Source organism: Phyllobates terribilis, unplaced genomic scaffold (assembly GCF_046119375.1).
Source record: "Phyllobates terribilis strain yellow unplaced genomic scaffold, ASM4611937v1 Scaffold_5__5_contigs__length_657084704, whole genome shotgun sequence".
Lineage (NCBI taxonomy): Eukaryota > Metazoa > Chordata > Amphibia > Anura > Dendrobatidae > Phyllobates > Phyllobates terribilis.
The window spans coordinates 189,273,336-189,417,514 of NW_027362765.1; the positions used below are offsets into that span (position 1 = coordinate 189,273,336).

The following is a 144,179-nucleotide window of genomic DNA, read 5'->3' on the forward strand; positions in this document are numbered from 1 at the left end:
CGTAATTGCATTAGTAAATCTGCCACATGGTTTTGACAAATACTTGTTTACAGTGGAGTCACGAGTACAAAAAATTGTTTTCTGCTAAGGCTATTTAGACATATGGAGTCACAGCTTTATCAGTTTCCTATGGGAAAGAAAGTTGCAAGTGACCTTGTACAAATACAGAAATTGCTAATAAGAGGAATTTAGAGTTTAGATTGTGGAGTCAGAAAAGGCCGATGATTTTCTATAAATATAAAATAAAAAACAAAAAAAAAAAAAAATATATATATATATATATATATATATATATATATATATATATATATATATATATATATATATATATATATATATATATATATATATATTTATTTATTTTTTTTTTTTGGTTTTTTATTTTATTTTATTTTTTACATGGCTAATATACAATGTGAGAAAAGTAGGCTCCTAACACCAGTATATGAAGAATGTGGAGATTGCATGTCAGATTTGTAATTTCAGGTCTTGAAATGCATCACCAGTTTGTTACAAGAGATGAAGGAATATATTGATCTACATACATATGGACAGGAAATATTAAAAATCCCTATGGACGAATCTTTCATACATGAAGATGGTTTAGATATTTTGTGTGCATCTACATTGGATATCTGGTTTAGGCTTTGAAAAAAAATGGTAAAGCAGCAATTTTGTAACAATAAATTGATTTTAATTATAATTTTGGATTACAACAATGCTTCAATTCTCAAACCGACACAACCTTCCACACCTCTCCATAACACAATGTGCGTCATCTGTGTGTGTATATATACATATAAACATACATACATATATACACACGTTACATAGGCTTCACACAGACGCCTCCTCTATGCTCTGTACAATGGGCGTGAACTGTGCGCATATAAATACATCGATGGGGACAGAATCAGCAGGACGAAAGCAAACTCTTAATGCGCTGTTACTTGTTAATTTGTGTATATCACCATTCACTTGCATTTTCAAAGTGTTTTTTATTTTTCCCTACGGTAATCCAGAAACAACTGTAACAGTCACAGGCCGGCATCTAACTATGGTTACACAACGTATGGCCAAAGCAAATTCTGCCATTTCTGTGGATTGGATGCCCGTATTACCGTGCAGAGTGGAGCCTCTACACTCTATATACAGCCAATAGGCACATTTTCACATAATGGAGCAGCTCTTGGCACGGTCTTTCCGCATTTCTGTCTCGCTTAATAGTTCAGTCTGTCCAGGCAGCTGTGAGACCCGTTTCAGTCCCCTCTTGGAGTTGCTACGTTTAAGGTTCTTGTGAACGCGGTTAATAGAAGCCAAGGTGGTCACGTGAAAGACATCCCTCACGCTGTTCTCAGACACCTTCGAGGAACATTCTACGTAAGCCACAGCTCCAATCTGACGGGCCTGAGTGCTACCCTGGAATAAGAAGGAAAACATTAGCAGCTTATCAAAACTATTTTGCTACACATTAATATATTCTTTTTATCCATATACCTTATTAAGGTATATGGGTGTCAGAAAAGTCCACTGTTTGGGATTTCATGAATGCAAGGAAAGAGCTGCTAACAAGTAGCTGGTGGACTCAGGTTGTCCACGTTTGAATGGTCATTCTTTTCAGTGTCTACTGCACATAATACAGACAACTTCTTGGTAAATTCAAAAGTGACTCAGAGATAACAGGAAGCAAATAGCGGCTGTCAGCCACTCCAATAAAAGGTACGGCAATTAAAGACTGATCAAATGTCTGAATACAAATGGGCTATTCCTTCCAAGAAAACCTAAGCAAGAATTTTATACTTTGTGCATGATGAACGGATTCGCTTTGATGTTTTATGAATTTTTGTGTTGTTGAGCCCCTGCACCAAGCCTAATACAGTGCAAAACTCTACTGCAAGGCCACGGCCCCAGTATCCATACTTGGTCAGTATTTTTTCTGAGGAGTGGGTGATAAATGCAGAATTGGAGACTTGTTTCTATTATACCTTTTCACCGATTGTTCCTCACCTGGTTTTGGCTCCCACTCCGGAGACAAAATAAATACTGACCGAATACTGACTAAATACTGATAATGGGGACGTGGCCTTAGGCGGCATCACATATCTGTGTGTAACGGGCTGAGGACAGACATTCTTGGACTAGCTACAAGCCTCCTGATCCAAATTTGGCAGCCTGGTAAATACAGTACCTAGCAGGCTGTCAAGTTCAAGTCAGAAAGCAGACGGCCAGTCCTTCATAGGTCTGTTCACTATATCTCACTAATGTTAACAAAACAGACTTTTATACCTTACAAACACAATTGATCTTTTATATTTTGTAGCATTTTATGTGAACTATTAAGGAGAGGGGTAATACAAATTTATACTGCAATAACATTTCATAGGCAAGAACAGTATTATATATAATTAGGCAATTTTTCACTGGAGCTTCGCTTCGAGGGGAATATGTTTTTATATATTGTTACAATCAAACATTAATTGGAGGATACATAGTAGGAAATGAGAAAATATCTAAAATTTGCATAACATTGCATCTTTTTAAACTCTCCAAACTATGAACTCGGAAATCTATGGGTAGGAGAAGATGAACCGATTGATACATAGACTTGTGTGAAAAGATTTAGTATAACTGGTATTTCAATCATTGACATCCCCTCTAATTCTGGGCTTAGTTGTCATGGGGGTGGTCCTAATCAGTGATGGACAGTAATCTCCGTGTCAGTGTCTGATGTTTTGTTGGCAGGACAGACTGCATATTCAATGTGGCAGGTTCCCTTTAAGGATTTTCTGCATCTAACCAATTTGATTACTAGCAAAAATATTTTAAAAATAAAATATAATTTGATTACTACCAAACCTCATGGATGCTGACCTGTCCTCCTCAGTGTCGATTTCACGATGAACTAAAGACTGGAAGGTTCTGGAGATTCCTGGTCCCAATGCTAAATGTAATGCGGAACTCCTTATCTACCAGGTGAAATTTAGAATATTGGTCTCATTTGTGGCTAAAAAATTTTTGGCCAAATCATGCATTTGGTCTGGGGGTGACTATTACATGGAATAATTGGATATATCCTAGTTGATGGGGCCTTGCTACCTGACAAGCTTTAAAGTGTCCAAGCCACAGATTTCTAAACACCCTTATTCTGCAACGTTGGGACGTAGGCACTTCAGGTCATTGCCCATATCAACTGGCGCTATTAATCAGGTTTAAAAAAAATAAAATGAAATGATTACTGATAAAGCCATAAATTAATTAGGCCAATCCTGCCAAGTGTGGACTATATAGGTGCTGTTACCACCAAGGAAATGGGGTCATTTAGAAGCTGAAATGTAACTGGACATGGCACCGGTAGACCGAAAAGCAAAAAAAAAACGTTTATTCTTCCTGATGTGAACAGTGACTTCTCTGTCATAATGTGATATTAAACTGAAACCTGATTTAGTAGTGGCCGTAATCCAGCTTAACATCTAGCCGGCTACTCAGGCAACTGCTAAAGTTACGACACTGCCTGTGAGCCAGAATCTCGACAAATTCATTTTCCCCTCTGTACACATAAATAACATTTTCTCTTTGTCATTTTTGTTTAGTCTGCTGTGAACTGGCTGAAGAAAACATGGTTTTAGGCCGTTTTATCTATGGGAATGTAAACGTCTTGTGCACGGGGCTGGAGAGGATGTGGATTAGGACATGGAAGGAATGAAGTGTGGGAACTGTGTAAACACTGGCCGAGTCAGTCCATTTTAGGAACATGTCATATACCAGGAATCCCATCTCTAACCTTACTATTTTTGGAATATATACACTGCACATATATCTGTATTTTAATAATGGTCTAGCATTAAATAGCATCATAAAATACATACGGAAGTCCATACATAATTCTGTGGGTCAAGTTTTAAAGGCTTTCATAAACATTAAAGGGGTTGTCCGGCACTCTATATTGATGGCCTATCCTTAGAATAGATCACTATCAGATCGGTGGAGGTGCAACACCCGCCAACCACAGCGAATGAGCTGTTGTCAATGGAGAGGTGGCCGGATGCGCTGGACATCGATCCCTATATTCAAATCAAATTAATGAATGGATCTGCAGTACCCCGCTGAATCTGCTATACAGTTGACGCAGCTGTGTAGTTCCGCTCCGCAAGTGATCACTTTCGGCCGATACTGAACAGGTGAACGGCGGGTGTGTCGGGTGTCGCACCGCAAAGAATCAGTTATTGTTCACCCATTCTAAGGATAGACCATCAATATAAAGTATAGGATAACCCCTTGAAAATAAAGTTGGCCGAGCCGATATCGATTGACACCTTAATGTAAATGGAGGCCTCCTAACACTAACATGTCAGATTTCAGACTTCCAATTCTTTTGTTCTCGGCGAGGTAAGTCGCTGCCAGAAGAGTCTGGAAATGACTCTCTCAGAGAGTGTTCTTCTGTGTATGGAGGAGTTGGGAAACAGCTGTCAGCCGAACAATCAGTTATCAATGTGTACACACAAAGTCTTAGGCTTTGCGCCTTTAACTTCTATTGATCATACCTGAGCATAGAAGTATAAAAGTGCACTTTTATGTTTATTAAAATAGCTTTTTGAGGTTTTCATACAGATCTTTAACAGTTCTGGAAATATTGCATTTTTAGCTACTTCTGAGGTTGTGAATCGTATACATAAATGTTTTCCACATATTAGAATCCTTTGGAGAGTCTTACCTGTTCATGTGTGACCGGGATAAGTCTCTGTTTGGACAGTTCCCGTAAAGTGTTCATATCTGTCCTCATGTCAAGTTTACAGCCCACAAGAATGACCTTGGCACTTGGGCAGAACTCCTGAGTTTCACCTTGCCACTGTGGAATAAGAAAGGTAATCAAATCACAAAAGAAGTTGTATTTTTAGATAGATATTCATATCATATGACGCTGTATTTCTCTAAAGACCCACATACACAAAGTTGGCCAAACTTGCAGATATTATGACGATTTAAAAAAGGACCATCTTTTTGTTCTCCAGGGGATAAGCCACTGCCAGAAGAGTCTCTCCTAGGCCATGGCCCCACTATCAGTATTCGGTCAGTAATTTTTCTCAGGAGTGGGAGCCAAAACCAGGAGTGGGTGATAAATGGAGAATTGGTGACTAGTGTTGAGCGATACCTTCCGATATCAGGAAATATCGTATCGGATATCGCCGATTCCGATACCGGAAACCAATGCAAGTCAATGGGACACTAATATCGGAATGAAAATAAACCCTTTCTTTCCTTGTAGGTTAATTCTACATGAAGTAAAACAACTAAGAATAATGTAGAATTTATTATGCGAAAAGCAGGCAATTCATCAGCGCATACACCGGTACCCGACAATTTATAACAAAGAATAGAGCTTCACACATAGATTAGATAGATAGAAACATGTCAGTCACATATATATGAAGTACAGTGACAGTGTTGGTTACTGTACTGGTCATTTAGTGTAAAGGATTTATTAAAAAAAATAATAGTGTTTTCGTGCACAGTCTCTTTAAGAAAGCCGGCCGGCAATTCAGCATCTGTACCCGACAATTTAGAATAGAAGGAATAGAGAATCATACATAGATTAGATAGATAGAAACATGTCAGTCACATATATATGAAGTACAGTGACAGTGTTGATTACTGTACTTGTCATTTAGTGTTAAAATAAAGGATTTATTTTAAAAAAAATTGGCGTGGGGTTCCCCTTAATTTTAGTCTCTAGCGGAGGTTAAGCAGACAGCTGGGGCAGATGTTTGAAGTCTGGGAAGGGGGTAATACCCACGGAGCTTCCCAGGCTACTAATATGAGCCCCCAGCTGAATACCTAGCCTTTACTAGCTATTAAAATGGGGGACCCCCCCCAAAAAAAATGACGTGGGGTCCCCCCCTAATTTAATAGCTAGCAAAGGCTAGGCAGACAGCTGGGGGCTGATATTAATAGCCCAGGAAGGGAGCCATGAATATTGGCCCCCTCCCAGGCTAGAAACACCAGCAGTCAGTCGCCCCAGAAATGGCGCATCCATAGGATGCGCCAATTCTGGCACTTAGCCTCGCTCTTCCCACTGCCCTGTAGCGGTGGCAGTGGGGTAATAGGGCTGGGGTTGATGTCAGCTTATAATGCCAGCTGACATCAAGCCCAGGTTAGTAATGGAGAGGCGTCTATAAGACACCCCCATTACTAACCCCATAGTCAAAGTTAAAAAAAAAAACACAAACACCCAGAATAAAGTCCTTTAATTGAAATAAACACACAATTCTTTATTGTTCTAAATTAAACCATACTTACCATCACACCCATTCCAGCTGAAGCCAACGATCTCCTGCAATAAAAGTAAAATAATAAAGCAACCTCATCCTTACCTTTCCATGGTTCCCACGATGGCTCCAGCTCTGCTACATCGAGATGACCTGCTGCGGTCCAGCCTGTCATCCCGCAGACACTGAGAAGCGCAGGCATGCTTGCGCTCCTCAGTGTCTCTCTGTGACGGCATCCAGATGAGAGGACAATGAACTCGGCTCACCTCATGCACGTCACTGACAGCGTGGGAGAATTCTCACGCTGAAGCGCTGAGTGCAGGAGAATTTTCCCACGCTGTCAGTGACGTGCATGAGGTGAGCTGAGTTCATTGGACATGACCTCGGCTCATCTTTATGCCGTCACAGAGAGACACTGAGGAGCGCAAGCATGCCTGCGCTTCTCAGTGTCTGCGGGATGACAGGCTGGATGACAACGTTCTGCTGCGGTCCAACCTGTCATCTCGATGTAGCAGAGCTGAAGCTGTCGTGGGATCCATGGGAAGGTAAGGATGAGGTTGGTTTATTATTTTTCTTTTATTGCAGGAGATCGTTGGCTTCAGCTGGAATGGGCGTGATGGTAAGTATAGTTTAATTTAGAACAATAAAGAATTGTGTCTTTATTTCAATTAAAGGACTTTAAAAAAAACACAACACCCAGAATAAATACTTTACTAGAAATTCATGGTGGTCATGTCTAATATTGGCGTGACCCCATGAATTTCGGGCTTAGGGCCAGCTGATAATGCCAAGCTGGCCCTAACCCCTTTATTACCCAGTGAGCCACCGCACCAGGGCCCTGGATGAGTTGGGTACAGCGCCAGAAGATGGCGCTTCTATGAACGCGCCATTTTCCGGGGCGGCTGCGGACTGCAATTTGCAGCGGGTGGGGCCCAGAAAGCTTGGGCCTCCCTGCGCTGCAGATTCCAGCCCCCAGCTGCCTAGTTGTACCTGGCTGGACACAAAAATAGGGCGAAGCTCCACGTATTTTTTTTTTAATTATTTCATGAAATTCATGAAATAATTAAGAAAAAAAGGGCTTCCCTATATTGTTGTGTCCGGCCAGGTACAAATAGGCAGCTGGTGGTTGGGGGCAGCCCGTTCCTGCCTGCTGTACCTGGCTGGACACAAATATAGGGCGAAGCCCCACATCAATTTTTTTTTTTAATTATTTCATGAATTTCCTGAAATAATTTAAAAAAAAAATACGTAGGGCTTCTCCCTATTTTTGTGTCCAGCCAGGTACAACTAGGCAGCTGGGGGATGGAATCTGCAGCGCAGGGAGGCTCCCAAGCTTTCTGCCCCCCCGCTGAAAATTGCAGTCCGCAGCCACCCCGGAAAATGGCGCGTTCATAGAAGCTGGATGCTGTACCTGGCTGGCATACAAAAATATGGCAAAGCCCACGTCAAAATTTTTGGGAAAAATTAATTAAAAAATAAATAATAATTTAGGGACTGCATTAACTCCTCAAATGTCATTTAGTGTTAAAATAAAGGATTTATTTAAAAAAAAAAATTGGCGTGGGATCCCCCATAATTTTAGTCTCTAGCGGAGGTTAAGCAGACGGCTGGGGCAGATGTTTGAAGCCTGGGAAGGGGGTAATACCCACGGAGCTTCCCAGACTACTAATATCAGCCCCCAGCTGAATACCTAGCCTTTACTAGCTATTAAAATGGGGGACCTCCCAAAAAAATGACGTGGGGTCCCCCCTATTTTAATAGTTAGCAAAGGCTAGGCAGACAGCTGGGGGCTGATATTAATAGCCCAGGAAGGGTGCCATGAATATTGGCCCCCTCCCAGGCTAGAAACACCAGCCGTCAGCCGCCCCAGAAATGGCGCATCCATAGGATGCGCCAATTCTGGCACTTAGCCTCGCTCTTCCACGCTGCCCTGGTGCGGTGGCAGGGGGTAATAGGGCTGGGGTTCATGTCAGCGCCAAGTGTTAAAAAGAAAAAACACACTACACCCAAAAAATAATAATTTATTTGAAATAAAACACACCATTTTATTTAATTCTTAGTTTACTAAAAAAAAAATAGTTACCTGTCCACGTTCCTGCACTGATCTCCCATGCACAGCTGTCACATCTGGAGATGGTGACCGCTGTGCATGGCTGCTGTAAGCTCACGCTGCCGGGAACACGTCTGCTCAAGGCAGCGTGAGCCCCTGACTGAGGTCACCGGAGTGCATTCAGTCAGCGCTGCTCCGGAGACCTCCTTTACGGCACTGCTGTACCGTGGGAATTTCTCATAATACAGCAGGGCCGTAAAGGAGCTGACCGGAGCAGCGCTGCCTGAACTCCGGTGAACCCGCTTATGCAATGACGGGGCTGCTTTACGGCCCCATCATTCTAGCGGCGGCAGCGGTTCAGAGCGGTCACATTCTATGTGGCTGCTCTGAACTGGAGATCATCGTGGGACACTCGTGGACTACTACGGAGGGGTAAGGATAAGGTTGTGGTTTATTATTTTACATTTTATTGCAGGAGTTCGATGGCTTCGGGGAATTAGGTGTCTAGGTGAGTATAGGTGTCGTTTTTTATTTTTTACTTTATTTTAGGTGGCGATCGGCGGGAACGGGTAATGTATAAACTAATTTATTGTAGGCAACCACTGGCCACCAATGACATGTATTTAACATTTATTGGGGACACAGTAGGGCAATTTAAATAGCAGGATCAGGCTGATGGGAACTACTGCTCCCATCGAGCTGATCCTGCTGGCACGAGTGGACGGGGGACAGACATAGGCCGATGGGAGTAGTAGTGTCACATCGGCCTATGTCTGCCTGCACGCACACGCACGCAGCCGCAGCACACAGCCGCAGCCGCAGCACACAGCCGCAGCCATCGCACACAGCCGCAGCCATCGCACACAGCCGCAGCCATCGTGCACACACCAATCATGACGGGCTGATGGTCTGGGAGGTGTGGCTGACCTGTGCGGCCGTGGGAAAGTTCATGTGAGTTCATGCAATGCAGTCAAGCATGAACTCACATGAACCCTCTGAGGGCACCGCGGCTACTTCAAATGAACAGCTGATCGGCATCACCTGATACCTCAGCTGTTCATTTGAAATAACCGGCGGGAGAGTGCAGCACAGAACGGAAAAGCCGGCGGTGAAGTCTTTTCACTGCCGGCTTCCCCGCCCGGGTCCTTCGCTCCCCGCTCCTTGGTGCTGCGCTCCCCGCCCGGTCCTAACTTACGATCAGGATGGGAGGTGGCAAGGGGAGCAGAGTTTCGGGGTGGGAGGCTGCGGGGAAGCAGTATGGGGCTGTGTGATTGTTTAAAAGCCGGCGGCTTTTTACCGCCCGCCGGCTTTTAAACGATCAGGAGAATTCTCCCACGCTGGGATGGCATTCTGATGACAGGCTGGATCTCAGCTGAGCGCTGCCATCCAGCTTGTCATCCTTCAGAGACACTGCAGAGCGCAGGCATTATGGGAACTTCCGATTCCGGTATTCGATATTGTAAAAGTATCGGAATTAAGTATCGGAATTCCGATACCGCGAATATCGGCCGATACCCGATATTTCAGTATCGGAATGCTCAACACTATTGGTGACTTGTTTCTATTATACCTCGTCTCTGACAACATTTTAGGCAATGTTTGGCATATATTTTGATCAAAGCTATTTAATCCAGTGAACACTTAAAAAGGGTTGTACTTGGGTACATACTTTATGCAATTTTCTCAGGACCTCCATTCGCCCTGTGCAGAATTATATTGAGCATAATACATAATTGATAAGAAGTAAATGACAAGTATTGCCGTCTGATCCCAAGCAAGGTCACGGAAGGGTGCTATCGAGCAAGGAGCCGTAGCTCGGTCTCTACCTCCAGAATCAGTGTGGGCCTGTGTTGTGTGCGCTCTATACAGATTAATAAATGATATGCTCGGCTTTTGAGCCCCTCGAGTTCATTTTCTTGTTTAATGGAACACATTCATTCCCCATGCTGAATGCTAAGTAGCCAAATTTTTATTTGTTGAGATCCGTTGGCTGCAAACAGACCTCAGTTTCACATAACAAGCGAGGCAGCGGATTCAGTCAGCAGAAACCTCCCAGCGAGGGCAGGAAGAAGTGTTACGTGCTGACAGCAGGAAGACACTGCCATCGCCTGCCTTGTAAAGACTGCTGAGAACAAGTTTGTCCTGCATCACAAATGAGAAACTACTGGCTAAATCCCTAAAAGAGTCATTAAAATTAATTGAGCTGGCATTTATGGAATCCAGTATTTCACTGTACATCTCCAGAGATCTGTTCAACCTAAACTTAATGGCGAGAATGGGTCAAGACTTCTCCAGTGCATATCTAGATGCAGAGAAAATAATAAACTAGATAGTCCATAATTACATACATAGTCCTTTGGTTATATTGCAATGTCAACATAAGAAATGATATGTATTTACAAGACTAGGAAGAATCATCAATATAACATTCTAAGTGTATATGCCTAAAGGGTCTGCACCAGGATTGGAATCCCCCACCCCCTTCCGAATCAAAGAATCGAGGCTCTTGAGAATGGAGCAATGGTCGATCAATGCACTTACACGCCATTTATTCCCTATTGGAGTGCCAAAGACCAGCCGAAAGCTGCACTTGCTTATTTCCGGAGGTCCCTTAGAGAAGAGGTGCGCATGATCAACCATCGCTCCATTGACACAGGGATTTTCAGAACTAGGGATACAGTTTAATGCCCAAACATGACAATTCCTTTAAAATGGAGATCTCACTATCTTGCAATTATCTTGTCCTGGTTGTACACTGTGCAATAATCTGGAGATATCAGTAATAGTGATGAGCGAGTATGTTCGGTTAACCCTTTCGCCGAGTATGCTCAGACGACTACAGAGTAGTTACAGCGTGCTCGGTGATATGTTTGAATCACTCCCATGTGCATGATTTGTGGCGGTTTGACAGCTTTAATACATGTGAGGAATGTGTAAGAAGCAGACAATAATGAAGGGTGAAGGATAGGGTCTTTAAAACGACTGTCTACATTAAAAGAATACATTTATATTAGGTAATTTTGTTGCGTGGGAATCTGTCACCAGGCTTTTACCACCTAATCTGAGGGCAGCACGATGTAGGGAGAGAGACCCTGATTCCAATGAGATGTAACTTAAAGGGCTGCTTGAAGTAGTTTTGATAAAATCATGGTTTTGTTAGCAGGAAATCATCATTAGGACTAGTAAACCTGCTGCCATGTGGTCCTCAATATTTATGAGCTCTGTATAACTAGTGATGGGAGAACCCGTGACTGTTCGGGTTCGGTTAATGGAGCCTAACAGTTTTTTAAAAGTTCGTGATTGGGTACCAGAACAGTACCCGAACCCGAATGCGGACCCCATTCATGTGAATGGGGGAGCCGAATATCCCTGGTTTCCCGCTCTGCCTCTTGCGTGACAGTGCAGGAAACACAGGCTCTGATCGGCGGTAATAGCATTGCCGCGGTCAGAGCGCTGTGGCATCATGCTGACAGGTGTCAGCATGATGCCACAGCTGGTACAGTTACCCGCGGTAAAAAGCTTACCACAAGTCATAGGCGCCAGCTCAGTTCAACTCGTTGGCAAGCATGGTAAAATACTCACTGCGCATGCACTGACCTCATTTGCCAGCAATACACCGAGTCAGTGTATTGCCGGCTGCTGAAAAGAGCGGTCACATTTTACAATGTGGCCGCTCTGTTCATGGGATCGCTATTTGGAATGAGGCAGAAAGGTAAGAATGAGGCTGGTTTATTATTTTATTTTTATTACAGGGGGACACTGGCTTCAGCTGGAATGGGAGTGACGGTAAGTATGGTTTAATTAGGATATTAAAGGGTGTCTTATTTCAAATAAAATATTTTATTCTGGATGTGGATGTTTTTATTTTACATTTGTCTTACACTATGGGGTTTAGTAATGGGGCGTCTTCTAGACGCCTCTCCATTACTAACCTGGGCTTGACGTCAGCTGGCACTATAAACTGACATTAATCCCAACCCTATAACCCCACTGCCACCGCTACAGAGCAGTGGGCAGAGCGAGGCAAAGTGCCAGAATTGCCATCCTATGGCAAGTGACAGCGCTGGAAACACCCGAACAGTAACCCGAGCTTCCTGAAGAAGTCCATGTTCGGGGTCCGTGCCCCAACAGTAGGTGTTCAGTACGGACCCTGAACTTTACTGTTCGGATTCGCCCATCTCTATGCATAACCCCGCCCACACCACTGATTAGCAGCTTTCTGCCTATGCACAGTGGACACAGAAAGCAGCCAATCGGTGGTGTGGGCGGGGTTATACAGAGCTCAGCATTCGGAGAACTGATAGATCTGCAGCAGATAAAACTGTGATTTTATCAAAACTGCAGCAAGCAGCCCAGTAAGTGACATTGCTGGAATCAGGATATCAGCCCCCATATCATGCTGCTATCAGATGGGGTAGCATAAACCTCATAATGGATTTCCTAAAATGGTCAAGAGTTATGCAATGTTTAACGTGCCCTGTGATGATGCAGCAGAGTCACTGAACACAATTTAAGGCTGTGTGCCCACGATGCGTTTAAGCGTTTCTGCAGTGGCAAAAACGCTTAAAAAACGCATGGTAGAAGGTCTGCCATGTTCCCCAATGATAATCCGCATGTGCTGTGCACATGCTGCGGAAATTTACGCTGCGGATCATCATTGCGGAAAAAAACGCAGCACTACCAATTATTTTGCGGAAGTGCTGCGTTTTCGCCATTGACTTGCATTAGAACGCATGGATTACGCATCATTGTATATGTAGATACGCATTCCATGCGTTCTAATGTGCGGATGGTACCCAGGTCTAGAGAAGAGGAGACTCTCCTCCGGACCTGGGTACCATAGAAAACTGTAAAAAGAAAAAAGAATAAAATAAAAAATAAATATATACTTACTTTCTGGCGGCCCCCGATGCGCTCCTCCTCTCATGCCGGCAGTTCACGATGGACTGAAGGACCTGCGCTGACGTCATAGTCATGGGACGGGTCACGCGACGCTGACGTCGGCAGGTCCTTCAGTGTAACGCGATCTGCCGGCAGCCGGGACGGTGAAGCAAGACACTGGGGGCCATCGGAAGGTAAGTATAGATTTATTTTTTATTTTTTGACATTCTCTCTCTCAAAAGTTTGCCTGCACACTTTTCATTTTAGACCAGACAGTCCTTTTAACTCAAAACAGGTAAAATTAGTCTTGCTCAAAGCAAGATGGACTGCTATCTTACATGGAGAGCAGGTTGTAGTTGCTATTAAAATTCTATGGAAAGCTAATAGAGGAGGGGACAGGAAACCCATGTATAGAAAAAGCAATATAATAAAGAAAATGATCAGCATTCAATATTTTCTCCCCAAAGTAGACTTCTTAGGTATTACCCCCAAAGAAGAATGCCAATTTCAACTGGTACTTTAAAACCTCACATTAATTAAATAGTAAAGATAGACGGTAATACCAAGCGCAATAAGTTCTTATTTGGTAAAAAGGTGTGTAGAAGAAGGATATAAAGCTGCTCACCTTTTGGGGTTGAGCAACCCACAACTAAGAAAAAATTAATAGACAGCTGATGCAGCATCCTCAGGGTTTTACTTAAAGGATCAGACTTTCCTACTTGTAAAACCTATTTTGAATGGCTCAAATATTAGGACAATATTAAGACTTTGATGAGCAGGCTTAAAGGAAGGTCCGATGTTCCAGGATTGTTATTCCCATTAAGACAATCACCTATATACATCTCCCCTCTTCCCTATAGAAGACCTTAGACGTGGCTGTATACTTTGGGATGACGAGTTGTTGAGCCAACGTGACATAACCAGATACTCAAACCCTTGATGTCACCATCAGAGAAGCAGGGCTCCAATCAGTCTCCAGCATTGACAGGGGGTCTAAGTGCTCCTGATTGATAGTACTCAACAGATCACCCCCCACATAATGTCATAGGCTGAACATAAAAATTACCAATCTGAGAGACTGACTACAGCCTTTCCTGGCTCTTAGGCAATTAACCCTTCAAATGCCATACAGGTTGTGTGTACCTTGAAGGCCCCATGATGTGATGACTCTCTAATGGCTAATCATTTAGAAGGACATCTTTGTGGCTGTGTTCCTATTCACGTTCCCTTGGCTGCCACTGATTATGGCAGTCTCAGATAGTGTTTTCTTATCTCGATCGGAGTGATATGGAAAAATAAAAGAACAACAATGTGCATCTATTCATCTTGATTCCCTGCAGAGCACACAGCCTCCTCCATTAGATGAGACATGTCTTGGTTAAATTATAAGTACAAGTTGCAGCGGCGATGAAAAGAATCTGCGGTACGCAATGGGCCTTCCTCTCATCCTCGTGCACACTGCATAATGATGTTTAGGGCAAAATCTCATTGCCAGCCCCTCACTGCTCTGTTTAATGAAACACACAAGTGCTGATTGCTCAGCAGCATCATTATGTTAGAGCTGCAGTGTTCTCACGTAGCCGCTTTCCTCTCCAAAGACAACATCATGTTACATAAAATAAAAAAGTTGAAAAAAAACATTGTGCCTTAAAATAATGCAGTATAGGCATTTCCTGCAATCCAATCCCAGGGAAATAAAGTCAGAGCTATACAAACAGAAGCAGGCAATGCAGCGGTGTACCAATACAGGCTCCTGAGGTTGCTGGTGCACCAATGCCCCTGACAAACACCCCATTTCACCATGGTAAAAAAAACAGCAGTACTATGGGGGTCCACAAATCTAAAGCTGTGACTAATGCAATGTCAAACAGAAACATCATGGTGGTCATGTATCAGTTAATTTGTATAAACTGTTTTTATTGCAGTTCAGTAAAAATATTCAGTTAAGTATCATGGTTATTTATTTTTATACATCACCCGCATTGGAGGGAGGTTTAGACATACATGAACAATACAGGAAATTTATTTCTCTCTGGTCGCTTACAAAGCATTAATATATTCTGCGTGCTGCACAAATTCCTATCACCAATGTCAGTCCCTGTCCCAAATGAGGCTCACAAAAATCTCTGAATGAACCTCCTGTGCTTCTCTTGCGTTCTGAGATATATCCTGAATTGTAAGGCTGTGTGCCCACGATGCGTTTAAGCGTTTCTGCAGCAGCAATTCCACCGCAGAAACACCTAAAAAAACGCTTGGTAGAAGGTCTGCCATGCTCTCCAATGATAATCCGCATCTGCTGTGCACATGCTGCGGAAATTTCCGCTGCGGATTATCATTGCGGAAAAATCGGCAGCACTACCAATTATTTTGCGTAAACTCTGTTTTCGCGCCATTGACTTGCATTGAATCGCGTAATATCCGCATCACTACATGTGCACATGCGGATATTAAGCGATTCAATGTGCGGATGGTACCCGGGTCTGGAGACTCTCATCCAGACCTGTAAAAAAAAAAAAAAAAAAAAAAATTTAAATAAAAGAATACATTATACTCACCTTCTGATGGCCCCTGGTCTTCTATCCGATACGTCTTGGCTCCCAGGTGGCTCGCGATGGAGTAAAAGGACCTTCCATGACGTCATTCAGTCATGTGACGGGTCACGCGACCGCAGACTTCAGCGGTCGCGTGACCTGTGACATGACTAAATGACGTCATGGAAGGTCCTTTTACACCACCGCGAGACACCGAGAAGACCGGACGCATCGGAGAAGGAGACCGGGGGCCATCGGAAGGTGAGTATGTTGTTTTATTTTTTACCATTTTTATTCTTATTTATTTATTTTTTTTAACTAACTTGGTCACACTATATAAAATCAATGCTGGTTGCATGGATTTATATAGTGTGACCAAGTTGTCAAGCACTTTCCAAGTGATGCTAAAATCGCTTGGAAAGCTCTTGACAACCCACATGCGAAATCGCATGTGCAAAGCGCGTGAAGAACGCTTGTCCCTGGCTGAAAAAAAACCGCATGTAAAATCCGCATGCATTTTTTTTTGCCAGGGAGATGCAGAAATGCTCAGGAAAAATCCGGAGCATTTCTGCATTGTGGGCACTTGGCCTATCACCTGTTAAAGGGAATCTGTCAGCAGTTTTTTGTTAATCTGAGAGAACCATAGTATAGGGCAAGAAAGCCTGTTTACAGGGATGTGTCACTTACTAGGCTGTGTTGTAGTTTCAATACAATCAGTTTTTGTTTTGTTTTTTTATCAGCAGGAGATTATCACAAGAGGACCTAGTCTCCGGCAAAGCAGTCCAGCTAATCTGTGTAACCCCGCTTCCACCACTGACAATGCACAGTGTATACAGGAAGCTGCCAGTCAGGGATGTGAGTGGGGAAGTAGACAACTCCGCATTCAGAGCAGTGCTAAATCTTCAACAGAGAAAATAGATTCTATCAAAACCGCACCACACAGTTCAGTAAGTGGAATCAGGGTTTCTGCCCCTACATCATGCTGCTCTCAGATTACATAGCAAAACAAACTGCTGACAGATTCCCTTTAAAAATTACATCTGGAAGTAGGTTGTAAGAATTACTTAATCGTTCCCCTTTCCCTTAAATTGGTTATGGGATTATAGTGTAGATGTGTGAGGGTAAGATACTAAACGTAAAGTGCAGTGACTCACATAATTTGAGTGCCCATTTCTCTGTTTTCTTCTCATTTGCGTCCATATTAAAAACACACAAGAACCAGTTCAATATGAAAATCAATTAACATATCAGCACGTGCAGAGAAATCGGGAGTGCCCAGAGGCAACCCAAGCGAACATTACCTATTGTATATGTAGTGTTAAAACAGTATCCAAGTGGCACCTGGCAAACAGACATACTGTATAAAAATTCCCTGGGTGCAAAAAAATAAAAAACCTTGAGATTATAGTGTATTAGTGGACCAATATTGACTGGGGTCATCATATAATAGACATCTCATTGTCTTGAGGTCTTTCTATGAGAGTCTTTACTTAGATTTATGTAAATAAAATATATGAAGTAGGAGATGAAAATGCCTACCGGGAGGAGAGGAGAGAAAAAAGGAGGAGAGAAAAAAAGGAGGAGAGAAAAAAGGGAGGAGAGAAAAAAGGGAGGAGAGAAAAAAGGGAGGAGAGAAAAAAGGGAGGAGAGAAAAAAGGGAGGAGAGAAAAAAGGGAGGAGAGAAAAAAGGGAGGAGAGAAAAAAGGGAGGAGAGAAAAAAGGGAGGAGAGAAAAAAGGGAGGAGAGAAAAAAGGAGGAGGAGAGAAAAAAGGAGAAGAGAAAAAAGGAGGAGGAGAGGAGAGAAAAAAGGAGGAGGAGAGGAGAGAAAAAAGGAGGAGGAGAGGAGAGAAAAAAGGAAGAGGAGAGGAGAGAAAAAAGGAGAGGAGAGAGAAAATGAGAGGAGAGAAAAAAAAAAAAAATGGAAAGACCAGACCATTTTGATTAATAATGTAACTCCTCTTTTTAGAAAGGACATATTGGTAAGAAAAATGGGTCCACCACTCCGGCCACCGAATGTGTTACAGTAATTGGGTAATTTTACTGCAAGCCTTACTGGACCAGCGACTGGTACGAGTTAGCACAATCTGTACTGTCTGCCAAATAGGTTAGTACGATATGAATCTATTACGTATTAAGGTGATTAATAGATGTGGAATATGGAAAATATTTATTTATGGGGTTAGGTTACTCCATAAGATGTCAAATAGTAATGATATGAACTGTAGTTTGGCCCCAATGCCCAAATACCAATGTAATAATTATCGGACATTTCTTGTGGATTATTAGTTAGCACTGCCATGACTCATTCCTCATTCTTGTAAAAAGGGAGCACGTTCCTAATATTTGCTTGTGTGTATCAGACATCTCTGCTGCTGCGGAACTTGCCATATTGCACCCTTTGTTTGTAGTAATCTTCTAAAGCTTCTCATCCACACACGGCTGTATATATAAATATATTACACAAACATACAAACGCCCACGCATGCAAACTGCCGTGCTGCCTTCACGCTCGTAATCGGGCCAACTAGTCTATCGACCACACACCGGCAGCAGAGACTTGTAGCTCAAGTGGATTTTGCTTGAACGGAGGCGCGGTACGAATCTGTGAACGTGAAATCATTTCTAGAATGTCTTATGCAGCTCGCTTTGTCGTGAACAATGTCCATTCACGCAGCAAGCCTGTTATTACAGCTACTGTGGAATTACAAGAGGGGCTGGAATCAGGTGGCTGAAACCAGCTGCTGCCTCCCCGTCTCCCAGCAATGTCGCTGCCTGCATCTTTTATATCCATGCTATAAAGCAAAAAGGCACAAGAAATCACAGCCTGCTGCTTGCTTAATGACATCCTATGTCGCAAATGACTGTGCACCGATACTCTGTTACCAAATAGTGGTCATTGCCCGCACGCTTAGGTGCAAGATATACAACCCAGTCTTCCTTTGGAGGATCGTTTAGTAGGGTTAAACACCTGATGACACCCACTGACTTATGGTACTTTTACACAGGCTGGCAAAAGTCTGACAAAGACCGCCAATCAAAAAATTACACTAGTGGATATCCTATGACAAACGATGATTTTTAGTTCAGCATAAAGTTTCGAGCAGCCATAATTGAGTGCATTACCAGTGATCATTCGCTAGCTGAACTGGGCAATGATCGGGAAAGAAATGAACAGCGCAAGCATCAGGAGTGTTTCATAATTACATTTCTCGTATGAACCCAGCACATCTCATTTACATGGGTGGATGTGCAGCCAACCGATGAGGATATTCAGTTCTGTACAAACTTTTACAAATCAGTGATGAGTAATTTTTCTTGATCATTCTCTCGATGAACTCATCGGCCCATGTAAAAGGTCATTAAAGACCACAATAGTGACAATTCTCCCCTGTTGATCGCCAACATAACTGTGGGAAGAGGGAGCCCTCTGCAGGTTTAAATTACTCAATGGCTTATTCTATGGAACGAATTTAATCACAATTATGTGTTATGTGATATAGGGAGAAATACAGGCAGATACTTATCCATCATGCAACACCATCAGGGAGGCATCAGATTGGCAACATAATGAATTTGAAGCCAATGTCATTGAGAAGTATCTTCTTCAGCCTAAAGAAGAATGAGTCCTGGAAGTGATGATATGGCCCCCACAGATCCCTGATCTCATAATTGAGCTGGTCTAAGATAACATGAAGTGACAGAAGGATTTGCATTAGTCATAAGATCTATGGTTAGTTCTCCAAAATGTTTGGAACAACCTCCCTGCAGCGTTGCTTCAAAAACTTAACTGTACCTATAAAAAGTTATTCTTTAATGCCGTTTTGAAGGCAAAGGCTGGCCACACCAAATATTGAGGCGATTAAGGCTGTGTGCCCACGTAGCGTTTTTCAAGCGTTTATGCTGCGGAATTTCCGCAGCGGAAACGCTTGTGAAACGCTAGGTAATCCGCACCCCATGGTCCCCAAGGGGATTCCGCATGTTCTATGCACATGCTGCGGATTTTTCCGCAGCGTTTATGCTGCGTACAAAAATCCGCAGCATGTCATTTAATTTTGCGGAAGTGCAGCGGAACTCCCGCCATTGACTTGCATTGAGACGCAAAGAAACCGCGACTGTACATTTCTACAAGCGGCTTCTATGCGTCTCTATGTGCGGATGGTACCCAGTTCTGGAGGAGAGGAGACTCTCATCCAGACCTGGGTACCATTGTACCTGTAAAAAAAAGAATAAAATAACAAATAAAGTTTATACTCACCTGTCCGGCGTCTTCTCTCTGAATGCCAGCAGCGCTGAAGGACCTTCGGTGACGTCACAGTCATGTGACCGCAGGCCCTTCACTGCTCAGTCTCGCGATATGCCGGCAGCCAGCCAGGAAGCAGCGCTGCAGCCACGCCGGGGCCTCGGGGGTGAGTATAGCTTTGTTTTAATTTTTACGGTTCACACTGTATAAATCCATGCTGTTTGCATGGATTTATACAGTGTGACCTAGTTGTCAAGCACTTTCCAAGTGATGCTATCGCCTGGAAAGTGCTTGTCAATCTGCATGCGGAAATGCATGTGAATCCGCATGTATTCTGCAGGAAAAACGCATGCACAATCTGCATGCGTTTTTTTCTGCCAGGGAGATGCAGAAATGCTGCAGAAATGTTCTGCTTCATTTCTGCATCGTGGGCACATAGCCTTAGTTTTCAGCATTTTTGCACACCTGTCTCAAACTTTTGCACAGTACTGTACATGAATAAGCATATTAATCATGGAATTCAGGTTCTTCAATCAGTGCCATTGCCACAAGTGTATAAAAGCAGGCACAACTCATAAAAGTTACATAGCTAAATCGCCAAATTATGAGGAGCCTAGTACATAGAAATAATCAATGACTAACTACAGAGCTAAAAACCTCAGCATTAACATCAGCATGAAACCTGGACATCAGGAGCTTCATGGCATGGGTTCCATGGCCAAGCAATTGCATGCAAGTGTTACAATCACCAATCACAATGACACACATGCGATGGAGTGGTGTAAAACACACTGCAACTGGACTCTGGAGCAGTAGAATTCTTCTGTATATAAGACATTTTGTACAATTGTATGCTTTAAACTTTGTGTGAACAATTTGGGGAAAGGCACTTTTTTACGTTCCAGAATGACTGTTCCAGAACACAAAGCAAGGTCCATAAAGACATGGTTGGGAGAGTTTGGTAAGGAAGAACTAGACTGGTCCACAGAGTCCAGACCTAAACTAAACGTACACCTTGGGAATTAAACAGATATTGTGAGCCAGACTCTTGTCCAAGATCAGGGTCTGACCTCAAACACTGTACTGTGGAACTGCAAAAATTCACACAGAAATATTGCAAAATCTTGTTGAAAGTCTTCCCAGAAGAATGGAAGCTTTTGTCGTTGCAAAGAAGGGGGAAGGGGGCTATATTAATGCCTATGGATTTAGAATGGGATATCAAAAGCTGTAGGGGTCCCATTACTTTTGTCCACATAGTGTAGCAGGAAGCAAATATATTCCTATAAATATATGAAAAAAGTGAATATGAATACAAGATGTGCGCTAGTAGTAAACTGTACTAATATATATAATACTGCACTAATATATAAAATATTGATCTGGACTCCTTCAATGCACAGAATATTGAACAGCCTTATTAAATCCTAGGAATAATCCATTCTGTGACATCTAGTCTGTAGCTGGTAAGGACTGATTGTGCAGTGGATCTCTCAACCTCATGAACCATCTCCCTAGAAATCATTTTAGAAAACAAATGTTTTGACATGCAATTTCCTCACTTTTTATTCCCCCACTGAAGTCACTGGAATAAAGACACAGAATAAGGAAGAATGCATGTATATTGGCAGATTATTGTGCACTTGTTTCATGATAATTGTGCAGCGTCAGTCACCCAAAAAATGAGCAAAGTGCTCGTTTCTTCAGCTGAAATGCTTTTTAAGCTTGCTTAAAAAATTTCACTCAGCAGCACATCATTAAGTATAAACAGGACATATGCTGCCGAGAACAATGACAGGTTATGTGCAAAGAGTGATCAATTAATGGTCATTCTGTTTGCATCAAAAGCACAGTTGGCCAATCAAAGCAGGATATCAGACAACTGTTGATGGCAAACTTGTAACTCAACAGTGGTCACTTAAAGGGACTGTCAGCTCAGAATGACTGTTCAAACCAAGTACAGACGCTTGGTGCATCATGGCGGCCAATCATTTATATACACCTTCCCATCAATCTCTGCCCCTCTCTGGCTCTATGAAGCCAGAGCTGTGACTCAAAGAAGAGGGAGGGTATAGAGAGAGAGAAAACAAGTGAACCAAGCGGAGGTGCTTAGTTTGAACAGTCATTCTGTGCTGACAGTCTCTAACACTGCAGGTCACATTGTAAAATGCATCTTAAAATAAAATGTCTATATAAAAGGACTACAAAAAACCCACAAAAAAACAAAATATACCAGCACAGCCAAAATGATACAAAAAAAAAAAAAAAAAAATCAAAAAATGTGTGACCTCAGTCTCAGGTGTCATGCAATCGGCAGTGTTACAGCTCCATGATGTACAGAGATATAATAAGGAACCCACAGAGGTGTAAAAGGAACCTTAAAAAGGGACTGTCAGCACAGAATAACTGTTGAGACCAAGTACAGGCGCTCTTGTGCATCATGACGTGGCCAGTCATTTATATACACATTCCCTCCTCCATGATTTCCATCCATCTTTACCCTTCTGGGGTAGAGATGGAGGGAAAACAATCTAGTGGGAAGGTGTATACAAATGATTGGCTACGCCATGAAACACCGAGCAGCAGGACTTTGTTTGAACAGTCATTCCCTGCTGACAGAGTCCCTTTAAGTTTTAGATTTTGTCTGAGAATTGGCTAAGAAATGAATGAAATCTGCATCTGAATGAGCAGGTAGTATATTTGGAGTATGTCATATACAGTATTGGAGTTCATCAACCGAGAAGACTACACTGATGGTTTTCCAAAGATGGACAGATGATGTAAAAAAGAAGCATTGCATGATGGTCCTGTGCCCCAATTCGAAATATGAACAAGGACCCATATAGAGCCATAGGACTGCTATTCTCTTTTCTGGCAAATTGGTCAGTTGTACTTGCTCTACAGCTATGCCACTTAGTATCAGTTGTCATTACTGACCATATCATCCTATACAGGCCATGAGTCTGCGGATAAGCTGTCTTTTCAGGGATCTACACTAGTCTGCAGAGGACGTCCCCATACATTATAAAGGAACCATTAATCCGCAGTATAGTCTAAAATATAATTATGCTAATTTCCATAATTAACCTTTTAAGTCTATTAAGCATAATTATGTGGACAAATGTGGACTTATCCTTTATAGTAAAGTTTACAGCCTCCTGTGATTGCTCTTCACTCTCCATTACGGTTTTACTGCTGTCTTGCCGTATGTCACATCCTTTCTACTTTTATTAAGATATTTTGAAGGGAATATTCTTGAAGGGGGTGACAGTAGGATATGAGTTGCTTAATCTTCCTTCAAATTAAATTCTCTCCAAACTTGTTTCAAGCTCTACAAACTCTTTACAATCAACGCAAGGTGTTTGGGGCTTTGATATGAAGGTGTTAAATGGAAAAATGGAACAGTACTAGGAAGAGAGGGAAACGGAAGTAATTAAACCCCCCGCCCCACACAGAACTAATGAGCCATTAGTAGATCCGCTGATACATATAACAAGGCTTATGTAGCCTGCTATTAGGAAGGATATTAAGCCTCTACATACTTCTCTCCACTGTCCCCCTGCGCCCTGCAGTGCCCGCTCTTTAAGTAGAGACATCTGTCTGGAACACAGGGGCATTGTGGGAGCAGTGTATGGCTCCATTGTGCGAACTGCCCAGGACATTCTGGTTCTTTGGATAAATTCCAGGCACTTCCTATCAGCTGCAGAGGATAAACATGGAGTTATGTGGGTCAGCAGTGGCCACAAACTAGTCACAGGATGCTGTCCAGTCTAGAAAATGCACCAAGGTCATTCAACCCTGCGGCTGGCACAGTGGATGTGTAATTGGGATGAATTTCATCTAGAAAGCGCTCTGCTCCTTCTCCGAATTCATGAATGACAGCATAGCAACAAGTGATCTTGACGAGCATAGAATGCAAATACCGTGATGCTCCTTGTCATTTCAATGCACACCATCAACATACAAGTGAAATTCTCAAAGGCTCAATAATCTGGAACGGACCAGAAGATGGATCTTATATTGACATCCAACAAATGTGGTTACAAGCCTAATAACATGTTCACGCTATAAAGACTTTGCTACAACGTACTAAAATAAAGTATTACTTCTTAGTCCAATCTATCCTACCATTGGTATCATAGATAGGCATTATCAATGTGAAATAAAGCTTTAAAAGGCTATTTACATAAAATCAAGTTATTCCTTATCCACAGAATAGGGGATCACTTGATGAAAACCGGGAATCTGGCCGCCGGCTTCTCAGTGATCCCAACAACAGGGCTCTGTAACCTTGAGCATGGGGCTCTGCAGTGCCATCCTGTATGGAGAGAAGGTGTGCACGCTCGGCCTCCGCTCCATGTATGGTCTTTGAGACTGAGCTCCGCTATTTCCGTCAGTTCTATAAACAATCAATGGAGTGGATATCGCTCTTGTGCACCTTTTCTCCGTACAGGACAGGCCTACTCCATCCTCAATCAGCAATTATTCCTTATCCTATGGATAGATGATAAATGGTTATTCCCCAAAAAATCACATTAAGGCTCTTAAAGGTTTGGCATATACAGGAATGGGTATCACTATCATGCCTCACAATGCAGAACAGATTTTACATCCCGATTTCTCCTCTAGAACTTTGCCTTTATGCATGAGTAATGTGCCCGATAATTCTAGTATGCTGATCCAGAAGAAGACAAAATTTCATGAGGTAGATGTGAACGGTCCCATTCTGAGGAAAACATTGCTTATCAACTCAAATACAGCCATTATAATATTACAGATGGGACTGTGTCTACCAGTGAATAAATTCTGGGTTCAGAGGGGACACCTGTGCAACAACAATATATGGGCCCTTTGCAGTCCAATAGCACATTATAAAGCACAATTCCACTTGGTTTGGAGGACGAAATGGGTCCTTTTACCTCTTGGGCCCCTATGTGGCTGCACAGTTTGCACCAATGATAAATCCTCCCCTGGTTCTATGCTATTTTTCAAGAGAGGTAGCAGTAAGCCACCCCAAGTGTTGGCTAAATACTAAAATAGTGTATTATAATGGTGTTCTCTGAAGACCATAATATGGTCCACATAAGATAGAGACATTTTCAAGTCTGACTTGAGGTGCACTTCAAGAAAGGAAGGTACGCTAGGGAATAATGAAATCACCCAATACAGGTAGGTATTCAGGTACAGCAATAATAATTGGACTATTAAAAAATAAGTTTTAATGAAATTCTCTTAAAATCGTATATACCGGTATGTTAAAGTGCAAAAATGGCGCAATCAAAAAAAGCAGAACGAGTGAATTGTGAAGTTTCAATGACCTTTATGCACAGCGGTACAAATACCACCACAAACTGAGTGATTTCATAGGGCACCCTTAAGGTTCAGGTTCTCAGTTGTACCCAAAGTGCACAATGATATTAAAATGCGTACCGTGTACACATAAGTCAAAGCTGGTTTCAAGCGCCAGGTCAAAAAGGGAAGTGCTTCCAAACACATACACTGATTTATTATCTGTGTGTGAACATAGCAGCCTTTAGGTAAATACTGTATCTACAAATGAGAAGATATGGTGAATGTGTACACTTGGGGGATTATTAGAGGAATCCAAGTGAATACATTCACCATATCTAATTCACTAGTTCTGCTTTTTTTGATGGCACTATTTTTGCACTTTAAGATAAGCGATTTTAAGAGAATTTCATTAAAGGTTATTTTTTTAAATAGTCCAATTATTGCTGTACCTGAGCACTTCAAGAAAGTCCTCTGCTTTGGACTATCTCTGGTCCTCCAAAATCAACAGATTCATAGGGTGTCTCATTGCTGGTACCCGAAGCAATTTACTGTAATATGCTGGTGAACCCAGCAAGAAGAGTTCCGTCTCTTTAAAATGTTGCCACAGGTGAAAGCGTTTTTGTCAGGGATTCCAAACAGGGACGACACCAGGGAGATCACAATATCTCGCCGTTGCAGTCACGCTGTCCGTATTTCATCCAGAGTCGCGAGCCCGCGATCCAGACTACTCGCTGCGTAGGTATCGGTAAGTGACCAGTGAGCGTATGGCATCACACCTCTGGGTTCCAAAGCCTGGAATCAGTGTTTACGCCCTCCGTACGGTCACTGTCAGCTTCACGATAGCCCAATTATTATTATTCTCTGCCACCACCGGCCGAGTTTGAAATATAATACAGGCCTGGCCGGACGCCTGCGTTTTGGTAGCGTATATGGCTTCGGGGAAGGGAATGATTACAGGACAAAAGAAACAGAACTATTAAATTTTATATTTAATCCAAAAGGGAGGCAGTGTTTTGAAAAATAAATACAAGGATGTTACAAAGGAGACATTAAAATAAATAAGCAGTTACATTAAATAAACAGGATAAAAAGACCACTTACTCTATAAAGATCGTTGCGATGATTCAATATAGGTGGAGGAGGGGCTCCCCAGTTTGATTTGAGCGTTATTGAACGCGACCCATTGCTTATAATCCTTATACCCCCCTGGCAATGAATGCTCCTCTGTCCATGGGTTCTCTTATACCCAAGAGATTTACCCACACAGCCCTTGTGGTGACATTATGTGGGCTGGTCTCAAGCCTGTACATTTTTAATAAAAACGCTAGCTTCTGCGATAACTCATGGCTCGTTGATCGCAGAAGCGTGAAAACAACGCCATTTTTTCCCTTATAATTTTATCTTCAGTTAGAGACCACACATTGCATAGTTGCAGTCCGCTATTCTGGTGTTTTTGCGCTACAGCTCTATGTAGCATTTTTCAGCGGCAGAAAAAATATCCCCATCATTCCTCGCTGATTTTACCTCTAAAAATATGGGTCCCGTTATTGCCGGACGTATGGAACTCACAATATTTCATATCGGAGTTAATGTGGCTATGGCTGGTGGCCTGGAATTGTTTGTGAGTGCCTTAGAACTTAAACCATTTCCCCTTTCCTCCAAACTCTGGCCTGGGAGAAGGTGTCAATCTATCTCAGGTCTGGCGAGTGGCTGGCATCTTGTATCAAAACTGTGTGACACAGATGCTTTACCATTAAACTGTAGGTTCATTATTTGATTATTTAGGTAGTGATATATAATAATAATTACATAACAAAAGTAAATTTGGAGTTTGCAGCAAGTTCTTGGGTGGATGGAAAGAAAAATTGACAAAGAAATTTTAACCCTTTAAGAAATTATGCAAATGTGCAGCAACTTGGAAATAGATATGTAGTAAATTAGTGCCTCCCAATTTACTTTGGCTATGTAATTTACCATGCAAATGTACTAAGAGTTTCAGACAGTCTGTCAGGATGACAATCAGAGTCAGATATTAAAAGTAAAACCCCCGTGTAGTTTGTGTGCTAAACAGGCATAATTAAAAAACATAATAATAATCCTAATGGGATTTGAACCATGACACTGCAGTTTCAGAGACTGATGCCTTACCACTGAGCTATTCAGTCAATTGATAGTAACTGGCAGCTTTTCTTGTCTTGTCTTATGAGATCAACCATGAAAATACTCAAGGTGACAAAAAGTCATTCTGATTCTGATGTTTGAAGAAAGTCACACATCAGACTCGCACATCAAAATCACACATCATTTGAATTTGGCTTGCTTGCAGCCTGTGCATAAGTCCCAATGAGTTTCAATCAGGTTTGCACTGAAAATCATATAACCAAATAGAACTCCTTGGTTTCTTCAACTGAGTTTATAGCGCAGTGGTTTGTGTACTGGTTTCTAGACACAGGATTTTGGGTTCAAGTCCCATCAGCGAACATTGACCTTTTTTTTATTATTATTATTATTATTACAGTTGTAAAAGTCACTTGTCAGACAGGGTATTTAGCCTCAAACTGACATTCTGATATTTGATTTTGATATCTGATCATGTCCTAAAATGGACATTGTATGAGTGAATCACCCTGTAGATCGTTCAGACGTTCTTACCCCCTAAACAGTCATGTTGGGATTTGTTCAGGTTACTGTTTGGTAGGGCTCAGTTCTATGGCTATCTCCTCAAATTCACATGACAATTACAAGCTAAAATCCTAAAAACAATCCAAAATGTTCAACCAGAAGAAAAATTGAGAGACCAGTGCTATTAACGAGCACTAATTAATGGAGAAATACTGAAGCTACCTGAAATGTGTTCTAATGCTGACATGTATTATTTATTTACTTATTGCAGGGTACCCATTGTTTTTATTCTAGGTTATATTGGTCTATGAAAGGAGTCTACTCTGTACCATGTGAGGACATATTTGTCACCCTTCAATCACCAGTTCCAGCTAACAAGCTTCAGCAGCAGTTTTCTTTCAGACTCCATTGAGGCCCAGGAAGGTGCCTGGTAAATAAGGGAGGAGGAAACAACATTCATTTTCACCTCTCCAGACAGAAGCTGTGTGTGCCTCCTCACACCTCAGACACAATGTTACGCCTTCTCCCACCATGACAGCATGAGCTGCATCAGGGATGACAGACAAGATCCATTTGCTCATTCAGCTCCTTCTCACACATTGTAAAACCTTACACAGAGCAAACCTGAGTCAGAGAAAGCTCCATCCATACACATTCTTTAAAAAAAAAATAAAAAAAAGAGTGAAAGCTGCCACTTTGCTTAAAGGTATGAATGACCTTCATTACAAGGCATTGCGTTGTAACAGTGAAAGTGGCTACCATCTTGACGGGAGCGTGCATAACACAGATGAAACTCAGTAGTAGAAAAGTTATACATAAATAAGACAAAAGAGTACAATCTAGTGACACAGGCAGTACAGCTTAAGCTTGTCAAACTTGTAGTTTAAGAGTGGTCGCTTAAAGGGGGTTGTCTGGTCCAAATCGATAAGTCTGCAGTTACACTGTGTGACTGCAGACTTCTGAATCCCCCTAGCGTGCTCACTGTGCACTGCAGGGATTCACTGGTTTCTGAATAGGGATAGGAGGGTATGTATGCGTTCTACATACTACCGGCCAGGGCCAGTCTAGTGACTTGGCCGTCCCACTGGCCAGGAGTATGTATATGCATACATGCCCTCCGGTCCCGGCTCAGAAATCGGTGAATCACCGCAGCGCACAGTGTGTGCACTGGGGGGATTCATAAGTCTTAAGTCACACAGAGTGACTCCAGAGTTATCGATTTGGCCAGGACAACCCATTTAAGGGGAGTCTGTCAGGACAGAATGACTGTTCAAGTCAAGTACAGGGGCTTGGTGACCCCTCGGTGTGGCCAAACATTTACGTGCCCCTTCCCACCTGCTTGTTTTGCATCTATTTCCACCCTTCTCTGGCCGTATTAAGCCAGAAATGTCAAAGAATGGGAGTGGCGTGGTGGAGATAGATGGAAAACAAGCAGGTGGGAAGGTGCACTTAATTGTTTGGACACACTATGATGCACATGTACTTGGTTTGAAAAGTCACTTTGTGCTGACAGACTTCCCTTTAAAATGGAATCTGTCAGTAGGTTCAACCCCCCTAAGCCATATATTTGTCCATGCAGATTGTAGTAAGTTTAATGAAAGGATACCTTGATATCAGCAATCCAATGTCTTATTCCAGAGAAATCCATGTTTTCTGTAAATGAGCTGTTAAGATCTATGAGCAGGACATAGATCTCCCCGAGAATCTGCCTCAAGAGCTTTTTTTAAATGAAGGGGGTGCTACCAGTGTGAGACATGTAATGACTGACAGTACGCTCTCTTGATGTCACTGCAGAGCTGTGTGATTACAACTAGCAGAACAGCAGAGTTGAACTTGGTCTAATTACAAACTCATCTGCAGCTGTCCTCTCAGTGCGGTCAGCTCTGCTATAGGGCTGTGCCCGATTTCAACTAACACTTCTTCAGCTTCCATCTCACAGGCAGCCAGGGTAGGGAAGGACACCTGAGCTGACAGCACCATCTCACAGGCAGCCAGGGTAGGGAAGGACACCTGAGCTGACAGCACTGAGAGAAGTTCTGCAGATGTGCTTGTAATGTGACAAAGGATGGAAATGATATGAGGCAAAAATGCCAGCTTATGACCATCTATTTCACGACCAAAGAGGTACTATTAGGGGTAGCTTTGTGTTCGGGCAATTATGATATCAGTCATTTAAAATATTGGGAAAAGAAACTAATATTGTTTTATATACTTTACTAAAATAAGTCAAGAGGAAGTCTTGTTCTTTAGTGAAGTTCTACAATAATAAATGGTTCAAAAGAGATATGACAGAATATGATCCCAGTAGGCGATCAGACAAAGTAATACATGAAGTGAGGCGCACCGCGGCAGCAGCACCCTCTGAGCCAAAACCGGTGACACTAATACACAGTAATTATTTACAGCAATTCAGAAAAGCTGCCATACCTCCGACCGTTCTATGATGTCACAGCGGGCGTGCTCCTGCCCAGTACAGGAGACATGCCCCCTCTCATTAATACTCAAATATTCATTTAACAAAAGAAGGCAGCATCTTAAGGACACATCTAAAGCCATCTGTACTTCTGTTTACTTACTCGCTTTCCAAGCACCAATTTAATAGTTACTTGTATGACATGTGGATGTAAAATGGTTAGGTAGAAAGCTAGTATGTTCCAGACACATACTGGGGCGGGTATGGGTAACAACCAATGGTGGGCACAAGGAAGAGCTATCAGACCCATTTTTTAGGCGGTCCTTTTATTACAATGCACACCAGTGACTTGTAGTGTAAAATATTAAAAGTCTAAATATACAAACTTACAAATATCTTTTCCATACACAGATGGCAACTTTAACAATTTTATTGAAGACAGACGACCTCAAGTTCAGCGTTCAATAACTAAATCAAACACTTACAAGGAATCTGTCTGCAGGTTTTCACATCCCAACTGATTTATAAGTGCATTTAGCGCTTTCAAAGAGAAGTCCAGCAATAACTTTACATGGCAACTAGATTCTTCCATCAAAGAGAAATCAGCCTTTTCATTGAAATGCAAATGATGCTGTAGATCTGAAGCCTCTGTCACTCCAGCTCTATTCCCCACCCATCACTATGTCCTCCGGTTTGACTGACTACTCCTCTGCCTCTATCCTGTGTGACTTTGGGCAATCAGTTAGGCAGAAGGCGACGGCTCTGGGCGGGAAACAGTGTTCGAGTGACAGAGGCTTTAAATCTTCAGCAGGATTTAACCCCCTCTCCCCAAAACACTTTATATTCACATGTAACCCTTTTAAAGTCATAGTTTAGTACACTCAAGAATGAGAAAATGGGATGGACACATGTAATTCTAGGACTGATCGCCAACCTATGGCTCCTATGCTGGGAGTTGTAGTTTTTCAACAGCACAAGAGTCCATGACAAATGCATCTGCCCAATGAAGACAATTCTGCTTGAACTGCCAGTGGCCAAAATAACATGATTATAATAGCAGGTTTTGGAGTAATCAGTGATAGTTTTTAGAGGTCCCATATTTGAGTATTTTGGTGGAATTGACAGAACATCAAATGTGAATGAGGTGTCCGGACTTTCCAACATGTGTGTGGAATGGTGAGGATGGTGGAAGAGATATCGGACAGTGAAATGAGTGTTAGATGTGCATGGCCACCTTTACATTGCATGGGTCATCTGGAGCATATTAAGTGGTATATTAGGGAAGGAGGGTATTTGGAAGCTATGGTTTTTTGGTAATAAAACCCACTAAGCAGACAGAACACAAAATGGGACCAATGAACTTTAAATCTTCATTCAAAAGATTTTGGCAGTTTTGTGTTTTGTTGGTTTTTTTTTTGGGGGGGGGGTATGTTCAGATAAAAATATTTCCATTAAGTGTGCCAAACAGATCCTGGATGGACTTTACACTCGGGGTTGGTGTCACCACCCGGTTTATTAAAACGCAAGGATAAAAACACAACGCGGTTCGGTTGGGTGAGCCTTCATCGGGTGAATCATTTACTAAACCGTATTGAAGAATCCTGGAAACAGAGTGAAAGCGCCAATTTCTTTTATTTTTTTCTAAAATATCTAGAATATGTGAAGTTTATAAAAAACAACAACCCAGAAAAGGCAGAAATAAATTGCTGTTTGTGAAACCACCCTACATGGCAATAATTGGATATCAACACCTAATGTGTGAGGTTAGTAATTAACGTTCACTTTATAGAATTCAATAATTAATGCACCAATATACTGTAAGTAACACCCTCCCAAATGAGCCTACCCAAGGGGCACCATGCACCCTGATCTGTGCCCAGCACAGAACATCCTGTAGCGCTCTAAACAAAAGCCAGTCTAGACTATGAACCTCCCATTCTGGGCCAGCGGCCCATGTGTGTGACTGAGCAAACTGCCCAGCTAAAAGCTTTCCCTTCTCAGATAGCCTGCAGATGGCCAGGTGGACCTACGACAGAGCTTTTCACTTCTCCTTAGAAAAGTCTAAAATTGTGTATTACAAGACCATTGAAAGAGGATTGTGCTGAATTGCTCCCATAATCCATGATACCTTATAGCATTAACCCACAAAATCCCAAAACATGGAAGCTCAGAGTGTTAAAATGGCAATCCTTAGCATTTTATTACATTCTTTTTCAGTCTATTTTACTTAGAAATGTATCACCAGAAAATGACCTATTGTTTAAATCTGTTTTTGTGTTAAACGCATTTTTAAAGATTTACAGCAATTTTTATTTTCCATATCACAATATTTAATACAAAAATCTTTTTAAAAAAAAAATCTAGAAATCTTGCAATTTTTATACTGGCCATTGTTTTTTTTTTTTTTTTTTTTTTTTTTTTTTTTTTTAAGGCTCCAACTTCATGTTTCTGGAAATACACATGTATATTCGTCATGATCCTAACATTTGTATTGAAGCATCTAATGAGCATGTGCAAAGGTCATTGTGAAGGGAGGAGGAGCAGGGTGAGCGGTGACATCACCTGCTGTGATTGGTTACATCATACAAAACAGATTTAAACAATAGGTCATTTTCTAATGGCACATTACTTGTAAGGTCACATATAATTTAGATTAAAGTTGATGAAAACAAACGATTTCAGTCGTAACTTGGCTTGTGACCGTCATCACATGAAATTAATGTGGTCGTGTTTGATTACTTCGCCAGAAACTCAGCCAAAAGATCTTCCGTTCAAAGAAAAGTGGTCTTTAAAAGCATATTCTCAGAAGAATTTTGTTGGTTGCCCAGTGTCCATGAACATGTAAGGCCAGGTTAAACAACTATAATGGGCAATATGGATGCAACCGTATATGGCTGAGTAAAAAATTCCATTGCTCGTTAAGCAATCGTTAAATCAGCAACATATTTTCATCTAATGTACAGTATATTGGGTCTTTATGGCAGAATAGTGAAAGAAAAATAAACAAATGCCAAATTTTTCATTTTCCTCTGAGAATATTCACTACTGGTAACCATTTCCCACAGAGCACAAACATGTCCATTTACAAAAGTAAACATTTTTGGAGAAGTAGATTCCAAAATATACCCAACACATTACAGTGAAGTGCCACCCTTTGGAGGTACTTTGTCTTAGGAAAGAGAATGAACAAAAGCCTATAATAATATTGCCATCATAATGGCCCCATTAAAGGCCGCCAAACACATTAGATGGCTGTCGACCGAACAATGGTCTGGTTGATCACAGTGTTGGGAGTCGGAGACTGTATAAAATGGACTGACTCCGAAAATATATCATAGATTGGGTAAAGTTGTTCAATGCAGGATGTGGTGTAAATGTTTTTATAAGAATTTGGGAAAGTTATGAAATGTCCTATAAATGTCTGTTCTATTCCTGATCTAAGGATCTCGCCTTTAAGTTGAGATTAATCTGTGCTGCACTTTATGTATATGCTCAGTAGTAGTGAGGAGTCAGAGTAAGGAGTGAGGGAAATTGAGGAGTCGGAGGTTTGGCTTACTGACCCCACAGCCCTGGTTGATTTGTCACTCATACAAAGAAGTGCTCGTTCTGTCGAGAGCTCCTGTGTTCTCTATGAGAGAGACCACACTCATCTCCATGTGAACAAAGCGTTCTACCGACTAAAATCGGACATGCCTGATCAACATCTTCCCCAACAGTCAGTTGTCCGGAGCTACCATATACAATAGACTGTCGGCTGACCCTGTCGATATCGGCGGGTTCAGCTGACATTAGTCTAATGTGTATGGAGGGCTTTAGCAGGAAAAACACAGCAAGCTAAAATGTTTAGTACCATAATCTTTGTAGTGATTTAAAAAAAAAAAAATGAAAGTGCCCTTTAAGTTAGCATAACTAAGTATAGTATGACAGGTAAAGTGGTTGTACGGTCAAACCAGGATTGTACATTTATAGTTACACATATGCATTCATCCCATCACTGCACCATTGGGAATGATAATGATCCAACCAATTGTGTGATGTCTAAATTGTCTATGCATGTAGAGATCTCTACTGGAAATACATACAAATGGAGGGAAAGAACATAAAAATTCTGTATAAAAGATAAACGGTCATCTGTTTTCCATGGCAACTGAATTTTAAAATACTACAAAATGAGCTATAATAACAATATTCTGCCATTCAATAGAAAGAGAATTATTCTGATGCTCCTCTTCACACTCATATGTCATATTATCACTTCAACTTATATGTGTTATGGGATTTTGTTGGAATACTTATTTCTGTTTATCGATGCGCTACTTCTGACACTTGTCTCCATCCTTTCCATGAACGCTCTAAAGCTATGCAGATAGGAATATAGAATATTCTTCACTCGGTTCTACTAAGTTATGATTTCAATGCATCAAGTCTACGGGCCCCGGACACCACAGCTTTGTAAATAGGCAACTTAAAAGGGCTACTCCCAAAGTAGCAAGTTATAACCTATCAACTGGACTCTGCTGTGCCCTCAGTCTAGTATGGACTAGTTATCGGTGTCTTTTTTTAAATTAGTTATGGATACCATCGTGAACCCATCAAGTACATTGTGAATAGATCTGTACAAATTTATTTATCAATCAGCCATCTTTTATTTTTCAGTGTTTGGAACATTCAATGAAGACTTTAAAATACAATAAACCTCTTTAGGCCACGTTCACACGTTCAGTATGTTAAATCCGTATTCATAAGGGAAAACAAGTGGAAAAATATAATAGAAACACGTCACCACTTCTGTATTTATCACCCACTCCTGGTTTTGGCTTACAAATACTGATGTGAATTACTGACCAAATACTGAGCGTGTGCATGTGGCCTTAAACTAATTAGAAAATGATCTAATGTATTAATCAGGTTTTAGTGTTTCATTTAATTGAGAAAAAGGCATTTTTTCATAACACGATCTTTAAAGTAAAAAACAAAATTACAGTAACAACCTTTCAATTTTACACTGATCACGTGGGCTTTTCTAGACTGTCCTTTAAAGGGGTTGTCCACTACTAGGACAATCTTTCTTGAACTAAATGTTTGGCTCCCATTAAAATAGATAAACCTATACTCACCTCCCGTGCCGGCGCTGTTCCAGCCAGGAGGCGGGGACAGTGACGCCAGCGCTGATTGGGTACCGGGCACCACATGTCATTCCACCGCACCGGAGCCCCAGTGCTGTGATTGCCGACACTGCGGGAACGTTGCCGGCACGGTAGGAGTGTATAGGCTTTTTTATTTTATCAGGGCCAAACAATTAGTTCAAGAAGGCTTGTCCTAGTAGTAGACAACCCCTTTAAAGTACAGTTTTCAGCAAGTATTTTATATAAAAATGTTGGCAATGATTTTGTTTTTTAATAAAGTTAACAAAAAAAATAAAAAAATTAGTAATCTTTGAATACTCCTACTGGTCACTAGGCCTTTTTCAGGAAACACGATAAATATATTAGCCACAATAAACAGACTCATTCTCTATTTTTGTAGTGAAGCATCCAATAAGCGTGTGCAAATGTCATTGTGAAGGGAGGGGGAGCGCGGTTAGCTGTCACATCACCTATTGTGACTGGTGGATTCTGTGTTATCCACCAGTCTAAAAAAAATCCTGTGTGGCTAGTGTGAACATTGCAAGATAAGTAATTTTGTTTAGATTGTGATAAAAAAAAAATGCAAATATTTAAAGACTAACTTGTCACAAAAAAAAAAAAATTGGGTCCGGACATAGGGGGAAATGTTCTCAAAAAAGTGATCTTTTGGGAGTGGTTTTGCTGTATAGTACATCAAGGACATATGACTTCTGTGGACATCATGGATCGGAAATCTGGGCTTAGTATGGCCATATACACAAGGTGGTTTAAAGCAAAAAAAGGATATAAAGAAAGTTAGGAGAAGAGGATTTCATCGTAGCACTACTCATTTTCAAGGGATGGAAGGAAGCGCCGATAAGCCCATCTGTTCTAGAATATGAATGGTGCCAACTAACACCAACTCCCAATATTATTTGAAGGCCCAGAAGAAGAGTAATTTTCAAGCTTAATAGCTGGCAGCCAAATGTCTCCCCATTTCGGTTTACGGAAGTCGCAATAAAGTGAGGTTTTAAAAAAGCAAAGCGGTGAGTGCCCCATCTTTTGTTGCATCGTATTCCATTATTATGACTGCGGACACCCTTCTCTACACACAGCACCTACAATACATTCACCCATCTTTAATAGGTAGAAATAATATCTGGTATTAGCCCAGCCCTGTCCACTTTAATGGAGCTGATGCAATGATCCTGGCCAGTTTCTGAAGCAGCCATGTTCCTTTAATCTTATACAACCCCTTTGAGTCTCAGCTAAACCCAAAACGGATCACAATCACTGCTACTAATTTACGTTGAAAGGGTCACATTAGGGCAGCCACGCATTAGTACATCATTCTACTTACCTTTTTTAATACACTGTCTAGCGTTTCTGGACGACTGATATCAAAACAGATGAGTACAGCATCAGATTCTGGGTACGCCAGAGGACGGACATTGTCATAATACGCTGAGCCTGCAAATGGAGAAACACATTAGCCAATTCCATTCAATGTCTCTATATCTTATCCCTGAGCTAAGACACATTAGTAAAAGTCTTTCTATCACTTACACGTTATAATACAGCAATAAAACTTTCAAGAGAAAAAACATTAAGGTCTTGTACTCATGGGTAGAAATGAAAGCATTATTATAAGCTGTCCAGCACATCGTGCCCAAAGTCCTTTATGGTGTACTGCAGATAATTGGGTTTTACTGAACCCTTTGGCCTTTTTGGAGCAGACCATCTTTCAAAGACAGACGTATGTACAAAGCACCTTCCTGCCTGCATCGGAGGAAGCCCTCAACTAAGGAAAACTTCCAAACAGAAATCTTACAGTTTCTTCATCCCCTATACTGTTCGCAAGTATAGTTTCTTAGGCACAATGGATGGAGAAAATACTTAAAAAGACAACTTTTGTATTGATATTGTTAAGAGAGGCCATATATAATCAGATCAGAGGGTATCCAAACATACTTGATCTCCAGAAAACTGCTTTGGTGCCGACTTCCTGAATCTCCATTGAAGTGACTGTGGTACCAAGACAAGCAAAACTGCCCTTTTATTGTGTGCCAGGCATGGCGCCCCACAGCACCACAGTGCCAGGCATGGCGCCCCACAGGCTGCTATGTGTAGTAACTGCAGTATGTGTAGCACTGCAACCCTTCACTTAGCTGATTGGTGGGGGTGCTGAGAGTTGGCCCTCCACTAATCAGATATTGATATGATTAGGGTATAGAAGTCTTTTTCTCCCCCCATGCAGAGCCCATATTTGTCAGCATGTGTAAAATGCAATGAATTAAGATATTCTGATAAATGTCAAACCCAATGCAGCCAATCAATTCACAAGTGAAATATCCGTCTTAATTACAGACTATAGACCGATATCAATAGTGGTCAATAACTTGCCGGTACGAGGTCATGTCAGTCAAGGAGAAAGTGAGATTTCTATTTCCAATATTTTACAATGAGTCTAAGTGGGAAATCTCCATAATGTGTTTCTTGATACTGCAAATCTGTAAATGCCTCATTTTCTCCATATCTCTCCTTTTCTCCATAAGATGGCATGTTCAAAAGGAAACCTTAATATAAAACAAGTTAAGCAGTAAACTTTCGATTTACTCACAGGTTGTAAAAAACACTCCAATCTTTTATTGATAATCCTAATGTGTGGTATTTCACATAAACTGAGTGTTACAACAGCACAAAGCACTACAAATTGTACCCAACTCACAGTAAGAAGAAAGCAGTCTCAAAAGCTATGCCCTGAGAGCCAACAGCACAGAGGCAAGACTGGCCCCCATGTATAGAGCAAGAATGGGCATATGAAAAATGCCTAAATGGTCACAAGAACAACATTTTGTTCTTCGCCTTGAAAACTGCAAGGCTGTCCCTTGAATATTGCAAGATTGGCCCCATGAATAGCTCAGAGCTGCCCCATAATGCCAGATCATCTCCTGATCATGATCTTTGTCAGTCTCTTTGGGTCCGGGAGTTTGCAATGCGAATAATTTTTTTTAGTGAGACTCTGGAAGAATTAGCTATGCGAATTAAACACTGTTCCCAATGTTCAACCTTCCTAACAGTGGCATGGCCACCCTTATAGAAGGTATGGCACTTGGCCAGTAGGCAGCTATTTCTCGGATTTTGAGTCTTCTGAAAAATAGCCCTGTCTCTTTTACATGAATTAGCCAATTTCTACCTTCTCCAATTTTCTATTATGACCTCGTGGCACATAATACTTTCTATGAATATTGAAGCAAAATTGTGATGAAGAGATGCTCTACCATAAGTGAATGACCCTTCAACTGGTCACCGAAAAAGCTTCTTCCCCCACTTCATATTTTGTGGAGACAAATAATCCAAAAGGATTGCAAAATGGATGGAGACGATTTGGTACTATGAACATATCAATTACCCCGAATGACAATCATTTCAAATGGACCATTAAAAGAAATCATTGCAACTATGATAACCACAATATCTGACCATGTAGAAGCATAAGAGTGTATTTTCCCTTTACGAGTTACCTACTTCTCGACAGGCGTCCCTTCTTATTAAACTGCTTCTTGCCCAATTCATTTTGACACATGATGGAAAACACAGAGTTGACACTTTTCATAACTAGAATTTGGCTGCGAGCACAAACCACCAAAGAGCGAAATCATTTTCGGTGCATCAAAGCATACCTGTGACATATACACACAGACCTCGCCTTGTATAATCACAGAAAGTCAACCCGAGCTGAGCAATCAGGTCAGACTGGATAGTCGCCTGCAGGGAGCTTATATCCCAACCTCTCGTGCTGCAGACACACATAGCAACATAATACAGGAGACATAACACACGTCAAATCTAATCTCTAAGTAAATGGAACCTGGATAACACGACAAATTCACCAACCCCCCCTCGGGATGACATGAGATAGGAAATGTGACACCTGGTCTGTCCCTCTTCTCCTCAAAAATGTCATTAAAGAGTCTGACAATTGACCTTGACTTGTCCTCTTCTGTCAAATTTAAAGTCCTACTCGGCAATAACTTCTTTATATACGTTTCTGAGTAAGCTGACGTCAACCAATATGGCACCATTAGAGTCTGAATGTAGGTTGTCATGTATTGATATTATGCAGTTATATACAAGTCCTGTGGAAATTCACTACACAGCTGGGTAGAGTTGAATAACTTGTTACTCATGGTTTTCCAACATTTGCTGACAAACCTTCTAGGGACCTGTTATGAGGCAATATCAGACAAATATTGGCAGTCACAGGGTTGTGAAGCTAGCAAACCTCCGACTCAGACGCCTGTATTTCCATACTTTTGACTTCAGCTCCAACTTCTTCATAAACAGATCATGTATAACTAAGCATTACCAAAGATGGATGGATAAAGCAGAACAGTGGCTCAGTGGTTAGCACTGCAGTACTTGCAGTACTGGGGTCCCGAGTTCAAACCCCACCAAGGTCAACAAAGGAGTTTGTATGTTCTCCCAGTGTTTGCGTGGGTTTCCTCCCACATTCCAAAGACATACTGATAGGGAATCTAGATTGTGAGCCCCACTGGGGACAATGATGATAATGTCTGTAGAGTGCTGCGGAATATGATGGCACTATACAAGCAAAGAATAATAATATTATTATTAATAGATATTCTGCAATACAATTTCTGAAAAGATTTTTCCTAAATCCTTAGGAAATAACTGTGCACCAAGCAAAATATTTAATAAATAATGCTTAATTATATAGAATGCGTAATATTTTTATTTTGGTGCCAGAGTTGAAGATGGTACATTTTTTACTAACTCCACCCAAAAATAATTCAGACTCCATTCCTGGTTGTCATTCATCTGTCAGTAATAGCTATAGCGGAGACATGTCTAAACAACTTCACATCTCAATTTCTTACTATTCCTATTCTATGGGGAAATACTCTTAAAAAGGGTTCTCATCAGATTTCAAATGAATGTGTCATCAGAAAATTACATGTATGTATGTATGCACATAATGGAATACATTATATGTGTACACATATAAACATACATCATAATATGGCGAAAAAGAATAAATATATTTATTATCAACATTTAGAAATCTTGCAATTTTCATACTGGCCACTGGGGCTATTCCACACTCATTCCTCTTGTTCTTTCAGGAAATCCACATTAGCCGCAATGAACAGGATCAGACCTCATCTTTTATATTGAGCATCTAATGAGGGTGTGCAAAGGTCATTGTGACGTGAGGGAGAGCAGGGGGAGCTGTGACATCACCTATTGTGAATGGTGCATCCTGTGTATAGAGGCGCTACCCATCATTGTAATCCAACTTGGTATGATAAGGAAACTGCTGTTAGAATGGCCCCCAGTGGCCAGTGTGAAAATAGCAAGATTCGTCATTTGTATTCATTTATTTTTATAAATTCAGGTTGTGATACAAAAATAAAAAGCCAATTTCTGATGATAGATTCCCTTTCAATTTGTCTCCCTTGAGGGAGGTCCAAGCCGCAACACCCTAATGCATGTCAGGCATTCCAACTTCCTATCCGTGTTAGGATTTAAATGGTAAAACATTGATGATCACATTTGAGATTAAGGCTACGTGTACACGGTGCATTTTTGATGCGTTTTTTAAAATCAGAAAATGCACCAAAAATGCATTGCAAATCCTTATTGCAAAAAAGAAGACTGAGAGGAGACTTAATAGCTGTCTACAAATATGTCAAGGGCTGTCACATTGTAGAAGGATCATCTTTATTCTCATTTGCACAAGGAAAGACTAGAAGCAATGGGATGAAACTAAATGGGAGGAGACACAAATTAGATATTAGAAAAAACTTTTTGACAGTTAGGGTGATCAATGAGTGGAACAGGCTGCCACGAGAGGTGGCGAGTTCCCCTTCAATGGACGTCTTCAAACAGAGGCTGGACAGACATCTGTCTGAGATGATTTAGTGAATACTGCTTTGAGCAGGGGGTTGGACCAGATGACCCAGAAGGTCCCTTCCAACTCTACCATTCTATGATTCTATGATTCTCCCATGATTTCCTATGATAATTTGCAAGATCTGTGCACATGATCAGGATTTTTCCTGACAATTTCATGTGCAGAAAAAGAAGCAGCATGTCCATTCTTTGTGCGTTTTGGCCTGAGTATTTCTAATACAATGCATTAGGAAAAACGCATGGCAAATCTGCAGGCAAAAACGCACAAAAAACGCATCAAAAACGCTGCGGATTTTCTGCAGCGTTTTTGCTGCTAACAGGTGCAGAACCTTGCAGAAACGTTGTAGAAATTTCAGTGTTAATGGTAAGGCGTGTGGGGTAAAGGCTATGGCTATCACATGCTCAGTATTTGGTCAGTATTTTACATCAGCATTTGTAAGCCCAAACCAGGAGTGGGTGATAAATACAGAAGTGGTGACGTGTTTCTATTATACTTTTCCTCTAATTGTTCCTTACCTGGTTTTGGCTTATAAATACGGATTTAAAATACTGACCAAATACTGATCATGTGAATGTGGCCATAGGCTGCATCTAAGCTCTGTATTCCATTAATATGTAGCCATATGTTTTCTGTAAGATAAGACATATTAAACATTTTATATCAAATTCAACCAAATGGAGTTTAATGTTATAACAATCTGAGTATCCCGACGATAGAAAATTGTCAGGACATATTGTAAATGTCTACAGTGAAAGTTATAACTTTCTTTTGCACCAGTTACTCCACCTGTCCTGTGCTGTCCGGCCATCGGTCATCATCATAAATTTATATGGAGAGAGATTATTACATTGTAAACTCGCATGAGCAAGGTCCCTCATTACCTCTCGCTGTATCTGTGATACAAGATCATAAATACAGGACCATAAAAGTAATAACTGCTGTCACCCAAAGCATGGCGGCCATTTTAACATAAGAAACTAGTGTTTTACAAGGTACGTTACAGGGTTAATGGTCTGGAAAGTCACATCTGCCTCTTTGCTATATCCATAAGCACAATGATTGCTAACCTGGAGAGAAGAGACAAAGTGCTAAATTATGTATGACCCCACATCCGGGCAGGGACGGGCGCTCCGCACAGCAGGTGACAGCTGCAGGATGACACTAAGTGGCAAAGTGGTTTTCAGAGTCAACAGTCGGGCGTGTAGAATAAGAAAATAGAGGTAAGAGGTCAAGGACTGAATGAGTAGGGTGAAAAATAAATGGGCTTTTGACTATCATTTAAAGAACTAACTAATAACAGGGAGAACAGATTTAAAAAAGAAAATAAATAAAGCTAAATGACATTTTTCTAGGGAGACTGGGCAAAAAGCAATATTATCACAATTACCACTGGTAGTCAGCACCCGGCCACAACAGGAGTACAACTCAACGACTGGTGTCATGCCAATAATAGAACTATAGAGAAAAAAAACAAAAAATGTGTGCAGTATAACAATGCCACCTAGTGGTCTGTTTATAGTGAAGTACTCCTACTTCCACACTACAAAACACATAAATCATATACAATCTCCACTGTATTTCTAGATCTCAACCTACCATAACAGACCATGGCATGGCCATGGGTCCAGCCCTCCCTAGGAGACCCCACTTCTACATATTTTTTGAGCACAGCACCTAGAGGATAAAACCTTCTTTTCCCCCATTACAGCACTGTTTGAAGTTGTAGAAGGAATAATTAGCTACATTGCATAGTGTGACAGTGTGAGGTGTGTGAAAATCTGCAGCTTCTGTAGAAATTCATTAACTCCTATTACTAGATTGACACAGGAATGCAAACTGAATGACAAGAGAACATCTTATTGTACCCTAGATACCAAGAATGATTTCATGCACTTTACAATGATACCACTACTATAATAGTATATGGCCCAAGTAAATCCAAATATTAGCATAGTTACAGTATATGGTGCCTCTAATTTGCCAAGATCTGCTAGACTGCAAGAATACTATTGTCCCAGCTTGGACCACTTCGGTTATGGTCTCCATGATCCTTCCTACTCCAAAAGTGACCTTCTTCATTCCAGATAGCTACTCTATTATTCACATTCTACCTACCACAAGTCCTATCCGGAGTGAGGTATAGTTGCCTCAATCCTTATATTATTTCTCTTCTCTTTAATTGTAACATGCATCTTGGATCCATGTCCCTTTGCATACCGAAGTATAGCTGTAGAGGATTCAGTAGCTCCCAAAACCTGGAGCCTGTAAGAGGCTGAAAGAACATTCCCTGACATATAAGCAGTGTCCGTGTGTAAGAAAAATGTGTGTGTATAGATATGTGAATATCTATATATACACACCTACCCAGTGTCAGACTGAACAACATTGGGCCCACCAGAGGATTTGATTCTGAGGGCCCACCTTTCTCCCCCCGCTCAAGAGCCCCATGGCAGCTGCAAGGTTTGCACTATGAACTCCCCTGAAGGAGAAGCCAAGGCCCACTGGAGGATTCTCCGGTTCTCTGGTGGGCCAGTCCAACCCTGCACCAACCTATATTTATCTACTGTAAGTCATATATTATATATAAATAATAACTTACAGTAGGTAAATATAGGTGGGTATATATAGATATGCACTTTTTTTTATACACACAAACATCTTATATGTCAGGGAAAGTTTGGGTGCCAGGGTTTGGGTACAGCTGAATCTGCAGCTATACTCTGGTATGCAAAGGGACATGGATCCAAGATGCATGTTACAATTAAAGAGACGAGAAATAATACAAGGAGTGAGGCAACTATAACGTCTGAGGCCGGAGGGGTTTACCAAGAGCTTTTAATGATTTGTTCTCAAATTTCAGTGTCAAATTTCCATTGCCTCAGTGAATAGAAGTGGAAATGTCAGGATCTTAAATCTGCATCTGCCACATGTGAACAAGTTTCTAAAACTCTATTCATATGTAATTTACAGTTTTCTTTTGATGTTGATTTTCAGTGTGGAATCCACAACAAATCTGCTAGGTCTGAACTCAAAAGTTAGCCCTAGCCATTACACAGCATCAGCCACTGGCACTGGTGTTATATGGGTGCATCCCATCAGTCATGTTGGGTATCATCATACATAACTAGAATCATAGAATCATAGAATGGTAGAGTTGGAAGGGACCTCCTGGGTCATCTGGTCCAACCCCCTGCTCAAAGCAGGATTCACTAAATCATCTCAGACAGATGTCTGTCCAGCCTCTGTTTGAAGGCGTCCATTGAAGGGGAACTCACCACCTCTCGTGGCAGCCTGTTCCACTCATTAATCACCCTAACTGTCAAAAAGTTTTTTCTAATATACGTCTCCTCCCATTTAGTTTCATCCCATTGCTTCTAGTCTTTCCTTGTGCAAATGAGAATAAAGATGATCCTTCTACAATGTGACAGCCCTTGACATATTTGTAGACAGCTATTAAGTCTCCTCTCAGTCTTCTTTTTTGCAAGCTAAACATTCCCAAATCCTGTAACCGTTCCTCGTAGGACATGGTTTGCAGACCAGTCACCATTCTGGTCGCTCTTCTCTGAACTTGTTCCAGTTTGTCTATGTCTTTTTTAAAATGTGGTGCCCAAAACTGTACACCGTATTCCAGATGAGGTCTGACCAAAGAGGAGTAAAGACCGATAATGACTTCACGTGATATGGACTGTATGCTTCTGTTAATACATCCCAGAATTGTATTTGCCTTTTTTGCTGCTGCATCACACTGTTGACTCATGTTCAGTCTATGATCTATTAGTATACCTAAGTCTTTTTCACATGTACTGTTGCTTAGCTCTATTCCTCCCATTCTGTATATGCTTTTTTCATTTTTATTGCCCAGATGTAGTACTTTGCATTTTTCCCTGTTAAAAACCATTCTGTTGGTTGCTGCCCACTGCTCCAGTTTATTTAGGTCTTTTTGAATCCTCTCTCTCTCTCTTCTCTAGTATTAGCTATCCCTCCTAGCTTTGTGTCATCAGCAAATTTAATCAGTTTACCCTCAATTCCTTCATCTAAATCATTGATAAATATGTTGAACAATACAGGTCCCAGGACAGAGCCCTGTGGTACCCCACTTGAGACATTCATCCAGCTGGATGTGAAGCCATTTACAACCACCCTTTGAGTCCGATCACTAAGGAGTCAATACAGTGGAGAATTGCCAGTGTTACTTATTACTAGTTCCTGTGTAACCCAATATACAGTAGGTCTAAGGATATAACAATTCCCTTGACAAAGGACTCCAGAAAAATAGCAGACCTTTAAGATTCCTGGAAGAGCTGGCAAAACTCCTGGAAGGCGATGAAACCGACCAAAAAGGAGTTTTTTCTGGATTATCTCTTGTGCAATGCCTATATGGACTACTTAACACACATTAAGGAAGCATGGTAAAGTCGGGCTGGTCATGGAAGAGTCATGGAGAGAAGAGAAGTAGTCTGAAAAAGGTGTGTGGCTATGGAGATTAATTTCCTCCCTGAAGGGCATTCCTAAAAGAAAGTGGTCAAATATAATATAACGATAGTGATGACGAGGTTTCTCCAGTCTGCAAAAATAGGGTATACATTTAATGATTGGTGGGACTCATGCTCATCGGCCACATACCCTTCATTGTTTCCACAGTCCACATCGGCAGTTGTTCCTAATTCTACAGCTCGCCACATTCACTTGAATCGGATGAGCTGGTGTACCATTACACATCAGACCCCCCCCCCCCCAAAAAAAAATCAACATTGACCAGTAATCCACTAAGTAAACCCATCAGCAAATGTTCAAATCCAGGGAAGTGCCACCTTAAGGGAAAATAAGCATTGCTGTTGCACATTAAAATCATAAAGGGACACAAATGGACAAGAATATGATCAAATATGGAACGAGTTAATACGACTTGTATCTTGCATTTTGCAGGTTCTTGTTCCAGGTAACAGGCCTTTATGAAGTTAAGCCATTGATGCTTCCGGCTTGGCGCCAGCACTCAGTCGTGGCCCCTGCTGTTTGTTGTACGTTTCAGTTGACTCCTTACATAACGTATCAGAACCTTAGTGATTTCAAATCCTTCTGCACACAGCAAGCTGAAAAGCGTCTGCCGGAAAGGACTTGTGTATTGACACGAGATGGAGTAACTGCTATAGAATGAACCCGCAATGTGGATACTGCATTAATGCAAAGGTTTGGAAGCATTATTAGGTAATGTTGTCAGCTGACCTTCACATCCATTGCATCACATTACATATACCTCCAGGGAACGTGACTTAAGCAACAATCTTGATCTGGCAGCTTGATCTGGCTCTGACAATGTCCATCACAACCATGGGAAATGCATCGCTAAGCTGTAATGAACATAAAGTTTTCTACAAAACACAAGACATATTGCCATTGCGTTTTAGACATGGCCTTGGGAGAGACAAGCTGATGCATATGATGCAAGCACAGAAAATAAAAGCATGAGGTATCATAACAGAATGGAGACTCCCACTAATATTTAAAGTCACCAAATAATGTGAATTATATATTTGTTAGCTATGTAAAAAAAAAAAAAAGTCTATAGAGCAGTATTAAAGCCATGCCAATCCTTTATGTTCTATTTCTGTTGGAAAAAAGAATTACGGAATTGTGTTTAACAGACATACTCTACAGCTCCAATACACAGGAGATGAAAGTTGGCCGAACATGCAGATTTTTGAGGTACCGGCTGACCATCTGTTGTGTATGAGGGCCTTCTTACTCCCAGTTGCAGTTTCAAAGCCTGATCATTTTGTTTTCAGGAAAAAGAAGCAGCTGACAGAGGGGTCTGGCAGTGGCTTTATTTTCTCCCCCTGAAAATACATGACTTATGGATATGGGACGGACCTGCACTCCATCTTAAAACAACCATAACAGTAAACCTCAACACTAGAATAAATACACAAAACCCATTATTTGGTTGTCAAAATGGCCACAGCTTTATTTAAAATCACAGAATTAAAACAAATCACATTAGGAGTGTCAGGTGAAGTGCTAGTACATTGGGATTCACCAGTACTGTGATAACCCCAGCTGTCTGACATACAATAGCAGGACAGACAGCCATAAAAGGGGTGGCACACACGTGCTTGCCATTCAAGCAGAGCCAGTAAACTTTCAGGGCACCAATGACCCTATTATACTCACTCCTGTGCTTAACCACCACGCCCGCCCCTGATTGACATTACCATTACAACATGCTTGAGGCTGGCCACCAAAGCCAAGCCTGTTCGCCACCATGAAGTTTTACATCCTCTATTAGTTAAAATGAGTCCAACTTAACTTTTCTGCAACTTCCACCTGACTCCTAAACCGCAAAGCTGAGACGGGTTATAAATTCCAAGCCACAAATAACATTTTTAGTCAATTTTTATTTTATAAATCACTTTGGTAAACTTGCAAAGTAGATGCCCCTGCAAAGGGCAAACTCGGCAAACCATCAAATCACAAATTGTCATCCTACAGCACTCAGAGGAAAATCCCCCTGTGGTGGAAACCTCTAGGGAACCATGGCTGAAGGATTGCCATTCCCATGGGTTTAGAAGGTTGATGTTAATCTTAACTCTTTATAGCCATGATAAAATTGGACATGGTACAAGATATACAATGGCTAATTAAAGAAATACAATAAAGAATTCTTCAATATACAAGTAATGGTTGAATAAAGCGTTGTAGGACAGTGAATATAACAGGGCGGGACGGCGGGTGATGTTTCCTCCAGTTCATCCAGAGAGAGAAAGAGAAAGACAAGTCAAGACAGTTACCGCCTCTATTTAACTAACAAAGCAGCACTCTGCAACGCCAAGTATGCGAACATGAAATATATGAAATTTGAATAGCATTACTACTCTAGAAAATAGAAATAAATGATAAATTTTAGTGTATAAATTGGCCAATTCATGTGTACCTGGTAGCCACGTTAGCCTTAATGTGGCTACCAGGTACACATGAATTGGCCAATTCATGTGTTAGCTGTATATGGAGGTAGCAGCTCCTAGTAAGCACCTGTTCACACCTATTTCTTGTTTGGGAAGTGCTGGTCAGTTTTGTTTTTTTTCTTCTCTATGTAAGCCTCACCCTCCTCACAGTAATACACCAGGCATAGACAATACTGTGATCCTTCCTCTTAAAGCAGAATCACTCTTGCTTAACATCTGTACAGCCATACAAACAAAGCTGCAGGAGTTAAAGGTCCACCCCTCCCAAGTCATGTCCCCCCTCTGCTTAGTGCTGCTCCAGGGGTTTCTTGAATGCTCATGTGTATGTGGAGGTCTCATGTGCATGGCCAGCTTTACATTTCTAAGTCAAGACCCTCATTACCACAAATATCACTTACAGACCAAATGGGAGAATCTTCCCCTGAAGTCTAAAGACTCAAGAAGTTGCCCATAGCTATAACTTCTGTTGGTGAATTTGGGGCGGGAAAAAACCTATTGACCCCTTACATTTTCAAGCATGCCATTTTACGGAGAGGGATAAATGGCTATTTGACACCTCTGGCCAAGTTATCTTAGGGGAACAAAATATGTTGAATTTTTACAAGATCTGCTTAGTCGGTATATGGAGTCAGAAGTGAATAAGAGCCAGCTTGCAGTACCAGAGAGCACTAAATAGTGTATAGGGCCATGCTATTTGCAGATGGCTTTTGCTAGACCTGCTAACAGCTGATTAGTGAGAGTACTGGGTGTCAGACCCCACCAATCTGATGTTGAGGACCTATCCTGAAGAAAGGTCATCAATATTGAAGTAGTAGACAATCTCTTTATGCAAATTATTAACTTGAGAGTTTCCAAATATCAAACATATAATGAATAGTGATGAGCGAACGCGCTCGCCACTACTCTGTACTCGCCTGAGCATCATGGTGCTCGAGATGCTCGGCGAGTATTTCCGGGTTGCTCGGGCGGGAACTCGGGACCCCTCCCTGCCTGTTTGGTGCTCTTTAGAGAGTGAACATGCAGGGATTGCCTGCCATGCACTGTAATGCCGTAGCCATGTTGGTTGTGTTCATTACATTGATTGGCTGGCCGCACAGCGTCATCAAGTCTATATAAGACCTGGCGCCGCCATGCTCGTCAGTGTCACTCCGGATCAGACAGTGTAGGGAGAGCTGCTGCTGTGTCAGGGAGAGATTTAATCGTCTATTAGGTAGTGTAGGGAGGAAAACCGTACATTACACATATCCATCTTAACAAACAGTCCTTTTGAGGACTAACTAATCCATCTGCAGAGATATCAGGCAGGCAGTGTATATAGGCAGGCAGGGTATATAACAGACTGCAGTGCATATAGCACATGAGGCTCCATTCCAGTTCTGCCTTCTGCTGCTGTTATATTTCTAGAAATAGGCCCAGGTCTCAGGGGCCAGGAATAATTTTTTTTGCATCTTAATCCTCATAATTTGCTTAAAAAGCAATCCAGAGGACACAGTTTCTCTGCGCCATTTGCTTGTTGGCACTGCAGAATACAGCCAGGTCCTTTCCATATTACAGCGCTAAAAATCCAGCTATTTAAAACTGTTTTCTCCGTCACACGGATCGCATATATGTTTTCAGAAAATACTGCCATTTCTGGCCTCCATTAAAAAAAATTTCAGTGCGTCAGTGAAGCAATTGACACCAGATTGCTGTTCAAAATAGTTACCTACAGGCCAGGTATTTAAAACTGTTTTCGCCATCACACGGCTCACATACAAGTTCGCTCCAAACGCAGTCATTTGTAGTGAGCGTGGAAGATACTGTCCTCCATTTAAAATGGGCAAGGCACGTGGCAAGGGACGGGGAACTGGACGTGATTGTAATGGTGCATGCAGAGGCCAAGGACAAGGCTGTGGGCAAGCCTAAATTGTGCCACAACAAACACCCACATCTTCTCGCCTGAACTTCCTGTCCCAATTTCTATGGGACCGCAGCACACCACTATTGAACACAGAGCAGTGTCAAAAGGTTGTTGGTTGGATAGAGGATAATGCTTCCAGTCACTTAGCCACCACCACCACCCTGTCTCTCACACGGTCAAGTCTCAGTAGCCGTGAGTCTGGACCGCATATTCCTCACCCTGATCCTCCTTCCTCCCACCATGCCAAGTACCCAGAGACAACTGATCCCACACTCTGAAGAGCTGTTCACTTTTCCATTTATAGATTCGGGCCTGTCGCCCGGTCCACTTAAAGCGGGGCAAGAGGAGATCGAGTGTAGCGATGCCCAAATATTTGAGCAGCCACAGTCACACGAAGGCGACGGTGGGAAAGTGTCATAAGAGGTGGACGATGATCAGACAATTGCCAGAAAGTCAGGAGGAGGACCAGGGTGCGGAAGTGGAAGACGAGGTGGTGGATGATCTAGTAACTGACCCAACCTGGCAGGAGGACATGCAGAGCGAGGACAGCAGCACACAGGGGGAGGGAGGCAGAGCACCCCAACAGGCAGGAAGAAGCAGTGTGGTGGCCGCAGACAGAAGGCAGGCAACCGTTCCCCGCAACACCAACACGAAGGAAGTTGCCAGTACAACTGTTATGTCTTCCCGAGTCTGGTTGTTTTTTAAAGACTCTGCCGATAACCCCAAAAAGGCCAGTTGCACCACCTGCCAGGCCATCATCAGCAGGGGTGGCAAAACGACCAGCCTGACCACCACCAGCATGAACAGGCACATGGCAGCAAAGCACCAGACTTTGTGGGTCGAACCCCAGGGTCCAGGAATAGTGTCTGCGGGTGGCACCATTGCTTCTTCCGCTGTTGTGGATGCAAGCCAATCCCCTGTCCATGGTGCATGCGAAGATGCCTCTTGCCCTGCACCTCTCGTTGCACACTCAAGTAGCAGCATCAGGAAGCATGTCCATGTCCTTGTCCCAGCGGAGCGTTCAGTTGTCCATACCCCAGTCCTTGGAACGCAAGCGCAAATATGCAGCCAACGCCCCACAGGCCACACTACTAAATTCTCACATTTCACAACTGCTTGCGCTCAAAATGTTGCCTTTTAGGCTCGTAGAGACGGAAGCATTCCGCAATCTGATGGCGGCGGCCATCTCTCGGTACTCTGTCCCCAGCCGCCACTTTCACAAGCACGTGTCCCAAAACATTAGCCGTGCTCTCAACAACGCAGTTACTGGTAAAGTCCACCTAACCACGGACAAGTGCTTGTGGGTAGATACGGTACATCTTGCTGATGGTACATTGAGTTAACATCGTGAAAGCCGGGACCCAGTCGCACCTTGGGATGGAACACGTCCTCCCGACGCCAAGAATTGCGGGCCCTAGGTCAATCAGGGTTGCCCCCATGGTCTACAGCTCCTGCACCTCATCCTCCTCAGCCTCCATCTCTGAAATGACCACGTCAGTCACAAGCTGGAAGCACTGCAGCACTGCCTCGGCCAAGCGGCAACAGGCTGTGCTGAAGCTAATATGCTTAGGTGAAAAACCGCACAATGTGGAAGAGTTGTGGACAGCTCTGAAAGAGCAGGCAGATCTGTGGCTCACACCGCTGAACCTACAGCCAGGCATGGTCGTGTTTGACAATGGCCGGAACCTGGTGGCGGCTCTGAAGCGAGGTGAGCTCACACACGTACCATGCCTGGCCCATGTGCTTAACCTCGTGGTTCAGCGGTTTCTCAAATCCTACCCGGAGCTGCCGGATCTGCTTGCTAAAGTACGCCGCCTGTGTGCCCATTTTAGAAAGTCAGCTACAGCTTCCGCCGCCCTTGCAGTGTTTCAGCAGCATTTACAGCTTCCGGCTCACAGACTGGTATGTGATGTCCCCACGCATTGGAACTCTACACTGCAGATGTTGGGAAGGATTTGTGAGCATAAGAGGGCAGTTGTTGAGTAGCAGCATCAACAAGGCCGTCGCTATTCAGTTCAGACTCCACACAAGACCTCAGGAGTGGACATGGATGTCAGACATATGTACCATCCTCCAAAACTTTGAGGAATCCACCAAGATGGTGAGCGGTGATGACGCCATAATTAGCGTCACCATCCCGCTTCTCTCTTCTGAAACGCTCTCTGCTCACAATCAAAGAGAATGCATTGCAGGCAGAGCATGATGAGATGGAGCAAGGAACCATACAGGGTGATTACACACAGCCAAGCCTCATCTCATCCCAACGTGGATTGGGTGACAATGAGGAAGAAGAGGAAGAAGAGGAGGAGGAGGAGGAGGAGGAGGAGGAGGAGGAGGAGGAGGAAGAAGAGGAGGAGGAGGAGGAGGAGGAGGAGGAGGAGGAGGAGGAGGAGGAGGAGGAGGAGGAGGAGGAGGGACAGGAGCTAGTTTCATGCACTATAGACGGTACTACCTGCACAGCTGTTATACCGTCTGTTCAGCGTGGATGGCCAGAGGACAGAGAGGAGGAGGAGCAGACCATGGTCAGTCATCCTCTTGGTGAGGACACGGAAGTCTTGCCTGTTAGTCTGGCACGCATGGCTGAGCTTATGTTACGCTGTCTTTCCTATGACCCTAGCGTTCTCAAAATTTTGGGTGACAGCCATTGCGGGTTGGTGACACTTCTAGACCCACGCTACAAGGAGAACTTTATATCTCTTATTCCTGAGGCGGACAGGTCTACAAAAATGGGGCTGTACCAGAAGGCCCTTGTTGAGGAACTATAAAAATTCCCATCTGAAAACGCTGGCGGCAGAGGGCATACTTCGTTGGACAACCAAGGAGTACAGGCGAGAGAGACAACTTCAATCCAGCAGAGGCAGGGGAACACTGTCAAAGATCTGGGAGAGTTTTCTCAGACCCTCCCATCTGACAGGCCCTGAGGCGCGGGGTACTCTCACAAGGAGTGCAAAGTTTGGGAATATGCTGAGGGAGTACCTTGCCGACCGTACCAACGTCCTCCGTGATTCCGCTGTGCCTTATAATTATTGGGTATCCAAGCTGGATATGTGGAATGAACTGTCTCTCTATGCCTTGGAGGTCCTGGGCTGCCCTGCCACTAACGTTTTATCAGAGCGGGTTTTTAGTGCCGCTGGTGGAATTATAAATGATAAACGCATCCGCCTGTCAACTGAAAATGCTGACAGGCTGACTCTTATAAAAATGAACAAGGCCTGGATTGGGCCAGACTTCTCAACACCACCGAATGATAGCAGCGTAACAAACTCCAAATCCAGTGTCTTTTCTTGAGAGGTGTATTCCCACGCTCCTCTTCACACCCACACATGGGTATAAGCTTCCTGATTTTGGCTATTTGCTCTTGTCCTCCTCCTTCTCCTCATCCTCCACCATCATATCACCAGGGTGACCGTGGTCCGTGATGCAACACCCACCTAATTTTTTTAAAGGGTGTTTATGATGCCCGTAAAAAAAAATTTTGATACAGTATGCTCATGTATACCCCCCAGGGGTAAATGTTTGTCAGCCCATACACTTAGTGCATAGGCATTACAAGTATAGGAGGCCAGCTCCTTTCTAATGGGAACATTTTTTTTTTTTATGAGGCCCTCCTCCACCTCTCTTCCAAGGGGCATTGAAGTGCCTCCAAATTTTTGGCAGCCCTTGCATTCACTGCATAAACCAACACTATGGGAGACGCTCTCCTTTCTAATGGTAATTTGTCGTTACTGTGGCCCTGCTCTATGTGTCTTTAAATTCTTAGTGGGGTTTTTCCCAAATTTTGGCAGCCCTTGCAGTCACAGCATGGGCATTACCACTGTAGGAACCCGCTCCTTTATAATGGGAACATTTTTTTTTTTTACTGAGACCCTCCTCTATGTCTTCTCAAAGGGGTATTGGGTTGCGTCCAAATTTTTGGCAGCCCTTGCAGTCATTGGATACGCAATAACAGTATAGGAGACCCACTTGTTAATAATGGGAACAACAAAGCATAGCCGGCTGATGGCTCTCTAACAATAGCGAGGGCCGACTGCTGGCCTTTTAAGAATAGTAAGGGCCGTCTGATGTCCCTATAAAAATAGGCTTTATGACTTTCAGAGTCCCTCCATCATAAATAAAACAGGAAGTGTCTGATGATGTGTCACATACCACATTGCCAGCCAAGGTTGTAAAATGTTAAAATGACATTTCCCGGTGAATGCATTTGTCTTAAAAAAGAACGTAAAAAAACCCAAAACAATAGGATATTTCTTTAGTATAAAAAACAGCGTCACCAATTTAACAATGTAATCACATTGTTCAGCTCATGCACCTCCTCCTCCATCTCTGAAATGACCACATCAATCACAAGCTGACCGCACTGCCTTGGCCAAGCGGCAACAGGCTGTGCTTAAGATAACCTGCTTAATGCTTAATTGACAAACTGCCCAGCGCTGCAGAGTTGTTGAAAGCTGTAATAGAGCAGCCTGATCTGTGGCTCTCACCGCTTAACATACAGCCAGGCATGGTCGTGTGTGACAATGGGCAGAACTTGGTGACGGAGAAATGACAGCTGGGGTAGATATGGTTTTCCTCTATGCCAGTCCTTTCACCGAGCTAAAGAATATGGCTGTGGTGAAATACAACTTCCACTGAGAAGCTGTTTCAGATTGAAAAACATTGTGCCCACCAGAGGATTTGATTCTGAGGGCTAACCTTTCTCCCCCGCTCAAGAGCCCTATAGCAGCTGCAAAGTTAGCACTATCATGAACTTTCCTGAGGTAGAAGCCAAGGCACACCAGAGGATTCTCCGGTGGGACCGTCCAACCCTGCCGAGAAGCAGTCCTGGCTAAGAAAAGTGTGTGGAAAGGTTCCCGGACACTCTATGGCTGCATTTTTAATGTGGATCGGCCATGCTTATGCATGTTATTTCTCAAACCGCATTACAGATCAGGCCATAGTCTCTGTATTCAAGAAATTAAATGCACAAAGAAAGATGTGTGTGTGTCAAAGTACCACCGACAAGGGCGAGTTGATGTTGGACAGGCTGCCATTGCTTCTGCAACAAGCTGCATTACAGGACTTCCTGTGAGAAATGACATGCAGGGTAGATAGGGTTTCCCTCTATGCCAGTCCTTTCACCGAGCTAAATACAACTCTTTGCAAAAAAAGTTGTGGACTGGCTCCCTACCCTCCCTGGCCACATTCACCTGTCCACGTGTTTGTGGTTAGGCGGTCCTTCCCAGTAAGTGCAATGGGGAGGGCACGAGTAATGTTGTGGGACCCGTGCTTGTGGAAGGCGGAGGCGATACCGGGAATTATAGTGGCGGCTGGGGACCGAGTATGGACACCCGGCCGCCGCCGGCATGAGGTTGTGAAAAGCTTCCGCCTCCACGAGCTTAATAGGCCACATTTCAAGTGCAAGCAGCTGTCAAAAATTTGGCAGTATAGTATTGCAGCCTGTGGGTGGGAGGGTGGCTGGCTGCATGCATACTTGCGCTTGCATTCCAAGGAATGGGGTAGGGACAACTGAACGCTGCATTGGGACAAGCACGTGGACGGTGATTGTTGCAAGTCTGCAACGACAGGTGCATGGCGGGAGGCATCTTCGCATGCGCCAAGGATCACTTATGATGGGCACACTTTTAGGCAGTGACCTGGAAGTCAGAGATGCTTCCAGAGGTCTTCCCCATGCTGTTACCATGTCTTTTCAGCACTGTATGCATGTGTCTGATGATGTGTCACACACCACATGGCCAGATAAGGTTGTAAAATGTTAAAATGACATTTCCTGGTGAATGCATTTGTCTTGGTTGAAAGCAATTAAAAGTGCAAAAACGCAACGTGTGAACATAGCCCAAGGTGTGGAGGATTATTTTTAGTTTTGGTTATTTATTTTGCCTTCTATACAAGTCAGTACCCTGGAAAGGATGTTCCTTAACATATTTCCCAGGAAAATCCATTTTGGTTTCGTTTTTGTATGTTTTATTGCGAGTCCGTAAAAGTGGCTTAATACTCTGACAACGTTGTTAACAGCAGTGACCTGGGAGTCAGAAATGCTTCCAGGGGTCTTCCCCATGTCATTTGAGCACTGTTCCCATCGATTTGGGCAATTTTTAGGCCCTCTGCAGACCACCAGGGGGGACCGCCAGAAAAATGCTCGAGTTTGCCATAGACTTACATTGGGCTCGTTGCTAGACTCGAGCAACGAGTAACCGAGCATTTTAGTGCTCGCTCATCACTAATAATGAAGCTAGTTAGCCCCATGTACAAAAATTATATTAGGACCAACCCCATTGCCGTTCATTCTCAACAACTTGGCCTCCTGGGAATTTTTACAGTTGTGCCCTGCGAATCAATATATGACTCAAATAGAAAGTAGTAACAATTATGAAATACAAAGCCTCTGTTTTTCTCACAGTAACCATTTTTGGTTTATCAATAGATGCTTATTTTCAAGCACCAGGGTTCAGATATTGCAGCTGTACCAAGACTCTGATGCTGGAAGGAGCCCCTAATTGCACAATTAGATGGGCAGGTGTCTGATCATAATTAGAGGCGATCAACACATAAAAAGATGTTGTTAACCCGTTCGCCTGGCCACTGACGGACACAAACAGAAACGGGCCCCTGTGCAAGAACAGTATATGGGCCATTTGCAGTCTAATAGCTCCTCATAATGCACAATTTTACCTGTTTTACAGGTGGAAATGGGCCCCCTTACCTCTTGACCCCCTTTGCGCCTGCACAGGTTGCACCAATGATATGTACGCCCCTGTGCCTGGCTTGTCAGCAGATTGCTACCATATTTACATGAGACTGCGTTCTGGAGCAAGGGGGTCCTGGTTAGTTATAGATCCCAGTGGTAAAAGTATCAAATGGGGTAGTGGGCTTTTAGCGGACTCAACAATTTCAGGGTAAGACACATGAGGTATCATAAGAAAATAATCGGCTGTCGAATAAGTGGTTAAACTTTCAAACTTTTCCAGACAGTGTGAAGGTGCTAGTGAAGGTTGGAGACATATGTAGATGTGTGACCTTCACAAGAAAATAAAAATGATCTATAAATTCTTGGTGATTGGATAGCCCTCAGCACAATACCTAGAGAATTGTGTGCGGAAATAAAGACCTTGGGAACTTCTTTACATTAAAACAATTCTGCTTCAGTAAAGTACTGGCAGACCCTTACACCCAGGACAACATTAAAAGGTTAATAATTTTATATATTGCCTTATTTTTATTGAAAGTGAATTGTTATCATTAATCCTCCAGCGCTGGTGCCGGATAACACACTGGGAACCACTTCTGAAAAATTAATGGCCCATGTTCATATCACTAATGCCTTATATCTACTAAATGAAATTGCTAAGGGGCTTGTAATTTGAAAATCATGTGAAAATCATAAATGATGTATTGATGGGTATATAAATTATCATTACGAATACGGTTTTTATTCATTTTTATTTCATTATTTTACTAAATTAATTGCTTTTCTATTTATCGTTAAAGAATATAACAGATTTCTATGCCCTGCAGCCTTTTCTACAGTAGGTAACGACAACTATCATACATGTGTCAGCACTGCAAAGCCTGGAGGATACTCAGCCCCTATACAAGGGTCAACGAAAGGATGGGAATTTACAGCTGCTAGATAGATAATTAGCTTTATTATTCTTAATATGAAGCGTGGGATGGTAGCACCATCTAACAAGGCTTGGGAGTGTAGAATCATGCAGCTGTTGTAGTGGATTTCAACACCATGGCTGGCTGAAAAATACAACCTTGACAAACACACACAGCCTTTGTCACCTGCTCCACAATGATGTTATTACAAGACTTTTTATGGGTGTAGAGATTTAGACCATCATAAAAGGAAAATTATCACCTAATTAGTACTTCTGTCAATTAAGCACAACATGTCATAACGCAAGATACCTTATACTGAACAGCTTCTTGTCAAATTGAGGGCACAACAAGGAGTAACCTTTGCGAGAAAATGCAGAACTTTCCATATATTATAATCCCATACCAATGCGGTTTCTTCAGAGAGGAAGAGAACTAGAACTCTAGTGCCACCTATAGGAAGTAGCAATCCTAAAAGGCAATAGCAACCCTTTAACGAGCCTTGTCACATGACTTCGGATAATAGCCAGAACCAAAATCTTAATTTGCAGACACTGTTTCAGGGTATCTGCAAATTGAGATTTTGGTTTTGGCTATTATCTTACATCATGTGACAAGGCTTGTTAAAGGGTTGATATTGACTTTTTATGATTGCCGCTTTCTGTAGGTGGCACTAGAGTTCTAGTTCTCTTCCTCTCTGAATAGACAATTTCCATATCTGTAGGCTTGGCTGTGAAGACCTTTGCCAAATATAATGGAGGGCAGTCATATGGCATCACACTAGGCTTGTTTAAATTGATGAGTGGCCTTGTAATACAAGGAGTCAATAGGGGTCTTCTGTCATTGGTCTCAGCTAAAAGGTTCCCTATGACATTCATACATCCTAATGCTTGAGCTCATTCTAGTCAACAATTGACTGAATGGAAATATTGTATTTAACCTCCTAATTAAATGTAAGCTGATCTGTGGCCTCTGACCGTTAATTTCGGTCACTTAAGCTATTAACAGGTGGGGTGTTATTATCCTTGTCCATATAGAATAACTGGTATTAAAGGAAACCTGTGGTATCCTTTTTTATATATTAAACTACCTCCTAATGTCTTGTTAGTGATGCACATTGCATCACTAACATGTTTTTCTCAAGCCAAACGTCCCAGTATTTTTTGCAAAACAAATCATTTTTTAAACTTTGATGATTGCCCCAAATACCTTCTGTTTCAGTAATAGGGGTGGGGATCTCCAGCTTTCCAGTTACGGTCAGTCAAATGCCTTTTCAAATTCTCCACACCCATCGTATCATAATTTATCTCCTTCACTGCTCTCTACGTCACCAAAATCTCCCAGAAGATCCCGCGCTTGTGCAAAAGTACGAAAAGTTTTCAGACCCCTTTAAATTTTTCACTCTTCGTTTCATTGCAGCCGTTTGGGAAATTCTAAAAAGTTCATTTTTATTTCATTAAAGTACACTCTGCACCCCATCTTGACTGAAAAAAAACAAATGTAGAATTTTTGCAAATTCATTATTAAATAAAAACTGAAATATCACATGGTCATAAGTATTCAGACCCTTTGCTCAGACACTCATATTTAAGTGACATGCTGTCTATTTCCTAGTGATCCTCCTTGACATGGTTCTACTCCTTCAATGGAGTCCCGCTGTGTATAATTAAACTGATAGGACTTGATTTGGAAAGGCACACACTTTTCTATATAAGACCTCACAGCTCACAGTGCATGTCAGACCAAATGAAAATTATGAGCTCAAAGGAACTGCCCAAGGAGCTCAGAGACAGAATTGTGGCAAGGCACAGATCTGGCCAAGGTTAGTTACAAAAGAATTTCTGCATTACTCAAGGTTCCTAAGAGCACAGTGGCCTCCATAATCCTTAAATGGAAGAAGTTAGGGACCACCAGAAGTCTTCCTAGACCTGGCTGTCCACCCAAACTGAGCAATCGTGGGAGAAGAGCCTTGGTGAGAGACGTAAAGAAGAACACCAAGATCACTGTGGCTGAGCTCCAGAGATGCAGTAGGGAGATGGGAGAAAGTTCAACTATCACTGCAGCCCTCCACCAGTCAGGCATTTATGGCAGAGTGGCCCGACGGAAGCCTCTCCTTAGTGCAAGACAAATGAAAGCCCGCCTAGAGTTTGCTCAAAAACACATGAAATACAGACTATGAGAAATAAGATTCTCTGGTCTGATGAGACGAAGATATAACTTTTTAGTGATAATTCTAAGTGGTATATGTGAATAAAACCAGGCACTGCTCATCACCTGCCCAATACAATCCCAACAGTGAAACATGGTGGTGGCAGCATCATGCTATGCAGGTGTTTTTCAGTTGCAGGGACAGGAAGACTGATTGCAATTGAAGGAAACATGAATGCAGCCAAGTACAGAGATATCCTGGATGAAAACCTCTTCCAGAGTTATCTGGACCTCAGACTTGACCAAAGGTTCACCTTCCAACAAAACAATGACCCTAAGCACACAGCTAAAATAAAGGAGTGGCTTCAGAACAACTCTGTGACCATTCTTGACTGGCCCAGCCAGAGCCCTGACCTAAACCCAATTGAGCATCTCTGGAGAGACCTGAAAATGGCTGTCCACCATTCAACATGACAGAAATGGAGAGGATCTGCAAGGAAGAATGGCAAAGGATCCCCAAATCCAGGTGTGAAAAACGTGTTGCATCATTCCCAAGACTCTTGTCTGTACTAGCTCAAAAGGGTGCGTCTACTCAATACTGAGCAAAGGGTCGGAATACTTATGACCATGTGATATTTCAGTTTTTCTTTAATACATTTGCAAAAATTTCTACATTTGTTTTTTTTTTTTCAGTCAAGCTGGGGTGCAGAGTGTACATTAATGAGAAAAAAAATTAACTCTTTAGAATTTACCACATGGCTGCAATGAAACAGAGTGAAAAATTTAAAGGGGTCTGAATACTTTCCGGACCCACTGCATATCCCATCTTCATATCCTATGTGAGCATTCTCAAACCCGCTGAGCGTCACAATGATGCATGCATCCACGGTGTCTACTGGGACGTTTGCTTGAGGAAAACGTTAGTGATGCAATCTGCATCACTAACAAGACATTGGGGGCAGTTTAATATCAAAAAAAGGACATGACAGTTTTCCTTTAAAGTATTCTTCTAACATCCTTGGAGAAACCTGAATACAGAATTAGGTTTTGGGGTCTCAGACACTTCCTTATACGAACAATAATGTTAAAATTAAGTTTGTAATATACTTGTGTTGGAAATAGTGCACCCATCAACTTTTCTGGCTGTTGGTCATGCAAGGTGACAAAAGGAGAAGTGTTTTTAGTGTTGTTTTTTATTGTCACTGACATTACGTGCTCATTTACCGGCATCCATTGTGACTGAATATATCGGACAACATCACTGATGACGTACACTGGGCCAGGATTGATGTTACTTCTACCGAGCTTGCAATATTCCTCATTGCAACTGCACAATCTTCCCTGTTTACAATGTAAAGGGAAACTAACAGGTCACGACTGCTGCAGAGACAGAGCTAAATTACTGAAAAGATAAGAAATTAACTTTGTGTACATGATGACTTCACAAAATTAACATTTTCTAGGTCCTGAAAAATGCCTTCAATTAGAAAAATATCCAGTAAATATTTTGACGAGCCTGGTGGCGTGTCAAGTGTTGGATGGCATAGACCTGGCACGTCTGTATATTCCTAGTCAGCCGTTCCATCTCCCCAGCTCTAGCAGACAGCAGCTGAATGGTAACACTGACTCTTTCACGGGCAACACAAGAAGAGCAGTGTGCGGCTACACAACACTATCACAGCATGAATTATATATGACTGTTTGTGACTGGGGGAAATTGTCTAGCTGGAATGTACCAGGGAGCCTTGTGCGGGCTACATGTGTTTTCTACAACCATGGGTGCATACATTTCTAACATTTTGCATCCACTATGGACCTTTGTTTTTCATTTTACTAGGGAAAAAAAATACATTTTTCTTTTTCTGATAACGGCCAGTTAGTGGTTAGTGATGGACTCCACAATTGGTAATATGGTTTTGCCTGCAATGTATCCTTTTTCCCCCTCATTTACTGGTATTATTGAGGGAACATGTGAAAAAGAACTTACCAATATTTTTTTTTTTAGTTTTTAGCATTAGAAAAATCCCAGAACCTAGGGAGCCAACGAGTCTAGAATTTTTTGATGCAAAATAATTTTGGGGTTTTCTGTTCAGGTTTCTGTCATATCATATTGAGCTGCCAGTGATATACACATGGCATCCTATAATATTTTATGTCGCCTAAAGTCTGAAGTATTTATTCAGCTCTATATTATGGGTTTTCCAAGCATACTATTTATTTTACTCACTCCTATAGCTCCATTAAAGGGGTAGTCCAGTCCAAATCGATAAGTTTGCAGTCACACTGTATTACTGTAGACTTATGAATCCCCCCCAGCACACGCACTGACCCGGGACCGGAAGGTATGTATGAGTTGTACACTCTCCATACACAATCTCCATGCCCACTGGCCACCCATGTCACTAGAAGGGGCGCAGAGTCGCTCCATACAAGTGTATGGTGAGAGGTCACGCCCACTAGCTGGGAGTATGTATAACTCATATATACCCTCCGGGGTCCCTGGTCTGAAACCGGTGAATCCCTGCAGTACACAGTGCGTGCGCTGGGGGGATTCATAGGTCTGCAGTCACATAGCGTGACTGCAGACTTATTGGTTTGGATAAGTGTTCTTTACTGTATTTAGTCATGCTGGTCGCCATCCACTCAATTTGAGTTGTAATTCCACGCTTGGGCACGTTTCAGCTTTTTCAGGGTGTTTGTGACATTCCTGCCGTTGCGCAATGGGTAAGGTATTAATCCGCGCTTGTGCATTGTTCCTAGGGTCTCCACGCGTGCGTGCTGAGTTCACAGCTACACTGACTGTATGCGCACGCGCGGGGACCCCAGGGACAATGTGCAAGAGCAGATTAATACCTTACACATTACTTGGCGGCAGGAATGTCACAAACACCCTGAAAAAGCTGAAAAGTGCGCAAGCGCGGAATTACAATTCAGATTGAGTGGGTGGCAACCAGCATGACTAAATACAGTAAAGAACACCCCTATGACTGATCGAGCAAGTAAGTTATAACTATACAAAGTGCTTTTGGCAAATGACTAGCACTGATTATCATGGAACAAAGCATGTTAGTGATGCACATCGCATCACTAACAACAACCTAGGGACAGTTTAACTTAAACAAATGATATGACAGGTTCCCTTTAATTCCACAGCGCTTTACAGATAGGATCATTGTCCCCAAAGGGAATTTAGATTGTGAGTTCCAATTAGTAGGTCTTTGGAGTGTGTTAGGAAACCCAAGCCAATACCAGGAGAACATACAAAATCCCTGCAGATGTTGTCCTTGGGGGATTTGAACCCAGAACCCCAGCGTTGCAAGTGTGCTAACCACTGAGCCGCCGTGCTTACTATATTGATGACCTATGAATAGGAGCTGCGCTGTAGTATCTTGAGGGAACCGCCTTTACGCGGTCCTCAAAGCTATGCTGTTCACTGTTTACATCTGGCCACCGAAAGTTAAAAATGGCTAATGAGTGGGGGTGACTGATGTTGAACCTGCAATCTTATATTGATGAACTAGCCTAACAAGAGGTCATCAATATGCTAAGCCTTCAAGGAAATCTGTCACCAGGTTTTTGCCACATAATCTGAGAGCAGCAGAATATAAAAACAGGTACCCACATTCCAGCGATGTGTCACTTCTTGAGCTACTTGCTGTAATTTTTATAAAATCGCTGCTTTAATCAGCAGGACATCTCCACTAGAGGACTAGTAGCCCTGCTGCCATATAATACTCTGTAAAACCCCACCCCTAGCACTGACTGTCAGATTTCTGCCTAAGCACAAAGTACACAGAAAACTGCCAGTGGTGTGGGCAGGGTTATACAGTGCTCAGCATTTAGAGAACTGCTAGATCTGACTGTAGCAACTACAACAAGCAGCCTAATAAGTGATACAATGCTGCAATCAGTGTCTCTGCCCTACATCATGCGGCTTTCAATTGGGGTAGCAAAAATCTTGTGACTGCTTCACTTTAAAAAAGGTGCCCAAACATATTTGGCAGAATGTGCCTGAACCTTAAGCCTTTGAAAGGATTGGCCACTATCTAATGTATATGCTATGAGAGTAGGTGGGGTGGGTGGGAGTCATACATTTGAAGGTGCTCGTCATCCTGCTTGATCTAATAGTTGGGGCATCACTAATGGCTTTTGAAGTTGGCACGGTGCACTATACAGAAGTCTAAGCAGCCACCTCGTGATGAATAATAGGGGCGCAAGTACATAGCACCTGTGCTTCCGACTCCATATGGTATTGTCGCTTATCCACATGCTGCGGAGAACGAGAGTTGAACCAGTCTCTATCAGTGAGTATCGTCATTTTCTGCGATTTTAATTAGATTTGATGCTTATTTCTGTGATCACTGTGATAGATTGCACCAGATTAAATGTTAAATATTAAAGCATGCCTCCACTGTCCATGAATATATGGTACATATACATCACTGTCAACATTTAGAAGTCACTTCACTAAGACTTTCTTCAAGCAAACAGAGGCAGAGACATTTCCATCAATACAGATCTGGAAAAAATAATATTTACTAGAGACTAGTCTGGCTTTCTCCAGATGTCCACACAAGAATACAGTCACGTAACTATTCATTTCCTTTTTATACAGATTTATTTTCTATAATTCAGATATCATTTAGTGTTCAGTAAATGAACATATTCCACAAGGGAGATCCCTCCCAAAATAAATTACATGTTAGTATTGAAGAAAGACTTTATATCAAAGACGACAAACCACAGCTGGTAACAGTTACCATTACCCAGTGACAAAAGCCACCAATTCCACCAGCAGACCTTATCTCACTGGCACAGTGTGTCCCTGGACTGGACAAAATGAAAACGTGCTGGGCCTCCTCAATGTTCAGATGACTGAATGCTAGATCAGAAGTGCATAAAGGTTTCTAAGATTCCTCATCTGTATGTCCAGTGCCAATCATTATTATAGCGCCATTTATTCCATGGTGCTTTACATACGAAAAGGGGTATACATAGTAAAAACAAGTACAATAATCTTAGATAATAGAAGTCGCTGACTGGTACAGGAGGAGCGAGGACCCTGCCCGCAAGGGCTCCGTCTACAAGGGATGGGTGAGGATATAGTAGATTATATCTCCTCTATTTGTCTAGCCCATGGCAAACCAAAATTGAAGATTTCAATCCAAGTTCTTTAACAGCATCTCCAGATATCAGACATGTCCATTCAATCACTAGTAATTATCATTACTCCAATGTCTAATGCCACCATCGCCACGAGCCAGCTCTGCGACACTAGCATATGTTATTTTGTGTTCTCGAATCAGAGGACCTGAAACATCAGTGGACCATCTCACCAGCCAGGTGGCATGGACAGCTGGAATGATGCCATCTATGGTTTAGCAATGCCTTATCTCTGTGTCCATTGCCAAATAGATGTTCACCTACTTAATAAACCTATCCACCATTCATTACCTAAAAATAGATAAAATTCTACTTTGCAGGCTATAGTTCTTATATTTTCAAAATGGTCCCTAGACTGGTCTAACTGGCTTTCAGTAACAATAGTATTTTGTCCATCCTTCACTCATGGGGAAATAAGGTCAATTTAAGATGGTATCAGTCTTCTTCAATGGTGAAAATACATAATACATATTCTGTAGGCAAACAGGTCATTGTATTCAAACTACTTACCTCTTAATTATAAAGTACAGCTCCTTTAATTAGTTGGGTTAATTTATAACGGTTTCTACAGTTGACACGCGTCAATATATTTTCAATGACAACATGGGTATTAGACAGGTGTGGAGTATCTATGTTATTAAGCAGCCTGTACTTCAAATCCAGATGGCCATAATCATAGGGGGTGGTGGGTTGAAAAATGCCACCAAACAGTGATCAGAAAATTACTAAATGATGACGGGAACTGTGGGCCTCTATTACCTATTGTCTGCACATGAACAATGTAGTAATTACTGCGTATTTCAAAAGCTATGAGAACTCAAGGTTTAGCTCGAAGACAATCTGAATACAAGTAGACAAACTGGAATCCACCAGTCACTGTAGAAAGCCATGTACAGTCACCTCCAAAGGGAACAATTAGCCTTAAAATGTCATTATGCCTTTGCAGACTTTTCACAATCATCCGTACCTGTCACCTTCCCTCTACTTACACAATCTAACACAGAAAAGAAGCATTACATTCTTCTGAGACGCACGTCTAACCAACTTCCTCAGAAATGTGATGCTCACTCCTCTCAAGAAACCAACTGTCCAAGAGGCGGTCATCCTCTCCACTTATCACCCAGTCTATCCCATTGTCTGTTAACGAGTTTTCCATGCTAAATTATCTTTATTATACCCTCCACCCAAAAATAACAGACCTTGTCATCTGGTGCGATTTGCATTGCTAACGCCTTCATGGGGATCTGCAGAAATCATTAGCATGGAGGAAAGTAGGTTTTATTCTCATCTGCATTTAGCACAGATTCATCATCCAACAATGTAAAAGGCCACAGAAGATAAACATCTAAACGTGCGATTTCTGCTGGACAAGCCGACCATTTAATGTGCATAGAGGTATTTCAATTTTTCTGCTTGAGACAATGTTGGGGGAGAGATGAAACAGACAATTTTAATTCTTTTATTCAGAGGAGATATAAGCCGATGACAGGTCTTTGGCATCAACTTTTTCACTTTTACCCATTGAAAACACATGAACACTTGTCAAACATGGTCTTCATGCGGTTGACCATAGAAAATAATAAATGAATCACCTATCCAAAGGAAAGGAAACATTGACAACTGACAGCCACACCAATAGGCAGAACAAGGAATTTTTTTTCCCACAAAGGGGCATTTTTATCCCCATTAAAACAGAGTATCAGTGCGCAGGGCCAACCGCCGCTCCATTAATTTTTAATGAAGCTGCTGGAAAGTCTAGAGCAGCGATCAGCAGCCCTATAAGGAGTTAAATGTGGCGGCAGTCAAGCATGAGCACAGACACCACTCTTTCAGGGAAAAAAGTGCAGTTCTGTCAATTGATTAGGCCCCAGCTATCAATAAGTGATCATCTAGCCTATGGATAGGCAATATCTTTCACTGAACAACCCCTTAAACAATGTCTAAAGGTGCCCATGCTCTTTAGATTACGGTCGTCTGAGTTGAACAGCTGTCGGCCAAGTGATTGTTCAGTCAGCCATCTCTTCAAACCCCCATATCCATGAGCATTTGGCTTAGCCAAACGTCATCTGTAAGTTTTCAAAGGTGAGTGTGGAGAAAGCAGCTGGTAGTAACCCGACAGTCGCTGATCTCCCAGAAAACAAAAGGGTCAGGCATTAAAAAAATGCCTGACCCTTATTACCCCCCCCCCCAACAGCATCTATCAGAGAGAGTTGGGAGGCCACCATAAACATTATACTGTCAGATGTTCCCACCAATTTAGGATTTCATCTAATGTATATTGGGTTTTTATGTATTTCTGCTTCTTTAAATTCTGTTGATAAAAAGGAAAACCAACGTATCTTGACCAACTAAATACCAAAAGGGACAGGTTTTTGGCGTATGTCAGGCCAATAGTACTCTATGAGCAGATTAGACATGTGCGTCAAATGTATACCATGGACAAGCCCTTAAAGGCAGTCTCACAAAGACAAGTCCTTGTTAAATGCCTACCTGATGATCAACTGCTTAATGTAAATCTAGGTTAAAGACCCATAGCAATCAGAGGCCAGACATGCATGCGCACTGCAGACTATTACATGCTGGCCTTGTAATACAATGACGGTTTGGATCCAACGCCCTTAATATGCTGAAAAAAATATTACCCACTTCTGCTACGAGAGTTCTGATCTGTTGCTTATACTGACTCTAGTAAGAGCTGAATACAGATCCGACTCCTAGTGGAAGAAGGGGCCGGTGGCTTTACAATTATGTAAGTGAGGGTATTCATAGTTTACTGAATAGTTAATACAACTTTCTAATAAACTTTGTGTTTTAACTATTGATTTCTGCAGAGAGGCATTAAACAATAGGAACGTTTTCATCTTCTATGAATAATCAATATGGCTCACAAGGGAGCTATACTCGTAGGGAAATTAATACACCAGGCAATGTGGATTGTTTGACTGATGCAAGACAATATGTTATATGGTGTGCGATTTAAAAGATGGTTAACATAAAACTTCATCAATGACATCATTTGTGATTTATGCACAGTATATAGTATACAGTACATACTTAAGGAAGTTTCATTTAAGCAACTAAAAAAAGGATCTGTCACCACATTAAAAGCAGACAGTTTTTGTTTTTACTTTATTCAGTTGCTCCCCTCCCCACAGTTTGTGATATAAGCCTATTTTTATGTGAATTTTATGGTCTTTGTCAAGTGGGCGGTGCTCACAGGGTAATGCAAAAAAACACATGACACCCAGAGAACCCTGTAAGCCTTGGTAAAGACCTAAAAATTAGCAGTAAATAAAAAGGCCCATATATCTCTGGAACTGTATGGAATATTTAGGTAGTAGCAGGAAAGTTTACAAGAGATCGGGAAATGTTTATTTTATAGAGGAGTTAAGCCAGAAGCAGAGGTGTCTGGTAGTGGAAAACAAGTGAACATATACAGACGTGGTCAAAATTGTTGGTACGCCTCGTTTAATGAAAGAAAAACCCACAATGGTCACAGAAATAACTTGAATCTGTCAAAAGTAATACATTTTTTAAAAAATCTATGAAAATGAACAAATGAAAGTCAGACATTGCTTTTCTGCTTCCACAGAATATTTAAAAAAAAAATTAACCTCATGAAATAGGCCTGGACAGAAATGATGGTTCTTCTTAACTTAATATTTTGTTGAACAACCTTTTGAGGCAATCACTGCAATCAAACGATTCCTGTAACAGTCAATGAGACTTCAGCACCTCTCGACAGGTATTTGGCCAACTGCTCATGAGCAAACTGCTCCAGTTGTCTCGTGTTTGAAGGTTGCCTTTTCCAGACAGAATGTTTCAGCTCTTTCCAAAGATGCTCAGTAGGATTTAGATCATGGCTCATAGAAGCCACTTCAGAATAGGCCAATGTTTTCCTCTTAGCCATTCTTGGGTATTTTTAGCTGTGTGTTTGGGGTCATTATCCTGTTGCAAGACCCATGACCTGTGACAGACCAAGCTTTCTGACACTGGGCAGCACATTTTTCTCTAGAATCCCTTGATAGTCTGGAGATTTCATTGTACCCTGTACAGATTCAAGACACCCTGTGCCAGATGCAGCAAAGCAGCCCCAGAACATAAAGCCTCCACCATGTTTCACAGTAGGGACAGTGTTCTCTTCTTGATATGCTTCATTTTTCCGTCTGTGAACAGAGCAGATGTGCCTTGCCAAAAACTTCCATTTTTGTCTCACCTGTCCATAGGACATTCTCCAAGAAGCTTTGTGGCTTCTCAACATGTAGTTTGGCAAATTCCAGTCTGGCTTTTTTAGGATTTTTTTTTCAACAATGGTGTTCTCCTTGGTTGTCTCCCATGAAGTCCACTTTGGATCAAACAACGACAGATGGTGCGATCTGACACTGATGAACTTCAAGCTCAAGGAACACCTTTAATCTCTTTAGAAGTTATCCTGGGCTCATTTGTTACCATTCGTATTATCCGTCTCTTTGATTTGTCAACAATTTTCCTCCTGCGGCCACATCCAGGGAGGTGGATTACAGTCCCATGGATCTTAAATTTCTGAATAATATGTGCAACAGGAATATCAAGCTGCTGGGAGATGGTCTTATAACCTTTACCTTTAATATGCTTGTCTATAATTTTCTTTCTAATCTCCTGAGACAACTATTTCCTTTGTTTCCTCTGGTCCATGTTGAGTGTGGTACACACCATGTTACAAAACAGCACAGCGAGTATCTGTAGCCCTATATACAGGCCCACAGACTGATCACAAGATTGTAGACACAACTTGATTTAACATGTCCCTTTTGTCACATTATTTTCAGGGGTACCATAATTTCTGTCCAGGCTTATTTCAGGAGTTTAATTTTTTTAAAATTTCTGTGGAAGCAGGGTTGAAAAGCAATGACTGACTTTCATTTGTTCATTTTCATAGATTTTAAATGTATTATTACTTTTGTCAGACTCAAGTTATTTCTGTGAACATTTTTTTCTTTCATTAAACGAGGGGTACCAACAATTCTGACCACGTGTGTACATCAGGCCGAGCTGGGCGTTTGTGTATGATGGTGTTGGGAGATATAGCGGTCACCCGAAGGATTGAACAGCCAATAGCCAAGTTGTATGGATGCCATTACTATTATATTCATGTAGAATACACTGATAAAGTGGATCTATTATCAGACTATACTGATAATTGTTCATCAGCCTATAATACATCTCAGACTACATAGGCCAATATTGGGATTTTTTCAGCTGATGATGCTCATCATTGACCTAAAGCAAAAAAAAATCCAACAGACAAGACCGGCGTTTTGAACGATAATGAACATTCGATCAAAACAATTTGCTTGTTTCACCAAAACAGCCGACAATCATTTGTTATGGTCAAATATTGTCCATATCAGACAACTTTTATCTAATGTGTGTGGGGCCCTGTAGTTTTTAAATTCAGTGCATCTATGAGGAGAACATTTCTCCCATCATCTCACCAGTCTCCAGCACTCATGGCTTGCTGCTGTGTATCTGAAAATGGTAGGAAGGGAAAGTCCTCCTCTTGTGAATACACTGGATTCAAGCTACTGTATGTATATAGTGTATTCTATGATTGCTCCTCACAACCAAACAGTCAAAAAAAAAAATAATCAGTTTTGCACCAAATTTATAAAACGTTAAATACCTCTACATAAACTTTACTCATTTATTGACCATCTTAAAGGTCAGAAAAGGAAATATGATTGCTATGAGCAGGTGTAGATTTTATATTAAAAATTTGCACCATCTTCTAACTTTAGGCTGCATAGATGAGTAACAACCGTATTTTGGTCGAAGGGCGATCCGACAAAACATCAGATTGCACTCGGACCAATGTTATTCTATGGGGCAGTGATTATGTCGGTTTTTGTTTTTTTATCTCGGATAGTCTGTCGAGTGGTAGAAAATAAAATTGCAAGATGCACGATTTGCATCGTAAGTTAGATCGTGCTAGGCATTGTAAGCCTATGGGTACGTGGAGAACATTGATTTTCCCAAACAACTGGATAAAGTGTAAAAAAAAAATTCCCATCTTCTCCACATCCAAGAAAATTGGATCACACTGATCAGAGTGTGATTAGCATAGTCAGTCCGATTCTCTTGGATTAGAGAAAATACGCTCATGTAACCCTAGCCTAAAAGTTGGTGACAATGCCCTGATCAGCAACACAATCACTTTTAAAAACCTTTTGGTGAGCAGGGTGGAAAAAGGGAAGATTTTTCAGAACTTGACAAATTTTGTTCTTAATTTATATATATATATATATATATAAAAAAAAAAAAAAAAAAAAAAAGGCATACTATGCTATTGTTAATTAGAGCAGTATAGTCTGTTGACAGATCATTAGTGTAGATGTTAGTCTATAAACTACTAATTCATGATTGATTTTCTTTTGGGAACAGCTTCCATAGAAACATCTAATAATGCAGCACATGACAGAACAGGAAAATTGTTTGCTTAAATCAGAGGCCCGCAGAAGTGCAGCAGGCTGGAGGCAGTGTTATGGATTCATACAATACAGATCACATTTAGAGACCATATCAAGTATACAGGGAGGCCCAAAAGTAGGTCTAGGAATGTTGTCACATTGATGGAAGACATTTCGAGCACTTATAAGATTAAACTGCGTTAAAAAAATTTAAATATAATATATATATATATATATATATATATATATATATATATATATATATATATATATATATATATATATATATATATATAGTACTTAAATGCAAATCTTTTGTTGTGTGTCAGTGTGTGTATCAATATAATCTGTTGTGATAAATTTAATTCATTCAACTGTATACGGACTCTTAGGCCATCCTGTATACAGAAAGTTCCTCCAAAAGTGCACCTGTGGCACCCGTGTCTATAGCGCCACAAAATGCCTGTAATATAATTCATATGTACTGCCAGCAATGGTGAGGGATAAGTTCTCTGCTGTTTTCATTACATATACATATTGTTACCCGATCCAGGTTTTTCTGGGCCCCGGGCGAAAGAGTCTCAGTGGGCCCCTTTAACACATACCACAATTCATGATGCAGAGATACGGCGGAGAAATAAATATATATAAATATATATATATATATATATATATATATATATATATATATATATATATATATATATATATAGTACAATGCAAAGATTTCACTTCTTACATTACATGAGTGATATCTATTGCAAATTCCACAATAGCTCAGAAACCGGTGAATCGCTCCACACAGTATACTGGCCCCCATATAAGGCCCCATAAGGAATACTGGCCCCCCTATAAGGCCCCATACGGAATACTGGCCCCCATATAAGGCCCCATACGGAATACTGGCCCCCCTATAAGGCCCCATACGGAATACTGGCCCCCCTATAAGGCCCCATACGGAATACTGGCCCCCCTATAAGGCCCCATACGGAATACTGGCCCCCCTATAAGGCCCCATACGGAATACTGGCCCCCCTATAAGGCCCCATACGGAATACTGGCCCCCCTATAAGGCCCCATACGGAATACTGGCCCCCATATAAGGCTCCATACGGAATACTGGCCCCCATATAAGGCCCCATAAGGAATACTGGCCCCCATATAAGGCCCCATAAGGAATACTGGCCCCCATATAAGGCCCCATACGGAATACTGGCCCCCATATAAGGCCCCATACGGAATACTGGCCCCCATATAAGGCCCCATAAGGAATACTGGCCCCCATATAAGGCCCCATAAGGAATACTGGCCCCCATATAAGGCCCCATAAGGAATACTGGCCCCCATATAAGGCCCCATAAGGAATACTGGCCCCCATATAAGGCCCCATAAGGAATACTGGCCCCCATATAAGGCCCCATACGGAATACTGGCCCCCATATAAGGCCCCATACGGAATACTGGCCCCCATATAAGGCCCCATACGGAATACTGGCCCCCATATAAGGCCCCATAAGGAATACTGGCCCCCATATAAGGCCCCATAAGGAATACTGGCCCCCATATAAGGTCCCATAAGGAATACTGGCCCCCATATAAGGCCCCATAAGGAATACTGGCCCCCATATAAGGCTCCATACGGAATACTGGCCCCCATATAAGGCCCCATACGGAATACTGGCCCCCATATAAGGCCCCATACGGAATACTGGCCCCCATATAAGGCCCCATACGGAATACTGGCCCCCATATAAGGCCCCATACGGAATACTGGCCCCCATATAAGGCCCCATACGGAATACTGGCCCCCATAAGGAATACTGGTCCCCATATAAGGCTGCATACAGAATACTGGCCCCCATATAAGGCTCCATAAGGAATACTGGCCTCCATATAAGGCTCCATACGGAATACTGGCCCCCATATAAGGCTCCATACGGAATACTGGCCCCCCTATAAGGCCCCATACGGAATACTGGCCCCCCTATAAGGCCCCATACGGAATACTGGCCCCCCTATAAGGCCCCATACGGAATACTGGCCCCCCTATAAGGCCCCATACGGAATACTGGCCCCCCTATAAGGCCCCATACGGAATACTGGCCCCCCTATAAGGCCCCATACGGAATACTGGCCCCCCTATAAGGCCCCATACGGAATACTGGCCCCCATATAAGGCCCCATACGGAATACTGGCCCCCATATAAGGCCCCATAAGGAATACTGGCCCCCATATAAGGCCCCATAAGGAATACTGGCCCCCATATAAGGCCCCATAAGGAATACTGGCCCCCATATAAGGCCCCATACGGAATACTGGCCCCCATATAAGGCCCCATAAGGAATACTGGCCCCCATATAAGGCCCCATACGGAATACTGGCCCCCATATAAGGCCCCATAAGGAATACTGGCCCCCATATAAGGCCCCATAAGGAATACTGGCCCCCATATAAGGCCCCATAAGGAATACTGGCCCCCATATAAGGCCCCATAAGGAATACTGGCCCCCATATAAGGCCCCATAAGGAATACTGGCCCCCATATAAGGCCCCATAAGGAATACTGGCCCCCATATAAGGCCCCATAAGGAATACTGGCCCCCATATAAGGCCCCATACGGAATACTGGCCCCCATATAAGGCCCCATAAGGAATACTGGCCCCCATATAAGGCCCCATAAGGAATACTGGCCCCCATATAAGGCCCCATAAGGAATACTGGCCCCCATATAAGGCCCCATAAGGAATACTGGCCCCCATATAAGGCCCCATAAGGAATACTGGCCCCCATATAAGGCTCCATACGGAATACTGGCCCCCATATAAGGCCCCATACGGAATACTGGCCCCCATATAAGGCCCCATACGGAATACTGGCCCCCATATAAGGCCCCATACGGAATACTGGCCCCCATATAAGGCCCCATACGGAATACTGGCCCCCATATAAGGCCCCATAAGGAATACTGGTCCCCATATAAGGCTGCATACAGAATACTGGCCCCCATATAAGGCTCCATAAGGAATACTGGCCTCCATATAAGGCTCCATACGGAATACTGGCCCCCATATAAGACTCTATACGGAATACTGGCCCCCATATAAGGCTCCATACGGAATACTGGCCCCCATACAACGCTTCATACGGAATACTGGCCCCCATATAAGGCCCCATAAGGAATACTGGTCCCCATATAAGGCTGCCTAAAGAATACTGGCCCCCATATAAGGCTCCATAAGGAATACTGGCCTCCATATAAGGCTCCATACGGAATACTGGCCCCCATACAAGACTCTATACGGAATACTGGCCCCCATATAAGGCTCCATACGGAATACTGGCCCCCATATAACGCTTCATACGGAATACTGGCCCCCATATAAGGCCCCATAAGGAATACTGGTCCCCATATAAGGCTGCATACAGAATACTGGCCCCCATATAAGGCTCCATAAGGAATACTGGCCTCCATATAAGGCTCCATACGGAATACTGGCCTCCATATAAGGCTCCATACGGAATACTGGCTTCCATATAAGGCTCCATACGGAATACTGGCCCCCATATAACGCTCCATACGGAATACTGGCCCCCATATAACGCTCCATACGGAATACTGGCCCCCATATAACGCTCCATACAGGATACTGGTCCCCATATAATGCTGCATGCAGGCTGTTACCCCCACATAATGCCCCATACAGGCTGTCCCCCCCTTATAATGCTCCATGCAGGCTGTTACCCTCCATATAATGCCCCATACAGGCTGCCCCCCCCCCCTTTTAATGCTCCATGCAGGCTGTTACCCCCCACATAATGCCCCATACAGGCTGCCCCCCCTTATAATGCTCCATGCAGGCTGACCCCCCCCTTATAATGCCCCATGCAGGCTGTCACCCCCTCTCTCTATAATGCCCCATGCAGGCTGTCACCACCTCTCTCTATAATGCCCCATGCAGGCTGTCACCCCCTCTCTCTATAATGCCCCATGCAGGCTGTCACCCCCTCTCTCTATAATGCCCCATGCAGGCCGTCACCCCCTCTCTCTATAATGCCCCATGCAGGCCGTCACCCCCTCTCTCTATAATGCCCCATGCAGGCTGTCACCCCCTCTCTCTATAATGCCCCATGCAGGCTGTCACCCCCTCTCTCTATAATGCCCCATGCAGGCTGTCACCCCCTCTCTCTATAATGCCCCATGCAGGCTGTCACCCCCTCTCTCTATAATGCCCCATGCAGGCTGTCACCCCCTCTCTCTATAATGCCCCATGCAGGCTGTCACCCCCTCTCTCTATAATGCCCCATGCAGGATGTCACCCCCTCTCTTTATAATGCCCCGTGCAGGATGTCACCCCCTCTCTTTATAATGCCCCGTGCAGGATGTCACCCCCTCTCTTTATAATGCCCCGTGCAGGATGTCACCCTCTCTCTTTATAATGCCCCGTGCAGGATGTCACCCCCCCCCCCCCATTTATAATGCCCCATGCAGGATATCACCCCCTCTCTTTATAATGCTCCATGCAGGCTGTTCCCCCCACATAATGCACTATGCAGGCTGTTCCCCCCCCCCTTTATAAAGCCCCATGCAGGCTGTTCCCCACCTTATAATGCCCCATGCAGGATGTCACCCCCTCTTTATAATGCCCCATGCAGCATGTCACCCCCTCTCTTTATAATGCTCCATGTAGGCTGTTCCCCCCACATAATGCACTATGCAGGCTGTCCCCCCCCCTTTATAATGCCCCATGCAGGCTGTTCCCCACCTTATAATGCCCCACGCAGGCTGTTCCCCACCTTATAATGCCCCACGCAGGATGTCACCCCCCCTCTTTATAATGCCCCATGCAGGATGTTCCCCTCTTTATAATGCCCCATGCAGGATGCCACCCCCCCCCTCTTTATAATGCCCCATGCAGGATGCCACCCCCCCTCTTTATAATGCCCCATGCAGGCTGTTCCCCACCTTATAATGCCCCACGCAGGATGTCACCCCCCCCTCTTTATACTGCCCCATGCAGGATGTCACCCCCCCCTCTTTATAATGCCCCACGCAGGCTGTTCCCCTCTTTATAATGCCCCATGCAGGATGCCACCCCCCCCCCTCTTTATAATGCCCCATGCAGGATGCCACCCCCCCCTCTTTATAATGCCCCACGCAGGATGCCACCCCCCCCTCTTAATGCCCCATGCAGGATGCCAGCCCCCCCCCTCTTAATAATGCCCCATGCAGGATGCCAGCCCCCCCCCTCTTAATAATGCCCCATGCAGGATGCCACCCCCCCCTCTTAATAATGCCCCATGCAGGATGCCACCCCCCTTCTCTTTATACTGCCCCATGCCTCCATACATTAAAAAAAAAAAGATCAAATACTCACCTCCCTCCTCCTCCTCACCTGCTACCTGCTGCCCGCTGCTCGGGTCCGGACTCCAGCGTTGTCTGCGTCTTCCCGCTCAGCGCTCCCTGTGACGGCTCAGGGGAGGGCGCGGTGTAAAGACGTCACCGCACCCTCTGACCAGAGACGTCACAGGGAGCGCGCACCAGGAAGACAGCGGATCTGCGGAGGCACGGGGAGAGGTAAGTATCCGGCTGCCAGGGCCCTGAGCAAGCGGCGGAGAAGGGCGGGCGCCGACACCGCTCTCCTCTGCCCATAGCCCAGCGGGGTGCGCGACCGCCAGTGGGCCCCTCTGCCTGCTCAGGGCCCCGGCACTTGCCCGGGTGCTGACGCCGGCCCTGACCCGATCCCTTACTGGAGGATTATGCACTTTTGTCCAAACCAGGAAGTTTGGACAAAACACGATTTGACACAATCCCTCAGAGAGGGGAGGAGGTGCTTCAGTAGTAGTTGTAGTTTTGAGGAGGAAAGATGTAGCATTATGAAGGGTCCTGGTGCAAGGGGGAGAAGCGTGCTCCCTCTGCAACGACAGAGGTGCAAAAGGCCAGGTCTCAGTCCCGAGAGCACAGAGACTTCCAGGGTCCGTGCTAAACTTAACCCCTTACTGGCCCAGGGCATATTAGTACGCCCCAGGTCAGCACCCCCGATTCAGTGAGGGCTCCGGAGCTGAGCCCGCACTGAACCGGGCACATGTCAGCTGATTATTACAGCTGACAGGTGCCCGCAACAGCCACGGGTGGAATCGCGATCTCGTGATCGCGGGTCACCGATGGGTGGTGATGACAACCCTGGGTCTGCAGCAGACACCAGTGGTTGTCATGTAAAGATTACTATGAGCGCCACCTAGTGGTCGGCACTCATAGTACAGGAGCATTTCTGCTACATACAGGTGATCGGCTGATCACCTATATGTAGCAGAGGAGATCGGACAGTTGCTGCTTCTAGTCTATGGAGACTATAGAAGCAAGCAAAAAATTGAAAAAAAAAAAAAGTTTAAAAATATTAAAAAAATTTAAAAAATATAAAAGTTTAAGTTGCCCCATTCAAAATAAAATAAAAAATAAACCCCACATACACATATATGGTATCGCTGCATTCAGAATCGCCCGATCTATCAATATAAAAAAATAATTAATCCGATCGGTAAACTGTGTAATGAGAAAAAAATTCTAAACGCCAGAATTACATTTTTTGGGTGCCGCAGCATTGCAATAAAATGCAATAACGGGCAATCAAAACATCGGATCTAACCCAAAATGTTATTAATAAAAAAAGTCAGCTCAGCGTGCAAAAAACAAGCCCTCATCCGGCCCCAGATCCCGAAAAATGGAGACGCTACGAGTCTCGGAAAATGGCGCCTTTTTTTTATTTATTTTTTTTAGCAACCTTTGGATTTTTTTCACCACTTAAATAAAAAAGAACCTATACATGTTAGGTGTCTACGAACTCGTAATGACCTGGAGAATAATAATGGCAGGTCAGTTTTAGCATTCAGTGAACGTGGTAAAAAAAATTAAAAAAAAAAAACATCTGTGGTATTGCACTTTTTTTGCAATTTCACTGCACTTGGAATTTTTTTCCCCGTTTTCCAGTACATGATATGGTAAAACTAGTAATGGCGTTTAAAAGTACAACACGTCCTGCAAAAAAATAAGCCCTCACATGGCCATATTGACCAAAAAATAAAACCGCTATGGCTCTGGGAACAAGGGTAGCAAAAAACGAAAATGCAAAAACGGAAAATCCCAAGCTCGCGAAGGGGTTAAAGCCCGCTCAGTCTTTATGACTGGAATTAGAGTGCTTTTTCCTAGGGGCTCAGCAGTGCATAGAATGAGGAACACTACTACAGAAGTAGGTGTTTTCCACAGGATTCAAGCTGCCTGCTCGCTAGACGGGATCACGCATCCAGTAACTTTTCACCTTGGACCCAAGGATCCAAGGAATCACTTACCAGAGGTATGATGAGCAGCAGGAAGGCTACACAACATCACAGCAGAGAATCTGAACCCTCACCATGCAGGCCTGACCAAAACCCTGTATGTGAATTGCCTAGAAGCTTCTAGAACTGTTTGCAGAACTCCAGTAAAAAGGTACAAACTGGTTATTACCCTGTCTAAAGCGAATTATTTTCTGCTGCCCCATTCCTGCTACTTCTCCCCTGGGAGACAGCCCTGGTTGGGAAGGGTTAACCACCTGGCACTGTTCATCACCACCTAACTCCCAGGGGCAATCAGTGCCCGGCCATACCAGGCTGAACATCCCCTCTGGCGTCACAAACCTTTTTATTATTAACCCCCCCACAATTGATAAAGTCTGACGCGCGCCCCCGGTCAGACCATACTTGCACTCGGACCGCCAAGCACCAGTGCCGTAACCGGAGTGGCACACCCATAACTGATGTTTCTGACACAAGTCCCTTTTTCCCCCCACATATACGCTAGACTAATGTCAACACTCACCCCCACGACCCCTGAACAAGTTCAGCCAACACTGTTTATGTGGGCTCCGGCCAACTGCCTATCTGGGAATGTCAATTTGGCATGTCCAATTTCAGACTAATTGCTTTATTCTCTTGGAGATAAGCCAGTGGTTTTCTGATTGAGAATACATGAGCACTCAGCCGACCGAGCGTATGGGAGAGACCGCCAGGACGGCTGTTGGTCGAACAACTGGCCGAAACGTCGTTTGGCCAACCGCTATCTAATTTGTATGTGGCAATTATACCCTACGCAAGTTGGTAGAGTTTGATAAGCTGATCATGCCTCTAAATCAAGGGTTGTCAAACTCAAATATGCAGAAGGACAAAATGAAAAACTTGGGACAAAGTCACGGGCCAACCAGTATACAGAGTAATGGGCCCCACATAGTCCTCCATACAGAATAATGGGCCCCACCTAGGGAGTGGTAGTTCTGGTGTCACAGGCCAAATAAAACCACACTGCGGGCCAGATTTGGCCCACGGGCTGAAGTTTGACTTGTATGCTCTAGATAGAAGACCATTTTCACTACAATTTTGGGCACGTAAAAACACTGTCCTTTGCTAGTAAGAACATTTACAATGCCTATCAGTTTCCCACAGATCTTATAATAAAATATGGGACTGCAGACGACCGTCATAGTGACCAGCCCAGGGGATGACTCTGAACCCGGGCCTTTGGGGATGTCGCGGTGGTTGGCTCCCGGGCCCGCACCCTGAGGTCAGCTTTAAAAAGGGGGATTGTTAATTTTATGAAAGTTCGTGACGCCACCTGTGGTTTCTGGTGGGAATCACCAGCGCTGCAACAGTCCACTGAGGCCGGTGATAAGGCAGCTCGATGGTATAGCTCCCCACAGGTGGAGCTAGGCCTCAGGGCAGCGTACGGAAAGAGGGATGCAGGACAGGCGAGACCCAGCCGGGTCAGAGCAAGAACAGGGACAAACACGATAGTCACTTCAGTACCTTTTACTGATGGAAATTCAGGCACATCCCGGAGCACTGTAGAGTGAAGGGTGCATATCAGGATCCTCCCCAATGAGCGGGTGTAGGGCCTCCTGTCTCTTGCCTCTGCGTAGTAAGTTTCTGACCTGCCTGGAGCTGGGCCTAACTTTGTCTCTGTCCTGCGCTGGCTGACCTTGTGGTAGGGCCTTTTCTTGGAGTACACGCTCCTCAGCTTTCGGGGCCTATGTGTCTCCCGGTTCTGTTATGTATCAGCACTCTAGCGATCCTGGGACCTGTAGTTCTCCAGGGATTCTGGTTATGCCTTACTGGGTCATAGAGATCCCGGTAAGCTTCAGACCCGGTGTCCGGTAAATTATTCGGGGTGAGCTGTGTAAGCTCCTCTGCCCCCTATGTACTAACTCTCCACTTGCCTTCAGCCTACTCGGGCCCTCACTAGGCTATACACACTAACGGCAGCTTGCCGCCCTTCACCGATCTTATGGCACCGGCACACCTTAAAGCTCACTATTCTGAGCTGCAACGGAGTCTGGAATGTGCTCCACTGCAGGCTGACCTCTCAGGCTTCTCTTCTGCAGGAACTCTCTCAACAGACTTGGCTCCGTCGACTCCAGACTGCACTGCCTGGCTCCACCTTCCCCATTTATATCCCTAACGGGCTCCCTCTGCTGGTCTGAGGTGGAAGGTGGAGATGTGTGAATGTTTATGGGGGCCTCTTGTGGAGGAATCCATCAATGCACTCTTCCAGGATCTGTGATACCAAGCGCAGCTGGGCGTCACAATACGACACTGCATTAGGGAATTGATATGCAACTCCCTTGAAGAGAGACATCCAATCTTTGAGGTTCATCTCTGAATAACATATCATAGGTGAAGAGTGAGGATCCTTATGTAATCGTGGACTTCACAGCATTCATCACTTCTTTCAAAGTAAACCAACTCAAAATATGATCATCGTCCAATTCAATGTGAGCACTTCTTCTTGGCAAGAAAAATGTTAACATTAACAGTGTGAGTGAAGAACTAAAGAGAAATCCTTGGGCGACAAAGTATACAAGCCAAGCAACTCAATAATCAGCGCAATCTCTCCAAATCCCTTATTCACGGCATATTTAGGTCGTTGCCTTGCTCTGATAAACACAACTATTTTGCTTCCAGCTCCCCTGACAAAAGGGACGGCAAATAGTCTACTGCAAAGTTCAGCAAAGGCTTCTGGGGAAACGCCATGAAATTAGCATGAGAATGATAGAGCGCTGAGTGAAGCTTTGTCCTCAGCAGGGTTGTCAATAGAAGAGGGTGAAAACAAATGTTAAAAAGCCAAACCAGAGAGACTTCAACAACAGAATGGATAGAGATCTGGCTTCTTGTAAACGAGGGGTGGCCTGGGAAAATCCTCACCTTGCAGCAACATGGCTTTCATTGTAATGGGGAATGCGCTACAAGCCAACAATGCTAAGGAGATGCTGAGAAGAGGCCGCTCAATAGTACAACCAGAGCCAAGGGGCCACGTTCTTATATAGGAATGGTCATGAATGGACTTGTCTCCACAGCTTAAAATGATATCAGATTAGTATTGTAGGTTTATATTGATGCCCAATTGGACAAAGTTGGAATGTGATATATTGCAGAACATAACATTGCTAGAATAGAAGGTCTCCAAATGTGTTTTACTGTTCAGATGACATGATAAAAAGGGAATGACTGTGCAGAGGTTACACGCTAAACCTGGTGCCTGAAGAGGCTGTCAGTAGGAGCAACCCTTCTAAGCAGTCTATATGGGCATACAGGTCATATAAAGTTGAATTAAATAATACTATAGTAGTTAAGATATGAGGTCTTAAGAACAATGTGGATTTCTCTGGAATATGTAAATGAGCATTAAGATCTATGGGCCATACAGATCCTCCAGAGCTTATTTTAAATTAAAGGGATAGTTACTAGTGTGACACATTTAATGACTGACAGTCTGCCATCCTGGTCTATATGTCTCACACAGGTAATGCTCCCTTATATGTAAAATAAGCTGTGGAGGCAAATTCTCAGGGAGATCTATGTCTGGCCCATAGATCTTAATAGCTTATTTATGTAGCACCCTGAGGACTCGGCTGCTACAGGGGTATTACGCCTCAAGCCAGAGGTGTGGTATTCCACTCCCGGGTAAGGATGGAGTGTGGAACTGAGCTCAGTTAGCTGCATGCACTACACACATCCCATTTCCGGGGAACAGACCGATGGTACTCCCACTAGAGAAATGTGCAGGTACGACAGTGTCTGTTCCTGGCTGGAGTGGGAGGGGGGTGGAACATCCCAGTAGTGTAGGGGCAGATAGGGGGAGCAGCCTGGGTAAAGCTAGGAGCTCATTGGGTGCTGGTCACCTGAGCTCACACATAGAGGGAGTATATAAGGTGGGCACCATCTTAGGACAGGGTCTTTGTAGAGTGAGTCAGTCTGTCAGAGTGTAACCCGAGGAGCAGAGCAGAGAAGCTCAGCCAGGAGGGCTGACAGGGAGTTGTGGTTCCGGCTGGGCCCAGCTCCAAGGCCAAGAGAGAGAGGAGTCTGAAGGACCCAGAGAAAACAAGAGGGAACTCCAAGAACCCAAAATTAGATCAGAGGGTGAAGAGTTGGCACCTAGGGTACCGGATCCCAAGCTGGCAGAGAGAAAAGCACACCTTAGCCAGAGACCGGAGGTCGTGGGCAGGATCTGCCACGACCCTCACCAAATCCACCAGGAAGGCAGACCAAGTATAGGGTCAGGGAACCCAGAGGAGGTGTACCCACCAAGAGACCCGAGGGAGCCGGACATAGGTGGATCCCTGGTGAGAACGGCCAGAAGAGAGGGAAAGTCAGACAGGAGCTCAGGACCACGCTCCAGAACTGCCTGGGGGTTAGCAGAGTCCAGGACCTGGTGGACGCAGCACGGCTCGGGTGGTCGCTTCAGGCCAGAGTGACCATAAGAACACCCGTAAGTAAAAACCCCTGAACTGCACAGCCCGACTGAGTCTTCTTGCTGATTCATCCTGCACCTTCACAACCACCATCCTCTACATCTGACCCCCTGAGGCTATACCCCTCCCGTTGGGGGTTATACTACCAAAGCTGCACACATACCAACAGCCTCAGCGGACCCTGCTGCAGCGGCGGCCTTTTGACCGCAAATCAACGGGTGGCGTAGTCGACACAAAGAACTCTAATAACATCTATAAGGACTGCCACACACTGAGTTTGACACCCTGGGCACGGACCGGGTCACAGCCACTCGGAGACTACAACCCCCATCTGATCCGGCTCCGGGTATCCCCCTAACAACACTGGCCCAGGGGGCGCGTCATTTACATATGAAGAAAAATGTGTATTTCTCTGGAATAAGATCTCAGATCACAGACAAAATGTATTTATTTTTTTCCCAACTTTCTATGACCTGCATGTCCATATAAATGGTTTAGGAGAGTTGATCCTACTGATGGATTTAATCAAATTAACACAAGACATAACATCTATACAAATTTTACATCTCTTTTAAAGCCAAATCACTGCTCGAACAGAGTTACACAATTATTCCCCCATGTTGGAGACGTGGCTTGTCGGAGAATTGCAGTTGAGCCTCTAGAGTCACATAAATTAAACGTTTGAGGGGCCTTTTTTTTTTTCAATTCAGTTGTCCTAGTTTTTAGCAGTTTCATCTGCACCCACTAATGTCCTAATGATTTTTCACTTGGTCATAGGCAAATGTCCCGTGTGTAAATGAAGGACCCTGAACCTTTGTACTCCATTAAATCAATGCAAAAAGGGAACTACTTTGGCTGTATAATGCCCTTTACTTTTAAATGTTCAGAAAAAATTCGTCCAGTGTCCCCCATATTTACTTATATGCTAAATCTGCCATCCCATGTGGTGGTACTTGTAAAGAGATGCTGTTACAAATAGGGGGAAGTACGTTCTCATCCTGAAAGTTAGGATGCATATAGAGAAGAGCAAGTTTAATATGGTGGTTTATTAACAGTTTAAAAAAATAAAAAGTTTGAAGGTCTTAAAGGACAGTAGGTGTCATGGATTTACTGCAACAGAAAGGGGACAGAAGACCGCATTGCCTGGTTTCACATACTCCTGCACAGATTAGAATCACTTCTTCATATTAACTGGTGCAGGTTTCTGTTAGCAGCACGCTTTTAACTGTTCAGCTTAGGGTTTCTGAACCTTCCCAGCTTGGATGATCTCCATTGCCAGTGTTAGTTTTTCACTGCCTGGTGTGGAGGTGTTGGTTGTTGGTAGAGGTGTTTGGAGTGTTGATCTGTTGGCAATGACCGAAATCACAACATATCAAGCATTGCAAACGAGAGCTGAGGCTCACAGCAGGGAAGGAGTTAAAGAAGAGAAGAAATGGTAGTTAATGTTACTTAAAGATCAATACGCAAAATACAAAGACAGAAGGCTATTGAGCCAATAATCAATTAACGCGGGTGGTAATTACAAGCCCTTGAATAATATATTAGCATGACATTATTAGAGTAAGAAATCTGTGGAGTCTGTGCAATCATCATCAGTCGGAGGTCTTTAAGGGCTTAGCAATATTGCTGGAGAGATTTCAGGCAAGTGGCATTTTATTTTACAAAAAAGGCAAGAATTAAAGTGAATATACACTTGGAAAAAAAGAAAAGAAATAGAAACACTTATTTTACAACTGTGCATGAGGCATCTATTCATACATTCCCAGGAAAGGTTCTTGAACATTCAATTGCTCTGCAGGACGCGGAACACAATTAAAGTTACAGTACAATATTGTTGAACCATGGATTTGCAAAACTGGCATGATAATCCCTGGAAAAGGATGGCTGACTAGTGAATAAAAAAAAAAATAAAAAATAAAGTTACATTATCTGTAATTGACAGCAGAATTAGGTAATGAAACCTACCTGATGGGGGTTGGCAGCTACCCAGCACCAGCTTTAGGCTGTTAAGGGGTACGTCCCTACAGGTTAAAATTGTACATAATCATTTGCAGAAAATCCGCTGCATGTTACAAAAGCACTGTAAATTAAGATTTCTGCAGCGAAATTACATAACGTTAATTGACTAGCGCCGCAGATTGGAAATCTGCAGTATGGCAATTTATACTGCAGATGTACGGTAATGCAAAGAAGAAAATGTGGAGAAGCGCCATTGCATTTCTACAATGAAATCTACAGCATTTTTCGCCACTGCAGATAGTCCCACAGTTGTGTATAAAGCTGCATAATCGTGAACGAGTATAAAAAAAAATGCTTGTTCACAACTACCTTGCTATGTAAACACGTTGCTGATCACTCAATTACGTTCACTGGGTGAAATGATCTTTTGCGCAGCACAAAAAAGTAGGCATTAGACCTACTGGTAATAGGTTTTCCAGGAGTCCCTCATGACAGCACCCTTAGGAGGACGTCCTTAATATCTCTGATAGGGACAGGAAACACAGAAGAGTTTAAAAGCCCCCCCCCCCTCCCCCCTCACCCATACCTTCAGTGATTTTCCAAGTACCACACCAGGATGGATGCAACGCTATTTTATTTAGCTTCCTTCTATCTATGTTAACATCACACAGCAGAATGGAATATAAGGGGGTGAATATAATAGGTGCTGTCATGAGGGACTCCTGGAAAACCTATTTCCGGTAGGCCTAATGCCTACTTTCCAGGACATCCCTCCTGACAGCACCCTCAGGAGATTACCAGAGTATATATTCAGGGAGGGATTATAGCTTGGAGGACCTTCCTTCCGAAAGCCATTTTCTGGTTAGACAGAATGTCCAGCTTATAGTGTCTGCAAAAGGTGTTTAAACTTGTCCATGTTGCAGCCCTACATATTTGGTCCATAGATGCACCTGCTTGTTCTGCCCATGATGTGGCCATTGCACGGGCAGAATGGGCTCTTATATTACCTGGAGGGGGTTTTCCTTCTGAAGAATAGGCTAGATGTATCACAGATGTGACCCACCTTGCCAGAGTCATTTTTGAAACCTTTTTCCCTTTGTTTTTACCTGCGAACTGTACAAACAGGTTAGAGTCAAGTCGCCAGTCTTGTGTTGTTTCTAAATACTGAAGAACTACCCTCCTGACATCTAGGTAATGAAAGGCTAGCTCTTGCTCATTTCTATGGTCCTGACAGAACAAGGGTAAAACCATTTCTTGATTCATGTGAAAATGTGTTACCACTTTTGGCAAGAATGCTGGATCCAGTCTGAGGATGATACAGTGGTCCAGAATTTTTAGGTAGGGATCTTTTATTGAGAATGCTTGTATCTCCCCAATGCTTCTCGCCGTGGTTATAGCCACTAGAAAAGCGGTTTTGAAGGAGACAATTTTTTCACTTGCCTCTCCGAGGGGTTCATAAGGATGTTTGCACAGATTACTCAAGACTGCATTCAAATCCCAAGGGGGGATATGAGTTTTTACTGTCGGTCTCATTCTCATTGTGGCTTTCATGAACCTCTCGATCCAAGGATGCTATTGGGAAATCCATGAAAATACTTAGAGCTGCAATCTGCACCTTTAGAGTTCTAGGTCTTAGACCTTTGTCAAAACCAGCCTGCAGAAATTCTAATACCTCTGGGATGTTAGGACTAGAATCTTCCATTGCAGATTCCCCGTATAGCGTACAAAACTTCTTCCATATTTTTGTGTAGATTGCTGATGTTCCAGGTTTTCTACTATTTTTCATTGTTGAGATCACCGCGTCTGAGTCCTTTGGACCTTAGGATATTCCTTTCAGGATCCAGGCTGAAAGTTGTAGAAATTTTACCTTGAGATGGTATAATGGTCCTTGGAAGAGTAGATCCTGTCTTTCTGGCAGAATAATTGGATCCTCCAAGGCTATCTTCAGTAAAGGAAATCAGCTCCTCTTGGGCCAGAAAGGTAAGATTATTATTACCCTGGTCCGATCTTCCTGCATCTTCCTTAAGGCTATGTGCCCACAATGCAGAAATGCTCAGGATTTTTTCCTGAGCGTTTCTGCATCTCCCTGGCAGAAAAAAACTCATGCGGAATGTACATGCGTTTTTCATGCCAGGGACATGCGGAAATGAAGCAGATCTTCACTTGCATTCCGCATGCGGATCGACAAGCGCTTTCCAGGCAATTTTAGCATCACTTGGAAAGTGCTTGACAACTAGGTCACACTATATAAATCCATGTAAACAGCATGGATTTATATAGTGTGACCTTAGAATGGTTAAAAATAAAAAAATAAACCTATACTTACCTTCCGATGGCCCGGGGTGTGCTGCTGCGCTCGTTCCTGGCTGCCGGGATATCGCGATGCCCTGTACTGAAGGACCTACCGTCACATGACTGATGTCCCTGCAGGTCCTACAGTCCAACGCGATCTGCTGGCAAAGGAGAAGGAGAGCAGTGCGGGCCGCCAGAAGGTGAATATAATCTTTACTTTTTATTGTATTCTTTTTTTTACAGTTTCTATGGTATCTGGGTGTGGAGGAGAGCCTCCTGTCCTCCACACCCAGGTACCATACGCACATTAGAACACGCCAATTACGCAAGTACAGATGCAGTCTTGCGGAATTAGCGCGTTCTAATGCAAGTCAAAGGGGCGAAAACGCATCGCTTCCGCAAAATAATTGGTACTGCTGCGTTTTTTTCCGCAATGATAATTCGCAGCGGAAATATCCACAGCATGTGCACAGCACATGCGGATCATCATTGGGGAACATTGCTGCCCTTCTACCATGCGTTTTTAAATGCGTTTCCGCAGCATTTCCGCAGCTGCAAAACCGCTGCGGAAACGCATTAAAAACGCATCATGGGCACACAGTCTAACGCTAGTGGAATTAAGGGTAGAGGAGGAAATGCGTAAGCTAGGTCCATGTCCCATTTCTGAGACAGAGCATCTACTCCGGTTGGTCTGTCTCTTGGGTTGAGGGAGAAAATTTTTTGTTTTTGCGTTTTTCCGGGTGGCAAATAGATTGACTTGAGGGGAACCCCACCCATCTGAGTTCTATGTGATGGAACTCCTCTCAATTCAGCTCCCATTCTGTTTGTTGTAAGGTTTTTCGACTGAGGAAGTCAGCCACCTGCTAGGAGTTCTTTTAGGTTCGATGATCCAGGAAGGTATTGTGCGTGCCAGGTACCTTGTAGGTACTGATCTTCCACATGTGCTCCCCAGCCTCTGCTGCTTGCGTCAGTGGTAAGGGTGATGAAGGGGATCAACTTCCACATAACTCCCTTTTCCAGGTTGGTTCTTGAAGTCCACCACTTCAGAGATTTCTTTGCTGTTCCTGACCAGGTTATCTTCTTGTCCAGACCCTCCATCTTCCTGTTCCAGGGTCCCAGGATCCGATGTTGAAGAGGCCTTGAATGAAATTGGCTCTACCGAACCGCAGGTATGGAGGCTGTCATCCGACCCAGAATCTTCATGCATTCTCTGATTGCCATCTTCGATTTCTTTCCGAAAGAAATGATTCGGTCTGAGATCTGTTCGTTTTTGTTCTGGAAGGAAAGACATCGGTCGTTCTGAGTCCAGAAGAATCCCTAGAAAGCTCTTCTGATTTTTCCCAGTTTATAATCCAACCTAGATTCTTTCGAACTAAGGTGGTTGAGGATAAACTGGCTCTTAATTGCTGAGGAGAGTCTGCAATTAGTAGGAAATCGTGCAGGTATTTGTATTAGACAATTAGAATTCCTTGTTCTCTTAAAAACACCATAACCTCGGGCTACTAGTTTAGTGAAAATGCGTGGGGCCGAAGAGAGACCAAACGGGAGGCATCTGAACTGATAATGCTGTACGTTCTGCCCGTCTTTCAATGCGAATCTTAGATATTTCTGGCTGTGAGGGTGAATGGGTACATGATGGTATGCCTCTGAGGTCTAATGTGCACATCACCATGTTCTCTCTGATCAGGGGAATCGTGGTTCTGATGGATTCCATTTTGAATTTTTGGTACACCACCGACCTGTTTAATGACTTTAGGTTTATAATTGTGCGGTAGTCGCCTCCTGGCTTTTTTATCGAGAACAGGTTTGAATAGTATCCCGAAAACTGTTCGGCCACTGGCACCGGTATTACTACGCCTGCAAGTAACAGCTTTCAGACATCTGTCCATAATCTTTGCTGGACTAGTGGAGACTGAGTAGTAGTTAGATGGAATCTCTCTTGGGGAACCTTTACCATCTCTATCTTGTACCCATCTGCAATTAACTGGAGTATCCATGGATTGCTGGATACCCCCGACCATGCTCCCAGAAAATGTTGGAGTCTCCCTGCTATTCATGGCGCCATTGTCTACGCAAGCCATTTCCCGTACTAGAAAAGGTATTTCTGCTCTTACCCCCTTTTTGGTAGCTGTATCTACCCGATTTTACCTTTCCAGTGTATTCTGGTCTCTGTTGGGGACGTGGTCTCCGAAAGTATGTTATTTTCCTGGGTTTTTTCCTCTGGAAAGCCCTTCTTTTCGTCCGAGGCCGTTTCTAGCATATCATCTAGAACTGGGCCGAACACTTGGAGGCCAGAAAAGGGGATGGAGCACAATTTGTTTTTGAAGTCGTTATCACCAGACCAGGTTTTTAGCCATACTGCTCGCCTGGCTGCAGTAGATAATGCGTCATTTCTTGCAGCAAACCTAATTGATTCGGCTGAGGCGTCGGCCATAAACTCTGTTGCCATTCTTAGCAGAGTAATGGAGTCTCTGATCTCCTCTCTGGAAGTTTTGTTCCTCAGATGGTCTTCCAACTGTTCCGTGATCATTTGGTTGGATCTTTCTACAGAGGTTGCTGCGATGTTTGTTTTAATTACTGCAGCTCAGTTTCCCAAGTTTTTTTTTAAGGAGGTTGTCTGCCTTCCTGTCCATAGGGTCTTTTAAGCATGACGAATCCTCAAAGGGGATCGATGTCTTCTTTGCTACTCTAGCTATTGGAATATCAATTTTTGGGATCGCCTCCCACAGCTTGATTTCCTCTGGCTCAAAAGGCAAACAGGATCTGAAATGTCTGTGAATTACTAATTTTTTCTCTACCTCCTCCCATTCCTCTAAAATCATGGCTTTAATGTGATTGACAAGGAATACTCTGTTAATATGGGTTCTCAACCCTCCGAACATTTCATCTTGTACTGAGGAGGTAGGAGGGTGTCTTCCACTTTTATAGTGTTCCTTACTGCCGATAAAAGTGGTTCAGTGTTTTCCCAAGCAAAAAGATATTTTTTCCTTTCTTCTGGAGAAACTGAAATAGATCCCTCCCTTTCATCCTGATCAGGATCGGAGTAAACTGGTTTTCCTCCTCCTCTGAGCTAGATTCTATCTCCCACCAGGAACTCTTTTGCCTATGTCCAGGTTGGGAACTTTATGTGGGGATTAGATCTGCGACTGAACTTTGGACTTCCTCTCTTATTATGGATCTTATGTCTGACAAAGGAGGAATGTTCATCCCTGACCACTTGGGCAATACAGTCTGTACATAATTGCTTCCCATATGTGTCCAGTAGCTTCAAGTTACAGATGGCGCATCTTTTCCCTTTTTTCTTAGGGGTTGATGATGTTGTGGATTTTTTAGAGCCCTCCTTGTCCTACAACAACAAGGGATCATATAGTAGTATCCTACAGATGGTAGCAGGTAAACTTAGACAAGGAAACTCCCATTAAACTCACATGTACCGGGGGTTCTGCTGGCAAATCAGGGCGACCAGTGGTTAATTCTTCCATGGCTGGTGACCCGTACACAATACCACCTCAGATCCAGCCCCAGAGTTAAATAGCCTGTCTCACCTGTCTTCCATCTGCTTCGTCAAAAATTAGGCGTTTCCCCTTTAATTGCCGTTCTGGTGCCCTTTTTTCAAATGCAGGCCAGAACCGGAAGTGCATTCCAGCGTAGAACGCATGCCCGTTACTTGAGGCAGGCATTCCACTGCTCCTTGAAACCGGAAATTCAGCTCACTCCTTCTCCCCTGCGCACATAGGAACGCGCGCAGGGCTGCAGCGGCATGGACCCAGAAAATCGTCTATCTCGGGAACCACCTGCTCAACCGGCCAGGCTGAGGGACCCGTTGTCTGGCGGGATGTCAGCCTTCGGACGCGGCAAAAGGAAGGGGAGGAGTGCGAGGACCCCATCCCGATCCTCCTGGGTCCAGCCTCATGAGCTCCAGCTCACTGGAGGAGAGTTCTTCTGCGTCCCGTCTCCGATAAGGACAGGAAAAACACTGGAGGTATGGGTGGAGGGGGGGCCTTTTAAACTCTTCTGTGTTTCCTGTCCCTATCAGAGATATGAAGGACGTCCTCCTAAGGGTGCCGTCAGGAGGGACATCCTGGAAACCATAGTTCGACAGTGCACCATCGCGTGTAAACAGTGCTCGCATGCTGAGAATCATAGCCTATGCACATTGAGCAATCTAGAACAGATCACTCAGTGCGCATTATTTACTTTGGTCTGCCTTTGTACAGACATTTTAACGACCGATCGGTAAAAGTTTACCAGTCGACGGTCATATGGTGCTGCCGGACGGTCCATGTAAATGGACCGTAATAGCCTTAAAATCCTGATAAGTTGGCCATGAGCAAGGCCCAAATGGGAAATACCAGTACTACACTTTTAACATACCTTGCATAAATTAATAGTACAAGCGAATATGAGAAGTTTTGTAATCTATTTCATCAGAGAAATAATCTTCCTTCTCCACGTATGAGTCATTTCTAACCCTCTCACCATCCACTCTTCTAAAACAGCTCTACTCCATCTTCCTCAGACAAGGTGGATTGGCAGCAAAGTGAAGTGTAAGGTTACACCTTGTACTATACTCCATGGAGGAATAGTAAAAAGCAGAAAAAGAACAGGCATCACACTAAGCTTTCTAACAAATATTTTACCTCACTTTAGAGCTGGACTCACATCTACACTGCCAAGTACTGCGGATAACATCCTCCATAACTCTGCTGCTTCTCTCCAAGTGCTGACTGAAAATGAAGAGCAGGAATCTATTCCTGTGTGCTGTGTATGGGATACATCATAGCAGCTCGTCTCCTACCAGAAGCTCAGAAGAGTCCATAGCAAATTAGAACATTAGAACAGATTGAAGAGGAGTGGAGACTTGTTGGCACGTGACCACCCACTCACCCAGGGAATACAGGGGAACTGTGACAGGGTGCACATCACCCACGGCCAAGATACTTTTCTTCTCAACCTGAAAAAAAACCCTTCAAGAAACAGAACCTGCAGAGCAAATATCTGGTGATGACGCAAGACACAAGTCTTATGATGGCCAGAAATGGTGCTATTCCTCATGTACACATGACATCTTATTAGTAAGAGTTATCTTTTAAGTTTATTGAAGATAATGTGGGTATTTATTTATATGGAGCAGATTCACTGACTGGACATAGCAGCTTGTATACACATTCCTCCTCTATGAATGCACTATATGCAAGCATAAGGAATTCTGTCCCCAAATCTGCGCTTTGGAAGAAGCTCGGAAAAACAGCTTCAAAGGCCACAGAGGTGTTTTTTCCAAAACTGGGTGGTGTAGTGACTCCCTCGGTCACACAATCTGAAATTGAATATGGAGAGATGCAAACAGAGTGCAGTACAAAGCATGCAGAGTGCCCCTTTAGATGCTATGCCTGCAGCAATACAACAGATGTTAGTGTTAAATAAGAAAACTAAATATGAAAATAACACAATCTCCCTAAAACAAAGTAGATTTTAAAAAACTTAGTCTGCCCTACAATTCTCCTTAGGGTATTTTTAAAGAGGATCTGCTCCACATCTAATAATTGAATACACATCCTATTGATGTCAATGGAAAATCTACACTGCTTTGAATACAAAAGTTTGCTTCTGATGAGGTTTTGAATACAACACTGTCGATGATATATAGAGAGATTATATATATATATATATATATATATATATATATATATATATATATATATATATATATATATATATATATATATATATATATATATATATATATATATATATATATATATATATATATATATATATATATATATATATATATATATATATATATATATATGGCACCCCAGGGGTCTGGTTTCCACAGTAATGTAATGTTATGTCTGAGAGCAGGTGGGAGGTCCTTTGGTCAGGGATCCTGTGCATGCCACACCTCCTGCCCAGTCTTGGGAGGGGAAGAACTTCCCCTATATAAACCCGGGGCTGAAGCAGGGTTAGCAGTCAAGGAGAGTAGAGACAAGAAACAGCAGAAGCAATACTTCTACGAGTCAGGGGCTGGCAGCTGCAGAGCTCGCCCTGACTGAGAAGCTTTCTTACCGGACCCGGCGTCCGAGGCTGTGGGGACTAACTCTTACCCAGCAGCAGAAGCCGACCGGCAGGGGATTTCAGGTCCTCAGGCCCAGAAACCCGAAGGCACGGTCACACGCGTGGGACCAGCACCGCCATCGTGGAGCGGAAGCCATTAGAAGGCCCCGAGTCACCGGCCATACGGGTGAGCACCACACGGTACACTCAGGGACGTGGGCTACTTATATCCGCTTCTAGCAAGGTAGCCAGAAGAGTACAGTCAGTTTGGGAGGCCTACAACTCCACCTGGCCAGGGGAGATCCCATCTGCTCAAGGACTGACCAGGCCCCGTTCACTAGCAAGTACTCCGGGAGGGTCTATCGTTGTTACCAGTAAAGACCCTGAATTACACCGCACCGTCTGAGTGGTTCCTGCTACCCCCATCATCCACATCTGCTGCCCTGAGGCCATACCCCTCCCGTTGGGGGTTATACCATCTACGCTGCACCATCCATCCACCGGCCTCAGCGGACTGTCCTGCAGCGGCAGCTTCATAGCTGCATTCAACGGGTGGCGTAGTCGTCCTGCATCTACCGCTGTTACATCGCCGCTCAGTTTGACTCCCTGGGCACGGACCGGGTCACCGCCACGGGACTACAACCCTCAAGAGATCCGGCTCCGGGTAAGCTCCCGCGTGTGCAACGCAGCGCGACACAGGCCTCATGGGAAAACCCCTTTAAGGATGAGAAAGGATAGATATATATATATATATATATATATATATATATATATATATATATATATATATATATATATATATATATATATATATATATATATATATATATATATATATATATATATATATATATATATATATATATATATATATATATATATATAACATTTCTCATCCTTAAAGGGGTTTTCCCATGAACAAAGATATTTTTTATTATTTCAAGATCTTTTGATTATTTCCACAATTAGATGTATTTAAAAAAAAATGTTCCTGTGCTAAAATAATCTTATAAATGTGCCCCTGCTGTGTACTGTGTAATGGCTGTGTCTGACCACGTACAGGGACATGGTCTGATCATAACACAGCTCCTGGGCAGGGGAGGAAGCAAAAGAGTATACAGACATTACAGCAGGGGGTCACAGCTGATTTTTTCTTTGAGGTAAAACATTGTTTTAAAACAGGCAGGGAAATGTTTTACCTCACAAAAAGAATCAGCTGTGATCCCACGCTGTCCTGTCTGTATATTCTTTCGCTTCCACCCCTTCTGCCCAGGAGATGTGGTATGATCAGACCATGTTCCTGTACGGTCAGACACAACCATTACACAGTACACAGCAGGGGCACATTTATAAGATTATCTCAGCACAGGGACATTTTTTTAAACACATCCAATTGTGGAAGTTATTATTCCAAGATATATTGATTAAAATCAACTTTAAAAATAAAGGTGTTTTCCCATGAACAAAGTTAAGGGTGTGTGTACATATAGTTTGATGTGAATTTTGGAGCGGATTTCATCCAAAATTCACATTAACGTCCCCTCAAGCATTTTCAATTGATTTTAATGGGAAATTCAGATTTTTTTTTTTTTTTTTTTTTAACGTTCCGCTGTAAAAAGCAAAGTGACTTGTCACTTCTTTGATGTGGGTTCACATTGACTTTTTGCTGAGTTTTTAGAATGGAAGCTGCAATTTTTTTTGAGGAGTTTTGACTTTTTGAGGAGGATTTGATAATTTTTTGGAAATGCGCTAAAATTAAATAAAAAAAACAAAACAAAACATATGACTATCAATAAAAGTATTGTCAAAGCCAAAATACCAGGAAAGATTGTACATGCGGATTGTACATGCGGATTGTACATGCGGATTGTACATGCGGATTGTACATGCGGATTGTACATGCGGATTGTACATGCGGATTGTACATGCGGATTGTACATGCGTTTTTCCTGCCAGGGACATGCGGAAGTGAAGCGTTCTTCACATGCATTTCCGCATGCGGGTTGACAAGCGCTTTCCAAGCGATATTAGCATCACTTGGAAAGTGCTTGTCAACTTGGTCACACTATATAAATCCATGCAACCAGCATATATAGTGTGACCGTAAAAGAATGGTAAAAAATAAATATTATACTTACCTTCTGATGGCCCCCGGTGTCCTTATCCGATGCATCCGGTCTAGTGGTTATGTAAAAGGACCTGCCATGATGGTCGCGTGACCCGTCACATGATTAAATGACGTCATGGCAGGTCCTTTTAGACCATCGCGAGCTGCCGGGAAGCCAGAACAGATCGCTGAGGAGACCGGGGGCCATCAGAAGGTTAGTATAATTTTTTTTTTTTTTTTTTTTTTTTTTTACAGGTTTCTAGAAGTCTCCTCTTCTCCAAACCCGGGTACCATCCGCACATTGAATCGATTAATATCCGTATGTGCACATGTAGTGATGCGGATATTATGCGATTCAATGCAAATCAATGGCGGCAAAAACGCAGCGATTCTGCAAAATAACTGGTAGTGCTGCGGATTTTTCCCCAATGATAATCCGCAGCAGAAATTTCCGCAGCATGTGCACAGCACATGCAGATTGTCATTGGGGAACATGGCAGACCTTCTACCATGCGTTTTTTAAGCATTTCTGCAGTGGAATTGCTGCTGCGGAAACGCTTAAAAAACGCATAGTGGGCGCACATCCTCACTATGGATTTTTTGTCATTTATTCAAAAGGGGCAAAATCTGTTGAAAAATCCTAAGTGAAAATCTGCAACGTGAATTTGCATCATGTAGATCTTAAATCTGTACCAGATGTAAACTCCACACAGATTTTTATACATGCTCTATAGTATTGCGTAGAGAATGCACAGCGTATTCGCCATGTGTGATCATCCCTTTAAAGTCATAGTGAGATCACACAATGCAAGGAGCTGACCTGCAGCCAAAAACACCGCAGAGCAATTAACACAGGTATTGTACGGCTTAACTGCGGCTATAAAAGCGCCATCATTAGCAGTTAGAGAGCAGTCTGGTGGAGAGAAATTCCCTCATTACCTTCCTATAATATTTTCAAGCCAAGGAGAAGTTTAACACAGAATATATTCAGGTATTTTGTTTTTGTGGACCATATCTTAAATAGTTTCTTAATTCGCCTGTAATTACATAGCTTTTAGGATGAATGCATTATAAGTAGTGCACAGTAAAAAATGGGACTATATGGTCTACCAGGTTGACACAGTCTACAGTACAGCTGTGGTGTCTAGGTACTGTAAAATTACAACTCAACATGCCCTCACACCAGCTGTAAGGTTTCAGGGTGTAGATCACCTCATTCACACGTCAGCATTTTTGATCAGTATTTCATCAGTATTTTGTATGGCAGTCTGTATGCCAAAACCAGGAGTGTCTCCAAAACACAGAACAGGTGTCGATCTTTCAATTATAGTTTTTCTCTGTAAGTTCCACTCCTGACTTTGGCATACAAATATTGATGCAAAATACTGACGCGTGAATGAGGCCTAAAGCCGATCTGTCAACAGGTTACATACAACAGTCTCCATACGTTAATAAATGGAGCTCATAGACCCCATGAAGCATGAAAGGCTGCATGAGCCTTTTGGAAAGTTTTCATTTTTGATAGAAAAGTGAGATTTTTATGGGTCTAGCTGTAGTGCACTTTAAAAGAGGTTTATATAGGCATTCTTAAATGGATTTCAAAGCAAGTACATCAGACTCATCAGGTCTACGAGGTCTATTTAAATTTGTATGCAGTGTGTATTGTGAACTCTGATGCACTTAAAGACCCTATGGGACTGTGTCGCACCGAGTTTTTTGAGAAGCTCAAAAATCATGAGTTTCGTAACCGAAACCACTTCAGAAAGCATTCCTGTTTTGGGAGTTTCTTGTGGAATTTCTCAGTTACTGAAAAGGTTCCCTGAAGCTGCTTTGAAATGGTTTTAAAGAATTTTGGAAGAGTATTTTTTTTTTTATTAAGAAGGAAATCTTATTTTTATAATCTCCTTTAATTTGTCACATCACTGCTTTAGTCACCTGGTAGAATGATATTGAGGGCACAACTTTACTTGGAAGTCTCAGGGTAACTCACATGGGGCACTTGGAACATCTTGTGTGCACTGGTACAAGTGGGGAGATTGTCCGTGTACATGAGTACGATAAAAGTACTCTAGTGCCACGTTCACACGCCCAGTGTTTCATCAGTATTTTACATCAGTATTTAGAAGCCAAAACCAGAAGAAGTGGAACAATCAGAGGAAAAGTATAATAGAAACAAGTCATCACTTCTGTATTTATCACCCACTCCTGGTTTTGGCTTACAAATACGGATGTCAAATACTGAACATATGAAGGTGGCCTACGCCCCAAGCTACACATCTACAGTTACAAAGTGTTTCAAGAAGCAAACACCACATCAATACATCAGCTTGCATCAGGTATCACAAGGTAATCAAGCCAAAAGGACCGCAGCACGTCCAATGTCACGTGTTACTGCCAACTGGTACATTGTTCCAGCACAACACCTCCGCACAGGGTGTGCTCCAATGGAGGTCAGGAAGAGGCTTGCTCCACTGCAGCGAAGGTGTGATATTTACCTTGACTCTAATGGAATGCCATTCAGTAATTAGAAGTTGTCACAATCTAAACCCAGGAGGAAGTTACATTGAGCAATTTGACTCTCATGACCCTCTAGACTCACACCAGACATAGCAAGTCACAGTCTAGACGGGACTCAGAAAATACAACTTTACGACAGTCCACAAGTTACCGGCCCACAATTCACAATTATGAGTCATTTGTGGCAGTTATTGGAAATAGGACGGAGCTTGGCTTCCTCAACCCGCTACTAAAAAAAAAATAATAAAAAGCTGCATTTTTTTCCATTCCTGCATTAAATTAGCCCAGTGTGACTACAATGTTACAGCCGATATTTTACAGCTGCCGTCGGTTCGTAAGAAGAGCAGTAAAAGCCAGTATCTGAATCTGGAAAGTTTTCAGCAGTAATGTGAATTATTAGGAGGCTGCATTTTTTCCTTGTGTTTAGAATTGTAGCCAATAGCAGATAACGGACAAAAAAGAAAGAAAAAACCCTTCTGTCCAGAGTCCACATCTGGTTCACATCTGCCTGTGCAAAGAATGTCTTTTTGTTTCCTGAAACCTTACGCTTGATCAATGTAACCCCGTAATGATAAAATGTTTACTGCCTCCTGCCATTGTGGTCAAATATATATTTTAACTAAGCAACTGGTAACACATTTGAAAGAAAATGGAAGGGAACACTCCGGCAAAAAGTGATAAAATGTGCTACGTCCAGTGCATGGTCGGAGTATCAGTTATCAGTATTGCCTGGGGTACTCCTTATTAGATAGAGGCTAGCATATGTTTAGGGTGTGAACATGCCCATTTGCCTTACATAACAGCTAGCTCTCCAGACTCACCCATACACCAAGATCGACCAGACGTTCATGAGGTCTTTATGAGGAGTACCGAGTAAAGCCCCCTAATGCATAAGAGATCAGTGTCAGACGAGATTGTTTGGCCGACAGCGATCATTCCCCAACTTCTCCATACACAGACTCGGCTAAGCGCTCAAGTGCTCTCTGAGTGTTGCTACCAGACTCCTTTAGGGCCAGGTTATCTCAGGGAGAAGGAAAGGATGAGCAGTACAAAAAAATCAGACACGTCAGATCTTTCTCTCCCCCAGACATTACCTGTTAGGGGAGAGTCAAGATGCCCCCATACACAATGCCAATCCAGCAGATATTGGGGTCAACATTAGTCTATGCCAAGGTCAGAATCAACGAGAAGTGGCTTATCTGCTTGCAGGACAAAGGGTTCAGGGTATTAAAGGGGTATTGCCATCTTCAAGATCCTATCCCAATATGTAGTAGGTGTATTATTATTAATAATAAAAAATACCTCCAATTAGGAATGTAGTATAGTTCTTCTGATTCTCTATGTCACTTACCCCAAGTGCAGAGCATTGCAGTAGCTTAGGTATCCATGCATACGACCACTAACAGCTAACTAGCTGTCATTATATGAGTGGTCCTTGCACTTGCATTGAGAAACATAAAACATGCAATGCTCCCTGGGAAAAGGTCAGGCACTGGAGAGCAGCTTTCTTTCTCCTAATCTGCATACCCCTTGCCCTAGGAAGCAGTGCCTGGCCTGTGTCTCCCTATGCCAGCTGGCAGTCTGCACAAAGATTACTGCACTAATTACAATAGGTGCAGGGGTTGTAGTGGCACAGAGGTCCTGCAGCCTATGAGGGGCCCAAAAGGTCTCTTTGGCCCATGTTTGAAGACTAATGAAATTACAGAATTATTATAGATGGGGGCCTTGTTACAGATTTTGCATTGGGGCTCATGGGCTTTAAGCTACGCCAATGCCGGGCCCTTACACTAGTATCCAGCATGGTTCAGGAAGGCCTATTTCTTGATTCCTTACAAACAAGGCTTTTCCAATTCCTAAAGTGTCATGGTAACTATGTCCCTTGGCCTCTCAAGGGTCTTCTGAGGGAGATCTGAAACCAAAAGTAGTACAAGATAAAACAGACTTTTTTTTAACTTAATTGCATGTATTTGGGGCTTAAAATTTTATCAATGGAGTTTCATTATACATGTTTGGCTTTTACAAGCTTTGTTTCCCTGTACGTTCACTATGATGTGGCCTGTGGTCATCAATCAGCAGAGAGAAGCTTAGAAAAAGACAGAAGAGAGTTACAAATGCCCCATCAAACTGTCATAACAGGCTCACTGACTGACTCTCCGTTAACTCATTGAGCAGCCAACAATAGACTGTGCAACACAGAGGCAGCAGAAGGCATGCAATGCAAATTTTTTTATGAAAACCAGTTGCAAAAACAATTTAAATGTACTTTATTTGTAGCCAACCCCTACATAGCCTGTAAAACAAAATGTCATATGGATATACGATGGAGGATGGCTCGGTGATAGAACTTTATAGCTAATAAAGACCTAATGGCGCCTCAAGTATGTACGGACCATTCCCAAAAATATTGAGATTCTTTCTTAGTTCAAAACAATGGTGACAATCCAGAGGTAAAGATGACAAAATATGCAGCGTTCGGGGTGTCACAGTTACTAGACCTGTGACACAAGGATACACCAGATTGACATGTAATGTAGGTAAATTAGCGTGAAACCCCTTTAAGCTAAACATATGGTCTGCAGAAGTTCCAGAGATCAGTGCACGTCCCACTGAACATATAAATGTCACCTCACATGCCGGATTTACTCTTGCACAGAAAGTGTCTGAAATGTGTTGCATCACGGGAACGCTCCACAAATGGGTGGTAAAAAGCTCTTTGCCGCAGTTATATTCATTCAGAAGAAAAAAAAGCAGCTCTTCATAGAACACATTTATACATTTATTAGAAAATGTTTATAAAGAAAAAAAAAATTGTAATTCAAGTTAAGACTGCGTTTTAAGATGAAGAAGGCAATAAAAGTAGCTTCTCCTGACATTAAACTAACAGGGTATTATACTGATGTTACTTTTGGTATAAAACACATTTATTACATCGCAGCATGACAGCTTCAAATGCCAATAACTGTATATATAATCGTTGGTGCAACTTGCTAGCATTAAAAGTGATTTATGTTCCCATACAACATGTGTAGCCAGCAAGTGGGAGGAACTGGCCCCGAGATATGCCCCTGACTACCATGTCTGATTTATTAACCAGCAAAATATTCAATTCCCTTTATATACTTGATATACTCACTTCACGTGGATTAAGACCCAACCAATGTTATAAAGGCAGCAGCTAAATTATGTCCTTATTTACAAGTAAAATTTCTTGGGACATATAAATCATTGGCCTCCGTGTTCGGGAAGAATGCAAAATACTGCATCTTTGGCTGCCAAGTCAAACCCGAGCCCAAGAAATGTCTAAGACGAGTAATTAGGGTCAAATATGATACAAAACTGTATTCAATATAAATAAATCAATGCCTTAAAGGGGTATTCTAGTAGGAAGATTTTATCATCTACCCACAGGTTGGGTAAAAACTTCTAGATCAGTGTGGATCAAACCACTGGGACTGATCGGCAGAACAGGACACTTATCACTGTTACAATGAAACGGCAGAGCGTTTGTTCAACCGCTATTCTATTCATTGTCTATGGAGATACTGGAAAAAAAGAAGCGCCCTGCTTGGCTGTTCAAAAGAGAACGATTAGAGTGGCAGGCACTCCATTCTAATGGGTATAAAAGTGCTCCGTTCTGGCAATCTGACCGCTGGGACCCCCACCGATATATACATTTTATCCTTTGGATAGGTGATCACTTCTAGATCAGTATGAATCAAACTGCTGGGACACGCAGTGATATTATGAACAGGGCACTTCAATCTCCAGTAGAATGGAACGACCGTGCGTATGTTCAACTGCCGCTCCATTTATTCACTATGGGGCTGGCGGAAAAAGCCAAGTGCAGTTCAAAAGAGAATGAATGGAATGGCTGGCGCTCCAGTCTAACAGGTATAAAAGTTTCCCTTTCTGCCGATCGTTGGAGGCCTTAGTGGTCAAACCCCCACTGATACACAAGATCTATTCCGTGGATAGGTGATAATGTCTCTTCACCGGACAACAACTTTAAGGACAGCTTGGGTGCACCTAAGTGCTCTTCATTCTGGCTTATAGAGCATGAGTCTCAAGTATGGAACAGCATTCTGTGACATCCAATGGTCCTAATAGGGGATATGGGATGGGGGTATATCTTTCTTAGACAACCCCTTAAAGTAGTTGGTCCTATAGGCACCCATACATATGTGACACCCGAGGGGTCCGGTTGCCACAGTGACATTGCCTCCCTCAAAAGAGGTAATGCCATGCCTGGAAGCAAGCAGGGGTCCCCTAGTCAGGGATACTAAACATGCAACACTTTCCAGGCTCCAGACCAGCAAGGGGAGCCACTCCCCCTTGGCAACTGGGATCTGGGGGCGGGGTTAGTTAGTCTTAGTGTGAGGAGTTGAAGCGAGGACGTTGAGGAGAGAGGAGCTGGGGACTGGAGCTGCGCGGCAGCTCACCCCAGAAGGAACAAACACAGAAGAACCGGACACCGGAGTCCGAGGCTGTGGGGCACTGAAGGCCCAGCCACAGAAACCGGAGGGTAGGAGACTGCAGGTCTCCTGGCCCCATCAGATGCCGGGAGGCTCAGCAGCACCACAGCGTCCGGCACCGCCACATGGGAGCGACGCACCAGCAAGGCCCGAGCTGCCTGCCATACGGGTGAGCACAGAAACGTCGCACTCAGGGACGAGGGCCACCGCACAGCAGGGCCAAAGAGTTTAGTGGAAAGGGTAGGCCTCCAACTTCACCTGGCAAGGAGGATTCTTTACTTGCTTCCAGGCTGCCCGGACTTCCACTTCTAGCCAGTACCCTAGTCCCGGCTTGTCTAATCACAACCAGTAAAGACCCTGGGACTGCACTTCCTTGTCTCTGTGTTTCTTGCTGCGCCATCAACCCCTGCACTACAACGCCCAGCACAACCTGCAATATCTACACTGCCCTGGAGCTAGCTCTTCCTGTGGAGAGCCACACCATCCCTGCTGCAGTAACATCAGCTTCAGAGGACTGCTCCGCAGCAGCGGCTCCATTTAGCCGCATTCCACAGGTGGCGTCACGAACTCTATAAAAACACTATAAACCCCCTATCCATAACCCCTTTTTATTGACCGCCCTGGGTCACGGATCGGGTCACCGCCACTGACATTCCCCAGCATCTACCGGCCCGGCACCGGGTACCCCACGGCCCAGGGGGCGCGTCACATAGACTGTTAGCCTAACAAGCATCTGGCCAAGAGCTAGATCTCTTGACTTACCCATGCACATGAACAGTCTTCTCGGCCAAACATTTATGTGTTTTTAATGGGGTATTGGGTTAGAAAGTTCTTGCAGTGACTTATCTTTCCTGGGGGTAAAAGGATCAGGCGTTTAGATTCAAACTTACTGTTTCCTCTATCCCCCCACATTAATTCCTGGGTAGATTAGAGGTCCCTATACACAACCGGTAGTCATCCGTCCACTCCTTCAAAAAACAAATATGCCCAGGGCCTCTTATGTCTACCCGATTCACAGCTGCAGAACAAGATGTACATTATTACAAAGTGTAAGCATTTCATACGGTTTATTAGTCTTCAAGTTTCTTTTTAGGGGACCACGTTCTTATATTTTAATTGAGAGATGGAGACATAAGTGTCATAAAAAAGTAAGTGTAGGAGAAGTAGTTCTTTTAAACTAAGCAACTATTAGTTCAGGAACTATGGCTCTTTAAAAGAAAAAAAATACGAGGAAAATTATTTTGCTTGGAAATCCTCAAAACATCTAAAATGCTCATTATTTCCAGCTCCAGATCAGCACACCTGCCACGCTGTGTAACGCTCAGACAGCCTGCCGATACAGAGCAGAACAGACTCACCAGACGTGTCCCACATGTTGAGCTCGATTCTCTGCTTGTCTATCTCGAAACTGGCCGTGTAGTTCTCAAACACAGTCGGGACATAATTCTAAAATAGAGGGGAAAAGAGTATTACACAAGGTTTTGAACACTCAAAGAAAATAGCATATATGTACAGACATGCAAGATGGAAGTCTTACTCATTGCACAATTCGGTATTTCAGGTACTTTTCCTCTAATTACTGGTTATTGTTTGTTCCATTGTATTTTATTTCAATCTTTTACTTATCCCAAATTTGTTACATGCTTTATAAGTTGGGTGTGGGAAATATGCTGGAAGATGTGGCAAAGATTGGGCAAACCTCACACCCCAGAGACGACACCCCACTAACTTCCCATTACATACACTTCTGCTGTGCTGCCCTGAATTTCTAACAGCAAGATATAGCAGTCTCTCCCATACAGAGGAACGCTTGTGTGGTGCCCCTGCGGGTTCAGTCGCCACAGAGGTACTGCATCTCACCCAGAGGTGTGGTATCCCACTCTCAGGTAAGGATGGAGTACTGCCCAGGACCCACACACTTGCATCCAGTACACTTCACTTCAGATGGGAAGGGCGAGATTGCTCCTAAGGGAGAGTACAGTCCCTGTCCCTGGCTGGAGGGTGGAACCATGTAGTGGGCGTGGGTGGAGGAAGTAGTTTAGGGGAGCACTTCAGTAGGTGTATAAGAAGGGGAGCCATCTTGAGAGAGTGAGTCCAGTCAGAGAAGACAGCCTGAGGAGGAGGAGTGGGAGCTGGAGCACTGTAGGAGCTCTGCTCAGAGGAGCGGGCCTAGAGAGAGGCCCAGGAGGACTGGCAGGATGAGGAAGTGAGCAGAAGGGAGGCTCCAGGAGGAACAGAGGAGGCTGCTGTACTTGCAAGGTGCAGCTGCCAACCACCACAATTATATCGCCGAAAAGGTGGCCACAGAACAGGGGACTGCAGGTCGCCCAACAAGATCCGAGGCTACCAGCTTGGGACACTGTGAGGCGCATGGCAGGAGGGTGAGAGCCAGCGCAGGAAGACGACCAAGGAAGGCACATAGAACGGAGTCCCGTTTAAGTACTCCTGAGTTACTTGAGAGATTGCTGAACCCCTTCCTTGGTGAAGGTGAACGCAGGACGACGTGGGAGGTTACTCTGGTACTGGTAGTCTGGAGTTCAACAACTGTGAGTAAATCTGAAGACTGCACCCCACTGTGTCCTAGAATTATCTGCGCCATCACCTACACTGCCTTGGAACTTAGCTCTACCTGTGGAGAACTGTCCCAACTCTGCTGCATCACCAACAGCTCCAGAGGACCTGCACCACAGCGGCGGCCCCATATAGCCACATACCACAGGTGGCATCACGAACATTAAACTATAAAAACTATAATAATCCCCTTTTATTGACCGCCCCGGGTCACTGCCACTGTGACATCCCCTGCACCAACCGGCCTGGCACCGAGTACCCCACGGCCCAGGGGGCTCGTCACTTGCTCTGCCAAGCGCTCCTGTCTTCTCTGAGAAAGCTAAATCACACCTTGGCCTGAGGCTTATCTAAGGGAAAACAATTCAATCGGTAGTCCGAAATTGGACATGCCCGATCAACATCTCTCTCAACCATCTGTTGGCTGGTGCCCCCCCATGCACATTAGACCACCAGCCAAGCCAGTCGATATCGGCGGGTTCAGTCGACATTAGTCTAAGGTGTATGGGGGCCCTATAACTTGAGTAATGAATTAGATCTAACGCTTAAAGGGTGTAACTATAGGTGGTGCAGAAGTAGCAGTCATACATGGACCTTGGCTTTTAAAGTGGCACAATGGCCCTTTGTCACATAAGACACTAGTATATACCAAGCACTGATTGTGGGGCCGTGGCCTAATGCAAAGTCTCAAGAAGTAGTATAGTCGGCACTCCACAGTCCTTGGTGGTGCACGTGGAAAATAAATCACAATTAGAAAAGACGGGTTCCAGCACTCATGTGTACGAAGTCAGTTCATTTATCCCACACATAGGAGAGTAACAAAACGTTTCAGCTTCTCACAGGCTTTTGTCAATTGTGGATAACAATACAACTTTCAAACATATATAGGGAAACTCAAGGAAATGACATCACAAAAAAATAAAAATAAAAAAACTACAATAAAACATTTCAAAACAATCAAACAAAATCAATAAAACAAAACATATATAAAAATAACATCTTCCCATGCTGACAACATTCACACTGCCTAATACGACCCTCAATCAGCTCCCCCCTGCCTCACTCCAGGTGACTACTCTGGCCGTCCACACACGAGAAAGACCTGTCAATCATCTGGAGGGGATAGAGAGAAGATTGTATAAACTAGTTTTACTCTGAAATGCGCAGCGTTTCAGAGGAAAATATAGTCACACAGTCAGGCTCAGAATCATGCGGCCAGTCGTTCAGGCAGCATAAATCAAGTGACAGGTTTCATTCAACCGACATCCTATATTATAGACTTTATCTGAGTCACAATTATCAAATCATATAATTGTACTGTATTAGAAATTTGAACAGATTCACCCGTAGCTGCAAAAGCAAACAAGATTTTAGGGTAAATGCCCTCATCCCAATATATTGTTATCCCTGAATAAATCACTTGCAAGGCCACATATAGAATATGAGACCCACATATTAAAAAGGATATTGAAAACTTAAGAGTCAGTTCAAAGGTGAGCAACTAGATTATCACACGTGATGGAAGGCCCCTCCCATGATGAAACGTTGATACAATTGGGCTTGATTAGCTTACAAATAAGACGGAAGAGATCTTATCTATAATATACTTACCTTGTAATGTCTTCACATCCGGATCCGCCCAGATGAGTCCAGATCCCAGAATTCCAAGTGGCGGAAGTTCGTCGACCGCCATATTGGGACACCCAAGTGATGGGTGTCTCAATATGGAAACCGTTGGTGGTACCAGCCTCTTGCGCGGTACCACCAGTGGAACAGTGTTGCGAACATGCCGTACACGCCGCCATCAGCCGAATGATTCACTGACCGCCGCCATCTTTGTACAGGAGGAGCGCATGCGCAGTTTTAATCTGACCGCTGCTATCTGCCTGCACAAAGATGGCAGTTGTCTGATTTATTGCGCCTGCGCAAATTCCACACAGGCGCAGTGAATCATTCGGCTGATACGCGACGTGAGAGAGCAGACAAGGGGGAGAGCACATGGGATACACAGGTCAAAGAAGAGATCACATGACAGGAGAAGACAGCAGATGGGGGAGAGAGAAAGCGCACAGAGGGTAGAGAGTTCAAACGGGACAGCACATGAGGGGAGAACACAGGAAGGAGAGAGACAGCAGAAAAGGGTGATAGCACATGGGGTAGACAGGTCAAAGAAGACAGCACAGACGGGAGAGGTCAGCACATGGGGTAAAGAGAGAGTGGATAGGTAGGTGAGCACATGGGGGGGTGGGAGAGAGATTCTCAACGCTGCAGAGCCTGCCCTCATCGTGACATTACCGCCCTCCCGACGTGATAGCATCAGGCCTCCATCTAGTTTATATGTATAAATAGTAACACACATCTGGCCAATACAAAGGACTTCCTTCCAAAGACCTTACAAAGGATCAGGGGGCACTCATTAGTTGTGGAGAAACAGCGATTTTAGCAGATAAACAGAAAAGGGTTCTTTACAGTCAAAGCCGTCAGACTGTGGAATGCCCGACCACAAGAGTAATGGTAGAACTATATCAGCATTTATAAAAGGGCTGGATGATTTCCTCACAACAAATGGCATTGTGGGTTATAAATATTCTAACCATAGAGAATGTAGAACCGGTGGAGAAAGTTTGAATTTGATGGACCCAAGTCTTTTTCTCATCCTTTATAACTAACTACATGTACCCATGTACCATATGACAGCTCTTTGTCTCCTAGCTTTCCACTATCCAGCAAGATTTCCTTGCCTCCTTCACATTTCAAGCAGCTAGACCTTCTCATTTAAATGTGAAATGACAATAAATGAAATCACAAGAATTCTTCCATAATCCTATTAATCTTCTGGAACGATAAGAAAAGTCCCTGGAGATGGAAAAGGAAATTATCACCTTATAACAAGTTATGTAAATGAAGCTGGGCTATTCCTATGGGATGCCAGGGAAGCATACTGATACAATTCCTCTGCAGATCTAGCTACCATGTGTACACCTGACATAATTGCACATGATAAAATTAAAAGGAAATCCAAAAGGGAGGAACAGAATAGACAGGGAAAGTGGAAATGAAAGTGGATAAAATACATGTGACTCTAAATTTCCCCATACACATTACACAGCCATCTCTCCGAATCTCCCAAACCCCCATTTAAAGGAACAGTCAACCACTCCTGTGTCTTCTAAGGTCCCCTTCAAAGGTGTTTTTTTTTCCACAGATACCACATGTACCCTTTATAATCTGTGGTGCTGAACACATGTCAGTTTTTTACCAGCAGCACGGATGACAAGGGTCAGTACAAGTCTATGGGTCTGTGAAAACCCATACAAGCACACGGATTGCATCTGTGTGCTGTAAGAGTTTAACACTGCAAAGTATAGGAGAAGCTTTGTAATTGATTTTTCTTAAGCCATACTGGAAAAAAAAAATGGCACACATCCAAAACACCAGTAGCGGCATTATACGGACGTGTGAAGGGGCCCTAAGAGAGCCTTTGCCAGCGACTTTTACCCATCAAATGAAGGATTGGTCGCTGAAATTTGAAGAGCATACACATTAGACTGTCGGCCGACCCTACCAATAAATAATTTCAGCTGAGCAATCTAGAGAGTCTCTAAAGTTTTTAGATCTAAGGAGCTTTTGAATTCTATAGCGCCACCTATTGGAAGCATCTCTCATTGGAAGCAGTTCTCATACTTTGCACTGACGAGGGCCAACAGCCCGAAACACCATGTCTGCAAATTGAGATTCTGATTTGGCTTTTATCCAAAGTCATATTGCACGACTCTTTAAATGGTTGAATGTGATTTGTAGGATTGCTGCTTCCAATAGATGGCGCTATAGAGTTCAATTCCTCTTTTTCTCTGAAGAAGCAATTTGCATATTAAATTTCCCAGAGGAGCATTGCATGGCGAATAAGCCTTCTTACCTTGACGTGCCAAAGCCGGTATGTCAAACGTTACCCCATAGACCTAGATCTAAGGAGTACGTTTTCTCCTTGTGGCGTGACATGCCAGGTCTGGCACACCATTATGAGGAGACTTAAACACCTTGCATGCTCCTCTGGGAAATTAAATATACAAATTGTCCCTTCAGAGAGGAAGAAGACTAGAACTCTATAGTGCCACCTATTAGAAGGATCAATCCCACAAGTCAATATCGACCCTTTAACAAGCCTTGCAATATGACTTGGGATCGATTTCAACCATAACAAATGTTCGTCAGATGACATTTATTGAACAATCATTTCAGCCAACTAATGATTAACCCTCCGTCATGTGAAATTCAATGTGGCTGACTTCATTGAACAATGATAGTTGGTATGATAGACCCATCATCCAAGGACGAGATATTTTGTCCATCGCGTGGTGTTGTTGAATATCTAATGGAGAAAGTTTCACCAATTGTAAAAACTAAATGGACTAAAATGTATGTGACAATGTTGGAAAAACGATGTCTCAGCATACGATCATTCAACAGTTGTTAAACCATCAACCTACATTTATCTAATGTTTATGGCCTTCTTAAGTCTTTTAGATTTCTAGTACCCATCATGAACTGTATTAATTGACCTTAGAGGATGACCTTGAAACCTTAACGTCTATGGTAATAGATTTTTTTTACTTTGCATTTGTCTCATGCCATTTAAATCGATGGGCACATAAAACTTTAATTATAAGGTATGCATAGTCTAAAGCAGGGCTTCTCAATCTTTCTACTGGGGCCTTAACACACATGGTCAAAGTCAATGTCCAAATTAAAACTATTACTCTATTTACCCATTTAGTCTTTGTATAAAATTAAAATAGTCAATTATGATGCTAAACCAATGATTGTGGCAGTAAAAGAAAGACCTGTGCATCTTATAATCTGGCTTGCTAGTTGAGAGGTAGTTGTCTACAGTACAGCACGTACACTTGGTGTCTAGACTACACTATTGGATCTTGTTCTGAATTTTTAACCCCTCCTTCATACACTTAAAATTAGCCATTGACCAAACAATGGTTCGGCTGGAAGCTATTTTGTCCAACTCTCATACACAAGAAAGCTTGCTCTCCCGAGCGCTCCTGTGTTCTCTATGAGAGAGCCACTGTCAAACATCTCTAGAGAACAAAAGGATTGGCAGTCTGAAATCGAATATGCCAGATCCTTAGCTTTCCAGATAATCATCTGTCAAGGGCCCACATACACATTAAACTGTCAACCACACTTGTCGAAGTTGGTGGATTTAGCCAACGTTAGTCTAATGTGTATTGGGGCCTTTACAGTCAGAGGTGCTTCCAAAGCTGATTATAGACATAATTAACTACAGACCATTGTCAGACCCTGTTAAATAGACTTTGATCGGCTGATATGTTCTAGTTAAAGACCAAAAAGTGTCCATACACCTCAGTCATTTCTAAAGGCCCATCATACACATTAGATAAATGTCAGCCAAACCCAATGATTACAGCATGAGCAGCCAACCGTCTAATGTGTATGGGACCTCCTGCTTCACAGAGTATTTGTTGTTGTTTTTTTTTGCTTGTTTGTTTTGTTTTATGAAATCCACCAAATGATTCTAAAAAGATATGGGTCTATTTAGTGCAAATTTTTATGATCTTTATCAAGGGGGCATTACTTACAGGATATTCTGAGGGCATCTCTAGGCTGTTCTACATTATTATGCCCCTTTGGTAAAGACTATAAAAGGTAGCACTAAATAATAAGATCCATATCTCTGGAACCATATGGTGGATTTTAAAAAAAAATACCCTAAAAAAGTTGAATATTCAGGGGAACAGTGGGAATAAAATATGAGTAAAAGCTTGCCATTATTGACCTGGTAGACTAATCCTCTTTATGAAATAGGCTTCTGTTTTTTTCACACTAAGCCTTTATATCAGTTTCAGAAGGAAACATTCTAAGAAATGATTTTATTTCTTATTGAACTGTTTCCTTCTTGTACTCTGCAGCATTTGTTACCATAGTATCGATATTTACACTTCTGAGCTGTCACAAAGTATTTCATCTTCAGCCAAATGTTTAATTGTTTCATTATTTTAACATGGGAAGTTGGGTTTTCTTCTAATTAAAATATCAGAAATAAATCTAAATGAGTAAGAGTGTTAATCCGCACTCATTACATTTAAAAACATCCTAATGAGATTAAGACTAGATGGTCTTTTAGCAAATGTAATTGTTTGAATTCTACAGGAAGAAAATAGACAAAAAACACGTCTACCGAATGTGTGCATTAGTAGGTAAGTGGACAATGTGTGGACAGCCTCCTTAATCTTATTAAAGGGACGCTCTAATCTCAACAACCCACATGCCTAATGGGACATACGGACATCAATAAGGGGCTGGTCCCCAGCTTGGGACCCACATAAAAGCCAAGACAGAGTACCACTAACAGACAGCAACTTTGAGAGATCCAGCCATCAGCATAAAACATGATCCGCCATACATGAATATTACCATATAATACAGACAAAATGATTATTATGTCTACATCCAGCCCAAGAAAAGCAAAAGGATGTAAGAACCACCTAAAGATGGAAAGAAAAGTCACCAACCAAAGATATTACGATGCAATACACCTTTTAGATGTCGGCTGAAGAATAGCAATTTTGATCACAGCTTTTCTTCCTGACCTCTCCATATATGTACACTCAGACGAGCGTGCATGTGGTCATAGTGGGTTGAAAGGAATAATGCACTACCCGACACCTCTAATGATGGCTTTTCACAGTCACTGGTGATATATGTGAGGAAAGCTATGTTTCACTGTCGCTATTGGCCTTCGTGAACTAAACCTACATTTTCCTCCAGCATGTTATGTTGGGGGTTAAGCCACCATGTTCAAAGGGAGTGGTTTAACTCCCCCAACACAACATGCTGGAGGAAATTGTAGGTTTAGTTCACTAAGGCCAGTAGCCGTAGTGAAACATATCTCCCCAGTGACTGTTTATTTTTTATTTTTTTTAAACAGCTTCCGGCTCAATTTTGAGCCAAAGCGACTTTATGGATGAATGATCTGTAGGAAGATCAATCTTGTGCAAGTCTAGATAGGTCCACCAGGGTCTTCTCTGCTGTTATTTTGATTGTATCAAGCCATTGGGTTGCTGGTCTTCCTCTTCGCCTTGTATGGCTATACATTGAAGAAAGGAGTTGGCAGTCAGCCACTTACCCTAACTCACTGCTCCATTCACATAACGACAGAGGGAACACTGTCCTATGTGGAGCTCAGAATTGGTAAAGCAGTGGCAGGGACTTGGGACCGGAGCAACTATGGGAGACTTGGGCACTGGAGCTAATAGGACTATAAGTTACTCTAACTATGATTTAGATATATTGTTTATTGGATGAAAGCTCCCTTTAAAGTTCCATCGCGGTCATTAAAAATCTCTATGAATTCTAAGAAATAAACCCTACTTTAAACTAATATCATATTATTCTATCACCTGCATGTAACGAACACTGGCAGCAAGTTACAGTAAAAAGTAGTTTGTCGACCTACAACGCAACATTGCCAGCTCCACAAGGAAACCTGGCTACTGGCGGCTAGACAAGTCAACATATCATAAAATATAATTAACAAGTGAGTAAAGAGATGACACTGATACATCAAGTGGAAGAAATATTTATGATATCATAAATCCAAACACCCTTCTCGGAAATCCAAACCTTCTCAGGAGGTATGTGGTCAATTAGTAACCGACAATAGATGTGCGCCTTCCTGTCCTTACAGTCATTGATCATAAAGGAGCTGTCATACAAAAATGAGCTATGACAACAATCACTACACATAGCGGTGTAGACAGGAGGTGAAGAATATCCCATCAAAGCGCCGCAATTCATCATTAAGTTATGGGTATAGATTAAGGCCACTTTTCGAGCAATAATGGGTTAACAAAATGTACCATATTTTTGTTGCAAGTGTGTACACCACATGGTGCTTCATGTTCCCAATAAGATTGCACAAGGAAGGTGTGGTGTAAAAGATAAGGGACCCATAGTAAGGTCACTGAGGGGTCCATGCTTGTTCATACTACCACTTCTCTCTTTTATAGCCCCTCCATGCACGAGTGATAGCCGAACTCATGGTCTCCTTTGAAGCCGGGCCACAGGCACAGGGGTCATCAGCTGACCCCCAATTGTCATGACAGCCCATCGGTGACCCCCAATCACATCACGGGCGCGCTGATGCGTGGAGAAAATGACGTGCTCACACGTTGGCACGTATAAAATGACAGTCATAGTTAGACAGCAGCAATTAACAAATTAGCATTCGTGGGCACAGCACTGCTCCACCTGCGATTCTCAGCAGCAGATCCTGGCTGTAATACACAGCCATCACCAGCCGAGTATGGGGTGGGCTCGCTCCATACATCCGCGTCCAACATGCGCCGTACATATACGGCAGATGTCATGAAGGGGGTCATGTGTATAGAGACCTTAAAGGGAACTGGTCATGTCAAAAGTAGCTAGTTTTTTCTCTTATTCTTTTTTTTTCCCTCATTTCCACCGCTTCCCAGATTATTAATTTTTTTGGGATGGGGAGGAGAGTTAATCCACCATACAGCTTCAGAGAAATGGGCCTTTATATCTTGTGCCAATCTTTCTGGCCTTCATCAAGGGGACGTGGCTCACAGGGCAACAGCCTAAAGACATCCCCCCTCCCCCTGGAGAATCCTGAATATTCAGGGGAGCAGCAGGAATAAAAGAAGGAAAAATAGGCACCTTTCCATTCTGATGAAAGGTCCTCCTCAAAATGGCAGGGCCTTTTGTTGATTTTCTGTCTTGTCTGCACCCTTACATACATAGGACCACCACAATCTGTTCTCCCAAGTAAGAGATACAGATATCTTCCCACTACTGAGCGTCTTCCTCCCTGCTGCGCCAATGTGTGCCTACTGCCCATAATGATGACATGTCACATGACCGTCAGCCATTACATTGCTATGAACAGCACATCTGTGGTCAGCAGCAATTAGACATCATAGTCACATGAAGCAATTAGGGATGGCACATAATTGCATGAAGACAGATACAGAGGAACCATTAATAATTTTAGATTTATAGAGTTTAGATCTACAATGTCCTTTCTCCCTGCCTGCCCTCATCCCCACAGGGTAAAACTTCTTTTAGCACACAAAACAGTCAAATATGCCAGGGACTGTCCGCTTCCCAACACGACTATTCAATCTGGACGGTTCCTCAATCAGCATTCTACCAGCACAATAGGTGCAGCTCCTTTCTTTACCTCACTTCCCAGCATGCATTGTCTTGCCTGTCCTGGACAGAATCCTCTCTGTTGTGTTAAAATGCAGCTTGACAAACCAGAACAGACAGCCAAAGACCTCTCCCCTGTTCCGTCTCAGTGCCGCTGATGCTAGAGACGGATTACACTTGACAACAGGTAGTGAACAGCAAGTTAGAAGGGACGCACATTGTTTTTTCAGGGGCAATCGGTTTTATATAAAGCGATTTGCAGATTGTCTATCTCATTATCAAACGAGATAAAGACCTCCAAAACTACAATAACCATTTAGAGTTTCTTCAATAATCCATTTTAAGTCTTCATAATCAGAGGAGTACCTAAAATAATTCAGTTTTGCCCTAGCCATAGTCAAGTAACCTTGGCACTGCAGATGGGCTTGTAGACACCTAACACACATGTCCTATTAGCCATGTTCTGTCATAATTAAGAGGCAGAACACTGTGGGTCATGGATTTTATTTTGTATGATTATATAATCCATCAAAGGTCCAACCAAGAGAATAAGACTTCCCCATAGGTCTGCATCACCCCATCACTAAACACAACCCACTTAAAGGGAACCTGTCACCAGGTTTCCCAATGTGAAGTACCGCCACCACCTTTACCACCTGTTTTACAGTATTCTAGGAAGATTTATAGGAGTCTCCAACCCCCCTCTGCATAGCCCCAAAAATACACCATACGACGTGGTCTGGTCTGATGGGCATCTATGGTCTTGATCCGGCACATCCTCTATTCCCACAATTTCCGACCTCCTTCATGTGGATGACATGTCTAATGTCATCCACACAGTATCCCCAAATGGCACTCCTGCTTAGGTGCACTTTTCTCTGTCCTCAGCAGGGCCAAGCAAAGTACTGTAATGCGCATGTGGTGGGAGAGGACAAAGAGCACCTATGACCGGAAGTAAAGTCGGTGCATGCGAGATAGAGCACTCTGCTCGGCCCTCAGCAGGCCACAGCGAAGTACACCTGCACAGGAGCCCAATTGGGGGAAACAGTGGATGACGTAGGACGTGTCATCCACATGAAGCAGGACAGCGTTTGAGATCAGAGAGGCCAATCGAGCCGGACCATAATGGGGCATTATAACATATACTTTTGGGGCTATGCAGAGGGAGTTGTAGACGCATATACACCTTCTGTAAAACAAGCGGTAAAGGTGGTGGCAGAACTTTAGATTGGTAAAAAATTATGACAGGGTCCCTTTAATTGTGAACACCCTAATGTGGCATATATGCCTCTACAGAAATTCTCTTTAAAGAACTGCATGGAGGCACCAGAATTACACTGGCAGCTTTATAGGGTCATGCTGCACTTGGCATCTGTAGAATGCTGTAGGAATTAGACACCCAGGATTATAATCTAAACTTTCTAATGGGATTGAGCTTCACAACGGGAAAAGGCTACATTATTGGCATTTATATAGCTAAAACATTACGTCTGTACAGTTACCGATGCACATCCATGTACAGAGCAGTACTGTCTGATCGCATGGATTCCTCGCTCACGCCCTACCCTGTATATATCTATAGCATTTTACTATACCATATGTCTAATTTGCACAAATGCAAACATTCACTGGGAACAATTTTCAGTAGGATTACACTGTACTCTACTGGAAACTGACATATGATTCCACTTTGGGGCGAAAAAAGGGGGGATATCCAGCTGAGCTGCCTGAATTGGATCCTATTGAAGGCACATACTTTATTAACCCTTCTGAGGACTCGGCTGCACATTGAACCAGCACAATAGCCTATATGACTACCAGAACTCTCACCGGCAACTGTGAGCCATATACCTGAAAATAACACTGTAATCCTGCCTTCTGCTGCCAATAAAATGCTTTTCTATATGATAAGCCCAGCTTGTAGCCTGTAAGGAGGGCTGCTGGGGGATAATTTCTCTTATGCATGCAGCAATCATCTGGTGCCCTAATGCAGGAACACAATCACATACTAAATATAACATAATTGCATCTGAAAGACCCCAAGTATAGAGCAACAGACAACACTAGAGCTACGGAGCTCTATCTGATGGTAATCACATATGCCATTTTTATGAATGGATCATACTACATTCTGACAGAGGGGCATGGCGAGATTGGCACATGAAATGTCCCATATCAGTTCACGGGCTATCAGGCACAAGCTGATATTAACACTTCACACCCTACCCTAGAGGTAATTTCCTAGTATGAACAGTATTCTGAAGCAGCCATGCAACATTTAGTACTTTAGACAGCAATGACAACGCTCAATATATAATATACTATATTTACTAAAATTATAACAGGTCATCTATAGCAAAGCTTTTAATGAAACTCAAAACTAAGGAACTGGAACTAATCTAGAAACCCTTGAAAAGCCCCATAAAAAGCAAATCATACAATGACTCCAATTTCAGATGTGTACAGACTTTTCTGCAGGCCAGACATCAACCCAAAATATTTGGTTGTCTGCAACATTAGCTAGGTCCTGGAGGTTGTCCAGCCTTCAATAACCATTAATATGGCAATGATAGTCAATGGAGATCACAGCGCTGGACAGTTAAAACTCTGCTGAGAGGACATCAAACAATTAACAAATATTGCTCTGCAGAACTGTCTACAAAGGAAGACGTCAGAGATACAAGTCTTCTATCCTCAGATACAGTTTCCATACATAATACTCAAAAGACACAATTGGATGTGACACTAACTGGCACCAAGCAAGGGTGTGTAGCACTGTATACCCAGAAACGTAGCAAATCCACATGGACTTGTGTAGAACAGTAGGAATATTTGTGAAAGCCCAACCCAAGTACTAGTACTGCTATAATACAGCACTAGCGCCAACAGTCAGCTGATCACAAGTTACTACATATAAGAGACTAGCAACACCTCCATAGAAGCCTATAGCACACTACTGAATATAACATACTAGTAAGTAATGTACTGCTAGTTACCGTACAGTCCAGTCTGTACCACACTGCCAGCTAGTAACACTAGTCAAACAGGGTATGTGCTCATAATGCAATGGCGTTTCCAAAAACAAGGAGAAAAACGAAATGTATCGTGTGAACATAACACATGTAATTGTTTACAACACAATAAGCTCTAACAATGAAATATACATATATACACACACACCGATTGATAGCTACAGCACAATACCAGTCTATTACATATATTAGTATAAAGCAGACATTTAGTGACAATGTACATAACTGAACTACTGTGCTAACTAATAGTACAGTAGTATATAACCAGTACAACAAGTAATAACAGACCAATGGCTAAAACACATTAGTAGCCAAGTAAAAAAGCACACAAGTAACCAAGTTATTAGTTGTATCTATCCAGCTTCTGTACTAGCTAGAACACAATAGTAAATATAACTCACTATAACTTATAGAGTGCAGATAGTTATAATACCAGTATAACATGCTAGAGTTCACTACTAGTAACCAGCAGTAATAACAGGTATGAAGTGAATAACTACAATGCATTAGTTGTTTGTAACATACTACCAGGTATAACGCAACAGTAACTATTATTCTGTGCTAGTTACAAATATAACATATGAATAGTAATAATGCTAGTATACCAGACTAGTAGCGGTTTAGTTATAGATGCATAGCTAGTGTGATATTACCAGCGGCAGGTTTCATTACTGGCTACAAAATTAGCAATATAATCAGCTGCTAGTAATAGCACACTAGTCATGTATATACATAACTATAAGTACTCAGGTATATAATAGATTAATAACTAGAACACATTAGGTGTTTAGAACCATGGTACTAACTAGAATAGAGTACAACAGTGATTTTAATGCACTAATAGTTACAGATAGTAGCTACAACACTCTACTAGCAATAATGCACTAGAGTATAGATAGACTAGTAAAAGAAGCAGCTTCTGACACTACTGGTTAGAACACAACAGTATATAGAACAGTAGGGTAGTCTATAAATCACTCCCAGCTCTACTACACATCCCATTATAACTCATCACCAGTGGCTATAAAATACAACTTACCTATAACATAACAGTGGGTAGAAGACAGCACTGCTTAGTTATAATTCACTAGAAGCTACAGTAAAGGTAGCAGCTGTAATGTAATAACTAGTCAGATTGCATTACTCACCAAGAAAAAAAAACAGGAGCTATAGAAAACTTCGATGTATAATCCATTACTGGCTATAATACACTGACAGCTATAACAGCACTGGCCAGTATACAGAAGACACTAGTAGTAGACACTACCAATAATGGAACAATGCTGTGATTCCAGCTTTTATTAGAACACACTAGTATACATACAAATCAGTAATACCCTCCTACCTTTATTATAATATACTGGCAATTATAATACACTAGAAATAACACTCTTCAACCTATATAACACACATATACAATATATCCCTAACAGTAGTACTTTCCTGCCTATATAATAAAACACTAGTAATAACACTGACTATTATATTATAACACTAGCAGTAATATCTTGCCTGTAACACACTGGTAATTATAATCCAATAGTATACATAATACACTAGTAGTAATGCTCTCTACCCTATACATATATATATATATATATATATATATATTACACTAGTAATACTCTCCTACCGCTACATTACACACTGGTAATTAGATCACACTAGTATACATGGGATGGCAGCAATCCTCTCCAGTCTAACACACTGGTACATATAATACCCTAGTAATAATCTACCTGTTCTACACACTGGTGATTCTCTAGAATACACTAGCGCTCCCGCCTATATTATAACACTAGTAATCCCACTCTCCTGGTAACGAGACCACCAGCAGCACCATACACTGCCTTTTGCCCATAGCTTCCCCCTACAATCGCCGGATTCCACTAGTTTCTCCTACTTTCTAATGGACTAGTGCACTGTGATGCCCAGGACCCCGGAGGAGCAGCCCCCGCCTGGCACAGCGGTGTAGCCCGGCAGGTACGGAGCAGTTACCTCTGGGTAGCAGTCTTTGGCGAACACATGAAGCAGAGCCGTCTTCCCACACTGAGTGTCCCCGACCACCACTATCTTACACCGAGACATCTGCTTGTCCATTCTCTCCTCTGTGTCCTCAGCCCTCTCTTCCCTCATGGAGAGCCCCCCTGCCCAGTGGAACAGAGCCCCCCGGTACAGTCCACACATGCACTGCGATCTTCAGCCTCCCAACATCGCTTCTGCACTGCACAGTCCGGCCGGCGGCGCCTCCGACCTGCCTGTCCCAGGGAAACGCCCCCTAGCGAGACGCGCCAATGAGAAGCCGAATATATGTGTCCAAATTACCATAATGGGCGTGGCTTATCAGTTTGACGAGCCTGTGAATTGACTAGGGCTGGGGTTGTAGGTGCAGTGAGGCGCCGCTCACCTGACACGGGGCGCACAGGGTTAAGCTGTACCCACTGTCCCCAGTGCTGACTCTCCTAAATGCACAGGAACATACCATGCTGAAGTTGGTCTCTTATTCGGCCAGTTCCTTATTTGGAATTTTTTTTTATCTATTTTTTACAGGTATAAGAAAAAAGCAGCTATAAAATTATTACACTGGTACAAAAATGGGCATTAAAGTCAGCGTTATTGAAAGGGTTAAATGATTTTGGACCCCTGATCTCACACCACCATAACACAGAAAATGGTAGCCCGCATCAATTGCTGGTCACTCCAGCCTGGCCCTAATGGCTTCTGGGCATCAGAACTGGCAGAAAAGTTGTCAAATCAGTAACTTTCACAGATTTTAATAAGTAACTGGTGCTTTGAAGGGGTTAAATTACTTTGGGCCACTGATCTCACACTGCAGGCACATAGACAAGGGTGCCCCACATCACTCCAGCCCGGCCCAAATGGCTTCTGGCATCAGAACTGGCATCAAATAGCCAATTATCACAGATTTGGCCAAGTACCTGGTGTTTTTAAAGGGTAAAATGCCTTTGGGCCACTGATCTCACGTAGGCCATTACATAGATAGTGATGGTCCGCATCAAATTCCGATCACTCCAGCCTGGCCCAAATGGCTTCTGGGCATCAGAACTTGCAAAATAGCCAATTATCACAGATTTGAATAAGTAACTGTTTTTTGTTAAGTGATTAAATGACTTTGGGACTATGTAATTGTGGGGCGAGATCAGTGGCCCAAAGTCATTTAACCGCTGAAAAACACCAGTTACTTATTCAAATCGTTAAAATTGGCTGTCTGTCCACTTTGATGCCAGTTCTGATGCCCAGAACCCATTTGGGCCAGGTTGGAGTGAGCCAAATTAGATGTGGGGCATCACTATCCATGTGTCTGCATTGTGAGATCAGTGGCCCAAAGTTATTTAACCCTTTCAATAATGCCCTTTTTTTTTGTGCCAGTTTTATCATTTTAGCAACTGCTTTTAGGTGTATTCACATCAGGCACTTCGTTGCATTGTATTTTATTATTGTGATTTTTTTATTTTTGATATTAAACCTGTAAAAGAAAAATAAAAAAAATTGCTGAATAAGAAAGTGGACGAATAAGAAGCCAACTTCAGCATCGTTGTGAAAATTACTAATAAGTATCGTCTAAATGATATATACTGAATACAGGACTAATAAAGATAGTATAAAGATATATACTGTATACAGGACTACTAAAGATAGTATAAAGATATATACTGTATACAGGACTAATAAATATAGTATAAAAGATATATATTGTAATATCCAGTACAACATACGCTGAATAGTAGAAAATAAGCTACAGAGCTATAACAGAGTTTCAGTCAGGCACATTGTAGTGATACCACGCTTCTGTTAGGGGGTGGCGGTGACATCACAGTAGCGTGTTTAGGCCCCCATGCAAATCAGTAAAAATTTCACAGAAACAGACGATTTCAACCATAACGAATGTCCGTCAATGATAGATTAACTTTTGGTACTGTTCAAAAGACCGATTAGGCATGTTGGATGCCTTCAACCAATCACAAGCGCTGGCTGAATAATCAACCAAAAACATCCTATGCACCCAATTTTTTTAACCACCAATAAACGACCATTTGTCTGACCAATGGTTTGCCGGCCCACCTTTATCTAATGTGTACGCGCGTCGGGGTAGTGGCACTGCAATACAAGGCTAAGGTAATGCATACTCTATTTGATTGTTTAACCTCATGCTGCAAAGCTCTTACCTGCATTATTACTGATATACTCTTTCATAAGATATCAGCTGTTAGTTATCTGCTATTTACCAAGTCTATACTGTACCATTGATTCATTACTTAATAACTATGCTTCTTATAGCTATCTGCTGATAACTTTTAACACTCTCTATTATATGGTCTGCTTTTTGCATTTTGTATTACATATCTCATTATGAACATTGCTTAATTGTGGTGCCCTTTTTTAGTCATTTGCTGTCATCACCCCATGTCACAGTATTTTAAATATATTTTATATTTCAACTTAATAAACTAATTTTTAGTGTATCATTTATTGGCTCCTTGTTCATTTTTTTATATGCTCCTAATTCACCCCTTGTACTGAACCCCTTTGATTCGTATATAACACATGTACGCTATGGACTTTACCTTATAGTTATACTTACATAGGAGTATCTTGGCTGATAGTCTCATTTAGGATTATTGTATTTTATTTGTTTGTTCTTCTTGTGTGAATGGATGTGTAAAATGTATCTGTATAAGTGTGTTTGTCATTTGCGTACATATATATATATACAGTGGGTAAAAAAATTATTTAGTCAGCCACCAATTGTGCAAGTTCTCCCACTTAAAAAGATGAGAGAGGCCTGTAATTGACATCATAGGTAGACCTCAACTATGAGAGACAAAATGAGAAAACAAATCCTGAAAATCACATTGTCTGATTTGGAATGAATTTTTTTTTTAAATTTTGGTGGAAAATAAGTATTTGGTCAATTACAGACAAGCAAGATTTCTGGCTCTCACAGACCTGTAACTTCTTCTTTAAGAGGCTCCTCTGTCCTCCACTCATTACCTGTAGTACTGGCACCTGTTTGAACTTGTTATCAGTATAAAAGACACCCGTCCGCAACCTCAAACAGTCACACTCCAAACTCCACTATGGTGAAGACCAAAGAGCTGTCGAAGGACACCAGAAACAAAATTGTAACCCTGAACCAGCCTGGGAAGACTGAATCTGCTATAGGAAAGCAGCTTGGTGTGAAGAAATCAACTGTGGGAGCAATAATTAGAAAATGGAAGACATACAAGATCACTGATAATCTCCCTCGATCTGGGACTCCACACAAGATCTCACCCCTGTGGGGTCAAAATGATCTCAAGAACGGTGAGCAAAAGTCCCAGTACCACACAGGGGGACCTAGTGAATGACTACACAGGCTACCATCAGCAACACACTACGCCCAAGGGACTCAGATCCTGCAGTGCCAGATGTGTCCGCCTGCTTAAGCCATTACATGTCCGGGCCCATCTGAAGTGTGTTAGAGAGCATTTGGATGATCCAGAAGAGTATTGGGAGAATGTCATATGGTCAGATGAAACCAAAGTAGAACTTTTTTTTAGAAATACAACTCGTCGTGTTTGGAGGAGAAAGTATGCTGAGTTGCATCCAAAGAACACCATACCTACTGTGAAGCATGGGGTTGGCAACATCATGCTTTGGGGCTTTTTCTCTGCCAAGGGACCAGGACGACTGATCCGTGTACATGAAAGAATGAATGGGCCCATATATCGTGAGATTTTGAGTGCAAACCTCCTTCCATCAGCAAGGGCATTGAAGATGAAACGTGGCTGGGTCTTTCAGCATGATAATGATCCCAAGCACACTGCCAGGGCAATGAAGGAGTCGCTTCGTAAGAAGATTTCAAGGTCCTGGAGTGGCCTAGCCAGTCTCCAGATCTAAACCCTACAGAAAACCTTTGGAGGGAGTTGAAAGTCCGTGATGCCCAGCGACAGCCCCAAAACATCACTGCTCTAGAGGAGATCTGCATGGAGGAATGGGCCAACATACCAGCAACAATGTGTGCCAACCTTGTGAAGACTTACAGAAAACGTTTCACCTCTGTCATTGCCAACAAAGGATATATAACAAAGTATTGAGATGAACTTGTGGGTGACCAAATACTTATTTTCCACCAAAATTTGAAAAAAAAAAATTCTTTCCAAATCAGACAATGTGATTTTCAGGATTTGTTTTCTCATTTTGTCTCTCATAGTTGAGGTCTACCTATGATGTCAATTAAAGGCCTCTCATCTTTTTAAGTGGGAGAACTTGCACAATTGGTGGCTGACAAAATACTTTTATCATATATATATATATATATATATATATATATATATATATATATATATACACACACACACACATACATATACATATATATATATAATTATTTATTTATTTCTGAAATAGTTAATGTTAGAAATACTGCTATCTCTCATAATTGATGTTTTTTTGTGATGTTATTTTGGATATGTGACCTGTAGGATGGCAATTGTTCTCTAGGGTCACTGATGATTGATGTAAGGTAAATTCATTTATTACCATTTACCAATTTTAGGACGGAAACATGCAATTTTTGGCACATTGGAAAGATTAGAGCTATATCTGTGTGACCATGATAATGTAATTATCTATTATTATCTGGGATTCTAGTCCTAATCTCAACTGAATCCATTCATTATTATCCCGTCTAGTCTCTCTAGAGACTGGTTACACTGGTTCTACACTTTAATCCCATCACAAAGCATGAGGTAAGGCAGACTTCAGATAGTCAGAGCTGCAAATATCATAATCAGATTAAAAGTTAATGTTTCCATATGCTATGGTATGGCATATGGAAGTAATAAAGAGGGGGTCCTGAAAGGAGAAAATCCCTTTAACCTGCCCATAGATGTTAATATTTAGTCAACCATGGACAGCCAACCATTATAGCTACATCATACCAGATGGTTATTAACCATAAATGCACACGCTTGGGTCATAGGAAAAGAACACTCCCTCCCGCCCCCATCAAAAGAAGAAACATCTAAGATCTTTGCTAGTTGTTGTATCTGAGTCTAATATCAATAATATTATATTGCTATATCCCACCAACAACATTTATCCACAGAATAGATGATAAATGTATGATCAGTGGAGGGGCCTCCACTGATAACAATGGTTCCATATCACCCTTATAGATTGTAAGCCTGTGAGCAGGACCCTCGTTGCTCTTCTTTGACTTGGTGAATTATGTTATACTTTGGGATATCTGATATTGTTTGTAAATGTCCCCTCTGAAGTTGTAAAGTGCTGCGTAATATGTTGGCGCTATGTACAAATTATTATTATTACTCTTATTATAATAAATTGTGTTCTTAAAGGGAATCTGGCACCGGACTTTTGCTATGTAATCTGAGAGCAGCATGATGTACGGCCAGAGACCCTTATTCTAGCGGTGTCACTTTCCGGGAATCTTGTTGCAGTTTAGATAAAATCTGCTGCAGATGTAGAAGTTCTCTGAATGCTGAGCTCTATATAACCCCACCCCCATCTCTGATTTGCAGTGTACACCATGCACAGACAGAAATCTGCCTATCAGTAGTAGGGGCGGGATTACACAGAACACGAGGACTACATGGCAGGAGGCAACTAGTCCTCTAGCGATAATTTCTTGCTGATAAAATAATGATTTTTTTAATACAACAAGTGACACATCATTAGAATCTGGGTCTCTGCCCCTACATCATGCTTCTCTCAGATTAAATAGCAAAAAACTTGGTGCCAAATTCCCTTTAAGAATAGCTGCTTTCACGAGACTAGTCTGTTTCCAACATTTACTGTATAAATCCTACATGAAAACACATGAATAATGCAACATATCCACAGTTTTCCCTCTATGGGAAACATGATTGTGGGTGACCTTATGATAATTTCCCCATACACCCCCTAGTATTCCCATGAGTTTACTATGACTTGAGCAAGATCCAATGTCGCTGTGTATCCTTAGCCTTAATTTGTTGCTTCCATTAATTCCTGTGTGATCTGCAAACCTCACCCATCCTGAAAAACCTTTCTGAATTTCACTTCTGCCGTGCTAAGGTGACTCAGAAAGACATTTTCTTACATTCTTACATTTGAAATGTCACAGTCCATCTCTCACTCTTCCCCATTTTGTGTAGTCAATGCAAATATATATAGAAACACATTCAGACTACAGCATTCACCTTCTGTTACGCCTGTAAGAGCATTTCAAGGGCTCATTGACATGGATGTATTTCAGATCTGTGTTGTACGAATTACAGAGGTATTGTCTGTAGAAGAGAATATGCTGCATCATGAAGGTCCCATATAGTGGCATACAGAGTACCAATAGGCAGTACAGGGACAAGATATTTTGGCACCCTAGGCAGATGAAGCCGATGGCTCAACACCGCCTGATGAACAATAAGCCCCCAATTATAGGAATTGGCAGAGACTAAGGTAACTGGACCCCACGCACTCTCCCTCTCCCCCTCTCCAATGGGTCAGGTAACAAGCTCTGATGACCACTTCCACTAGAATTGTTGCCTTTTCATATAAAAAAATACCAGGAAAAGTTTAAAAAAGTGGTGTACATTTGGGGAGAAGCTCAACAGGGAGTGTTTTTTTCAAAGTTATATATTGAATCATCCATTGTTTGCTGACAGTGGCCATTTACACAATACCAGGGACAAATAGAGAATCATCCCTGACATCCTATATTATAAATGTTAAACTCAAGGACAGTCATGTAAACTAATATAACTTAACAATAATGGGGGCTGTTCGGTTTGAATTAAGGTGTCCAGCAGTTAGCGGATACCCTGATGAAAACGAAACAGACCCCATTATAGATAAAGGGATACGTATGATGGTTTTTACATTCATCATGCGATGAACTTACTGTATACATAGTGGTTCTGGTGACTTATCCATGTACTGATGGTGGTTCTGGTGCTGTATTCATGTACTTCTGATGGCTCTGGTGATGGTCATCACCAAAACCATCATCAGTACATGGATATGAAACCAAAATCATTAAATAGAATAGAACACCAGAACCAACAATAGTACATAAATATGACACCAGAACCATCATCATTAAATAAACACGTCACTAAAACCATCATCAGTACATGAATACAGCACCAGAACCACCATCAGTATATAAAATCATCACCAGAACCACCATTAGTACATGAATACATCACCTGAACCACTATTAGTACATTAATGCATCACCAGAATTTCCATCAGTACATGAATGCATCACCAGAACAATAATCGGTACATGACTACATCATGAGAATCACCATCAGTAAATAAATACAACACCAGAACCATCATCAGTACATGTAACCGTCATCATAACCACCATCAGTACATGAGTATATCACAAGAACCAACATCAGTACATGAATACATCACCAGATCCACCATAAGTACATGACTATATCACCAAGTTTAGTACAGCAAATTTCTAATGTCAAGTTACATCCAGGTACTTTATAGGTGACATCTTCTCGGATTGAGTCTTATCTTTCTTTTCGTCTCCATCTTGTCCACATGCCATGATGACTTTTCACATCTACAGCTATTCTCTGCAGACTTCCCTCTTCTCCGGTCTTCTGCAGCACATTGCCACCCGGTGTCCTTAAAATGCCCTCGGCATAAAACTATCTGTCCATATTATGACCTAAATTAGCCTCCTATGAAATATGAATGCCACACTGTCTGCCCTTATGAGCTACACCCGCCACACTGTCTGCCTTAATGCGCTATAATCACCCCACTGTCTGCTATTATCAGCTATAACCTGCACACCATCCACCCTTTTGAACTACAGCCTATAACATGGCTGTCCCCTTTCTACTGTATTCCCTTACACTTTTTATATCTCCACACTGTCCTCCTGCTATACTAACCTCTCTCCAAACTGTGTCCCTATTTCACGCTGCCACCTCTCCATATTCATTTTGTGCCCCCTCTTCACACTATACCTTCATACTGCTCACCACATTGTCCTCTCCAAACTGTGCCATTACCTTCCATTGCAGATACTGCCTGTCAGTGGCGCTATCACTGGCCACTCACAGACATCACGTGACCCCAGGCTGCAGCAGGCTCTGACATCTGCTGACATCACGACAAGTGCTGGCAGCAGCCGGGGGTCTCTGTCTTCTGCGTCCCACCAGTGGCTGCCAGGCTGTGGGCGGGGTTACCCCCACACGTCACACCCAGCATCCACCACACGCTCTGCCTCTCCCCATTCATTGGGAAAGCACGCGGTGGATGCCGGGTGTGACGCGGGGGGTAACCCAGCAGCCACCACGGGGACACCAGCGCTGAGTCACGCCTCACTTGTCGTGACGTCAGCGCGGGGTCACGTGATGCCGTATACTTTAGATAGACGACAGCCATCTCAGCCGACACTCCCATACAAAGGAGCCCCCGCTTGGCTGAATGCTGCCGTGTTCTCTATGATAAAGCAACTGAGACATCTGACAGCGGCTTATCTCAATGCAACTGGAAGTCCAAAATTGGATGTGCATGATCAAGATCTCCCCCGATCATCAGTCGGCCGTCAACCCCATACACATTAGACCATTGGCTGAACCCGTCAATGTCGGCAAGCTCAGTCACCTTTAGTCTAATGTGTATGGGGACCCTTAGTATCCCTTAGTATTGACCATAAACACCTTATTAGAATAAATAAATAAATCCATACATCTACTGTTATAGTAGTGGTTGGGGGCAGTCAGGTGACCTGACAGGTTCCCTTTAAGGATTTTTATTTTACTTGGCTCTGAATCGTCCAAGCAGTCTAGTAGAGTAAAGTTTTCAGGTGAGCACAGAACATGTCATTTTTTTGTCAATTTTGGTGTCATTAGGGAAAAGCAGAATAGCCGGCTGAACCAGCTTTTAGCATTCTGTGCATTAGTAATATAAAACCACCACCATTCCCTCTCCTGCTGACTCCCTAATGGTCATTATGAACCCCCCTCTGGGGATAAGCTGCTCCCCCTCCCCCAATACAACTTCAGTGCCAGTATCAGTCTGCAAACTTTCAGGGTCTTTGGTCTAAAACAAAAAGTCATGGGAACTGTTACACAATTACTAAAAAGGAACAAACTCCATATGCAGAAAATGTATCAGCCATTGAATCACAAGAAAAAAGAAAACATTTTACAGCATTTTGAAGTGTAAAACATGTATTGAAAATGTAAAACAGCAAGCAGTAGTGAGAAGTCAGACTCGTATTTATGCATACATATCATAGCTAACAAAGCTGTTGGGGCTGAGTTATGAATCCTGTCCAATATTTAGACAGTACAGTCATGGCCAAAAGTTTTGAGAATGACACCAAAATTATATTTTCACATGATCTGCTGGCCTCTGGTTTTTATTAGTGTTTGTCTGATGTTTATATCACATACAGAAATATAATTGCAATCATATTATGAGTACCAATAGGTTATATTGACAGTTAGAAATGAGTTAATGCAGCAAGTCAATATTTGCAGTGTTGCCCCTTCTTCTTCAAGACCTCTGTAATTCTCCCTGGCATGCTCTCAATCAACTTTTGGACCAAATCCTGACTGATAGCAGTCCATTCTTGCATAATCAATGCTTGCATTTTGCCAGAATTTGTTGGTTTTTGTTTGTCCATCCGTCTCTTGATGATTGACCACAAGTTCTCAATGGGATTAAGATCTGGGGAGTTTCCAGGCCATGGACCCAAAATCTCTATGTTTTTGTTCCATGAGCCATTTAGTTATCACCTTTGCTTTATGGCAAGGTGCTCCATCATGCTGGAAAAGGCATTGTTGGGCGCCAAACTGCTCTTGGACGGTTGGGAGAAGTTGCTCTTGGAGGACATTCTGGTACCATTCTTTATTCATGGCTGTGTTTTTAGGCAAGACTATGAGTGAGCCGATTCCCTTGGCTGAGAAGCAACCCCATACATGAATGGTTTCAGGATGCTTTACAGTTGGCATGAGACAAGACTGGTGGTAGCGCTCACCTCTTCTTCTCCGAATAAGCTGTTTTCCAGATGTCCCAAACAATCGAAAAGGGGATTCGTCAGAGAAAATGACTTTGCCCCAGTCCTCAGCAGTCCACTCCCTGTACCTTTTGCAGAATATCAGTCCGTCCCTGATGTTTTTTCTGGAGAGAAGTGGCTTCTTTGCTGCCCTCCTTGAAACCAGCCCTTGCTCAAAGAGTCTCCGCCTCACAGTGCGTGCAGAAGCACTCACACCAGCCTGCTGCCATTCCTGAGCAAGCTCGGCACTGCTGGTAGTCCGATCCCACAGCTGAAACAGTTTTAAGATACAGTCCTGGCGCTTGCTGGTCTTTCTTGGGCACCCTGGAGCCTTTTTGACAACAATGGAAGCTCTCTCCTTGAAGTTCTTGATGATGCGATAGATTGTTGACTGAGTTGCAATCTTTGTAGCTGCGATACTCTTCCCTGTTAGGCCATTTTTGTGCAGTGCAAAAACCAGGGGAGGAGTCCTGAGGAGATAATTTGCATATTCCCACTGCATTTTGGGGTAAGTGAAGAGTCTCCGCGAGCTCAAAGAACACTGGATTTTGGCTGTTGGAGCTGAAAAGAGGACATCGGTAAACCAGGGGAGGAGTCCTGAGGAGATAATTTGCATATTCCCACTGCATTTTGGGGTAAGTGAAGAGTCTCCGCGAGCTCAAAGAACACTGGATTTTGGCTGTTGGAGCTGAAAAGAGGACATCGGTATCGGCGCGCGCATTTTGAAGCTTTTTTTTTTTTAAGTTTTTTTCACTGTTTTCAGAACATTAACAGTAAGAACATGGAAGAGTCCAGGAGCCATTTGGTGAGCTGCATATCCTGCTACATGTTCACAGACTTGCCAGTGGAAAAGCCAAACTTCACATGCCAGAAATGCAAGCTTGTGTCCCTGTTGGAGGAAAAGTTGCGAAATCTAGAAGAGAGGTTAACTACCTTGAAAATCATTAAGGAAGGTGAAGAGTTCTTAGACAGAGCAGAATTATCTCTTCATGATTCAGAAAGAGAAGAAATTCGAACTGCACCTGACGAAACAGAGGAATGGAAGCATGTGACCCAGAGAAGCCGGAGGATCGAGAGGCAGTCAGCACCCATACTGCTCAGGAACCAGTACCAGGCTCTCACGCAGGAGAACCATGAAGAAATACAGCAAAATAAGACTTTGCCAGCAATGAATAACCTTGTAAGTCCTCAGAATCCTCCTGGATGGAGAAAGAAGAATGTTGTGAAGAAAAAACGGAGAGTGGTGGTCATGGGGGATTCCCTGTTAAGAGGAACAGAGGCCGCTATCTGCAGACCAGACATAACCTCAAGAGAAATGTGCTGTCTTCCAGGAGCAAAAATTAAAGATGTGTCTGACAGGATATCAAGACTCTTCAGACCTACAGATCACTACCCATTCCTGCTAATACATGTGGGGACAAATGACACCGCAAGAAAGGACCTGGAAACCATCTGCAGTGACTTTGAAGACTTAGGCAAGAAAGTGAAAGAATTGGGAGCGCAGGTGGTCTTCTCATCCATCATCCCAGTGGATGGCCATGGAACAATGAGGTGGAATAAGATTCTACAGGTGAACAACTGGCTACGTCGATGGTGCCGTCAACAAGGATTTGGATTTCTGGATCACGGAATGAATTACCTATACGATGGACTACTTGCTAGAGATGGGGTGCACCTTACGAAGACTGGAAAACATGTATTTGGAAGTCGCCTTGCTACACTCATCAGGAGAGCTTTAAACTAGAACAATGTGGGAAGGGAAGCAAAAGGCCAGAAAAAGCCATACAGCTGACAAATACTATTGAGATCTCTGCTACTGGAAGTGGAAAGGAAGAACAAAGACAAAACAATTTAAATAATAAAAATATGGGAGGAAGAGAAACCAATCACAAATTAAAATGTTTTTATACAAATGCACAAAGCATGGGCAACAAACAAGGAGAATTGGAACTACTAACGCAGGAAAAGGAATATGATGTTATTGGAATCACTGAAACTTGGTGGGACGATACACATGATTGGAATAAAAGGCTAAAAGGATACAACTTATTTGCAAGAAACAGACTTGATAAACGAGGAGGAGGTGTCGCATTGTATGTTAGAAAAGCGTATATCTGCACAGAGATTGAAGCTTCAGAGACTGGGAGTTCTGTGGAAACTGTTTGGGTAAGAATACAAGGAGAGAACAACGGAAAGGACACCATTGTAGGCATTTACTACAGGCCACCTGGGCAAGCTGAAGATATGGATGAACTCTTTATGTATCAAATGACCAAGTTCTCCAAAAAATATGACGAGTGGTCATGGGAGATTTCAACTATCCAGACATTTGTTGGGAATCTCTCTCAAGTAAAACTAACAGGTCAAGCAAATTCTTATCCTCTCTTGCTGACAACTTTATCTTCCAAAAGGTAGGGGAGAAAACAAGGGGATCTGCTACTTTGGATCTAATCCTTATAAACAGGGAGGAAATGGTTGAGGAGGTAAAGGTGGCTGGGACGCTAGGAGGCAGCGATCATGCTATTATAGAATTTTGGATAACTAGAGGAGGAAGACATGTGAAGACTCAAACTTCAAGGTTAGATTTTAGAAAGGCAGATTTTAAGAGACTCAGAAAGAGAATAGGAGGGATCCAATGGATGGATGTCCTTAAGGACAAAAATGTCCAGGAAGGATGGGAAATTTTTAAAAATTAGATTCTCAAAGCACAATCGTTAACAATCCCGAAAAGTAGGGAGAATGGGAAGCATTTAAGGAAACCAGGATGGATGAACACAGAACTTAAACACATGCTAAAAAGAAAGAAAGAAATGTTTATTAAATGGAAAGAGGGAGGCATATCTAAAGAAGATTATAATGCAGTCTGCAGATCCTGCAGGGCACGTATCAGGTTAGCTAAAGCTGACAATGAATTAAGGCTTGCAAGAGATGTCAAAAGCAATAAAAAAGGATTTTGGGGGTATGTCAAAAGTAAAAGAAAAGTCAAAGATGCTATAGGATTTTTACAGGATGAAAATGGAGAAATGGTAAGAGAGGATGTTGAGAAGGCCGAACTTTTTAATTCCTATTTTGCATCTGTTTTCTCTCAGAAAGAAAATGTAACATCAACTGATCTTCACTGTCCTTTTAGAGGAATAGAGGAATCCAAGTTATCTGTAAACAGAAAGATTGTGAGGGAATATTTAGCTAACATAAATGAGTTCAAGTCTCCAGGTCCAGATGAATTACACCCCAGAGTACTGAAGGAGATCATAGAAGAAATTTTAGAACCACTCTCCATAATCTTTGAAAATTCTTGGAGAACAGGAGAAGTCCCAGAAGACTGGAGAAGAGCAAATGTTGTTCCTATCTTCAAAAAGGGGAAGAAGGTGGACCCAGGGAACTATAGGCCGGTGAGTCTGACTTCTATACCAGGAAAGATCTTTGAACAAATTATTAAACAACATGTATGTAAGTACATGGATAAGAATGAAGTGATTAACCAGAGTCAGCATGGGTTTGTAACTAACAAGTCATGTCAGACTAACTTAATTTCCTTCTATGACAGAATCACTGACTGGGTGGATCAGGGAAATGCTGTAGATATAGTATATCTTGACTTCAGCAAAGCATTTGACAAAGTATCTCACACCATCCTTATTGAAAAAATGACCAAGTATGCAATGGACCAGGCAACTGTTAGGTGGATTCATAACTGGCTTAGTGATCGGACTCAAAGGGTGGTTGTAAATGGCTTCACATCCAGCTGGATGAATGTCTCAAGTGGGGTACCACAGGGCTCCGTCCTGGGACCTGTATTGTTCAACATCTTTATCAATGATTTAGATGAAGGAATTGAGGGTAAACTGATTAAATTTGCTGATGACACAAAGCTAGGAGGGATAGCTAATACTAGAGAAGAGAGAGAGAGGATTCAAAAAGACCTAAATAAACTGGAGCAGTGGGCAGCAACCAACAGAATGGGTTTTAACAGGGAAAAATGCAAAGTACTACATCTGGGCAATAAAAATGAAAAAAGCATATACAGAATGGGAGGAATAGAGCTAAGCAACAGTACATGTGAAAAAGACTTAGGTATACTAATAGATCATAGACTGAACATGAGTCAACAGTGTGATGCAGCAGCAAAAAAGGCAAATACAATTCTGGGATGTATTAACAGAAGCATACAGTCTAGATCACGTGAAGTCATTATCGGTCTTTACTCCTCTTTGGTCAGACCTCATCTGGAATACTGTGTACAGTTTTGGGCACCACATTTTAAAAAAAGACATAGACAAACTGGAGCAAGTTCAGAGAAGAGTGACCAGAATGGTGACTGGTCTGCAAACCATGTCCTATGAGGAACGGTTGCAGGATTTGGGAATGTTTAGCTTGCAAAAAAGAAGACTGAGAGGAGACTTAATAGCTGTCTACAAATATGTCAAGGGCTGTCACATTGTAGAAGGATCATCTTTATTCTCATTTGCACAAGGAAAGACTAGAAGCAATGGGATGAAACTAAATGGGAGAAGACACAGATTAGATATTAGAAAAAACTTTTTGACAGTTAGGGTGATTAATGAGTGGAACAGGCTGCCACGAGAGGTGGTGAGTTCCCCTTCAATGGACGTCTTCAAACAGAGGCTAGACAGACATCTGTCTGAGATGATTTAGTGAATCCTGCTTTGAGCAGGGGGTTGGACCAGATGACCCAGGAGGTCCCTTCCAACTCTACCATTCTATGATTCTATGATTCTATGATTCTATGACTGCACGTGTTTCTTTAGAGATAACCATGGTTAACTGAAGAGAAACAATGATACCAAGAACCAGCCTCCTTTTAAAGTGTCCAGTGATGTCATTCTTACTTAATCATGACTGATTGATCGCCAGCCCTGTCCTCATCAACACCCACACCTGTGTTAATGGATCAATCACTAAAACGGTGTTAGCTGCTCCTTTTAAGGCAGGACTGCAAAGATGTTGTGTTTTGGGGGTTAAAGTTCATTTTCTGGGCAAACATTGACTTTGCAAGTACAGTAATTGCTGTTAAGCTGATCACTCTTTGATATTCAGGAGTATATGCAAATTGCCATTACAAAAAATGAAGCAGTAAACTTTGGAAAAATTACTATTTGTCTCATTCTCAATACTTTTGGCCATGACTGTACACGCTAAGGGTCTGTTTACACTGGCCTATGGTGGCCATTAAATGACTGAGGATCGTCTACATAGAAGCCCATCGGTGACTTCTCGTGCACACAGAATGATGAGAGATCCGATCATATTATCATTGTTTTTGGGAACCTAAAAGTAATTTTACAGGATGAAGACGTATTTGTTGGGTGATTTGCAGTCTGTTTACACTGGCCGATTAGGGGTGCTCATTCCTTAGAATTGGCTACTGTAAGGGCTCATGCATATGGCCTTATTTTGGTCTGAGCGTGATCTGACAAAACATCAGACTAGGACCAATGTTATTCCGTGGGGCCATGCCCAAAGAGATGGTCCGAATAAAAAATTTGTTGCATGCCCAAGTTTTCTCTAATATTCAGATTCCAGATGCCATACACAAGTCAATGAGTCAGCTGAAACCATCAAACTGCACTCGGATGACGTCGGATTTCCACGGACTGACAAAACTGAGAAGATGGAAAAAATTTTTCTCCATCTTCTCCTCATCTGACAGAAAGGGATCATACTAAGATTACTCTGATCAGAGTGTGATTTGCATAATTAACCGGTTTCTCTCGGATGAAAGAATACACAGTCATCTGCACCTGCCCCAAGGGTTCACTTACATAAACGATGAACGATGCGACCATGATTAACAAAAAGCAAATGATATCAGACAAGTGTTTACACAGGGCGAGAATTGTGAATGTAATGGTTGAATAGCGATTGTTACATCGTACATCAAACATTGTGCGCTGTGTTCATACATAATCTGAAATGTCGGTGTCCTCAACGTTCAAATCCCGGAAGTGATACTAATTATTTTGAATACGTGAAGTTATACAGTATTGTACAAACATTTCCATTGACCATGTACAAAAAATATCTAATCAAATTAGCGAAGCAAATTTTTTTTTGACAATTATGAATGTATACTCGCTCCAATGTTCTAAGTGTTACTGAAGTATTGCCCTGTAACGCTCTCAACCCTATTTAGGACTTGAATTTTCACTCCTCCTTTCGGTCAAGTCATTGAACAAGTGAACAATCTCCATTTTCATTACACAATTTTTGAAAATTGAATGAGAATTTTTTTCACTCACCTAAGCAATTTCATGCACGATGAAAACAGCGTTTTTGGAACATCGTTCAGTGGCTCAACTTATTCACATTACACAATCACTATGAATGATGGGTCGTTACCGTTAGAATCTGACAGAATTACTGGCCAGAGTAAATGGTCCTTAGGCCACGTTCATACGTTCAGTATTTAGCCAGTATTTTACATCAGTATTTGTAAACCAAAACCTATTTTACCTGATAGGTGCAGAAATGCTGCGGCAAATCTGAAACATCAAAAACTCACCAAAAGCTCATCATGGCAGCACAGCCTTATACTTTTCCTCTGATTGTTCCACTCCTGGTTTTGGCTTATAAATACTGAGGTAAAATACTGACCGTGTGAACGTGACCTTAAATGTATCCTTAGACTAGATAGTATTGGCCAGGTCAGTTCAGATGAGTGTATGAAAAATTGGTCTATTTTTCTGCCATGTGGTTTCGCATGTGCTAAAATCACATCAGAAGGTAGTCCATTTGTACATGTTTGACATCCGTATAACATGTGTTTTTTATGCATGCAATACAAAAGGCTTCTTCCAATTTCCTTTGTCTTTTTGCAATTGATTCGTGAAAAACGGATGCCATATCGGCAACACTCCTTTTTGTATGACCCCCAAAAAGTGTCTAAAACCTGATTATAGCTTTAAAACTAGAGGTGACCATTTGTGCCAAAGTCAAGGTGCACTAATAATAAATCTATCCAATTATCTAAGCCAAAAGCAATGACATACAGATATTTGTGACATTTATATGCACTTTTCATTAAAAAAAGTAATACAAAAACACCTCTATGCCATGTTCACACATTCAGTATTTGGTCAGTATTTTACATCAGTATTTGTAAGCCAAAACCAGGAGTGGAACAATCAGAGGAAAAGTATAAGGCCGTGTTCCCATGATGAGCTTTTGGTGAGTTTTTGATGTTTCAGATTTGCCACAGCATTTCTGCACCTATCAGGTAAAATCGGCTACTTGCATTTTTTCAAAAATATGCAGAGTAAAAAATGCACCAAAAACTCATTGTGGGAACATAGCTTAATAGAAACACGTCACTACTTCTGCATTTATCACCCACTCCTGGTTGTGGCTTACACATACTGATCTAAAATACTGACCAAATACTGAACATGGGAACATTGCCTTACAGTTAAAGGGAACCTGTCACCAGAAAAAACGCTATTAACCTGCAGATATAGGATTAATCTGCAGGCTAATAGTGTTACTAACCTGACCGGCGATTGCACCTAACCGAAAGCTATGGGGAGAAAATGAACTTTATTCTCCTCGGCAGCGTTCTGGTTTCAATCACAGAGGCGGCGCCGGCGCTGGTTCTATTACATGCTCATAGTACAGGCTTCGGGAAATGGCTGTCCTGTTTTCATATGATCTTACTAAAAACACACACGGGTTAATAATATAATACTTTACTCATTACTTTGATCTGTTTACAGAAAAATTATCATTTTTAAGAAATTAGTTTTACAGAAGCTTTTTAAACATCTTACAGATAATGAGAAAAAAAAGTTTGAAAAGCTTTTAGCCTAAGAAAAGTAATTACTTTGGTTTCAAGAAAATAAAAATATTGTTAAAGTAATTAACATTTCAGTTATAAATGGAACACATATAAGGACAACAAGGAATACAGATTACTAAGAAAACTCAGATTAGATCTTGGGACATGTGACATTGTGATACAGATATAAACAGAGAAAGCCCACAAGCATTGTATTCTGTGGATGACGTCACAATAGTGATTGTCTTTGGACTTCGGCTTTGTTTTTTTTGTGAAGATGTGACAATAATGTCGTCTTTGTGTAATATTGCAGTACATGGTGGTGACTTAAGTCATAGGCTTTATTTAATTTTGCAGATTTTTTTTGTACTCCTAGTTTTCTATAGTGATGAGTACCCTAGGCACTCACGGCCGCTGCAACAGGCCGGCAGTCTTCCAGGGAGGTCACGGTGGCAGTGGCCCAGCTCCGTGACCCCAGCCGAGCAGATGAGGGTAGTATTTACAGGGGATTTGTAGTCTTTATGAAATGTTCGTGACGCCACCTGTGGTATGCGGCTACATGGAGCCGCCGCTGCGGAGCAGGTCCTCTGGAGCTGTTGTTAATGCAGCAGAGTAAAGCCCCCGTCTCACATAGCGATAGAGTAAAGCCCCCGTCTCACCGCTGAGTCACGGTTTTGGTGACTCACCAGCGACCTCACCAGCGATGTCGCTGTGTGTGACACTTTGCAACGATCAGGCCCCTGCTGTGAGGTCGCTGATCGTTGCAAAGTGTCCTGGACCATTTTTTGGTCGTTGGCCTCCCGCTGGCCAGCACACATCGCTGATCGCTGTGTGTGACCAGCGGGACCAACGATCTGGCTGGTAACTATGGTAAACATCGGGTTACTAGGGGCACGCGCGCACTTAGTAACCCGCTGTTTACCATGGATACCACTCTGCTACGGTGCACGGAGGCTCCCGCGCACCGTAGCAGAGTGGTATCCATGGTAAACAGCGGGTTACTAGGGGCACACGTGCACTTAGTAACCCGATGTTTACCATAGTTACCAGCCTGCTCCTGCTTGCAGCAGGCTGGTAACGGGAGCAGGACATCGTGGAACGATTCTTTCCACGATATCGCTGCTCCCCTCATCGCTGGTGAGCCTGCCTGTTTGACAGCTCACCAGCGATGTATTAGTGATGCAGCAACGATCCCTGACAGGTCGTATCGTTGTCGGGATCGCTGCTGCATCGCTTAGTGTGACGGGGCCCTTAGTTTAGCTCTCCACAGGTAGAGCTTAGCTCCAGGGCAGTGTAGTGAGGATATCATAGATGTTGCTGTTGCAGTGTAGTGCAGGCAGGTGATGGCACAGTAATTATTCACAGAGACAGTGGGGTGCAGTCTTCAGGGTTTTTACTCACAGTTTGCCAAGCTTCCAGGTTACAGTTACCGGTGTAAAACCTCCCACGTCATCCTGTGTCTACTCAGGAAGAGGTTCAGCAACTCTCACATCTCTCAGGAGTACTTAAACGGGACTCCGTTCTGTGTGCCTTTTCTGGTCGACTTCCTGTGCTGGCTCTCACTCTCCTGGCCTGCGCCTCACACCCAGTGTCCCAAACCAGTGACCGCGGACCTTGTCGGGCGACGTCTTCTCTGTTCCCTGGGTGCTCTATGGCCACCTTTTCAGCGATTTAGATGTGGCTACTGGCTGCAGCACCTGAAATGCTGCACCCTCCAGTTATCTAGCTGAGACTTGAAGAACTCTGCTAGTTTAGGGGCCGGTCCCCTCTCTGCGGCCTGATCCCTCCATGTCCTGGTAGATTCGGGCGCACGGGGGGCATCTGCACTGCCCGTGCCCCTGGGATTCTTTCTATTCTGGAGCCTTCCTTCCTGCTCCTCTCCTCTCTTCAGTCTGTCCTGGGCCTCTCTCACTAGGCCCTCTTCCCTGAGCAGAGCTCCTCCAGAGCTCCTGCTCCCAACTCTCTCTCTCAGACTGTCTGACTGACTGACCTCTACTCCCAAGATGTCTTCCCCTTTTTATGTCCTCCTTCTCAAGTGCTCCCCTGATCTGCTTCCTCCACCCACACCCACTACATGGTTCCCCCTCTCTTGGTTCCCCCCACTCCAGCCAGGGACAGGGCTCAGCAGCGCAGCAGTGCATCTTGCCCCTCCTGCTGATCTGGAGTAGTGTAGTTTTGGATGCAGGTGTTTGGGTCCCGGGCAGTGCTCCATCCTTACTTGAGAGTGAGATACCACACCTCTGGGTGAGATGCAGTACCTCTGTGGTGACTGAACCCGCAGGGTGCCACATGTGCAGTTAGCTCTGTTCCCAAGCACAGGATGCTGAACGCTGCCCTCATCATTGTCCCTTGCTCGTGCTGTGATCAGCACGAGCAAAGGACAATGTTGGGAGTAGTAGTCTGCTCCCGTTGTGTCTTAGTTTAAAAATAGGAATAAAATAATAAAATCCATATGCTCACCTGTCCGGAGATGTCACCCGCTGTAATTCTCTGACTGCTGAAGCCAAGGAGCCGGGAAGAATGAGCACTGGAAACAGTGCTAACTGTATCACTGATTCCCAAATGCCAGTACGTGTGCTCCTGATGCGACACACGGGCGGCACACGTGTGCCACACATGTGCCGCACAGGTGCACACGGACACACGGACACGGATATCTCCGGTACCAGAAAAATGTGTGAAACCAGTCTTAGATTTTATTAATTATATGTTGTGTGTACTATAATAACAAAAATGTGAAGTGCAATTGAATATACAGTAGATCCTGTATGCCCATGTTGCATACAACCTGACAATGGGGACTAGATCCCCTACTCTAAAGTACACATTAAACTAAAGTTGTCCAAACCTGGTGATATTGGACCACTCCTCCCCAACATATCGGGGAAGAAAGTGATCTAGCCTATTTAATTTAATTTCACCTGCCTTTGGTTCTCCCTGGAAATAAGCCACTGCAAAATATTTTGGCCAGAGGTTGTCTCATAGAAAACGCAGGAATGCTCATGATTTTTGTGGTGGGCATCACCTCATTGAATGTCTATGACCAACATAGGTCCAAAATAAGAGGACTGTAACCAGGATTATGCAAGAGAAGAGGAGCTGATCTATAGTAGTCAGCAGCAGATCCGTTCAAGGTTTATATACAGCCAATGGAGCTAATAATCAATGGGGGTGCCGGATGTTGTACCCCACTTATCTGATATTGATGACCTGACTTAAGGTGGAGACATCAATATTATATCCCGGAAACCCCCATAAATACTGATCTCTCTAGCAGTTCTGAGATGACTGCAGGCCTGCCCAGTAGTGAACATCCGCCTCTCATCTAGACTATGTTCACACGGCAGTATTTTGGTCAGTATTTCTCAGCAGTATTTGTAAGCCAAAACCAAGAGAGGAACAATCAGAGAAAAGGCATAATAGAAACACATGCACCACTTTTGCATTTTTGACCCGCTCCTGGTTTTGGCTCACAAATATTGATGCGAAATGCGGACCAAATTCTGATAGTGTAATCTTGGAGGAAGAACTTCAGTACTGAGCATGTGCAGCTCACATTCAGACATCCATCAATGTTTTGGATCAGTATGTCATCAGTGTACGATCCGTGTGTCAGTTTTTACCATCAGTGTCATCAGTATCTTTCACAGATAGATAAATAAATAAATCACAAAGCTTCTCCTAGACTTTGTAATGTTAAATACGGACGACACATGGATGTCACACGAATAGACTTGTATTGGCACTTATCATCCGTGATACCAGAGGAAAATGGACATGTCTCCGTGAGGTTTGCATGGACACACGGTCTTTGAAAAATTATTGACATGTGAACAGCACCATACAGTAGATTATAATGGGTATGTGTTCTATTCATTAAAAAATGGCTGAAACACGTACATGGAACACAAGTGTCTGAATGAGGCCTTAGGGTGTGCTCACACATTGCCGCTGGCTATGGGATCAAAGTTCTGTCAACCTGCAGTTATGAAACAGAATCATGAGGCCATTGACCATGGCAGCAGGCAGTTTTGGCCGTAATCGGCCAGCTGCTGTGTGTGGTTTCACCCTTAGGTCATGTTCACATGTTCAGTGTTTTACCTCAGTATTTGTAAGTCAAAATTAGGAGTGGAACAATCAGAGAAAAAGTATAATAGAAACACGTCACCACTTCTGTATTTATCACCCACTCCTGGTTTTGGCTTACAAATACTGATGTAAAATACTGACCAAATACTGAACATGCCATTATAGCCTTAAAGATAAAATCAGCATAGAAAATGTATTTTCATGTTAAACTATCTCCTAATGTAAAAATAATGTGTGAAATAAATATGTGAAGAAAAATTAAGAATTTAAAAAAGAAGAATGCTACCACCTGTCTAAACAGTTGTCCAATGAAAAAAAAAATCTTTTATATAGCTAAACAAGAAGAAAACTTTAGAGCTCTCAAAGTTGCATTAAAAAAAAGCCAGTAATGTTCCTGGGCGTGCATGGGAGACAATAGTCTTGGATTGGTGAAGATCAGTGATTACCACTTTCTTGGAACAATAATGATAACCTGAAAATTCAGGAGATACACACATAAAAGGATTCTGGGCTTTGAAGCCTAAAATGTATATAGTTTCAGATTCAGCAAATTTGTGGAGGACATGCTGTACATGTCACAGGTCAACATGCTCTGTCTCTCCTGCAAATGTCTAATCTTTGCTCCAGGCTTTTGTTTGATCTGTAAATATCTTCCAATTAGGTAACATTTGAAAAAAGCTCAAACGTGCAAACATCCTAATGCCCAAAGTCCAGAAGACGGGTGGTAACCTAAAATGTCATGAAACGACAATGCAAGGGCTTGTTATTTTGGGTTTCTTTAGCTTTAGTGTTTTAAAGGAGTTGTCCAGGGAGTGGTTGCCGCATAGGGAACACATGAGAACACAGTCAAGTCAAACATTCATGTGTATGGGGGTCTCGGGAGGGATAGCTGTGAGATGAATGTGTAGCACCCTGAGGATTCGGCTGCTACAGGGGTATTGCACCTCAACCCAGAGGTGTGATATTCCACTCCCGGGTAAGGATGGAGTGTGGAACTGGGCTCGGTAGGCTGCATGCACTACACACATCCCATTTCCGAGGAGCAGACCGACGGTACTCCCACTTGGAAATGTGCAGGTACGACCGAGTCTGTTCCTGGCTGGAGTGGGAGGGGGGGCGGTACATCCCAAGTAGTGTAGGGGCAGATAGGGGGAGCAGCCTGGGTAAAGATAGGAGCTCATTGGGTGCTGGTCACCTGAGCTCACACATAGAGGGTGTATATAAGGTGGGCACCAACTAAGAACAGGGTCAGTTGCAGAGAGAAAGTCAGCGAGCGGAGGAGAAGAGAGACCCAGAGTGAGAGAGGAGAGAGAGAGACCCAGAGGGGGAAACAGAAGAAAGGACTCTAAGACCCCAAATTAAATCCCCGGGTGAAGAGTCGGCATCAGGGTACCGGAACCCAAGCTGGTGGGGGCAAAAACACTCCCCAGCCAGAGACCGGAGACCGTGGGCAGCGTTTGCCACGGTCACCCACCACATCCACCACGAAGGCATACCACGAGGAGGGTCAGGGAACCCAAGGCCAAGGGTCTCCCAACAGAAGGCCCGAGGGAGCTGGACCTGGGTGGATCAATAGTGGGGACGGCCAGAGAAAGGACAGAAGGAGAGCTCAGGGTCACGCTCCGGACTTATTTGGGAGTTGGCTGGATCCAGAACCTGGTGGACGCAGCACGGCTCGGGAGGTCACTCGAAGCTGGAGTGACCAGAACATCAGCAGTGAGTAAACATCCTAAACTGCATAACCCGACTCTGTCTCTGATTGCCGTCTACACTGCATCACCACAACTCCCATCCTCTGCACCTGATCCCCCTGAGGCTATACCCCACCCGTTGGGGGTTATATCACCAAAGCTGCACCTACACCACCAGCCTCAGCGGACCCTGCTGCAGCGGCAGCCACAGTGACCGCAACACAACGGGTGGCGTAGTCGACAATAAAGAACTTATAACATCTGTATGACTGCCACATACAACTCAGTTTGACACCCTGGGCACGGACCGGGTCACAGCCACTCGGAAGACTACAACCCCCATCTGATCCGGCTCCGGATATTCCCCCTAAAAGAATATGGCCCAGGGGGCGCGTCAATTTTGGCGTAGTCGGCAGGATTACGTGCCCACAACACCCGGGTACTGCGTGCCTGAAGAAAAGTGCGAGTTTACCTCAAAAAGAAGTCTCCTGCCGGTTCCGGAGGGTCCCCGCCATCGGACCCCATCACCAGTCGATTCCAGCCGGTTGTCCGCCATTAACAGCGTTTTCCCGCCATCTGCAGAGTTTCCCGCCAAGGGGAAGCGATTCCCGCCATTTCCAAAGGTTTCCCGCCTTGGAAGAGCGGACGCCATTATGGGCGTGCCAGAGGGTGGCAAGAGGCCACCTCCCATCGTGGGCCAGGACCGAAAATGGCGCCAAAAGTGGAAACCGCCCCCACCAACAGAGACTGTGATGCTAGAGGTGTCTGTCAGCGTGAAAGAACAGCCCCTGGAGCTGACAGTCACCAAGTGGCCCCGGGACCGCCCTCGAAGGGGGAGGAGACGAAAGGAGAGAACAAAGATGGGTGCCGCTTGGAGCAGTCTGGAGCGAGCGCACCCGGAGGCAAGAAGCCTGGAGAGGAGTAGCAGAGAAGCTCACCCGGAGATGGCCAGAGAGCAGAGCAGCACCGGCCCGCTGGCCAGGAGCCTGCTGGAAGAAGAGCAGAGCAGCACCGACCCGTTGGTCAGGAGCCT

At 43.0% G+C, this 144,179-nt stretch overlaps 1 protein-coding gene across 1 annotated transcript; it reads right to left on the reverse strand.

The window, feature by feature from the left end:
* Positions 1 to 672: 672 nt before the first annotated feature.
* Positions 673 to 119,788, reverse strand: RND2 (Rho family GTPase 2). The gene is made up of 5 exons (XM_073681143.1): positions 119,530 to 119,788; positions 104,086 to 104,173; positions 36,755 to 36,864; positions 4,712 to 4,846; positions 673 to 1,419 (listed from the first exon to the last, which is right to left on the reverse strand). The coding sequence occupies exons 1-5, from the start codon at positions 119,716 to 119,718 to the stop codon at positions 1,171 to 1,173; spliced, it is 771 nt and encodes a 256-aa protein (XP_073537244.1). The 5' UTR covers positions 119,719 to 119,788; the 3' UTR covers positions 673 to 1,170.
* Positions 119,789 to 144,179: the final 24,391 nt, after the last annotated feature.

Bases quoted from the DNA above. Each gene is read 5' to 3' on its own strand.
- RND2 (XM_073681143.1), bottom strand. From the start codon at position 119,718: ATGTGTGGACTGTACCGGGGGGCTCTGTTCCACTGGGCAGGGGGGCTC. The intron at 36,865-104,085 runs GTGAGTCTGTTC...CTCCATTTGCAG, and splicing joins CAACATGTGGGACACGTCTG to GCTCAGCGTATTATGACAAT. The intron at 1,420-4,711 runs GTAAGACTCTCC...TTCTTATTCCAG, and splicing joins TCCCGGTCACACATGAACAG to GGTAGCACTCAGGCCCGTCA.